At 30.7% G+C, this 144,179-nt stretch overlaps 1 protein-coding gene across 1 annotated transcript; it reads left to right on the plus strand.

The window, feature by feature from the left end:
* Positions 1 to 4,892: 4,892 nt before the first annotated feature.
* On the plus strand, positions 4,893 to 116,024 carry LOC135132913 (voltage-dependent T-type calcium channel subunit alpha-1H-like). The gene is made up of 4 exons (XM_064061131.1): positions 4,893 to 4,912; positions 10,465 to 10,765; positions 54,576 to 54,773; positions 115,984 to 116,024. The coding sequence occupies exons 2-4, from the start codon at positions 10,636 to 10,638 to the stop codon at positions 116,022 to 116,024; spliced, it is 369 nt and encodes a 122-aa protein (XP_063917201.1). The 5' UTR covers positions 4,893 to 4,912; positions 10,465 to 10,635.
* The last annotated feature ends 28,155 nt before the right edge of the window (positions 116,025 to 144,179 follow it).

The following is a 144,179-nucleotide window of genomic DNA, read 5'->3' on the forward strand; positions in this document are numbered from 1 at the left end:
GTTTTTCGGTTTTTCATTTTTAGTTTTTGAATTTTATAATTTTGCAATTTTTCCACTTTTCTAATTCGAAAAGTTGAAAAATTGAAAAATCAGACATTGAAAAATTAAGAAATCGGAAAAAACTGAAAATCGAAAAACTGGAAAAATGAAAAATTGCAAAATTGAAAAAGTGAAACATTGAAAAATTGCAAAACGAGGAATTAAAGAAACAAAACTATCAATGAATCGAAAATTTGGAAAGAAGAAAACCGGCAAATCGAAAAAGAGAAAATTCCACATTGAAAAAGACGGAAACAAAAAATTGCACTAGATTTTATAATTTTTGGATTTTCCAATTTTTTCGATTTTGCACTATTTCAATTTTTTAGTTTCTCAATTTCTGATTTTTCGATTTTTCAAATTTTCGTTTCTTTAATTTTTGAAGTTTTTGATTTCCAGTTTTTTGATTTTCCAAAATCTTCAAAAAAACTTTAGTTTTTCGTTTTTTCATTTTTGATTTTTCAATTTTATAATTTTGCAATTTTTCAATTTTTTTGATTCGAAAACTTGAAACATTGCAAAATTAGAAATCGAAAAAGTGAAGAAATGGAGAAACGAAAACCTGAAACACTGAAAAACTTAAAAATCGAAAAAATCAATGAATCGAAAAATTGGAAAGAAGAAAAATTGCAAATCGAAAAATAGAAAAATTTCATATTGAAAAACGAAAAATCATAAAATCAAAATAATAAAAAAGCGAAAAATTGAAAAATAAAGAAAATAAAAAACGGAAACAAAAAAATGCATCAAATTTTGTAATTCTTGGATTTTTATAATTTTTCAATTTTGCACTATTTCAATCTTTGAGTTTCTCAATTTTTAAACTTTCGATTTTTCAATTTTTCGTTTCCTCAATTTTTGAAGTTCTTGATTTCCAGTTTTCAATTCAAAATCTTTTTTTTTCAAGTTTTTCGTTTTTTAATTTTTGATTTTTCAATTTTATAATTTTGCAATTTTTCCATTTTTCTGGTGCAAAAATATAAAAAATTGAAGAATCAGAAATGGAAAAATTAAGAAATCGGAAAAAACTAAAAAATTGAAAAACTGAAATACTGAAAAACTAAAAATTAGAGATGTACCGACTACAGTCGGCCGACTGTTTATAAATGCAACAGACAGTGGGTTTTTTTTCTATTTCTCTGACTACCTTAAAAACTTGTTTTATTTTAATAAAAGGAATAACTGAAGTTTCTTTTTTTTCCAAAAAATGTGTTAAATTTTTTTGGATAATTTTAACATTTAATTTTTTGTAGTAACTCAGTACAAAAATAAAGAATAACACAATTTAGGGCAGTTTATACAATACTTAACCAATTTTAACCACTTTTTTGGAAAATTTTTGGAAATTTTAAATTCGCTTTGCGTGTTTATTGGACCATATATCGTGACGGCGATTACAGAATCGTAACTAGCGGAAGATTATCTACACTTTGACACCAATTTTCGGTCGATTAAACTAATTTTAACCGGTTTTGACAAAGCCGACTAGTCGGCCGACTGCAGTCGGCACATCTCTACTAAAAATCCAGAAACTTAATATCTAAAAAATCAATGAATCGAAAAATTGTAAAGAAGATTTTAAATTAAATCGAAAATTTCAAAAATTACACATTGAAAAAAGAAAAATTATAAAATCAGCAAAATAATGAAAAAACGAAAAATTGGAAAAAAGAAAATAAGAAACCAAAACGAAAAATTGCATTAAATTATTGTAATTTTTTGATTTTTCTATTTTTCGATTTTGCAGTATTTCATTTTTTTAGTTTCTCAATTTTTGATCTTTCAATTTTTCAATTTTTCGTTTCTTCAATTTTTGAAGTTTTTGATTTCCAGTTTTTTGACTTTTCAAAATCTTCATTTTAAAGTTTTTCGTTTTTTCATTTTTGATTTCTCAATTTTATAATTATTCTGCAATTTTTCCATTTTTCTGATTCGAAAAGTTGAAACACTGTAAAATCAGAAATCGAAAAAGTAAAACATTGAAATTGCAAACCGAAGAAATGGAGAAACTGAAAACTGAAACACTGAAAAACTTCGAAAAAAGAAGAAAAATTGCAAATCGAAAAATAAAAAAATCTCACATTGAAAAATGAAAAATTATAAAATCAGAATAATAAAAAAGCGAAAAATTGAAAAATAAAAACGGAAACAAAAAAAATTGCATCAAATTTTGTAATTCTTGGATTTTTATAATTTTTCAATTTTGGACTGTTTCAATTTTTGGGTTTCTCAATTTTTAATGTTTCGATTTTTCAATTTTTCGTTTCCTCAATTTTTCAAGTTCTTGATTTCCAGTTTTTAATTTTTCAAAATCTTCTTTTTAAAGTTTTTGGTTTTTTAATTTTTGATTTTTCAATTTTATAATTTTGCAATTTTTCTATTTCTCTGATGCGAAAATATGAAAAATTGAAGAATCAGAAATGGAAAAATTAAGAAATCGAAAAAAACTGAAAAGTTGCAAAATTGAAAAAGTGAAACATCGAAATTCCAAACCGAAGAAATGGAGAAACGAAAAACTGAAGCACTGAAAAACTAAAAATCGAGAAACTTAAAATCTAAAAAATCAATGAATCGAAAAATTGGAAAGAAGATTTGCAATTAAATCGAAAAATTAAAAAATTACACATTGAAAAAAGAAAAATTATAAAATAAGAAAAAACTTTTTCGTTTTTTCATTTTTGATTGTTCAATTCTAGGTATTATCTTGTAATTTTTCCATTTTTTTGATTTGAAAAGCTGAAAAATCGAAAAATCAGTAATCGTAAAACTAAAAAATCGGAAAAACTTGAAAAGTCGATAAACTGAAAAAACGAAAGATTGCAAAAATCCAAAAAGTGAAACAACGAAAAATTGCAAATCGAAGAACTGGAGAAACGAAAATTGAAAAATCCACTAATTCAAAACTTTCACATGGAAAAAGGGAAAAATTATAAAATCAGAACACTGAAAAACCGAAAAATTGAAAAATCGGCAATCTGAAAAATTTCAAAATGAAAATTCGAAGAGTTGTGGGTTGAAAAATTGAAGAAACGAAAAATTTAAAACATTGAATTAAAAAAAAAACAAAAAATTATAAACTCGAAAAAGTGAAAAATCGAGGAAGTGTAACAATTAAGAAAAAAAAACCGAAACTAAAAATTGCAAATCGGAAATGTGATAAAATGAAAAATTCGTACATGCTAAGATAAGACTGATTTTGGCAAATAACATACCTTATAAGAAAATAAAGGGTGGGTGGGCGGGGTTAGTACTTGCTAAGGTAAGACTAAACAATGTTAAGAGTAGTCACTGGAATGAAGAAAGGGTGAGTGGACGGTATTCATAAGTAGAGTCTGGATTTATATGCAAAAATTGAAAAAACAACAAAAATGAAAAACTAAAAAATCGTAAATCGAAAAATTGAGAACACAAAAAATTATAACGTTGAAACGCTGTAAAATCGAATAGAGTTTGAAAACTCGAGAAATTCAATTGAAAAAATTGCAAAATTTAAAATTCGAAATATTAAAAACTGGAAAATTAAACCTAAATTGCAAATGGAAAAACTGAAGAAATGAAAAATTGAAGAATGGAAAAATTTTTTGTCGCCCTGTATCTTCGAACCAAGGCGCCTTTCCGAAAATCGTCTAAGGACAGAAAAATCTTAAAATAATCCAAGGAATAACTCCCTGTATTTTTGCCACATGTTTAGTGAGCACCCTGTATATTAAGGAACATGTCTACAATTCGTTTTAGATTTATTACTAATTACTAATGATGTCACCAATTTCTCAAAAGTAATAAATCCACAAATTTTGGTAAGTATCGTTACAATTAAAATCTCAGCGATAGAACGATATATGGAAACGGTAAATCTGCGTTTTCGTAATCTGCAAAATGTGAATCATCGAGGAAACATGAGAGTAGGTGATTTTTGAAGTGACTTCAATATATTGTTGAGAAAGTAAAAATTCAGGAATTGATATTTAAATTGGTGAATAGATTTATTTAATTACAATCACCTTAAAAAACCAATTTGCTTAGTTGCTACGAGAAACTCAGAAATAAAAAAAATACATATATGTATAAACATAAACTGATAAAGTTTAATTAAATCAAAGCATGATATTCAATTATGTATTGTGTACGAAATTTACATTTCTGACCTGGTGGATTAGTTTCCTATTAGTAGAATAACAGTGTTGAATTGTTACGGAATTTCAACCGGCTTTTGTACTATAAAATTAAAACTAAAACCTGCCTTTATCAAAATTAATTAGGTGTACACTGTATATCCTCATTAGTTTCTCCCAGGACGTTTTATGATAATATTGATAATGATTCCCCGCCTGCAATTATCTAAGTAAATCCTCAACTAAACCCCATTATTAGCCCCCACCCTGCCCATTATAAATCAATCGTCGTAAAACCCCATGCACTCCATTCCATACCCCACATACCACACACCCATCGCCCCATCCACCAAAACACCCCGTTAAAAATTTGAATTTTCACGCATGAATCGCCACCAAGCAGCAAACAAACCTTTGTCAAAGCCCCGCAGGCATCATCGTCGCCTCCGCAAGAACTTTCCCAAACAAACTGTTTTTCGGCGTCGAGGTGCGATAAAATCAATCCGACAAAAACACCGCTTCGGAGACATTCAAATCATTTTTATCCAGTACATATGCCCGTACTAAATATTGACATGCGTACTATTCGACGGCATGCTGGACGCTGTTGCATCTTTAGTCACCCTCCGACAGTTGAGCGTCGCGGCGCGAAATCTCACTGAGATTGCCGGCCAAAAATTTCCCGACTTTTCGCCAGTTCCCGGACCACAACTCGGTGGCTGTAGCTTGATTTTCGCGGACAGGGAGCCCAGTTTTGTCGAGTAAGTTGGCTGGAATTTTTCGAAAAGGAGCGAGTGCGGTTTTGAGTTTTGGAAAATTGCGTGCGACGAGGTGTTGTGTGCCGAAAAGTGTTTTAATTTAATGATAATGTTAAAGGGAGTCGTAGTGATGAATTGATTTTAAAATTAATTTGAACTTTTATCAAGTTTTCACCTGAAACAACTATTAAACTATTGAAATTTATTTATTATTACTATTATTATAAGTGTTATTAGTAAAAATGTCAAATTTTTTCAAGATAGTTCTGCTAATAATTTTTTAGTCCCTCGGTTCAGGCTTAATTCAACAAGTTTTGGGAATGTAGATGTTTCAATTAGATACAGAGAAAATTATTGTTTTCATTCTAATTAAGTCATGTTTAGGATATGAGATGATTTTAACACTATAAAACAACAAAAATGAGATTTTTGCAACTCAAATTAAATAGTTTTAATTTTCTGAGTAAGTTTTTTGTTGATCTTTGTGGAATGTCTACTACATAAAAATATAATTGATTTCTGTGAAAATAAAAAGTTTATTCGCATTTAGAAGATTATATACAGGTGTCCCCAAATTTCAATTCGTAGCTACATAGACCGGGAAAATTGACTATTATATATTAAGTCACGCTGTCAGTTGTGCCGTTTTTCAGGCTTGTGACGTTAAAGAGGTTTAAGTAATGACGTCATATGTACAAAAGATCAATAATTAAAAGTGTCAATTTTGTTTCCAACGCCCACTTCATGTTTGTTTAAAATTTTGAATGAAGTTCAACTAATTTCTTGTAGATATTCCAGTACAGTTAGGTTTCGTATAAGAATATATAGCACATTTGTTATTGTTAAAAAATTGATTGAAAATTAATTTTCTTATCAGTGAAAAAGTGAAATTCAAAATTTTTAAAATAATTCTAGTGGATATTTTTTATTCACACTCAATAAGGATATGAAGGATTTTACAACTATAGACAGAGAACGGTGTTTCTTTTCGTTTGAATTAAATTATGCTTTAGAATATCAGATGACTGTAATAGTTGAAACAACGATTACATTTTTTAAGAGTAAACTAGTAACATTTTTATTAATTTTAGCAGAATTTTAGTTTTTTACACAGATAAATTATTGTTTTTTTTTTAAATGAAAACTGCATTGCAACGATATACAGGTGTCCCCAAAATTTTATCTGGAAAATTTGACTATTAAATACATTTTAACTCACACACTGCGACGTCATATGTTTAAAAAATCAGTTGTTAAAACTGTCAATTTTATTTCCAAACAAATTCTTTGTATGTTAAATTTTACATGAAGTCCACCTAATTTCTTTTAGATATTCCAAAATAGTTGATTTCGTGTAATAATTAAAGGATATTTCCGATAAATTGAGTTCATTTCTTATTGATAAATTATTGTAAGAAAATTATTTTTTTTTTGTCACTGAAAAAGTCAAATCCAAAATTTTTAAAATTATTCTGGTCAACATTTTTTGATTCACACAGTTAATTTTCACTTCACTCAGTTTTGAACTTATCAAGGATTTTTCAACTGTACACAGAGAAAAGTTTTTCTTGTCGTTTGCATTAAATTGTACTTTAGAAGGTGAGGTGATTTTAATAGTATGAAAAACGAAATATTAATTGTTTTAAGCGTAAACCAATTATTGATTTTCGGAGAATCTTAGTTTTTCAAACAGATAAATTATTGGTTTTTGCTAGAAATGAAAATTGCACTTCCCTTAGAAAACGAAATACAGGTGTCCCCAAAATTCAATTTGTAGTTATATTGGAAAATTTGACTGTTATATTTTAGCTCACATTGTCAGTTGTGCCGTTTTTCAAGACTATGACGTTATACAGTTTTAAGCAATGACGTCATATGTTCAAAAAATCAATAATTAAAACTGCCAATTTTGTTTCCAAACACCTTCTTTATGTTTGTTTAAAATTTTAGATGGAGTTCAACTATTAGACTTCGCGTTATAATTAAAGGGCGTTTTCGATAAATTGAGTTTATTTGTTATTTTTAATTTGTCGATTGAAAATATTTTTTTTTTGTCAGTGAAAAGTCAAATCCACAATTTTTAAAATTATTCTGGTCAACATTTTTTGATTCACACAGTTAATTTTCAGTTCACTCGGTTTTGAACTTATCAAGGATTTTTCAACTGTACACGGAGAAAATTTTTTCTTGTCGTTTGTATTAAATTGTGCTTTAGAAGGTGAGGTGAATTTAATAGTATGAAAAACGAAATATTAATTGTTTTAAGCGTAAACTAATTACTGATTTTAGCAGAATGTTAGTTTTTAAACAGATAAATTATTGATTTTTGCTAGAAATGGAAATTGCGTTGCCTTTAGAAAACGATACTCAGGTGTCCCCAAAATTCTATTTGTAGCTAGAGTGGAATATTGGACTAATATATTTTAGCTCACTTTGTCAATTGTGCCGTTTTTCAAGACTGTGACGTTATACAGTTTAAGCAATGACGTCATATGTTTAAAAAATCAATAATTAAAACTGTCAATTTTGTTTCCAAACGCCTTCTTTATGTTTGTTTTAAATTTTAGATGAAGTTCAATAATTAAACTTCGTGTTATAATTAAAGGGCAATTTCGATAAATTAAGTTTATTTGTTATTGTTAAATTGTCGATTGAAAATTATTTTTTTTTGTCAGTGAAAAAGTCAAATCCAAAATTTTAAAATTATTCTGGTCAACATTTTTTGATTCACACAGTTAATTTTCAGTTCACTCGGTTTTGAACTTATCAAGGATTTTTCAACTGTACACAGAGAAAAGTTTTTCTTGTCGTTTGTATTAAATTGTGCTTTAGAAGGTGAGATGAATTTAATAGTATGAAAAACGAAATATTAATTGTTTTAAGCGTAAACTAATTATTGATTTTCACAGAATCTTAGATTTTCAAACAAATAAATTATTGATTTTTGCTAGAAATGAAAATTGCGTTGCCCTTAGAAAACGAAATACAGGTGTCACCAAAATTCAATTTGTAGTAAGATTGGAAAATTTGACAATTATATTTTAGCTCACATTGTCAGTTGTGCCGTTTTTCAAGACTGTGACGTTATACAGTTTTAAGCAATGACGTCATATGTTTAAAAAATCGATAATTAAAAGTACCAATTTTGTTTCCAAACACCTTCTTTATGTTTGTTTAAAATTGTAGATGGAGTTCAATAACTAGGCTTCGTGTTATAATTAAAGGACACTTTCGATAAATTGAGTTTATTTGTTATTGTTAAATTGTCGATTGAAAATTATTTTTTTTTGTCAGTGAAAAGTCAAATCCAAAATTTTTAAAATTATTCTGGTCAACATTTTTTGATTCACACAGTTAATTTTCAGTTCACTCGGTTTTGAACTTATCAAGGATTTTTCAACTGTACACAGAGAAAAGTTTTTCTTGTCGTTTGTATTAAATTGTGCTTTAGAAGGTGCGATGAATTTAATAGTATGAAAAACGAAATATTAATTGTTTTAAGCGTAAACTAATTATTGATTTTCACAGAATCTTAGATTTTCAAACAGATAAATTATTGATTTTTGCGCTAGAAATGAAAATTGCGTTGCCCTTAGAAAACGAAATACAGGTGTCACCAAAATTCAATTTGTAGTAAGATTGGAAAATTTGACAATTATATTTTAGCTCACATTGTCAGTTGTGCCGTTTTTCAAGATTGTGACGTTATACAGTTTTAAGCAATGACGTCATATGTTTAAAAAATCGATAATTAAAAGTACCAATTTTGTTTCCAAACACCTTCTTTATGTTTGTTTAAAATTGTAGATGGAGTTCAATAATTAGGCTTCGTGTTATAATTAAAGGGCACTTTCGATAAATTGAGTTTATTTGTTATTGTTAAATTGTCGATTGAAAATTATTTTTTTTTGTCAGTGAAAAGTCAAATCCAAAATTTTTAAAATTATGCTGGTCAACATTTTTTGATTCACACAGTTAATTTTCAGTTCACTCGGTTTTGAACTTATCAAGGATTTTTCAACTGTACACAGAGAAAAGTTTTTCTTGTCGTTTGTATTAAATTGTGCTTTAGAAGGTGAGATGAATTTAATAGTATGAAAAACCAAATATTAATTGTTTTAAGCGTAAACTAATTATTGATTTTCACAGAATCTTAGATTTTCAAACAGATAAATTATTGATTTTTGCTAGAAATGAAAATTGCGTTGCCCTTAGAAAACGAAATACAGGTGTCACCAAAATTCAATTTGTAGTAAGATTGGAAAATTTGACAATTATATTTTAGCTCACATTGTCAGTTGTGCCGTTTTTCAAGACTGTGACGTTATACAGTTTTAAGCAATGACGTCATATGTTTAAAAAATCAATAATTAAAACTGTCAATTTTGTTTCCAAACACCTTCTTTATGTTTGTTTAAAATTTTAGATAGAGTTCAATAATTAGACTTCGTGTTATAATTAAAGGGCATTTTTGATAAATTGAGTTTATTTGTTATTGTTAAATTGTCGATTGAAAATATTTTTTTTTGTCAGTGAAAAGTCAAATCCAAAATTTTTAAAATTATTCTGGTCAGCATTTTTTGATTCATACAGTTAATTTTCAGTTTATTCTGTTCTGTGGATATCAAGGTTTTTTCAACTATACACAGAGAAAAGTATTTCTTTCCGTTTAAATTTAATTGTCCTTTAGAATGTGAGAATCTTTGTTTTTTAAATAAATGAATTATTGATTTTTGTTAAAAATGGAAATTGTATTAGCTCTTAGAAAACTGTATACAGGGTGCGCCCAAAATTGAATTTGACTATTATATTTTAACTCACATTATCAGTTATCCCGTTTTTAAAGTTTGTGACGTTACACAATTTTAAGTATTGACGTTATGTGTATAAAAATCAATAATTAAAACTGTTAGTTTTATTTCCAACATTTTTTTATCCACACAGTTAATTTTCAGTTCACTCAGTTTTGGGGATATCAAGGATTTTTCGACTATACACAGAGAAAAGTATTTCTTTACGTTTGTAGTATGATTTAATAAAAATTATTTTTTTTATGAGTAAGCTAAATAATATTTTTATTGATTAAAGCAAAATCTTCGTTGTTTAAATAGGTGATTTATTGATTTTTGTTAAAAAGAAAATTGCGTTAGTCCTTAGAAGATTATATACAAGATTTACCCCAAATTTCCATTATAAAAAGCTAAAAATTAGTTAAAACAAGTCATTCTGGCAATTGTCCGTTTTGAAATTTTCTGATATGTACAACAAAATTTTAAGCTATGACTTCATATGTATAAAAAATCGATAATAAAAGTTGCGATGTTTACCCTCAAATTTCCACATTTCCACGGCAACCTACTTGCTCAGAGAAGAATTTGATTTTAAATTCTATTTTAGAACAAAGAATCATAATGCAAATTCTAGAAAAATCAATAATCACAAATAAATAAATACGAAATTAAAAAATTAACCCAAACTTTGTTGCATAGAATAATTTTTTCTGACAGCTGATTAATTGTTATCAACAAAAAGAATTAATGAATTAATTAAATCAGTACAGCCACCGATAAGGATTAGATAACCCATTCCGCTCCCGTTTCAGTTGTGCCGTTTCGCCCACAATGACACTACGAAAGCAAAAAACTCACACTCCTCTTAGTGCTAGACTCTTAGTGCCAAAAAATATCTTAGTGATGTGGTGATAAAAGGCAAACAGTGCAGCCAAGATGCACTATTATCCTGGAACTGCTTATTCCCATTGCCGTTCGGGATCCGATTCGGGACTCCATCACAGGAGCTATCGAAGGGACCCCGAACCCTTCGACAGCGGCGAGTCCACCCTATCAGAGCTCGATGGTAAGTATTCGAACCTCGTTATAAAAATAAAGCCATTACTTACAAATTTTTTTCGACGGGGTTGGAAAATACCATTTTTTGTTTATTCCAGTTAGAAATGTAAAGAGTAAACAGGAATTGCATCCAAGCGAGATATTTAATGGCGGAGGAACTGGGAATAGATGTAACATTATTCGTGATCTGTTCGAGTTTGAAGTTCCTTCGTTTCTATTATTAGACTTTTCTCCATTTTGCTCTCAGTGTTCTATTCTGCAATGGATTTTCTAAATAAATCTTCGCAACGCAGTGGATTTTCATATTTTTAAAACCACTCCAGAGCTGCAAAGTTGGCGGCACTGTTTCGTACGTTGCAAGTCGCTGACGTCAACGACGCATTGTAGCCAACCCAGACACGTTGTTATGACAAGCTGTGCTCAAAATCGACCTTGAACCTAATCAAAGCCGAGTTTTCTGTAAATGTTGTACGTCACGGCCCAGCGATTGATCTCGTTTGATTGAAAAGTTTCAAAGAGCGAATTCTCGTCTGTGATAAACGCCTCAAATTCGTTATGTTTTCCAACGCTAAGTTTTTGATCATTTATTTAAGGTCTAAGTTTAATCGTGCCATAAACCGCGGGATTTAACAAGATACTACGGAAACATGTATAAATTATTAGACAGGACGACATCCTTGGCAAGGCTTTAATTATGAAACAAAAGGGACGTCGGAGCGGCTGTTTTTTAATGTTTAAATATTGCAAGGACTGTGGGGGTTTTCGTTTTGCAGACGCCATAAAGCGAGTTTAGTGGTCGAGTTATAATCCTGGAAATGTTTTCGGATAATTTCAGGTGTTTAAATTTTTTAAGGTCAGACTTCCAATAACTTAATATTCCGGCCGACGAGGCTATTTTTAAAATGTTTGCAAATGTTTATATACAACGAGTTTTAACCTGTTGTAACGTTTAAACACGCGGGATTTTTGGTAATTTATTATTATTTTAATATGTTCGGGTGAAGGTGTTTTATTTTAATTTGAGGCGGTTTGTTTAGTGTCAATATTTGATAAAGTGATTGGAAGCTGCTGATTTTTAGAATAAATGTCTATTGATTTTTTATTCTGCCGAACATTTTTTTAACAACAAGGATTTATTTTAAACAATATTTCAGGGAGAGCGGGTTTTGTTATCGCACTCAACAGTGGTGCTCCGAATCATATATCCAAACATTTTTCAAAGTTGTATATTTTAGATACACGTATTTATTTATTTGCCGAATCATGAATACTAAACTACTAAAAAAAAGATATTATACCAACTCAAAGTTTGAAAGGTGACGTCACATCCTCAATAAAGCACAGAATGAGAATAATTTAATCTTGTATTTTCGGACTTCATCATAATTGTTTTTAACCAGACTTTCATTTCCGTTTAATTTATTAAAAACCAATAGACGAAGAATATCGACCATTTGTGTATTACGAGAACTATTATTAACCCACGATGTAGGCAATGTTCGTGCGTATAAATAAATTTTCTTGTGTGCTTTTTCCTAAATGACACTATAATATGTGTATGCACATTTTATCAAATAGGAAATCTTGTTCGTCAGGCGTTACATAAGGTATTAAGTGAAAGATCAATAAGTCCATTAATTTTATTAACTGATAAAGTTTCTATTTTTAATAGAAGGGTAATTTAGTGGCAAAGAGCCTTGTCATTTAAATAAGGTTGTTGTTGGTTGTAATGGCCGAATGATACTTGAATCGATATGGTTAATATAAATTGATTATCTCGAAGTATTATTGGTTATTTAGCGTGTATCTCACAATGCAGTTTATTTAAGTGTTTTCTACGATTTTTAATTATAGATGTCTAATACTACCTCATCTGTCATTGTAAATGTATGACGTGGCTTTTCCGTCAACTAATAAAAAAAGTTGATTAAGTTGCCTCTGGAATTATCAGAATGGGAATTTTCAAATCAATTTACGGGAAGCTGAATAAGAGATTGGTTACAAAAAATTGATAGATTTGTGGTTAAACAAAAAAATGTTTGTTAATTGTTTAAAATACGATAATAATATGCAAATGAACTGAAACAATATTTTCCATTTCGCAACTTATCAGAAGTATTTTCAGTCACTGTTCGTTGCTAAAACCTCTTCTCACGCGCGAAAAAGACCAATGGGTTATTTCTTCAGATTAGGTTAGGTCAGGTCATTTTTCTCTAAATTAGACAAGATTATCTTTGGTACTTGTTCATAATCTCGCTACTTTTGTTCATTTTTTGTCGCCTTTATTTTGTCGATTTTTTACTTCCCGAGCGTAAGCGAATCGAGTTCATGACCCCTAGAGTACGAAGAAATAGGTCTCCCGTTTAAGTCTGTCTGTCTGTTTGTCTGTCCGTCTGCCGTCTTGATTAGACAGATAATCTTCGCAAGTACTAGGCCGATTATTGTCAAATTTTGTATTTATATTAGGAATAGATAGTAAATAGGCTTTAAATTGTATAAAATAAACATAGTCCTACACATGTAGTTTATGACTCCGTGTTGAGTTTTTACCCAAAACGTCGAGATTTTTTGAAAAAAATCAAAATTATAAAACTACATTTTGCAATTTAATTTTGAATCTGCCAAACTGAATTCTTTGAAATCTTGCAGGTCTTTTAAGCTTATGGCAAGCATAATACATTTTTTAAATCTGCTTAAACAGGGTGATTAAAAAAAATTAATGAATGCGTGAATTTATTTGATTGATTTAATCAGGAACTGCAAAAACGAATCCTTTCAAATCTTGGAGATGTTTTAAAGTTATCATGGTAAATTTTTGTTCAAAAATATTTTCTCATCCCCCCTAAAAAATTGATGACGTCACCTGAAAATATTGCTGAATGTATCCTGTCTTAAATGTGCAAAATATGATGAGTTTATCCTTGTGATTTATTATTAATACATATATAATTAATATTTTTTAAATTTGCTTATACAGGGTGTCTCAGAAAAATTAATGACTCAGTTGGTAAAAAATAAATATCCAATCAGATTTAGGAATTTAACTCGTTACTGTAGAAATATGTAATTTAACACCTTTTAAATTTAACAAGTTTTACAAGTTTAATAGGGGCAAAATCAGTCTTATCTTAGCAAGTGCTAGCCCTGCCCACTCGCCCTCTATTTTTTCAGAGGGTATGCCGTTTGCCAAAATAAGTCTTATCTGAGCAAGTACTAGCCCCTCCCACCCGCCCCTATTTTCTCAGAGGGTATGCCATTTGCCAAAATAAGACTTATCTTAGCAAGTACTAGCAAGTACTACCCTCCGAGAAAACAAAAGGCGGGAGGGCGGGGCTAGTACTTGCTAACATAAGTCTTATTTTGGCAATGACATATCCTTTGAGAATATAGGGGGCGAGTGGGTGGGGCTAGTACCTGATAAGATAAGACTGATTTTGGCAAATGACATACCCTCTAAGAAAGTAAAGGGTGGGTGGGCAGGGTTAACACTTGCTAGGATAAGACTTATTTCGGCAAATAACATCCCCTGAGAAAAAAAGAGGGGGGGGGGGGGTGGGAGAGCCTAGTATTTGTTAAGATAAAACAGATTTTGCCCCCATTAAGAGTTTTTACTTGTGAATTATCATTGCATTCATATTTTTAAGATTTGCTTATACAGGTGGCTCAAAAAAATTAATTAATGTGTCAATTTATTTTATTATTGATTAAATCAGACTTTTCAGTTTTTCGATTTTTCAAGTTTTCGATGTTCCAGTGTTTCGATTCATCAATTTTTCAACATTTTAATTTTTCATTTTTTTTAATTTTAGGTGTTTCTATTTCATCTTTCGATTTTTGGACGTCTCGCATTTAGATATTTCGGTTTTTAAATTTTTCAATTTTCAGTTTTCCGATTTTCCAATTTATCGAGATCTCGATGTTTCGATTTCTTTATTTATCGATTTATGTATCCGGTTTTTTCAGTTAAATGTGTGAATTTAAACATTTTCGATTGCCGACTTTTGAGCTTTTCGATTTCTCAAACTTTTGATGTTTCGATTTCTAGATGTTTCAATTTTTCAATTTCGATTTTTCGATTCCTCGGTTTTTTGATTTTTCGACTTTCCGATTGTACGGTTTTTCAATTTCCCGATTTTTTGCTTTTTCGATTCTTCAATATTTAGATTTTTTTAATTGTATATTTTTCGATTTCTCGATTTCTATTTTTCTGATTTTGTTTTTCGATTTTTTAAATTTTGTGTTACCGAATTTTTCATTTTCTGTTTTACTTTTTTTTGATTTTTCAAATTCCCAATTTTAATCTTTTTAGCATGTATGTACATATTTCAATTTTTCTCGATTTCTACTTTTTAGATTTTTACTTTTTAGATTTTTTAAATTTTATGTATATACGTGGCATTTGTGTGCATCATCACGTAGAATGTAACTCCTTCAACTTTTAGAACGGCGATATCTTGGGAATGGTGATTCTTAAGAAAAAAGGTATAAGAATCATTTTTGTAGATAATTTCATGATCTACAATTTTTGATAAAACTTACTGTTTTCGAGAAAAATCCAAAAAATCAAAAATTTTGACTTTTGACATTGAATAACTTTTTTAGCACACATGGGATCTATGGAGACACTTGCCCCTTTATTTCTACTGGTGTATCCGAGGTTTGTACCAAAATTCAGCTTTGTCGGAGTTTTTGTTATTTGAAATGTCTATTTTGACCGAAGTAGTTTCAGTTTTTTGATTTTTAAATTTTATGTTGACGGTTTTTCCATTTTTTGATTTTACGTTTTTTTGATGTTTCAAATTCCTAATTTTGATCTTTTTAGCATGTAAATACATGTTTCAATTTTTCGAATTTTGAAATTTTTCGAATTTTAATTTTTTTGATTTCCCGATTTTTTAATTGTAAGTTTTTCGATTTGTCGATTTCTAGTTTTTTGATTTTTAGTTTTTCGATTTTTTAAATTTTATATTAACGATTTTTCCATTTTTCGATTTTACGATTTTTGCATGTTTCTAATTCCGGATCTTAACCTATTTATTATTTATGCAGGTACTATGTACATATTTAAATTTTTCGAACTTTAAACTTTTCCACTTTTCATTTTTTTGATTTCTCGATTTTTCAAGTTTTCGATTTCTCAATATTTCGACATTTCAATTTAGAAAATTTTTCAAAATCTCATTTTTTTCAATTTTTCGATTTCAATCGATCTTCCGACTATTCAGATTTCGATTTTTCGGTTTTTCAATTTTTGCTTTTTAGTTCTTCGGTTCGATTCCTCGGTATTTTTTTTAGTTTATCAAAGGACCAGCATTTGTTGGGCTGCACTTCAGGGACGAAGGAAGTTCTGTCGAAATAACCGTCGACAATTTTTTTTTATTTACCGTCAGATGAAAATTGAATTGTAGTTTAACAAGTGGTCAAATGTAATAAAAAAAAAAACTTCAGAAAATTTTGGGTGTACAATACTGTTATTTTTAGTTTTTTTTGTTTACCTATTTTTTAATCAATTTTTGTCGTCTGCTTTGTTCCCTTTTCTCCCTTTTTTTAGCCCTCGTATTTTGTCGCTTTTTTTGTTTTTTTACCGCAACATTTGTTTCTTGTTTTCCCTTTTTTTGGCGTTTTTTTTATCGTGTTTTGTTTTGTGGCCTTTGTTTACGTGGTTTTTGTTTGTATTTCAGCATTTGTGTCAATGAAATTTGAAATTTTGGAAATTGGTGAAGTGAGTCATTCTATAAATGAATAAAGTAAACTGAACCCAAAAGAGAGTCTTGGGGAGTAAATAAAGCTTTTTAACCAACGGTCATAAAACACTGCTTTGATGATATTTTAATTGGTTATATAGTCGAATATACAGGGTTAGTCAAGTCACTAAGCGCGGAAGAATATACGCTAAAATTATGTTCAATTGTACAGAGTGTTCAACTTTTGTGGCGTAACATGAAACTAAGTTTATTTTTAATGAAATCCCCTACATATTTTTAGATATTCCTACTGATTTCCTTTTAGGGTTTATAGCCACACTTTATTTTTGAAATTCTGACCTCATGTTGTCTTTATAAAAATAAAACAAATATTTAATTTTCAAATACTGATGTCAGTTGATCCAAATATTACGGAAAAACTCCATGGTATGTCGTTAAGAACGATTTGAAGAACTCGAAAAAAATGTTTAAAAAAACGTGAACCAATTTTTTTAAAATACCAAATTTCAAAGTTAAAGGATTAATTTCGTGATTCTGAGATAGTTTAATGTGAATTTAGTTGACAGTCTAAAATTTTGATAAAATAGTCAAAAATGACAACTGTCGACAGTAAAAAATGATCTGTGGATCGCATTGTAGCAAGTTGTTATTAATAACGTATTATTTAACTATAAAAGATTGTGTGTTAAAACAGGAAAAATATACTATCAAACTTCGATTGTTTATGTTTATACATCGAAAGAATGCGACGATTTAGCACGGAGCAAGATGTCTGATTTGAATGATTTGGTCTCCTTTTGTTTATTATTTTTAAATATAGGCAACATTAGAATATTCTCAACTTTTCGAGAAAATTTTTCATTGTTGTGTACATGTTTCAGTAGCATTTCTAGTTTTCACCTCAAGAGTTCAAATCATCAACGGAATGAACGTTTTTATAAATAAAATAAATTAGTATCCTCATAGAGGAGGAAAATATTGCACAAAAAAAATTGTAAAGTAACTGTGAAAAAAATCAAAGTAGATTCTTAAACTATGATTGCAGAAGATATTATATGATAAAATTTAGATAACTTTTACTAAAATGACGAGGGGGCCTCATCAAGTATATATAAAATTTGACAACAATCGGTCCGGTAGTTTCGTAGATTATTTGGATAGTAAATATCAACACAGCTAGACAAACGATAGACGGCAGACAGACGTACTCCAAGTATCATGAAACACCGGAAAAACTTGAAAGTAGCCATTCGTGTGGTGGACTTTATTAAAATACTTCCTTAACTTATATTCGGAAAGTAAAAAGCTTTGAAAAAAGTCAAAAAAGGTACAACAAAACTACAAAAAAGGAGTTAAAAATAGGCGCCAAAACGCAGACCAGGCGATAAAAAAGAAACGAAAAAATTGGTGGCAAGATATTTCGATAAAATTTTTTTATAATGAACTCTATAAAGTAAAAATAACATAGACAGTACTAGTCACACTGGGAAAATTTGGATACCTAGGGGAAAACCTCGGGCGGACTCATAAATCACAAGTGTAGGAATATATTTATTACTGCAGAACACTGAAATAATATCAATGTATAAATTTTTGAGATGAGGTGATTAGACAAATTTTGGTTAGCGTTTTGCCGCATACACGATATTCCTAAAACACAAAATTTGACAACAATCAATCTGGCAGTTTCCGAAATTATCGGTCTTATAAAAACCGACACAGATAGATTTTTTGTACTTTAGGGTGAGTGATTCAGCGTGTTACTGTAAAAAACGTCAAAAAAACGGTCATCAATAAATTGTAGTTGAATAGGTAAAGTATTTTTTTTTTGATGGGTAAATATGTACATACAACATTATACATCACAATAGAAACGTTTTTCAGTATTTGAGCTCTACCAGTAATGGGAAATGAAGGTTAACGGTCATGAAAATGGGTAATCACTCATTAGTTGTTCGATTTTAGGTAGCGGTTGTTTAAGACGAATAAAAATTCATTATTCGTACGTCAATTTTATCTGTTTAGAAATAATACGTACAACTAATCAAGTTTTAATTGATAGGTCAAAAATAGAAGTTTTCCCCTACACTAAAATTTATGTTTTTAATTCAGGTAATCTTTAATCTTTTTCAGTGTATACATAATTTTCAGATTAATGCTACAATTGTAGCTGCAAATATTTTTTATATATAGTTTTTGCTATTTTTCAAAATCATACACGGAGCATTGCTTTAGACGGTAATGGGCTTATCCATGCATGACCAGTGTTGGGGACAGATACTTTTAAAAGTATATAGATACAGATTGTTTTCGATTTTTTCGAAATGTATCTAGATGCAGATACAAGAAAACAGATACTTTTTGAAGCTTTGGCGAATAAAATAACTGAAAACATGTTTATGTATTTTTAATGTATTGTTTAATGAATTTTTTAAAATTAACAACATTTCGAACGTATTGTCACCTAAATTATTTCTTCTTGGTGTCAGAATTTGGTTTCCGGTACTAAACACCCGTTCCACAGGTGCAGAAGAAGGGATTGTGGTATTAAATTTAAAAAATAAACATTTTACTGTAGCATGGTTATTCAAGACTGAAAAATCTTTTCTTTTTTCCTGCAAATAGGCCATCGCTTCGCTGTTTGATGTGTCGCAAATTGTGCAATATTTATTACGTACGCTTAAAAAGAATATTTTTTTTTGTTTTTATTCCGATACTACTCGTACAGTGTCCAAATTGTGTTTGAGTATATCTAATAATTATCTCCAGCATTAAAATTAATATTTCAGAAGAATACGGGAAGTGATTATTCTGTGCTGAAGATCTGTTGTCGGCAACCTGTCATAAATTATTATTCTTCAATATCGGCCTACGATGTTTTTATGACCATGTCCGGTAATCGTCTATCCCGGTGCGGTAGGTATATACATTTTAGGAAGAAATGCTGGTTCCGTTTAAGGCAAAATAAGTACAATTTCTTATAAAGGTATTTAAACCCCTTATAGGATCAGAGGCTGCCTGGCAGGCCGGAATCACCAGAGTGCAACTTTAAATTTTCAGATTTTTGTTGAAACTAATTTTATTTTAATCTCCTTTCACGATTTCTGAGAATATATCATGATAAATTATTCTACCGAGGGTTGTAAAAATATTAATTTTATTTCCCAAGATTTACACGTAAACATAATCGGCACATTCTAGGGCAAAACGGACCTGCCAAGCCCGCCTCGCGTTAGGTCCGACAATGAAAAAGTGAAGAAATGACACATGTGGCAACAGAAAAAGATGCTACATTTGTCTGAAAAAATAAAGGTATAAAACAGTAACCAATATGCGATTTATGCGAGAGAAATGTATGTATTGAACATTCGATTAGTCGATTACAGAACTAATTTGTGCTAATTGAAAAAATTAATCATTATGTAACACGCAATTATTATTTTCTAAAAATAATAACATACCTTAAACAAATATTGTACTATTAACATTACTCTTATTTAATAACACAAATACAACCAGCGGGCCTACCGGACCCGGGTTGCTCAGGTACACAGATAAAATGCACTGCCCCGATAAGCGTAAAACGCAGTGAATAGTGAATTGTGGTTTATGGTTTTTAAAATACCATCTTACCATGGCTTAGATTTATTATCCCTCAGGATTACATTTAAAGATGTATAAGTACTGAAGGCTACAATGTAGGAAATGATGGTATTTAAGATATGAAAATCTCCGTGACAGAAGACTATTAGTGGACCTCTTACCTCTATTTTTGTTTATGTGACCAAAATCACCAACATGAAGTATCAAAAATTACTACTAGTATAACTCAACTAATAACTACTGAAAAAAGTGAAATAAAAAAATGTATCTGTATCTGCGCCATTAATTTTGTATCTAGATACAGATATTTTGTGCTTAAATTCGATTTTATCTAGATACAGATATTAGATACCCAAAAATGTATCTAGATACTTTATTTAGATACAAGTATCTAAATACTGCCCAACACTGTGTATGACTCAAGTGGGCTTCTTGAAGTATAATTGGATTTTTTGTGAGTTAATTAAATAATTGTAAAACTGATCGCAGAGGAACTTTATTGATCTTTTGATTAATATCACGTGAAGTTGGTAAAACCTTGATAAATTATTTTTTTACTCATACATTCCAAAAATTGATGACGTCGGTATACAAACGTGCTATGAATCCGACTTGGAATGTGCAGACCGTCTGCTCTTTTCCCTGTAGATTAATAATCAACCTCACGTACACCACTTCTATTAAAAAAAAAAATAAAAATATAAACACTCGTCCAATTCACAAAACACAGTCATAAAACCGCACAGAAGTCATTTACGTGCAATATTACAAAAAATGCCTCCCCCGAGAGTCCCGGGCAGGGGTGCCACCGTTTAAACGCTTCATCTGTTAATTAATTTTTATTTTAAGTGACATCCGTTTCGGTTAAACCTAGCAGAAGCGCTTGATAAATATTGCATTTGCATAATTGTTCGAAGAACTCGAACCAGTTGCAGGTTGTGTTCTTGAATTTTAATTAGATCCGGAGAGAAGTTTTAAATTTTGTTATGGCGATGGAATTTCCAGCCATGCTCCTACACTATGTACAAAAGCTTAATATTAATTATTCCGTTCTCGCTTTTTGCGGTCCGAGGATTAATACACTCCGTTAAAAATTCAGATAGACTGGAAAAACAATTAAACGAGGTAATTATGTGGTAATCGTCAAGGGTTGGGAGCCCTGCACCAACGATAAAACGTTATCAAAACGTGGTCAATTTCCCAAGCTGAAATGGAAATATTTACGGGCTGGTTCGCGGGATTTCAGCTTTTGATGTGTATAATCACTTATGAATGTGTGGGGGAAGTGAGAGAACGCCGCCTCCCGAAGCGAAAACTGTCAGTTATACAAAAATTATGGAATTATCAAGCTTAAAATGCTGTACAGCAGCGAAGGTTCTAATTTCAGTTTCAGTATGGGGTGTTATGGCTACCTGAAGCTGAAGGCCAAACTGATAAAAACTAGTCCCTCGTCCCTGAAGTACAGCTTAACAAATCCCTGTTTTTTTTTTAAATTACAAAAATTGTTTGCGATTTTTGTTTCAATTTTGATAACCTCTATAAAGTAAAACCAGTGGCGTAAATAACACTTCCATAGCGTTTTTGACTTGAATTTTTCAATTCTTCAATTTTATTTCAATTTTTTGTTCCTTCAGTTTTTCGATTTGGAATTTTTCGAGTTTTTAAGTTTGAATTCCAGTTTTTCAGTTTTATAACTTTCGAATTTTTCAATTTTTCGATTTGAGTTTCTCGAGTTCTCAATTTTTAATTTTTCAGTTTGTCGGTTTTCATTTTTCTTTATTTAATTATTTGTTCAATTTTTCAGTGTTTCTATATGAGAATCTTTCGTTTTTAAATTTTATTTTTTCAGTTTTGTTTCTTTAATTTTTTGTTTTTCGATTTTTCAATTTATCGTTTTCTTGTTTCTTCAATTTTTGGATTTGCAATTTTCCGTGATTTTTAGTCAGAATTTTTAAGTTTTTTATTTTTATAAATACTGAATTTTTTAGTTTTTAGAATTTTCAATTTTTCAATTTGAGGTTCTTTTTTTTTTGAAATTTTTATTTTTCTGTTTTTCTAGTTATAATTTTTTGTTTCTGTTTTCTTCATTTAAACATTTATTCAATTTTTCAATGTTCCTATTTCACAATTTTTTGTTTTTAAATTTTTTTTTCAGTTTTACGTTTCTTCAGTTTTCGATTTGCAATTTTACGTGTTTTTAAGTTAAAATTTTTCAGTTCCGTTTTACAACTTTTGAATTTTTCAATTTTTAGATTTTGCACTTTTCGATTTGAGTTTATCGAGTTTTCAATTTTTAATTTTTCGATTTGCAGTTTTTCATTTCTGTTTTCTACTTTTTTATTTTCCATTAATTCAATTTTTTAATATATCTGTTCGATATTGTTATGTTTTGAAATTGTTTTTCAATTTTATGTTTCTTCAATTTTTAAATTTTCGAATTTTCAATTTTTCGATTTTTTTTTGTTTCTTTAATATTTCAGTTTGCAACTCCTCGTGTTTTCAACTTTAAATTTTTCAGTTTTGCAACTTTTCAATTTTTACATTTTGCAATTTTTCGATTTGAATTTCCTGAATTTTCAATTTTTAATTTTTGAGTTTTTCGATTTACAATTTTTGTTTCGGTTTTCTTTATTTTTTCTTTTGTTCAATTTTTCAATATTTCTATTTTATAATCTTTTGTTTTCATTTAATTTTTTTAGTTTTACGTTTCTTCTTTCAACTTTTGGTTTTTTCAGTTTTTCGATTTGCAATTTGTCGTATTTTCAATTTAAAATTTTTCAGTTTTACAACTTTTGAATTTTTAAATTTTTCGATTTTTCAATTTTTCGATTTGAGTTTCTGGAATTTTCAATTTTTAATTTTTCAGTTTTTCGATTTGCAATTTTTCATTTCGGTTTTCTATTTCTATCTGATAATCTTTTGCTTTTAAATTATATTTTTTTCAGTTTTACGTTTCCTCAGTTTTCGATTTTTTAGTTTTTTTGTTTCTTCAGTTTTGCAATTTTTCGATTTAAAATATCTCGAGTTTTCAATTTTTATTTATTCAAATTTTCAGTGTTCCTATTTAATAATCTTTTGATTTCAAATTTAACTTTTTTCAGTTTTACGTTTCTTCAGTTTTTCATTTTCGAGTTTTCAATTTTTCGTTTTTTCGTTTTTTCAGTTTCGCAATTTTTCGATTTAAAATTTTTCGAGTTTCTATTCTTAATTTTTCAGTTTTTCATTTCGGTTTTCTATTTTCTTTATTTAATCATTTAGTCAGTTTTTCAATGTTTCCATTTTATAATCACTTGTTTTAAAATTTTATTTTTTGTTCAGTTTTACTTTCCTTCTGTTTTCAATTTTTCGTTTTTTTGCTTCATCAGTTTTTCGATTTGCAATTTTTGGTTTCGGTTTTCCATTTCGTTTATTTAATCATTTATTCAATTTTTCTGTGTTTCTATTTTATAATCTTTTGTTTTCAAATTGAACTTTTTTCAGTTTCACGTTTCTTCACTTTTTCGATTATTCACTTTTTCGTTTTTTTGTTTCTTTAATTTTTAATTTTTCAATCTTTCGTTTCGGTTTTCTGTTTTCTTTACTTAATTATTTAGTTAGTTTTTCATTGTTTCTATTTTATAATCTTTTGTTTTTACATTTTTTTTTTAGATTCACGTTTCTTCAATTTTTCAATTTTCGATTTTTCAGTTTTTCGGTTTTTTTTCTTCAGTTTTTCGATTTGCAATTTGTCGTGTTTTTAACTTAAAATTCTTCATTTTTTTCAGTTTTACAACTTTAGAATTTTTCAATTTTTCGTTTCGGTTTTCTATTTCTATTTGATAATCTTTTGTTTCTAAATTGTATTTTTTTCAGCTTTACGTTTCTTCAATTTTTCAATTTTTTATTGTTTCGTTTTTTTGTTTCTTCAGTTTTTCAGTTTTTCGATTTAAAATGTTTCAAGTTTTCAATTATTCGATTCTTTAATTTTTCATTTCTTCAAATAGCCGATTTGCAATTTTTCGTTTCGTTTTCTTACTTTGTATATTTTCACAATTTTTCGATTTTTCCTTGTTCCGATTTTATAACTTTTTCTTTTTTCAATTTCAATTTTTTCAATTCTTCAATTTTTCGATATGGAATTTTTCACTTTTTCATTTTTTGCTTTCTTTAATTTCAAGATATGCAACTCTTTGGGTTTTTTCAGTTTTCCGATTTTCCAACTTTTAGTTGTATCAATTTTTAGATATTGCTTTTTTCGATTTGCAAATTCACGAGTTTTCAATTTTTAGTTTTTCAACTTTTAGATTTTTCAATTTTTGGTGTCTTCAATTTTATGATTTGTGATTTTTTCTTTCGGTTCTTTATTTACTTTATTTTTTCAGGTTTTCGGTTTTCCAGTGTGACAATTTTCAATTTTTGGATTTTTCAATTTCTCGATTTTTCAGTTATTCGTTTCTTCAATTTTTGATCTGCCATTTCTTTAGTTTTCATTTTAAATAGGTAATAATAATTGTAATTTTTAAAATGTTTCACTTTTTCAATTTTAGAATTTTAGAATATTTCCATTTTTCAATTATGGGATTTTAAAACTTTTTCATTTATTCGATTTTTTAATTTTGTTTTTTTCTTTGCAAATTTTCCAGTTTTAGTTTTGCAGTATTCCAATTTTTCGATTCTTCTGTTCTTCGGTTTCCAGTTTTTCGATTCCACTTTTTCGCTTTTTCAATTTTCAACTTTTTGAAGAAAAAAAAATGGAAAAATTGCAAGATTGTAAAATTGAAAAACAAAAATTCAAAAACGAAATTGCATAGAATGAAAAATTCAAGAAACGGAAAATTACAAAATTCAAAGAATAAGATTGAAAAATAAAAAAAAATCGGAAAATCATATAACTGGAAATCAAAAAATAGCAAAATTGAAAAATTTAAACATTGGAAAACCAAGGAACTGAAAAATCTACGATTGAAAATTTTAAAAATTGTATAAAAGAAAAATTATAAAATCGAAAGAAACATTGAAAGAAAATAGAGGAAATGAAAAAACGAAAAACTGTTATATAAAATAGGGAACATGAAAATTAAGAAATCGGCAAATTGAAAAATAAAAATCAAGAACCTGAAAAATTGAGAAAATGAAAAAATGAAAATAAAGTAAAATTAATAACTGAGAAACTGAAAAATCGAAAAATGCAAAACTAAAGAAACGAAAAAAATTGGAAATGCAGAAATGGAAAAATGGAAGAAGGTAAATAATTCCGGATTTGGTTTTGCGAACTTAATTTTTCAATGATAACTTTTATATGTTAAAATAAATATAATACATAATAATATTAACATAAATGTAAAGAAGCGTGCTATGCGTTTGTTTGAAGTGAGGTTTTCCATTACAACATTTTTTGGAGGGTATAAGCAAATAATTTTTGATTAACGATTTACCATGATTACGATAACCTTAAAACCTTATAAAGTTAAATTGCAAATTGTTGTTATACACTTTTAATTTTTTTCCAAAAATCTGGATGTCTGGGCTGAAAACATAAATTCATACATTACAAGTGATATTTTTTAAAATTTTATTATTAGAAAATTAGAAAAAAATTGATATTGCAAATGTTGCAGATGACGTCAAATTTTTATTTAGCATTTAATCATATACATGATATTCTTAATATATATATATATACAAAATTTGACAACTATCCGCCCAGTAGTTTCGGAGATTTCGTGTTTAAAATCAACACAGATGCCAGACAGACAGATTGAAATAGAAGACTACTTTTTTCGTATTCTAGAGGTCATGAAGCGTCGAGAAAACATGAAAGTGGCAAGTCGCCCGAGATTACATACTTCCTTAGCTTACACTCAGGAAGTAAAAATCATGAAAATATCGAAGACAGACACAGAGATAATTGAAAAAAATGAATCAGCATATTTGTATCCCTCAAGCTGCGAAATCCTAATAAAAAATAACATTCCTAGCGAGTTTTGGAAGAAATAATTAATGTAGACGTCATATTTAAGCTAAAATATTCTAGCCTGAGCTAGTTTATAGCCCTTTGTCTGGACCAGTTACACCGAAAAAACAAACTGCGGTGTTTCCTCTTTCCCTTGCGATATTTCGCCGGCCCGAATTCGCTCGATTTTTGTTTTGATGTTGATGGAAATTAAAAATTTACATTTCTGGCTTATTCTGTTGCGAAAACAGTCGGCGTTTCTCTAATTAAAAGGAAAAGGGTTCTGGTTGTTGCTTGAGGCCGTTGCGTGAAGGAGTGGACTCTGCTTTATTTTAAAACGTTACATCAAAAATAAACTGTTTATTCGAGAGAAATCACGAGATATTTGTTGCATTCGCTCATTTGCATCGGCGTTTGAAGGGTTCGCGGGTCGTCAGAGGCTCTCTTTGATTGAATCTAGTCGAGCCGAGATTAAATTTGGGTTGAGGTGATCGATTTAGCGTCCACTTTCTTTTGTGTTTACATAGGTTGGGGGCGGTTTTGAGCACCTATGAGCATTTGTGGGGTATCGTGATTTCGGGAGATGTGGCGTGAGGTAATATGGCCAAGAGAATGGGGTTGCTGAGGGAGAATAAATTATTTGACCAACAACGGATGAAAGAAAAGTGTATTGAAAAAATTGTATTGAAGTATCTAGGTATTGAGAAAAACTGGGAAAACGGAATACTAGGTCACTCCACGGTAATTTTTTTGTGTTGTAAGTTGCAGAATTCACTTAACATTTGTTATGATTGTCACGGGAATAAAAACACACTTGAAACACTTCATACAAAATGTAGACGCGTTTCGCTAACAAAGTTGGCACCATTAAAACAGTTAAAGACTGAGACCTGCGACTAAGTTCATGACTTTCTGTACTTATCTTTGTTTGTCACGCTTCGTTATTTAGACAGAACTTGCCATGATTTTGCGAATTTTTATTTATTTTATGATAACCACTCTAAATTATAAATATATAGTGTAACAAAAAAAATTGGTCGAAGATTACTAATTTTATTGTTTTTTATGGCAACCATTATAAACTAAAATAAAAATATGTATCTAATGTTTGAGTAAAGGTAAAGAAACGTGCTAACCGTTTTTTACAAGTGAGTTTTTCTATTACAAAATTTTATGTTGATGTCATCCACATTTTTGGAAGGACTCATATATCAGTTTGGATAAATGCATTGTAATATTAATAATAAAAATATTGTGTTATTGTTATTCTTGAATAGTGATTTATAATCAATAAAATAACGAAATAATTTAATCACGTCTGCCGTATATAATAACAGAGGTGCGACTGAAGATTGAATTGAAAATCATTTGTGGTACTTGTAATTTAAGACAAATTGTGATAACACTTATCAACCTGTAGATGTGAGAGTGAAACAGAAACTAAACTAAAAAATGTTTTCTACGAATTGCAATAACCGGATCACAATACCGACGGTCCAGACTTTTTTATTGCTCTGACTTCAGCTTATTGAACAAAACGCTACATTTTATTTTCATTTTCGATGTTATAATTCACATTTGGTTAATTATAACTTGTCTCGACCTAGGGGAGGCTCAGCATCTACGGCCTTGTCTAGGGGTTATGAAATATCGAGTAAATATTAAAGTACCAAATTGCCGATGGACTCCATTACTGTAACTACTTAGGTTATCCTCGATATGAAAAACAACTTGAAAGTGTTAACATTTATACATCGGAAGAATGTCACGTAGAAATTAGTTTCATTTGAATGAGTTCGTCCCCTCACAACAGAGGATCAAAACTATTAAGTAAAGTTACAAACGACAAACTGTTCTGAATATCATTATTATAATTCTTGTTAAATAAAGACGTTTGTATTTTCAATTTATCAGAAAAATGGGGTGACTCGTTCTTAATTTGATCAATACAAAATATGACTGCAATGATGAATCATAAGTAAAAATTCATCATATTTTGTACATTTTGGGTAGAATTTATTCGGCAAAATTTTGAGCTAACGTTATCAATTTTTTTTAGGGGGAATAAACAGATTTATCCTGATTAACAATTTACCATGCTTACAAGGACTTTAAAATGACTGCAAGATTTCAAAATATTCAGTTTCACAATTCTTGATTTAAACAGTAAAATAAATTGACTCAGGCATTAATTTTTTTCAGTCACCCTGTATAAGCAAAGCCAAAAATATGAATGGAATGATAAATCACAAGTACAGAATCATCATATTTTCTACATTTTAGATAGGAATTATTCGGCAAAATTTTGAGCTGACGTCATCAATTTTTTGGAGGGAATAAGTAAACATACTTTGATTAAAAATTTATCATGCCTATCATAACGTTAAAACATTTGCAAGATTTCAAAGCATTCAGTTTTGCAGATTCAAAATTAAATTGCAAAATGTTGTTTAATAATTTTGATTTTTTTTCCAAATATCTGGACGTTTCGGGTAAAAATTCAACATGGGGTCATAAACTACATGTGTAGGAGTATGTTATTTTATACAATCGGCCCAGTACTTTCGGAGATTATATGTCTAATAAAAATCGAGATGGCAGACGAACTGACAGGCAGACGGATAGACAGACCGACAGACAGATAGACAGACGGAAACGGAAGACTTATTTCTTCGTACTCGGGAAGTAAAAATGTTTCACAGTCGGCTTTGAGCTCAAATTTAGTGGATTTACAGAAAAACAAAACTCTAAATTACTCTAATTGTTGTAATTTAGACTTTTATTTCTCACTGTTGTAAATCAAAAAAATACTTTTGGCTCAATTTGTCATTCTCCTAGAGAACGAAAAATCAGGTCTGCCGTTTCCGTCTGTTTATCGTCTATCGCCTGTTTGTGTCGATTTTTATTAGGCAGATAATTTCCAAAACTGTCGGACCGATCCTTGCCAAATTTTGTATCCTTGCCAAATTTTGTATGTATGTTGGAAATATCCCGTAGAAAGTAAAATGCTAACCAAAATTCGTTTGATTATTCCCACCAACAATTTTTTTTTTTTTAGTAAATTCCACATACATTTTTTAAAACAACATACTCTTGTATTTATGGTTTATGAATCCTCTTCGAGTTTTACCCTAAATAATCATTTGGAGATTTTATAACCATAGTATGTATGTGATTTAAATGGTACAGTAAGTCGCTTTTTGACTTTTTTTTTCTTAAACTGTAACTGTTTTTATCTATATTTTCTTAAATTTATTGAGGTTTTCACAAAAAAATATAATTTTTAAAGAAGTGGAATTTGTTGGCTTGCAGTTTTTTTCGATGCGTACAATATGATAAATCGCTAAGTAGAATCCATCGGTTCCTCCCTTTCAAAAATTGATGACATCATTTTAAAATTTTGTTAAAAAACTCTTATTTAAAAAATGCGGAATACCTTAATATGCTTGTCTATTTGCGACTAATTAGTCCACTTTCATTTTTCACAGTTCAAAATTAAGAAACAAAAATTTACACTTTAAACCAGAAACTACAAAACCAGGTGAATTAGAATTACGAGTAATTTGCTCGTCCCTTCGAAAAACCGGCTGATGTATTGTCAAAATTTGTTAACTAAATGTTTCTTGAAATTTATAGTGTGACGTTCATATTTCTTTATTTGTGGTTTAATAATGTATTCGTATTTTGAAAGAAATGGAGAAATGAACGTGAAAATAACTTCTGTATGTCAAAAGAAAAAAAAAACTCATTAGATAATTTTTAAATGTGCTCGAAAAAATATCAATATTTTCATAAAAGAGATTTTCGAAAAAGTTGATTTTAAAGTCAAAATTTTAAAATGTCTCAAATATGCTCGTATTTCATTTTGGCGATAAATAATTTAATTTTTGAAAGTTCTGGAAACAAAAAAGTCAAAAATTTCATAAGGGAGAGGTCCTGATAAATTGAACTCTCGGTAAAGTTACTTAAAAATACACAAAATATGCTAGGACTTAAATTTCGACGATTTAATTTGAAAAAAAAAAGCTTATTGATTTTTTTTGACTAATTTTTGAAATATACGATTTGGAAATCACATTTTTAAATTACCACAAAAATGGTCACATTTCATTTTGGCGATTACTGATAGTGCTAGACCAAAATTTTGGAACTATATTGTTTCAAAATCGAATTTCTAAAAGATTCCAAAAATGGCCATGTTACATTTTGGCGATTCTGGAAAAACGGTTGGATTTTTCTTGGAAGAAATGCAGCCAAAAAATATTTCTGCAAGTCGAAATCAACAAAAACGTCTCTTTAAGTAATTTTTGAAGGGGCTCGAAAAGAGGTCAAAAATTTCATGAGCGAAGAGTATTAAAAATTGAGTTTGCTTAAAAATCCAAAAAAAAATCTAAGATTTTCGTAACATTCGGTTTCAAATTTTTTTTTGTAATCCCAAAATTGGCCATATTGAAAAAATAGTTGGAATATCCGAACAAATGAAACTTCGGGACGTAGATCTCCACGAGCTGTTGTGATTAGCCTGTCGATGGTCCTAGGTCCAGATTTTCGAAATATTTCCTTCTAAATTTGAATTTTTAAAATATCCCAAAAATGGTTATTTTCCTTTTTGGCTATTCTGGAAAAATGGTTGGAACAATCGAATAATAAATTAAGCCGAAAATAATTTTTGTTCGTTGAAAAAGTACTTCCAAAAAGATTTCATTTAAAAATTGATCTTTTGGTAAAGTTGCCCAAAATGTAGAAGCAAATATTCGGCTCAAGATCATTTTTTTTAAATATCCATAGTATGGTCATACCTCATTTTGGCGATTACTTGTAGTCCTAGACCAAGATTTTCGAAATATTCGGTTTCCAAATTGAATTTTTAAAATATCCCAAAATGCCCATATTTTATTTCGGCGATTCTGGAAAACCTGAAAAAAGTAATTTTTGAAGGTGCTCGAAAGGAGGTCAAAAATTTCATGAGCCGGGGATATTAAAAAATCGACTTTGCTCAAAAAATTGTGAGATTTTCGAAATATTAGGTTCCAATTTTTTTTAAATATCCCAAAATTTGCAATATTTAAAAAATAGTTGGAACATCTGAACAAATGAAACTTTGGGATGTAGATCTCGACGAGGTGTTTCGAATAGCTTGTTGATGGTTTCAGCCCCAGATTTTCGAAATGTTCCATTTTAAATTCCAATTTTTAAAATATTCCAAAAATTGCCATTTTCATTTTGGCGATTCTGGAAAAATGGTTGGAACATTCTAATAAATGAAGCCGAAAATAACTTTTGTATGTCGAAATTAACAAAAAAATCCTCTGCAGTTAATTTTCGAAAGTGCTCGGAATACAAGGTTAAAAATTTCAAAAGGGAGGAGTACTTAAGAATTTTTTTTTTCTTTTTTGGTAAAGTTGCCTAAAATGTAGAAACAAATCTGGGAATAAATCTCGGCGACTTAATTTGAAAATTATAGACTGTTGATGGTGCCAGAACAAGATTTTCGAAATATTCTGCTACAAGATCAATTTTTTAAAATGTCCATAACATATTAGGGACATTTTAAAAAATATTTGACCATAGTCAAATTTCATTTTGGCCATTGTGGATGGTTCTAGATCAACATTTTAGAAATATTCGGTTCCAAAATTGAATTTTTAAAATATCCCAAAATTCCCATATTTTATTGCAGCGATTCTGGAGAAGCGGTTGGAATTTTCTTTAAAGAAATGCAGCCGAAAATAACTTCTGCAAGTCGAAATCGACAAAAACGTTTCTTAAATAACTTTTTAAGGTGCTTGAAAGGAGGTCAAAAGTTTGAAGAGTATTAAAAAACTGAGAATGTCTAAAAATCCGCAAAAAATTCGGAGATTTTCGAAATATTCGCATTGAATTTTTTTTAATATCCCAAAATTGGCCATATTAACAAAATATCCGAATAACTGAAACTTTTTTTTAAATTCGAAATTTCAAAGTGTCCCAAAACTAGCCATTTTCATTTTGGAAATTTTGGAAAAAATCACACACACTCGAATAAATGAAGCTGAATATGAATTTTGTACGTCGAAATTAACAAAAAAATACTTCGCAGTTAATTTTCGAAAGTGCTCGGAATACAAGGTTAAAAATTTCATAAGGGAGGAGTACTTAAAATGTAATTTTTTTCTTTTTTGGTAAAGTTGCCTAAAATGTAGAAACAGATCTGGGATATAAATCTCGGCGACTTAATTTGAAAAATATAGCCAGCTGATGGTGTCGGACCCAGATTTTCGAAATATTCGGCCTCAAGATCTTTTTTTTAATAATTCCTTATATGGTCAAATTTCATTTTGGCCATTGTTGATGATTCTAGACTAAGATTTTCGAAATATTCGGTTTCAGAATCAAATTTTTAAAATATCCTAAAAATGCTCATATGACATTTTGGCGATTTTGGAGAAACGGTTGAAATTATCTTTGAAGAAATGCAACCCAAAATTTAAATTAATTTAAAGGTAATTTTTGAAGGTGGTCGAAAGGAAGTCAAAAATTTCATCAGCGGAGGGCATTAAAAAACTGAGTTTGCCTAAAAATCCACAAAAAATTCTGAGATTTTCGAAACATTTGGTTTCAATTTTGATTTAGATATCTCAAAATTGGCCATTTTCAAAAAATAATTGGAATATCCAAACAAAGGAAATTTTGGGATATTGATCCTAACGAGCTGTTACAAACAGCTTGTTGATGGTTCCAGACCCAGATTTTCGAAATATTTGTCATCTTTTAAATTCGAATTTTCAAAGTATCCCAAAAATGGCCATTTTCATTTTGGCGACTCTGGAAAAATGTTAAAAAATATTCGGCTTCAAAATCACTTTTTTAAATATCCCTAATTTGGTCATATTTCATTTTGGCGATTATTGATGGTCCGGTTCTAGACCAAGATTTTCGAAATATTTGGGTTCCAAATAGAATTTTTAAAATATCCCCAAAAAACCCATATTTCGTTTCGGCTATTCTAGATAAATCCCCACTGATTCGAAAAAGAACCTGTTGATGGCCCTTGAGTAAGATTTTTGGAGTATTTGGTATTAAATACTCCTATAATAATTTTGTAATTTTAAAATATTTCAAAAATGGTTATATTTCAAAATTTGTAGAAACCAATTTTACAGTTTGTTATAGGAATAATTTAATGAATATAGAACTACGATTAAAATTTATTTATTCATCACCCCTAGAAAGTGAATGACGTCATCGCAAAATTTTGTTAAATAAATTGAATTTAATAAAAATTGGTGAATCAATCAATTCATTTTATTTAATAAATCAATCTGGTTGAAAATTGAGCGACGACAGGTTATGTAACAATTATGGACATGGAACAGCATGTTAGCCTGTTTAGAATCCGCTAATTAATATTTTGTTTACATTCCACCGATTCATGTGCATCATAATTCTACAATTTCCATATAAAATGAGTAATCAATCATCCATAAAAACACATTACTACCTTATTTATTTTTTCGCACCTAATAAGCATAGTAATGGCAAACGACGACCCTTGACGTTTAATGCATTTTAATATCATATAAAAAGAGCGTCTGTTTACAATCATTTTTACAGAACAAACTACATACTTTGAATTTTAAGCATTCTTCATTCGAATTGGCAAATTCTCAGGATTCATCTCTAATGGACCATTGAACATTTAAAAGAAAATTAATTGTTTCGCTTATTGTGAAAATGGTAATTTTCAATCAAAATTTGCATACATTTCCAAAACTGATGACGTAATGTACGGTGTAAAATAAATCATGCCTGAAATGTGCAACGTTGCATGCACTTTTACGAGTTCTTTAATAGCCTGCAATTTATCATACAGACATAGACAGAATTTTTAGTCTTGTCAAATGTAAACATTTATTAATTATCGTCAAGGACAATAAAATTTTAGTTGATATTAAAAATAACGTCCTCAGTGTCCTGTACTGCAAAATGAATTAATAAATATTTATTTAATTTCAATCGGCAATTTACGAAATATAAATAATTGTTAAATTTATAGTTGCCATCATTTTGTCATAAAAAGCAAACGTTTTAATGGATCTCTTTTACGTTCTATTACGCTCTGCTCTATTCACTAACTGAAATTATTTATTGATTTCGTGTTACGCTGTAATAATTTCGATTATCCAGCGGTTTCCACTACAACAAACAGATTGTAATTGTAAACTTGGACAAGTAGAAGTTTGTTTGCGATTAAATACGACGCTCGAAAGCTTTATTAAATATACAGGCTGTTTCACCTCGACAGAGCAAATTATTTTTTCTTTTTGTTTGCGATGTTTGAGGAAAAGTTAGGTACAGAATCGTTATAACAAGAAAAGTTTGTAACAATGAACAACCCAAAGCAACTGACAAGTACGCGTCCAATTAAATTATAATATGCCACTGTTGAAATTTTTTTTGAAGTAGCTTTATTCATTTTCTTTTTGTAGTGGGTAAGGTTAATTCGAACCTAATTTTAAAACGGTTTATTTTTAAATTCGTTACCAGTGCACTATGGATGAGTAGTTGTATATTCGTTTCTAATTAATTAGTTTATAATGCGGTGGTTGGAGTATACGTTGGCAACACTGCATCGTCATAATACCCCGATTAAAATGATGCGTTCTGGTTGGCGTTAATTTATTATGTACTCAAGCGAAAAAATGGCTTTCTTGTCAAATATTTACGTACGTAATTAGAAAAAATTGTGTTTGTTTGCTAACCTCGATGAAATATTAACGATAATTAAAAGCTACATTGTAATTTAATAATAGTTCGTCGTAGTAAGCTACCTGAAATTCGTTGTTTAGTTCCAGATGTAAGATAAAAATAAAGTCTGATATCAGATGGAGGAAAACTCACTGTAATTTTGTAGTTTCTGGAACTTTCTATAAGGAATAAACTAAATTATGTTTCGCAACAACCAAACTATAAATTAAGCCTCCATCTAGATTAAGTGGAACACTCATATTCCACCACAACTTTGTTTGCCAAAATTACGTGTTTCCTTCTTTCTGATGTTAAATTCATCGCTTTCGATTATCTTGTAACGTCGAAAATTTAGTCGAAAACAAAATTTGAAATTCAAATTGTAATAGAAAATATGTATATTAGGTAGGTAATGATATCGAATATACGACACAAACAATAATTTTCGTGTCTTCTCTACCGAAAGCATTAATTTCTTGTGCTGTCTCGGTGAAACAGAATGGATTCCTGAGAGCTTTTAACCTATATTAAGGCCTTACGTCTAACCGTTCACATAAACTTTGTTGTAATTTCCAGGATATAATAACAATAAAAGCATTTTGTTTTGCTGGAATATTGCTAGACTGCTTTGTGCAACCTAAAGTTGCCGGATTAGTAATTGTTTTGGTTTTCATACTTCACAAATTAGAGTTTAACGTTCGTATTAAATTTCAACGGCTTGCTAGCTTGAAAGCTCGACTTGCTCTTATTGTCAGCCAAACAAATCAAATTGGGCGAAAGAGGTTGGGTAGCTAGGTGTAACGAAGCCTATTTGGTCTATTTTTCGACTACTTAAGGGTGTTCATTCCAAAACATTTAAGCTTGAACAACCACAACTAAATTAAAACTACGTGTGTACAACGAAAAATTAAATTAACAGCTCGTTTTCCCACAGGTTTTTCAATGTTTATGTAAATGAATCGCGCGGTTGTGGGATCTATTTTTCCTCTGTGCGTGCTTGCGTGCCGTGCTTTATTTCCCGTTATTCGAAGCAGTGATTGGTTTCGGAGAAAGACCGAAAGAAAATTAGATGATGCGATTTTTTCTGCTACAAAAACCACTCGAGTGTGTACCTAGGTTGTCAGGTCGTTCTCAGGCTTGACGGTTTGTTGTGACTTTTGCGTGAAATACCTTGACATCTTATTTAAATTTTCGTTTATTTTAAATTAATTTTCAACAACTCTTAAGTTTATTTTGGTCGGGTTTTATTTTTATTTCTCGAGTCGAGGGTAATGGAATCCTTTTGATGAATCTCTGATTTCATGTCACCTGTAGTGTAATGAAAGGGTTTCGTATTCCCGTTAAAAAATTGGTGACGTCATTTTAAAATAGTGTTGGTCAAAGAGTGTTAACACATCTAAGGGAAATTTTCTAAATATTGATAATATTGTACACTGATGGAAACTACTGATTCTTTGCCAAAGTAACCACTATTAATATAATATATACTGTTAGCATTGCACCATATTTTAATTTACATATGCACAAAAAGCCTATAAATAATTGTCATTCAATTCCCTCTCATAAATTTAAATGTGTAGGAATTTGCCTTTCATCTCTGCATTAACATCCACCACTGCACATAAACTGACATGAAACGAAATGTCAGTCTGATAATAATTATTACTGTAAATGTTGATAGTGACCTCATTTTCTCTCTATGCATTAAAAAAGCTAAAGCATGGAAACCGACACAGAACTCACGCAAACTCTAATTTTTGTATGAGTTGTAAAATTATCATGATTTTTGTAAGATTTACGAACACGCTGTGAACTACACAGGTGTCTTTGTAGTTTATGAATCCGTACCGATTTTTGACTTAGACATCTGGATTTTTGGTAAAAAAATCAAAACTGTATAATGACTGCATTGGTATCTTGCAAGATTATTGTGAACATGGTAAATAGTTAGCCAAAATTTCGATGTTCCTTCTTGCCAAAAATTGATCATCTCAAAACTTTACTGGATTAATCATGTGTGCCAATGAAGTTGGAAGAAATTATTTTAGGTGACTTCGAGACGATTTGTGAAAGCTTCTATTTAGAAACGAGAACAGGTTAACAAAAATTTCACCTTAGCGAAGATTATACGCAAATTCAAGAAGAATTTCCACTTCTGTATAAAGAGTTCTAGACACGTTGTATCAGAGAAATAGAAGAAGCGGCAGAAGTTTGAATTTCGCTCAAAATTGAAGTTGAAAGAAATTTAAGAATGTTCTAAGAGAATTCTAATCGAAAGCTAGACAAATTGGAAGAATTTCAATTTCAGCGCAATAGGTTCTAGAAGAATTCTAAGAAGAACAAATGTTGAGAATTTCCACGTCGACATAAGATTACACGCAAATTTAAGGACGTTTTGAAATTTTAACTACAGCCGAAAAGATTTTATAGTAATTTTATCAAAGAAACAGAAGAAATAGAAGAAATTTGACTTCAGTTCTAAACTGAAGTTGGAAGACTTTGGCGAGTTTTTGGAAATTCTAGAAGGTTTGTAGTTAGAAACTGAAAAAGATTGAGAAATTTCTAGAAGATTCTAGGAGAATTCTATTCGAAAACAGAAGAATTTTCAACTACAAAGCGTTCTAATTGGAAATAGAAACTAAAGAATTTTGAAAGTTTCCACGTCGCACATTCAAGACGGTTTTGGAAGAATTATATTCGAAAACTGGGTGGGATAGACAAATTTCAGCTTCAGTATAAAGAGTTGTAGAAAGATTCTATCGGGGAATTAAAGAAGCTGCAGAAGTTTGACTTCAGCTCAAGATTGAAGATGAAAGAAATTCAAGAATATTTTGAGAGAATTCTACTTATTCGAAGATGCAATGGGTCAGAAGAAATTCAATTTCAGTGCAAGAGATTCTAGAAGAATTATATTGGGAGATAGAAGAAACACATAGACCAATTTTTATTTTGGTTCAGTATTGAAGTTGAAATTAAAAACTATAAAATGTTGAAAATTTCCATGTCAACAAAAGATTACACACAAATTTAAGAAGGTTTGAAAAAATTCTATTTGAAAGCGATATGACTCCCTTTTAAAACTGAAGTTGGCGGGGTTTAAGGAACGTAAGTTTTAGAATATTTTTTTTAGAAAGAAGAAAATGTTACGAAATTTTTATAAGATTCTAGGAGAATTCTATTCGAAAGCAGAAGAATTTTAACTACAAAGCTTTCCAGTTGGAAATAGAAACTAAAAGATTTTGAAAATTTCCACGACGACACTGGATTATACGCATATTCGAGACTGTTTTAGAAGAATTCTACTTGAAAATTGGGTAGGTTAAAAGAATTTGAACTTGAGTATAAAGAGTTCTAGAAAAATTCTATCAGGGAATAAAAGAAGCAGCAGAAGTTTGACTTCAGTTTAAGATTGAAGTTGAAAGAAATTCATCAATATTCTAAGAGAATTCTATTCGAAGGTGAGACGAATCAGAAGAATTTCAATTTGAGCGCAAGTGTTTCTAAAACAATTCTGTTAGGAAACAGAAGAAGTACCTAGGAGAACTTTGAATTTAGTTCAGTACTAAAGTTGAAATTAGGAACTAGAAAATGTTGAGAATTTCCACGTCGACATAAGATTATACGCGAATTTAAGTAGATTTAAAAAGAATTCTGTTTGAAAGCGACAATAATCAGAAGAATCTTAACTTTAGCCCAAAGGATTTTAGAGGAATTCTATCAAAGAAATAGAAGAAATTTGACTTCAGTTCGAAACTGAAGTTGGAAGGCTTCAGTTAACGTAAGTTTTTGGAAATTGTAGAATGGTTCTATGGAGAAACTAGAAAAGGTTGAGAAATTTTTAGAAGATTCTAGGAGAATTCTATTCGAAAGTAGAAAAAATGTAACTACAAAACATTCTAGTTGGAAACATAAACTAAAAGATTTCGAAAACTTTTACGTCGGTACTGGATTACACGCACATTAAAGATGGTTTTGTAAAAATTATAGCCGAAAACTGGGTAGGTTAGAAGAACTTAAACTGTAGGATAAAGAGTTGTAGAAAAATTCTATCGGGAAAATAAAAGAAGCTGCAGAAGTGTGACTTCAGTTTAAGATTGAAGTTGAAATAAATTCAAGAACATTCTAAGAGAATTCTATTCGAAGGTGAGACGAGTTAGAAGAATGTTAATTTGAAGTTAAGAGATTCTAGAAGGATTCTGTTAAGAAACAGAAGAAATAGGTAGAAGAACTAAGTTCTAGAAAAATTCTATCAAGGAAATAAAAGAAGCTGCAGAAGTTTGACTTTAGCTCAAGATTGGATCTGAAAGAAATTCAAGAATCTTTTAAGAGAATCCTGTTCGAAAGTGGGACGAGTTAGGATAATTTCAATTTTAGCGAAAGATGTTCTAGAAGAATTTTGTTAGGAAACAGAAGAACTTTGGTTTTAGTTCAGTACTTAAGTTGGAACTAGAAATTAGAAAACGATGAGAATTTCCACGTCGACACAATGTTACACGCAAATTCAATGTTTTGAAAGAATTCTGTTTGAAAGCGACCTGTATCAGAAGAATTTTAACCTCAGTCCAAAAAACTTTAGAGGAACTCTATTAAAGAAACAGAAAAAATAGAAAAAAATTGACTGCAGTTCAAAACTAAACTTGGCAGGCTTTAGTGAACGTGAGTTTTGGAAATTGTAGGAGGTTTCTATTTAGAAACTAGAAAATGTTGAGAAATTTCTAGAAGATTCCAAGAGAATTCTATTCGAAAGCAAAATAATTTCAATTACAAAGTGTTCTAGTTAGAAATAGAATCTAAAATATTTTGAAAATTTCCACGCGCCACTGAATTACACACAAATTCGAGATGGTTTTGGAAGAATTATACTGGAAAACTTGGTAGGTTAGAAGAATTTCAACTTCAGTATACAGAGTTGTAGAAATATTCTATCAAGGAAATAAAAGAAGCTGCAGAAGTTTGACTTCAGCTCAACATTGAAGCTGAAAAAAATTTAAGAATGTTCTAAGAGAATTCTATTCGAAGGTGAGACGAGTCAGAAGAATTTCAATTTCAGCGCAAGTGTTTCTAAAAGAATTCTGTTAGGAAACAGAAGAAATACATAGAAGAACTTTCAATTTAGTTCAGTACTAAAGTTGAAATTAGAAACTAGAAAACGTTGAGAATTTCCACGTCGACATAAGATTATAACCGAATTCAAATAGATTTAAAAAGAATTCTGTTTGAAAGCGACAATAATTAGAAGAATTTTAACTTTAGCCCAAAGGATTTTAGAGGAATTCTATCAAAGAAATAGACGAACTTTGACTTCAGTTCGAAACTGAAGTTGGAAGGCTTCAGTTAACGTAAGTTTTTGGAAATTCTAGAATGTTTCTATGTAGAAACTAGAAAAGGTTGAGAAATTTCTAGATGATTCTAGGAGAATTCTATTCGAAAGTAGAAAAAATGTAACTACAAAACGTTCTAGTTGGAAAGAGAAACTAAAAGATTTTGAAACTTTCACGTCGATACTGGATCACACATTAAAGATGGTTTTGTAAGAAGTATACCCGAAAACTGGGTATGTTAGAAGAACTTAAACTTTAGGTTAAAGAGTTCTAGAAAAATTCTATCGGGAAATAAAATAAGCAGCAGAAGTTTGATTTCAGTGTTTAAGATTGAAGAATTTTGTTAGGAAACAGAAGAACTTTGGTTTTAGTTCAGTACTTAAGTTGGAACTAGAAACTAGAAAACGTTGAGAATTTCCACTTCGACACAATATTATACGCAAATTCAAGGTTTTGAAAGAATTCTGTTTGAAAGCGACCTGTATCAGAAGAATTTTAACCTCAGTCCAAAAAATTTTAGAGGAACTCTATTAAAGAAACAGAAGAAACAGAAAAAAACTGACTACAGTTTAAAACTAAAGTTGGAAGGCTTTAGCGAGGGTGAGTTTTGGAAATTCTAGGAGGTTTCTATTTAGAAACTAGAAAATGTTGAGAAATTTCTAAAAGATTCCAGGAGAATTCTATTCGAAAGAAAAAGAATTTCAGTTACAAAGTTTTCTAGTTGGAAATAGAAACTAAAAGATTTTGAAAATCTCCACGTTTTGCACTCGTTTACACGCACATTGAAGACGATTTTGGAAAACTCGAAAAGTAGGTAGAAACAAAAAAATTTCAACTTCAGTGTAAGGAGTTCTAAAAAAAATTCTATCAGGGAAATAAAAGGAGCACCAGAAGTTTGACTTCAGCTCAAGATTGAAGCTGAAAGAAATTTAAGAATGTTCAAAGGAATTCTATTTGAAGGTGACACGAGTTAGAAGAAGCGTAAGAGATTCAAGAAGAACTCTGTTACGAAACAGAAGAAATACATAGAAGGACTTTGGTTTTAGGTCAGTACTGAAGTTGGAACTAGAAAGTAGAAAATGTTGAGAATTTTCACGTCGAAACAAGATTACACGCAAATCTAAGAATATTTTGAAAGGAATCTGTTGGAAAGCGGAATGAATCAGAAGAATTTTTACTTCAGCCCAAAAGATTTTTATAATTCTCTCAAAGAAACAGAAGAAACAAAAGAAATTTGACTTCAGTTGAAAAGTTAGCCAAAGTGAGTTTTTGGAAATTCTAGGAGGTTTCTATTTAGAAATTAGAAAACGTTGAGAAATTTCTAGAAGATTCTGGGAGAATTCCATTCGAAAGCAGAAGAATTTCAACTACAAAGTGTTCTATATCGAAATGGAAACTAAAAGATTTTGAAAACTTCAACGTTGGAATGGAATGGCACCCACATTCAAGAAGATTTTGGAAAAATTATACTCGAAAACTGGGTAGGTTAAAAGAATTTCAACTTTAGAATAAAGAGTTCTAGAAAAATTCTATCAGGGAAATTCAAGAATGTTCGAAGAGAATTCTATTCGAAGGCGAGACGAGTTAGAAGAATTTCAATTTCAGTGGAGCAAGAGATTCTAGAAGAATTCTATTGGGAAACAGAAGAAATTCATAGAACAATTTTGATTTTAGTTCAGTACTGAAGTTGAAATTAGAAACTATAAAATGTTGAGATTTCCTGGTTGAAACAAGAAAGCGTCATGAACCGGAAGAATTTTAATTTCAACCCAAAATATTTTAGTGAAATTCTATCAAAGAAACAAAAGAAATAGAAGAAATTTGGCTTGGCATCAAAAATGAAGACTTAAAGCTTTAGCTAACGAGAGTTTTTGGAAATTCTAGGAGGTTTCTATTTAGAATCTAGAAAATGTTGAGAAGAGTTCTAGAAAAATTCTATCGGGGAAATAAAAGAAGCAGCAGAACTTCGACCCCAGCTCAAGATTGAAACTGAAATACATTCAGGAATTTTCTAAGAGAATTCTATTCGAAGGGGAGACGAGTCAGAACAATTTAACTTTAAGCGTAATAGGTTCTAGAAGAATTCTGTTAGGAATCAGAAGAAATACATAGAACAACTTTGAAATTGAAACTAGGGAATAGAAACTAGAAGATGTTGAGAATTTCCGCGTCGACACAAAATTACATGCAAATTTAAGAGGATTCTCAGAGAATTCTATTTGAAAGCGACATGAATCAGAAGATTTTTAACTTTAGTCCAAAAGATTTTAGAGGAATTTTATCAAAGAAATAGAAGAAATTTGACTTCAATTGACAACTGAAGTTGGAAGTCCTTAGCTAACGTAAGTTTTTGGAAATTCTAGAATGTTTCTATTTACAAACTAGAAAAGGTTGAGAAATTTCTAGAAGATTCTAGGAGAATTCTATTCGAAAGTAGAAGAATTGCAACTACAAAGTGTTCTAGTTGAAAATAGAAATTAAAAGTTTTTTAAAAACTTGCACGTCGGCACTGGATTAAACGCACATTCAAGGCGGTTTTGGAAGATTTATACTCGAAAACAGGGTAGATTAGAAGAATTTCAACTTCAGTATACAGGATTCTAGAAAAATTCTATCAGGGAAATCAGAGAAGCAAGAGAAGTTTGACTTCAGTTCAAGATTGAAGGTGAAAGGAATTCAAGAATTCTGGGCGAATGTGAGACGAGTTAGAAGAATTTCAGAAGAGTTAGGAAAGAGAAGAAACACATAGAAGAACTTTGATTTTAGTTCAGTACTCAAGTTTTGAATTAGAAACTAGAAAATATTGAGAATTTCCACGTCGACACAGAATTACACGCAAGTTCAAGAAGGTTTTGAAAAAATCTGTTTGAAAGCGACAAAAATTAGAAGAATTTTAACTTCAGCCCAAAAGATTTTAGAGAAATTCTATCAAAGAGACAGAAGAAATAGAATAAATTTGATTGCAGTTCAAAACTGAAATTGGAAGGCTTTAGTGAACGTGAGTTTTTGGAAATTCTTGGAGGTTTCTATTTAGAAACTAGAAAAGGTTGAGAAATTTCTAAAAGATTCTAGGAGAATTCTGTTCCAAGGCAGAAGAATTCCAACTAAAAAATTATTCTAGTTGGAAATAAAAACTAAAAGCTTTTGAAAATTTCCACGTCGGCACTGGATTACCCGCACATTCGAGAACGGTTTTGGAAGAATTATACTCGAAAATTTGATAGGTAGGGAGAATTTCGACTTCAGTATACAGAGTTGTAGAACTATTCTATCAAGGAAATAAAAGAAGCAACAGAAGTTTGACTTCAGCTCAACATTGAAGCTGAAAAAAATTTAAGAATGTTCTAAGAGAATTCTATTCGAAGGTGAGATGAGTTAAAAGAATTTCAATTTCAGCGGAAGAGATTCTAGAAGAATTCTGTTTGGAAACAGAAAAATTACAGAGAAGAATTTAGAATTTAGTTCAGTACTGAAGTTGGAATTAGAAACTAGAAAATGTTGAGAATTTCCACGTCCACGCAAGATTACAGACAAATTCAAGAGGGTTTTGAAAGAAATCTCTTTGAAAGCGACATAAATCAAAAGAATTTTAACTTTAGTCCAAAAGATTTTAGAGGAATTTTATTAAAGAAATAGAGGAAATAGAAAAAAATTGATTTCAGTTCAAAACTGAAGTTGGAAGGCTTTAACGAACTTTAGTTTTTGGAAATTCTAGAGGTTCCTATTTACAAGGTTGAAGAAAAGTTGAGAAATATCTAGAAGATTATAGGAGAATTCTGTTCGAAAGCAGAAGAATTTCAACTACAAAGTTTTCTAGTTGGAAATAGAAACTAAAAGATTTTGAAAATGTCCACGTTGGCACTCGTTTACACGCACATTGAAGATGGTTTTGGTACTCGAAAACTGGGTAGAAAGAGAAGAATTTCAACTTCAATGTAAAAAGTTCTAAAAAAAATCTACCAGGGAAATAAAAGAAGCAGCAGAGGTTTGACTTCAGCTCGAGATTGAAGGTGAAAGAAATTCAATAAAGTTCTAAGAGAATTCTATTCGAAGGTGAGACGAATTAGAAGAATTTCAATTTAAGCGCAAGGGATTCAAGAAGAATTCTGTTAGGAAACAAAAGAAACATATAGAAGGACTTCGGTTTTAGGTCAGTACTGAAGTTGGAACTAGAAACTAGAAAATGTTGAGAATTTTCACGTCGACACAAGATTACATGCAAATCCAAGAAGGTTTTGAAAGGATTCTGTTGGAAAGCGGAATGAATCAGAAAAATTTTTACTTCAGCCCAAAAGATTTTTATAATTCTCTCAAAGAAACAGAAGAAATAAAAGAAATTTGACTTCAGTTGAAAAATTAGCCAAAGTGAGTTTTTGGAAATTCTAGGAGGTTTCTATTTAGAAACCAGAAAAGGTTGAGAAATTTCTAGAAGATTCCAGGAGAATTTTATTCGAAAGCAAAAGAATTTCAACTATAAAGTGTTCTAGTCGGAAATAGGAGCTAAAAGATTTTGAAAATGTCTACGTCGGCACTGATTTATATGCACATTCCAAACGGTTTTGGAAGAATTATATTCGAAAACTGGGTAGGTTAGAAGAATTCCAACTTCAGTATATAGAGTTGTAGAAATATTCTATCAGGGAAATAAAAGATGCAGCTCAAGATTGAAGCTGAAATAAGTTCAAGAATGGTCTAAGAAAATTCTGTTCGAAGGTGAGACCATTTGGAAGAATTTCAATTCCAGCACAAGAGATTCTAGAAGAGTTAGGAAGCAAATAAACACATAGAAGAACTTTGATTTTAGTTGAATACTGAAGTAGGAATTAGAAACTATAAGATGCTGAGAATTCCCACGTCGACACAAGATTACACGCAAATTCAAGAAGGTTTTGAAAAAAATCTGTTTGAAAATGACATGAAGAATTTTAGCTTCAGCCCAAATGATTTTTGAGGAATTCAATTAAAGGAACAGAAGAAATAGAAGAAATTTGGTTGCAGTTCAAAACTGAATTTGGAAGGGTTTAGCAAACGTGACTTTTTTTGAAAATTCTAGCAGGTTTCTGTTTAGAAACTAGAAAAGGTTGAGAAATTTCTAGAGGATTCTAGAAGAATTTCAACTACAAATCGTTCTAGCTGGAATTAGAAAGTAAAAGATTTTGAATATTTCCACGTCAATGCTCGTTTACACGCACATTCAAGACGGTTTGGAAGAATTATATTTGAAAACTGAGTAGGTTCGAAGAATTTCAACTTCAGTATAAAGAGTTCTAGAAAAATTGTATCAGAAAAAAGAAAAGAAAAAAATCAGAAAAGGTTGAGAAATTTGTATATCAGTCCAAGAGTTCACGCAATTTCAAAAATGTTCTAGGAGAATATACTGAAGTTGGAAGAAAAGTTAGCTAACATTAGTTTGAAGAGATTCTAAAAAGCTTCTGTTTAGAAACTTGAAGGACAGATAATCCCTGAAACTACTGGAGCAATTTTGAAATCGTATATGTATATATAAGTATATATTTTGGGAAAATCGTACAGATGGTAAAACGCTAACCCAAGTGTGTCTGATGATTTCCACCAAAAATATGATGAGGTCACCCCAAAATTTTGCGTAATAAATGTTATTTAATTTGCATAAAATAATGTACTCTTATACTTATAGTTCATGAAACCGACTTGATGTTTTACCCTTACATTTATGAAAAAAAAAAATTAAATTGTAGAACAACATATAATTTACTTTGAAACTGCAAAACCAAATGCTAGAAAACACGCTACAAATCTGCACACATATTTTTATTTCAATTGAAGCGATTATCTAAAAAAAAATAATTTCCCAAAATCAGATTTTATAATTTTTCTAAGGAGCGAAGTTTGTTAAAGTGTACTTCAGAAACGAGGGAAGTTCTAATTAAGTAACTCTAGACTAATTTTTTTATTGTTTGCAAGAAAATTTTAACATCGAATCGATGTTAAACTGTCCAAGATTGTTTCAAATGAAAATTATCTACTAAATTAAGCATATGGGATAAGTTATGACTTTTAGCACACAAAACATCAACATAAGTTCTAACCGACAGTCTTCTCGTCAAAACCGCTTCGGTTCATCCTTAAACGTCCTTGTGCCTGTACGCTACCTGTCTTTATTTATATTTTAGCACCGTCGTAAATTCTGCAGGGAATTCATGTTCATTTATATTCGACATCCTTCAAAGTTAAGGCACCCTTCCTGCCATGTGAATAGACTCAGCCATTTCACAAAACTTACAAAAGTAGGGATCAATGATCAGCGTGACAAGCGTGACGGTGATTTGTTAGGGCCGATAACGTTCCAGGCTGGGATGTTATCGTAAGTGATGAAAGTTCAGGACTCTCAAATTCGACCAACTTCCAACTTGCAGGATTACAACTGCTTAGCGATAAGAAAACACATTCCTCGATACAAATCACAAAACTTTGCGTTCCATTTAAATTAGCGGCTTAATAGTTAAATTGCTAGCTGGAAAGAGGAAAAGCAAAGGTTCACGTGCTACACCGGGCAGGCTTAATTATAGCGAAGAAAAAAGGGCTACATTACGTTGTAATCGAAAACTAACTGGGTTGTGAGGGTCTAATTTGGTTTAATTATCTTCATCAGGAGTGTTTAAAGCGTGAAATGGAAACTGATTTGTTGAAGGGCGGTGGAAGCTGCAGTGAATCACCTCTGCCATAAAACACCCAAAAGAGAGTAAGCAATTTTCTCTAGAACGGAAACTAGTTGTGGAGAAAAATTGGATAATTGGTAATTAATATTTTACATAAAGGTTCAGGCTGGGAAATTAGTTTCAGACATGTTGTTTGACGGGTGGGTGTTGGTGTTGTGGTTTTCGTAAGGGCGGTCAGAAATTGGGGTCTAACTATGAGGAAATTTTGTTCAATATCCCAAAGGTGATACCAAAGAAAACTTACGGCTAATTTATACTTTCATTTCTAGCTACTCTAACTTATCTAGGTATACAAGGTGATTTAGAAATATATGCAATAATTGGTCAGTGCGAAAGATTATTATTAGTTGTAGAAACAAATAGTGGTCCTGAGAAGGACCGATTTTTGGTAATGCTTCATGATGATCGAATTTTTATTCTGGCGGATGTTTAGTCCTTGTCACAACGATTCCACATTGTTTATTAGAACAATACAGGTTCTAGCACGTCGCAACATGTTAGCACGAATACGTCAAAAAATTCCGGGGGTTCCACGAGCTCTAGCTGCCACTTCGACTTGTTGTTGAAGCTCTTTAATAATTTCTGGACACTAATGATTTCCATAAACTAACTGTTTCATCCAACCCCACAGACAAAAATCGCACGGATTGAGATCGGGTGAACGCGGAGGCCAAGCTTGCACTTTTTGCACGTGGTAAGGATCCATGCCTTGTTCTTTTAATGTGCGATGCACCACAAACTGTGAAACTCCAACTTCAGCTGCAAGTCGGAGTGCAATCGATGCCAAAGTAACACTTATCTTATTAATAAACTATTTTCTAACAGCGTCATCAAACTAACGCCCATAAGACAGAGAAAAATACAACCCCAAACTACCACGTTAGGCTCGAAACATCACAAGCAAATAACTGGCCATTTTCGCCTGACAGAGGCGCTAAACTCTCCTCTTGTTCCCCTTTTCTCATTCCAGAGCCCATTTATATGGCAACTTATGACAACAGCATAACCAGAAAAAATCGAACTCGGAATGATTCTCGAGCACTGCGTTAGGTTCGGTTCGAAACGAGCAAAAACGCTTCTTTCTAAATTGTTAAATCTGTCTCTCACGCTTCAAGAAATGGACAAATTAAATATTGATCTTGTCAGTTCAGAAAGACGAAGTTCTCACAAACTCGCTCTTTATTTAAATTCCTTTTGCTTTCGGACTATTAATTGGTAATAAGGAGTTGCTTTGAGCCGTTTAAAATGTTTACGGGAGAGTGTTTGCATTTGTGTCGTTAAAATAACGCGTGTAGGATGGTGCAGACTGTTTGGGTGTTGAAAGGGAGAAATGGAGGTTTGTGTCTGCGGCGAGGTTTGATTGGAATTGTGGCTGAAATTGAGTGCTGAAATCGAAGTAATGAATAAAGAGTGGATTTAAAAAAAAAAACAAAAAAGGCCGTAAAATGGGCGATAAAAACAGGGGATTTAGGCCCGAAAAATGGCAAAATAGGCGCTTTAGGCAAGTTTTAGAAAAAATAAATTTTTGGCAACGTCTGGCTTTTTGAGATCTACATTAATCTCTAGTAGATGCTAAGATAAAACTGATTTTGGTAAATGACATGCCCTTTAAGAAAAGAGAGGGTGGGTGGGCGGCGCTAGTACTTGTTAGAATAAGACTGATTTTGACAAATGAGATAGTTTTCAAAAATTGATATATTATTATGCGAATTTTTTGGAATTAATTTTACAACTAGTTTTTACATTTGAATTGTGCAACATTAATAATTTATACTTACAATTTTTCCACAGGCTTTACAGAACAATTCGCTGTTTTCTATTTGAAAAACGTCATTGCTTTTCATCCATTCCCTTAACTTTAAAGACGATTTGACTTTGCGCATTTTTAAAAATGGTGTTTTGTGATTTTTCTTTCATTTTTCCATTTTTCGAAATTTCAATTTTGGGATTTTTTTCTATTTATTATTCAAATTTCTGATGTTTCAATTTTACGTTTTTCCAATTTTCTCCTCTTCAATTTTACGATTTTTAAATATCTGGTTCTTGCAATTTTTCAAATTTGAATTTTATATACTCTCAGTTTTTCGATTTTTCATTTCTTCAATTCTTTAATTGTAATCTTTTTTAGGTTTTTCATTTCAGTTTTTCAATTTTTTAAATTTTGATTTTTCGACTTCACTTTTTTGACATTTTGATAATTTTTTTCTCAGTTTTTGGATATCTCTGTTTTGAGATTTTTCAGTTTTTCCACTTTTCAGCTTTTTTCATTTTCCGATTTTTCGAAATTTCAGCTTTGGAATTTTTCAGATTATTTATTATTCCATTTTTTTTTTACATTTTCTTAATTTTTCCGGATTTTCAATTATACAATTTTTAAGTATTTCGATTTTTCAATTTTTGACTTATTTAAATTCTCAATTTTTCGATTTTTCAATTAATTAATGTTTTGTTTTTACCTTTTCTTGACTTTCGACGGTTTCGATTTTCCAATTCTTTGATTCTTCAATTTTTCCATTTTTCAGGTTTTTGATTTTTCAATTTTTCTATTTTTCAAGATTTCGATTTTTCGACTTCAATTTTTTGATGTTCCGATTTCTCAATTTTTGAATTTTTTAATTTCACAATTTATGGATATTTCGGTTTTAGGGTTTTTCAGTCTATTTATTATTCCATTTTTCGGTTTTACTATTTCTCAATTTTTCAATGTCACGATTTTCAATTTTTTGATTTCTCAGTTTTCCGATACATATTTCAATTTTAGGTTTTTCCTATTTTTCTCCTCTACAATTTTACGATTTGGTTTTTGCAATTTTTCAAATATGACCTTTATAAGCTCTAACTTTTTGAATTTTCATTTCTTTAGTTCTTTAATTTTTAAATTTTTTAGGTTTTTGATTTTTCAATTTTTCAAGGTTTTGATTTTTCGACTTTACTTTTTTGACTTTTCGATTTCTCATTGTTTCAATTTTTTAATTTCCCAGTTTTTGGATATTTCAGTTTTGAGATTTTTCGGTTTTTCCATTCTTCGATTTTTCTTTCATTTTTCAATTTTCCGAAATTTCTGCTTTGGGATTTTTCAGATTATGTATTTATTCCATTTTTAGGTTTTGAAATTTCTTAATTTTTCAATTTTCCCACTTAACGGCTTTTATAAACCCAGCCTTTAAATTTTGCAATATTTAAATATTTCGATTTTTCAGTTTTTCAATTCTTCAATTTTTCGATTTTTCAGGTTTTTGATTTTTCAATTTTTATATTTTAAGGTTTCGATTTTTGACTTCACTTTTTTGATTTTTCGATTTCTCAATTTTTCGATTTTTTAATTTCTCAGTTTTTGGAAATTTCAGTTTTGTGATTTTCCAGTTTTTCTTTCATTTTTCAATTTGATCGAAATTACAGTTTTGGGATTTTTCAGATTATTTTCCATTTTTACAATTTCTTAGTTTTTCAATTTTCCCACTTTAAATTTTGCAATATTTAAATATTTCGATTTTTCAGTTTCACAATTCTTCAATTTTTCAATTTTTCAGGTTTTTGATTTTTCAATTTTTCTATTTTTTGAGGTTTCGATTTTTGACTTCACTTTTTTTTGTAATTTTCTAGTTTTTCTTTCATTTTTCAATTTGATCGAAATTTCAGGTTTAGGATTTTTCAGTTTATTTATTATTCAATTTTTCGATTTTACAACTTCTCAAAATTTCAGTTTCACGACCTTAAATTTTTAATTTCTTAGTTTTCCCATGTTTCAAGTTTACGTTTTTCCAATTTTTCTCCTCGACTTTTCATTTCTTCAATTCTTTAAATTTTAAATTTTTTAGATTTTTGAATTTCCAGCGTTTGAATTTTTTAAGGTTTTGATTTTTCTACTTCACTTTTTTATCTTTTTGATTTCCCATTTTTTCAATTTTTTAGTTTCTCAGTTTTTGGATATTTTAGTTTTGAGATTTTTCAGTTTTCCATTTTTCAGTTTTTCTTTCATTTTTCAATTTTTCGAAATTTCAGCTTGGCGACTTTTCAGATTATTTATTATTCCATTTTTAAAAATTTCGATTTTTTAATTTTTCAATTTTTGTCTTATTTAAATTCTCAATTTTTCGATTTTTCGATTAATCGATGTTTTGTTTTTACTATTTCTTGACTTTCGACTCTTTTGATTTTACAATTCTTCAATTCTTTAATTTTTCGATTTTTCAGGTTTTTGAGTTTTCAGTTTTCTATTTTTAAGGTTTTGATTTTTCGACTTCACGTTTTTGATTTTTCGATTTCTAAAATTTGTTTTTTTAATATCTCAGTTTTTGGATATTTCACTTTTGGGATTTTTCAGTCTCTTTATTATTCAATTTTTCGATTTTACTATTTCTCAATTTTTCAAATTTACGATTTTTAAATTTTCAATTTCTGTTTTGCGATGTTTCAATTTTACTTTTTTCCAATTTTTCTCCTCTTCAATTTTGAGATTTTAAAAATATTTGGTTCTTGCAATTTTTCAAATTTGACCTTTCTAAACTCTCACTTTTTCGATTTTTCATTTCTTCAATTCTTCAATTTTTCAATTTTCTAAGGTTTTGATTTTTTGACTTTTTGATTTCTCATCTTTTTAGTTTTGAGATTTCTCAGGTACATATTCCATTGCTCGGTTTTTCTTTCATAGTTCAATTTTTCGAAACTGAAGTTTTGGGATTTTTCAGATTATTTGTTATTCAATTTTTCGATTTGACAAAATTTCTCGATTTTCAATTTTTTGATTTCTCAATTTTTTGATGTTTCAGTTTTACGTTTTTTCAATTTTTCTCTTCAATTTTACGATTTTTAAATATTTCGATTTTTAAATAAGTATTTCAATGTCTGACTTTTCTAAATTCTCAATTTTTCGATTTTTCAATTAATCAATAATTTGATTTTCCCATTTCTTGACTTTCGACTGTTTCGATTTTTCTGTTCTTCAATTTTTGAATTTTTCGATGTTTCAGGTTTTTGATTTTTCCATTTTTCGATTTTTTGACTTCACCTATTTGATTTTTCGATTTCTCAATTTTTTAATTATGAACATTCCGGTTTTTCAATATTTCAGTTTTTTTCAATATTTTGATTGTTCGACTTTTTGATTTTTGACTTCTGGATTTTTCGATGTGTAGCTTTATTTACTTTTTCGATTTTTGAATTCTTCGATTTTTAAATTTTATATTTTTCAATTTTTTGATATTTTAATTCTTCAACTTTAAAATTTTAGATTTTTCGATTTCTCGATTTTTCATTTAAGTTCTTCGATATTTCAGTTTTTCAAGTTTTCGAATTTTTCAAATGTTTCGATTTCTTAATCTTTCGATTTTTCGACTTCCCGGTTTTAGATTTTCTGTTTTTCAATTTATCGTTTCTTCAAATTTTGGAATTTTTCATTTTTTATTTTTCAAATTTTTCGATTTTTCAATGCTTTGTTCTCCCGATTTATCGAGATTTGGATGTTTCGATTGTTCCATTTTACGATTTAACAATTTTTCCATTTTTAACATTTTGATTTTTCGATCTTTTGATTTCTCGATTTCCTGGTTTTTGGATGTTTCGATTTTCAATTATCAAATTTTTCTCATTTTTCATTTCTTCAATTCCTCAATTTTTCAATTTTTTAAGGTCTTGATTTTTCGACTTCATTTTTTTGACTTTTTGATTTCTCAGTTTTTCAGTTTTGAGATATCTCAGTTTTTCTTTCATAGTTCAATTTTTCGAAATTTAAGTTTTGGGATTTTTCAGATTATTTATTATTTAATTTTTCGATTTGACACAATTTCTCTTTTCAATTTTTCGATTTCTCAATTTTTTGATGTTTCAGTTTTAAGTTTTTTCAATTTTTCTCTTCAATTTTACGATTTTTAAATATTTCAATGTCTGACTTTTCTAAATTCTCAATTTTTCGATTTTTCAATTAATCAATACTTTGATTTTTTTCTTGATTTTCGATTGCTTCGATTTTACTGTTCTTCAATTTTTGAATTTTTCGATGTCTCAGGTTTTTGATTTTTCAATTTTTCGATTTTTCGACTTCACTTTTTTGATTTTTCGATTTCTCAATTTTTTAATTTTGGACATTCCAGTTTTTCGATATTTCAGTTTTCTTCAGTATTTTGATTCTTCGACTTTTTGATTTCTTACTTCAGGATTTTTCGATGTGTCGCTTTATTTAGTTTTTTGATTTTTGAATTTTTCGATTTTTAAATTTTAGTTTTTTCAGTTTTTTGATATTTTAATTTTTCAACTTTAAAAATTTTAGATTTATCGATTTCTCGATTTTTCATTTCAGTTCTTCGATATTTCAATTTTTCAAGTTTTCGAATTTTTCAAATGTTTCGATTTCTTAATCCTCCGATGTTTCGACTTACTGGTTTTAAATTTTCTGTTTCTCAATTTATCGTTTCTTCAAATTTTCGATTTTTTATATTTTCATTTTTTAAATTTTTAGATTTTTCAATATTTTGATTTCCCGATTTATCGAGATTTGGATGTTTCGATTGTTCAGTTTTACGATTTAACAATTTTTCAATTTTTAACTTTTTGAATTCTCGATTTTTTTGATTTTTCGATTTCCCGGTTTTTCGATGTTTCGGTTTTCAATTATCCAATTTTTCGATGTTTTATTTTTTTAAATTTAGGAGTTTTGTTTTCTCAATTTTTCGTTATTCCATTTTTAAATTTTAGATTTTTGAATTTTTCTTTCTTTCGATTTTTTGATGTTTCGGTTTTTCGATTTTCACTTCTTCGATATTTCTATTTTTCAATTTTTCGATTTTTTAACTTTTACATTTTTCGCTTTTTCCATTTTTCGGTTTTACGATTTTTTTAAGTTTCGATTTCTTGACATCTTTGTTTTTCGACTTATAGATTGCTCGATTTTTCAAATTTTCGATTATTTTAATTTTTCATTTTTTTCTCAGTGGTAATATCACACAATCTATCGAAAATAACCACAAAAATTGTTTCCAAAACAAAAATAACCACATTTTCAACAATATTGTTAATTTATTAGAGTCGACATTGGCTTGAGCGCGCTCTGGGCTGTAGATCAAACTAGTTCTCAGGAGACGAGGTGTTTTAATTATTTTTATAAACACACATTGAGTAACAGCTGCGCAGAAGCTTTTAGCATTGTGATACCTACTTACCGTAGGTGTCTTTGTGTGGTGTTTCTTGTTGTCAATAATATCAACTTCAAAGAATTTTTTTTTAATTTTTAGCTCTCCGGATATGACAACCATTTATAAAAAAAACAGACAACGTTATTATCTTCTAAAGATGTTTAGAAGTTGCAAGTTTCAATATTTTCTTTGGCATATATTCTGTAATACTTGCAGCACGTGATACCAAAAACCTGTTCTCGAATTCAGTCTAAAATTTTTGTTTACTATATTTTTGACAAGTACGCCGAAAACGTGTTGTATGTATGAAATGAAAAAAATATCACTTTGACGGCTCTGCTTTAACCCAGTATTTCCCTCCCCCGAAAAGATCACATGCCAGTAAATTTTAATTAGGTATTTGTAGAAGAACCCGCACATTAGACACAAAAACGCAGGGTCGGCTCATTTATCATTCACTCTAACCACAGACAATTTCCCTCTTTAATGTATTAATAAGTCCATTCATAAATAAAATTCATTAGTCTGTGCGCATCATCAAAAATTAGCGAGGTGTGTACGAGCAAACACGGCCGACTAGGCAAATCCAATAACGCATCTCCATCCTTGAGCAAACTGATGACTTTATCGGATTTTTCCCGATGGATTTTGTTTTTTGTTTGTGTGTAATATAGTCGAACTAACTCGGTTTATTTCTGTTCCAGAGTCGGAGTCAGGGTCAGGATCGGGGATAGAAGTCGACCCGAACCTTCCTTATCCAGGGATCGCTCCCATAGCTTTACGATATCTGTCTCAAACCACCAGACCTCGGAGCTGGTGCTTGGCGCTCATCTCTAATCCATATCCTTTGCATATGCATACGTTTTTTACTTGTTTACAAGGGAAAGTGGGAATTGTGGAAGGTAGGAATGTTGCGGTTTAAATGGGAAGGGTTGATAATGGCCAAATCGATTGCGTTTACTGCGGAAGTGTATGTTGTGATAAAATGTTTATATTGTATTTATGAGTGGTCGTTGTGTCGTGTTAAAATTTTCCATTACGGGGTTTTACAAATTTAATTGTAAGCCACGAATTGTCGATAATTCGTGTTGCTAAAAAAATAGGGAATTAGAGCTGGCTGTGTTTTACAGGTGCAGTTGGTATTATATATATTTGTGCGATACCTTGTAAATGAAATCAGCTTAGTGGTCGTTGTGGTTACATATTTTAACTAACTATATAGTTGTTCCATTGATTGTTAGGGGAACTAATAGATCAGAAAAAATCTTAATAATCACAGAAACAATTTTCTTGCACCTCGTTTATAATGGACATTTTTGAGTTTTATTGTTTATGACAGTTTTTGTAATAGTAAAGTTAAATTTTTAGAAAATCACTAAGAATAAATCTGGCTACAAAAAGTGTTGGAGGTATAATTAGAATAGTGATAAAATAATCAAAAGTAGTTAAGTTTATTGTAAGTGACACTGTGTCTGCTACGCCATTCTGATTTTTGGAAGCTGAACATAACAAAGAATAAATGAAAGCAGACGAAAAACGAATCGATAAAATAAAGTAATTTTTCGACATTCGTCGCCATTCAAGCAGGGAAAGAAAATGGCACAATTTACTTAAATTGATTTACAAAGTAAAACAATGGAAAGCGCGCAATTTCCAACAACTAAGTTAAGATTATTAGGTTGATTCAAACGTTTTTTAAGTTTCAAATACAGTTTTCGCCTGAAGTGATTCGTCAAAATAATAAACTAGATCGTAGCACCTTCGATTTCGCAGACAGCGCAGGTAAATTTTGTTTTTCGTTGGAAATTGCTTTCTTTTTTACTTCTTGAGCGTTAGTTAGCCTAGAGTATGAAAAAATAGGTCTCCTGTTTTCATCTGTCCGTCTGTCTTTTTGTTGACCATCCAGATTTTTGGAAAAAATAAAAATTGTAGATATGACAATTTTTCAAATGTTCGATTTTTCAATTTCTCTGCTTTTCAATTTTAGTTTCTCTATTTTTCGATATTTCAGTATTGGGAATTTTCAGTTTTTTCCTCTTGATTTTTAGATTTTTCAATTTTCCAATTTTTCAATTTTCTAAATTTTCAGATTTTCTATTTTTTAATTTCTCCATTAAGCATTTTTTTCATTTTCCCATATTTGATTTCCCCACATTTCTTCAACGTTTCGATTTTCCAGTTTTTCAATTCTTCAGTTTACCAATTTTATAAATTTTCAATTTTTGGCTTTCGATTTCTCGATTTTTCAATTTTTCAATTTCTCGGTTTTAGATTTTTCGGTTTTTCAATTTTTGACTTTTTGATTTGAACATTGTACTATATTTCACTGGGATTTTTCAATGTTTCTGTTCAATTTCTGGATTCTTAAAAATCTTCGTTTTCCCGAATTTTTCATTTTCCAATTTCCCAATTTTCCATTGTATCAGTTTTACAATTTTTCAATTTTTCGACTATTCAGTTTTCGGATTTTTGACGTTTCTAAATTTTCAAATTTTCTATTTCTTAATTTCTCCCTTAAGCATTTTTTTCATTTTCCCATATTTGATTTCCCCACATTTCTTCAACGTTTCGATTTTCCAGTTTTTCAATTCTTCAGTTTACCAATTTTATAAATTTTCAATTTTTGGCTTTCGATTTCTCGATTTTTCAATTTTTCAATTTCTCGGTTTTAGATTTTTCGGTTTTTCAATTTTTGACTTTTTGATTTGAACATTGTACTATATTTCACTGGGATTTTTCAATGTTTCTGTTCAATTTCTGGATTCTTAAAAATCTTCGTTTTCCCGAATTTTTCATTTTCCAATTTCCCAATTTTCCATTGTATCAGTTTTACAATTTTTCAATTTTTCGACTATTCAGTTTTCGGATTTTTGACGTTTCTAAATTTTCAAATTTTCTATTTCTTAATTTCTCCCTTAAGCAATTTTTTTTATTTTCCCAACCTTGATTTGTTTTTTTTTCTATTTTTCAAATTTTTCATTTTTCAACTTTTGATTTCCCGATTTTTCAATTTTTGGATTTCTCAATTATTCGATGTTTCAGTTTTGGTATTTACCAGTTTTTCGATCCTTTAATTTTTCGACTTCGATTTCTCAATTTTTTAGTTTTTTTTTTAATTTTAAATTTTAGATTCTTTAATTTTTTGATGTTTCGATTTTTCCGTTTTTCTATTTTTGATTTTTCAATTTCTCGATTACCAGTGTATCGATGGCTCAATTGTCTATATTTCATTGATGGGATTTTTCAATGTTTCGATTCAATTTCTCGATTCTTAAAAAATTTCGTTTTCTCGATTTTTTCATTTTTCGATTTACAATTTCCCGTTGTTTCAGTTTTACAAATTTTCAATTTTTGGACTCTTCCATTTTCCGATTTTTTACTTTTTCGATTTTTCAATTTTTGACGTTTCTGAATTTTCAAATTTTCTATTTCTTCATTTCTTGATTAAACTATTTTTTTCATTTTCCCATACTTGATTTCTCGACATTTCTTCAATGTTTCGATTTTCCACTTTTTCAATTCTTCAATTTTTCAATTTTTCGATTTTTTAAAGTTTCCATTTTTGAACTTTCGATTTATTGATTTTTCGATGCATCAGTTTTCGATTTTCTGAAATCAATCTTTTGATTTTTCGAAATCTCGGTTATAGATTTTTAGATTTAAGTTTTTGATTTTTCGATTTTTAAATTTTTGTTTTTTTTAGTGTTTTGATTTCTCGATTTTCAGGTTATGGATAACTCAATTCTGCCATATTTCAGTGTTGGAATTTTTCAATTTTTCGATTCACTTTGGCAATTTTTAAAAATTTTCGATTTCTAGATTTTTTCATTTTTCGATTTCTTAATTTCGAATGTTTCAGTTTTACGATTTTTAAATTTTTCGACTCCTCAATTTTCCGATTTTAAATTTTTCAATTTTTCAATTTTAACATTTCTAAATTTTAAATTTTCTGTTCCTTCATTTCTCCATTAAGCGACTTTTTTTTGAATTTTTCGATTTTTTTAAATTTTCCATTTTTCCTGTTACGATTTTTCAATTTTTCAATTTTTCAATTTCTCAATTTTTCGATGTTTCAGTTTTGAAAGTTTTCAGATTCTCCGATTCTTTTTCGATTTTTCGACTTTCGATTTCTCAATTACATATCTACTTTTTTGGATTTTTAAATTTTAGATTATTCAATTTTTTGATGTCACAATTTATCGATTTTTCGAATTTTCGATTATTCAGTTTTGGATTTTTGATTTTTCGATTTTTGAATTTTTGGATTTTTCAGTGTTTCGATTTCTCGATGTTCAATTTTTCGATGACTCAATTCTGTCATATTTCAGTGTTGAGATTTTTCAATCTTTCCATTCAATTTCTAGATTTTTAAAAATTTTCGATTTCAGAATTGATTCATTTTTCGATTTCTCGAATTTTCGATGTTTCAGTTTTGAAATTTTTCAGTTTTCCCGATTCTTTAATTTTCGATTTTTCGACGTTTCGATTTCTCGATTATCTACTGTTTTTAATTTTTAAATTTTCAATTTTTCGATTTTTTGATGTCACGATTTATCAAACTTTCGATTTTTCGGTTTAGGATTTTCGTTTTTTAATTTTTGATTTTTCGATTTTTAAAGTGTTGATTTTTCGATTTTTTAATTTTTGAATTTTTCAGTGTTTCAATTTCACGGTTTTCAATTTTTCGATGACTCAATTCTGCCATATTTCAGTGTTGGGATTTTTCAATTTTTCGATTTAATTTTTCGATTCTTAAAAATTTTCGATTTTCCAATTTTTCGACTCATTTTTTTCCAATTTTTAAATTTTTCTATTGTGTATTTCTTAATTTCTCCATTAAGCGATGTTTTCATTTTCCCATTACTCGATTTCTCGACATTTCTTTAATGTTTCGATTTTTCTGTTATTCAATTCTATAATTTTTCAAATTCTCCATTTTTCAACTATCGATTTATCGATTTTTCAAATTTTCGATTTCTCAATTTTTCAGTGTTTCAGTTTTGGAATTTTTCAGTTTTTCGATTCTTTAATGTTTCGAATTTTCGACTTTTCGATCTCTTAATTATTTACTTTTTCGATTTCTCGGTTTTTCAATTTTTGATTTTTCGATTTTTAATTTTTTGGATCTTCCAGTGCTTCAATTTCTCGATTTTCAATTTTTCGATGACTCAATTGTACCATATTTCAATGTTAAGACTTTTCAATTTTTCGATTCTTAAATATTTTCCATTTCTGGATTTTTTCATTTTTCGATTTCTCAATTGTCCGATGTTTCAATTTTAAGATTTTTCAATTATTCGATTTTCCAATTTTTGACGTTTCTAAATTTTAAAATTTTCTATTTCTTAATTTCTCCATTAAACGATTTTTTTCAGCTTTCCATTACTCGATTTCTCGACATTACTTCAATTTTTCGATTCTTAAGTTTTTCAATTCTTCAATTTTTCAACTTTTCGATTTTTTAAATTCAAATTTTGCGACTTCCGATTTCTCGATTTTTCAATTTTTCGTTTTCATAATTTTTCGATGTTTCAGTTTTGAGATTTTTCAGTTTTACGATTTTCGAATTTCAGATATCTTAATTTTAACTTTTTTTGAGTTTTAAATTTTAGATTGTTCAATTTTTCAGATGTTTCGATTAACGATCTTTCGGTTTTTCGACTTCTGGGTTTTAGATTTTTCGGTTTTTCAATTTTTGGTTTTTCGGTTTTTTGTTTTTTCAATTTTTGGTTTTTCAATTTTTCAATTTCAAAAAAAAACTTGGAAAGTAGTAGTAAAAATCAAGGGGGATTCATAAACGACGAGTATAGGAGTATATTATTTTATATAATAAAATGATGAGGGGATGTCATCAAATTATCGGTGGGAATGACTAGACAAATTTGGGTTAGCACTTAATAATCTTTATAATATTCTTAAATCGCATATATAAGATTTGACAACAATCGGTTCAGTAGTTTCCGAGATTATCTATAAAAAAATTGACACAGACAGGCGTCACATAAACAGAAACGAGAAACCTATTTTCTCGTACTCAAAGGGCCACGGAACGTTGATAACACATGAAAGTAGCCAGTAGCTGGGTTGACCCTATTACAATATTTTCTTATTTTGCGGTCGGGAAGTTAAAAATTTACCGATTAACTTTTAATTAGTGAAATTAAATTAAATTCTAAATTCTAAATTCAGTTGAATTAGTCACAATAAAATGTCTAATCATCCCCACCAACATTTTAATGACGTCATTTCAAAACTTTGTACATTAAACATTATTTAAATTTCATAAAAGTATATAATCCAGCATTTGTGGTTTATGAATTCGCCTTTACAAAAATGTTTCTACAATATTTGCCGTGTGTTTCACGTAACCGATTTCGAGCACGTAAAAACATCTTCGTCGACATTTTTTTCAAAGACACTGAATTTATTTGAATATTTGACTTCAGGTAAGAAGGAAGTTTAGACCAGTTTTTTATAAACTGTCAGTCTGAGAATACAAATTTTGCAGATTTAATTAATATCATTCAAAATTTATTACACTTTGAGTGATTTGATGTTGGTACGTGGTGGCGCCTGTAATATCACTTCTCAAAAAATAAATAAATAAAAATAAGTAACATACATATAAAAATACAAGGAGGTTATTTTGAATTCTTACATCTGTACACAAGGGATCAATTAACAATGTAACAGACATATAGTTCTTAAAACTGCCAGATATGTAGGTTTAAAATTATTTTAAAAATCCATTTTGTTATCTTCGCGTTTCATCTTGAGGCGGCCAGATTCACGCCGATGAAAGCCGATTAAAACGGATAAACATTTACATGAACAATGACAATGATAATGAGAAAAGAACTACATTCAAACAACAAATAATTTGCATGATGTTAATTTATTCAATAATTTCAAATCGGGACACCACAATATATTATTTAAAAATATGCCTTGATTTAGACAGCATTAAGGATGTGTCAACATTAAGAGAAAATTGTTACCACAACGATTACTACGCACTCTATTAAACCGCTCGTGCTCCTACTTCCAGACGTTTCTAGAAGTGGAAACTTTTAAAACGACCACGACGAAAGTTTACCAAGTAACGGCGACGATACCTCGGTTTAACCTTCGATTAGTCGGTTGTAAACGAAGTAATTAAACCGATGTATTTCCATTAACGTAAACGTATCCCGATAGGTACTGACGTTTCAAAAACGTAATTAAATCGCAAACCGTATCGGAATTTTCCGATCAAACTACCTATGATCAGCTTTATACAATCTTTCCAGACGCTCATTTCCTCGTACATCGCTCGTTTATTACTGCCACAATGAAAGTAGATAAATAAATTTTCTTATTAACGTGCACCCATTTTGCAAATATAATAAAACTGACAATTATTTATGGACTTGTAAGCAAACCGTGGATCACGCGAACCAATCGAAATTTACGATATTGGAACGGAACTAACGACTACTTTACCATAAATAGAGTCTTTTTTAGCGTTTAACGAGTCTACAGTTGGAACGTTATGAAGTATTGTTGTCGCTTGTGCAACCCGGGCTTGTATTTTACATCAGCCTGAATTAATGTTCCCGTAATGTCAGCAGAGAGCATGTTTCACAAACATTAATATTGAGTTGATGCAAAAGTTGGTTGTAAGGAGACGTTAATATCCCTTGACCGCAAATACATACATACTTAGGTACCCACTTCCAGAGCTTTAAAATATTAAATTCTCATAAGTCTAAGAGCTTTTGCAAGATCTTATCATATGGGTAAATCTGTACAACGGAAGGAAATGTTTTATTTTAACTACCGCGTGGCTTTCGCACACTGGCAAACATCCAAGGAAATTTAATGTATCGTTTATTACCGTGTAGTTGTCCCACAACAAATTTCTGCAACTGCCTTTACGATTTTTTGCGGATGGAAAAAGCCAATGATTTAAGACCCTAGATTCTTTTGTGAAAAGCGTGCAAGTATTGTTCTAGAAAGCGTAGAATCAAAGTTCAGGCGTTAATTAAGGAAGCGAATGTGGAATTCGGAGCGTTTAATTACAATTTTGCTTGCATAAGATAACATAGAGACAAATGAAACCGATTCTTATTGAAGTGACATAAGCTGTTCTAGGAACTCTGCTTCCATTCAACAGCTTCGTTTCGAGCTTTTTGTAATTTCATGGATTCCCTGGAACTTCGTCTCTCTTTGCAAACAGATCAGATACCATGATGAGAACTAAGATAAAAGTTGTTTATTTCATGATTGTGTAGATATTGTGACAATTCGTTTCTCAGGAATCGACGAAAACAATAAATGACGTCTGGTTTTATAGCAAGATATTGCCTTGTTTAGGTAAAATTCCACTAACTTGTGGTTACAGACATTTATTTCGTGTACACAGACAAACAACTTTGTTATTTTCTTATTCGTGAACATCGTAAATTTGGCTTATTTTCGTAAATTTGCGACTGGTTTCGGTGTTATGAAGCTATCTTCAATATTATTCGTAGATTGCCCACGCGAGGTCAAAAATTTGGGTTACTTGATGTTAACACGTGACGTCACGACGTGTGTGTTCATTCTGATTGTATTTGTTTTCTACTCAATTATAAAAATTTAGGACTTAAATCTCGGTGAGAATGTTTATGGAGAATCAATACATTGTTACACACAATACGTTCGAACAATGACGCCCTAAAAACGTGTTATTTATACCCAAACACAATTGATGCTTTATAGGTTTGGAAATCATCAATTAAACTTAAATACTACAGAAACCTGAGTCAGAAACACACTCGGTCATGATCTGTCAAGCAACCGAAGCACTAAATTTTTAAGTTTACTTTGATTGCGGGCTAAAATAGGTTAATGGTGAAGGTTATTGGAAACATATGAAGTAAATTGTTTACTAATGTTTACTTCATTGTGCTTTTTTAAATTGTTTTCAAACGAAACTTTGATTCTCAAATTCTTTTTCAGTGATTGTTGTTTATGGTTTAAAATTTTTCGATAATATAATTATTTTTTTTTAATTTCATGATGAAAAAATTTGCTGTGTATTTTTATTTTATTATAATTTATAATTTTTTTTCTTCATATTGCCTATTACAATTTTGTGCATTAGACCGAAACTGTAAAACAACAGGCAGCAGGTGATAGGAAGATAAATAAGTTAGATCGAGCGTGTAAAGCACACGATATATTTTACAAAATTTAGAAAATCGACACAAAATAGACAAGAACTTGTCTGAAAAAACAAAATAATGATTAGATTCTTCTGACGCAACTTTAACAAACAAAGCTCCTAGAGGGAAAGTGACTTCTATAAAAACTAAAATAAAATTTATAATAGGTTAATTCCGACGTAGTAAAGATCAGTGGTGTTTTTTAAATCTCTAGTACCGATATTGCCTGGTCTGAATGCTTTGCAGTAGTTAGTCGCATATGCTATTAGCAGGGCTAAGGTGGAGAAACAACAGTGGAAGGAAATTAAAAACGTAAGCGAATTATATTTGAAGACACTCAAAAATAATAATGTCACCGAAACTGTAAAACAACAAGCAGCAGGTGAATAAATAAGTTAGATCGAGCATGTAAAGCACACGATATATTTTACAAGATTTAGAAAATCGTTATAAAATAGACAATTTGTCTGAAAAAACAAAATAATAATTAGATTCTTCAGAAGCAACTTTAACAGACAAAGCTCCTAGAGGGAAAGTTACTTGTATAAAAACTTAAATAAAATTTATAATCAGTTAAGTCTGACGTAGTAAAGATCAGTGGTGTTTTTTTAAATCTCTAGTACAGATATTGCCTGGTCTGAGTGCTCTGCAGTAGTTAGTCGCAAATGCTATTAGCAGGGCTAAGATGAAGAAACAACAGTCGAAGGAAATTAAAAACGGAAGCGGATTATATTTGAAGACATTCAAAAGTAATAATGTCACCGAAATTGTAAAACAACAAGCAGCAGGTGAATAAATAAATTAGATCGAGCGTGTAAAGCACACGATATATTTTACAAGATTTAGAAAATCGATATAAAATAGACAACAACTTGTCTGAAAAAACAAAATAATGATTAGATTCTTCAGAAGCAACATTAACAGACAAAGCTCCTAGAGGGAAATTGACTTCTATAAAAACTAACATAAAATTTATAATAGGTTAAGTCTGCCGTAGTAAAGATCAGTGGTATTTTTTTAAATCTCTAGTAAAGTATGTCTAGAATTATAAGAATTTTATGGACTCCCAAAGTTAATTCGTTTTACAGCCCTGTTGCCAATTTTATTGTACAGCTGAAGAGCGTGGCGAACTCAGGTACAGGAAACATCGCCTTACTCCTGACAGGCTCTTTACCTGTACAATAGAATTGACGACAGGGTTCTAAAACGAATTAACGTTGGGAGTTCATAAAATTCTTATAATTCTGCACAAACTTTACCGATATTGCCTGGTCTGAGTGCTCTGCAGTAGTTAGTAGCAAGTGCTATTAGCAGCGCTAAGATGGAGAAACAACAGTCGAAGGAAATTAAAAACGTAAACAGATTATATTTGAAGACATTCAAAAGTAATAATGTCACCGAAACTGTAAAACAATAAGCAGCAGGTGAATAAATAAGTTAGATCGACCGTGTAAAGCACACGATATATTTTACAAAATTTAGAAAATCGTTATAAAAATAGACAACAACTTGTCTTAAAAAACAAAATAATGATTAGATTCTTCAGAAGCAACTTTAACAGACAAAGCTCCTAGAGGGAATGTGACTTCTATAAAAACTAAAATAAAATTTATAATAGGTTAAGTCTGACGTAGTAAAAATCAGTGGTCTTTTTTTAAATCTCTAGTACCGATATTGCCTGATCTGAGTGCTAAGATGGAGAAACAACAGTCGTAGGAAATTAAAAACGTAAGCGGATTATATTTGAAGACATTCAAAAGTAATAATGTCACCGAAACTGTAAACCAACAAGCAGCAGGTGAATAAATAAGTTAGTCGAGCGTGTAAAGCACACGATATATTTTACAAGATTTAGAAAATCGATATAAAATAGACAACAACTTGTCTGAAAAAACAAAATAATGATTAGATTCTTCAGAAGCAACTTTAACAGACAAAGCTCCTAGAGGGAAAGGGACTTCTATAAAAACTAAAATAAAATTTATAATAGGTTAAGTCCGACGTAGTAAAGATCACTGGTTTTTTTAAATCTCTAGTACCGATATTGCCTGGTCTGAGTGCTCTGCAGTAGTTAGTCGCAAAAAATAATTTCCTTCGACTGTTGTTTCTCCACCTTAGCCATAGGTGGAGAAACAACAGTCGAAGGAAATTAAAAACGTAAACGGATTATATTTGAAGACATTCAAAAGTGCGTTTGTTGTTTGTTCATATTAGTTTGTACTTTACCAATCAGTGCACGAGTTTTCCTCCACATAATTTTCCACCCGAGTCACCCCTGAAACCACGATACGATTTGAAATAAGATTGCCGAAGTCATACATAAAATTTCAGTTACCGCTTCCTGCATTACTCCAAGGAATTTAAAGCACATCTGAAACTCCGTTCCGCCTGCCAACAAGCTCATATAAACACGACATTATTCACCTTTTCGGCCCACTCCGCTCCAGTTTCTATGATTAACCCATCATCCGTCAAAATTTCAATAATAAATTGGTCCGCGATTACACGAATAAAAATAATTTCCCACTTTACCGAAGTAATTCGGCGCCAGTTCTCAGACGATCAAAAACTATTAAAATTCCTGGCTAACATTAAAAAATTCGAGCGGCGCCATGCGCTTATCGTCCAATTAAAAGTGCACATAAAACCTGCAAATCCAGAAAATTTCATAACCGGAGCCAAGTTGTAAACATTTCGGGATTGTTAACTATTACGGGAGAGGTTAAAGTTGCTCCAGAATTAGATTGCACTTCATAAAATAAAAAATTACTGCTCGAACGTTCCACTTAACGAGGACGGACCATACAGGCTTGATATCCTGGCAGGATGCTCCTCGAGATAGTCGAAACTACTTACAAATGAAAATGGCGCGGGAAATTGTTTTTCGTCTGTGGAGTTGTTCTTGATTGTTTGGACACGTGCTCGGCTAAACTCATTTGTTGCTGATGGTTTTATAACGAAAATGTGGTTAATTACTGTTGGGCTGAGAGGCGAACGAGGACGCTGTGACTGTTTTGAGAGTGCAGAATGTCTTTCAAAATGTTTCGGTGCGGAAAATGAGAGTGCTGACAGGAGGTGTTAAAAATCTGGGAAAATATACACTAATGGAAGGTCGCTGTTTGTATTTGTTTTGCATCAAGGATGGAGGGAAATTTGATTAATGAGAAAATAAGAAGATGGTGGCGATTGATTTGGTTTGGCGTATTCTTTCAGTTCAGACGAATTAGTGTTGAAAAAACACGTTCATTGACTTTGGTATCACGAATTCTGCCAAAAAGTGGCGATGTGTTACTTTATTTTAGTCTAGAACTATTTATTTGTTCTTTTTATCAATTACTAAAAGATTGTAAGTCAGAAGGTACTATTTTATGATCAAACAATGTTTATTCTGTAGGTTATTAGTGCTATTACAGAGAAAAAGGTAATTTGTTTATTTCCAGATTGTGCGCCATGTAAAATTGGTCTAGCTTGGTTTTTAAAAAATGTACTTTTATACATATTTTTGATTAAATTGAAAAACATATTTTTATGCATGAGTAATAAATGAATATTGAAATTCATAAACCACGAAAAGATGAAACGAAACACTGTTAGGACTCACAATATAGAATTTCGAATGCTGCGCATGATGCTACCACTACGGCTTCCCTCCCCTAAATTGGACTCGTCTGCACCTTTTACGTCCACTGCGACATTTTATAACTGTTCTTTTTAAAGTACTTCGCTTTATAGCGTTTTATGGTACTTTTTATTTCTCGAGTGTAACCTAAAGGAGAGTTGTAATAGGGTCCATCCGATGAATGGCTACTTTCGTGTTTTTTCAACGATTCATGTCCCTGGGGTACGAAAAATTAGGTCTCCCCTTTCCGTCTGTCTGTCGTTTGTCAAAAGATAATCTCTATTTTACCCTGTTACGTCTTCTTTTTCAAGAGTTTTTAATTGACAATTAAACTGTTCTACACTCACCCACCCGGCCTTTATTTTTTTAGAGGATATGTCATTTGTCACAATCAGTCTTATCTTAACGAATACTAGCACCACTCACCTATCCTTTATTTTTTTAAAGAGTATGTCAATTACCAAAATCAGAAAGTACTAGTTAAGATAAAACAGATTTTGGCAAATAACATACCTTCTACGAAGAGAGAGGGTGGGTGGGCGGTAGCTGCTAAGATATGACTGATTTCGGCCTATGAGATATCTTCCAAGAAACGAGAGGGAGGGTGGGCGGGGCTAGTACCAGCTAAGATAACACTGACTTTGGCAAGTGACATACCACCTAAGAAAAGAGAGGGTGGGTGGGCGGGGCTAGTAGCTGCTAAAATAAGACCGATTTTGGCAAATGACATACCTCTAATCAGTTTGTTTCTGATGTCTGAGTCCTCTTATATTTTCTTGTCTTAAGTTAGAATTCTTTCATATTAACAAGTTATTATCCCTAAAACACCGAAAATTTCAACAAATTGACGACGTTCGATTTTCTCGAAATAAACTAATCTACTTTTTAAAATATAATATACCTACGATTCCATCATTACCTTCTTCTTTCGTGTTCTTTCTATAGAATGTTCTAGAAATCCATCGGATTTTCGGATTTTGACTTCCCGAGCGTAAGCAAAGGGAGTATTGTAATCGAGTCCGTCGGCCGACTTTTTACTTTTATGTTTTCTCGACCATTCATAACCCCTAGAATACGAAGAAATAGGTCTTCCGTTTCCAACTGTCCGTGCGTCTGTCTGTCTGTCTATCTGTTTGTCCGTCTGTCAGTGAGATAATCTCCGAAAGTACTGGGCCGATTGTTGTCAAATTTTGTATTTATGTTAGGAATATCATATGTAGATGGTAAAACGCTAATCAAAATTTGTCTAATCATCCCCACCACTAAGGTGATGACGTCGCTTCAAAATTGTACATAGTAAATGAATTTTAAATTGTATAAATAACATAGTCCTCGTCCAATTTTTTGGAAAAAAAAAATCAAAATGATGACACAAAATTTTGCAATTTAATTTTGAATCTGCAAAACCGAATGCTTTGAAGTTTACAGTTATGACAAGCATGATAAATTTTTAATCAAAGTAAATTTTACTTATTCCCTCTGAAAAAGCTCAAAAGTTTCCTGAATAAATCCTATCTAAATTGGACAAAATATGATGGGTCTATAATTGTGATTTATCTTTGCATTCATATTTTTTGGATTTGCTTATACAGGGTGAGTAAAAAAAATGCGTGAATTAATTTTTTTCATTTAATCAGGAACTGCAACACCGAATGTTTTCAAATCTTCGAGATGTTTTAGAGTTATCATAAGCGTGGTAAATTTTTGATCAAAATGTATTTGCTCAATGCATTCATATTTTTTAGATTTGCCCCCTATTTTCTCAGAGGATTTGTCATTTGCCAAAATTAGTCTTATCTTAGCAAGGACTAGCCCCGCCCACCCGCCTTCTATTTTCTTAGAGGGTATGGCATTTGCCAAAATCAGTCTTATCTTGGCAAATATTAGTACATTAGCAAAAACAATGGAATTTCAATCGCCAAATTTTTAAATTCTACCTCACACCCTGTATTTTTATTAGTACTTATCTTACTGTTTTTGTTCGTGTTCTTCTAATGTGTCTTTTAAAAAAGTAACTTATAATTAACTTTAAATTTCTAAAATAGAAAAATTCAAATATAGAAGAACTGAAAACTCGAGAAATCGAAAAACTTAAAATTTTAAAAATTGAAAACTTAAAATATCGAAAAGTTGAAAGATTGTGAAAACCGAAAGTTCAAAAAACGAAAAATTGAAAATCCAAAAAGTAAAAAGTCGAGAAATCGAAAAATCCAAAAGTCGAAATACTAAAAAATCCCAAAATTGAAAAATTGAAGAATCGCAAAACTGAGAAAACTCACAAAATTGAACGAAATATCCAAAAATTGGGAAATTAAAAAATTGAAAAATTGGGAAATCGAAAAGCCGAAAAATTGCAAACCTAAAGAGTCGAAAAATTGAGGAACTGAAAAACTGAAAAATCGAAACCTTCGCAAGTCGAAAATAGGAGAGCCAAAAAATAGGTTAATTGAGAAATCGGAAAACTGAAAATTCAGAAACATCAAAACTTGAAAATTTAAAAAATTGAAAAATCGTAAAATTCAAAAATCGAAACATCGAAAAATTCGAAAACTGATACAATCAAAACATCGAAACATCCGAATATCGATAAATCGAGTTCTCAAAAAATTGAAAACTCGAAAAATTTACAAATCGAAATATATATAAAACAGTCGAAAAGTGAAAAAAAAGTTTAAAAAACGAAAAACAATTGAAGAATTGAAAAATCGAAACTGCGAATTCGAGAAAAACTGAAAATTTAGTAACGTCAAAATTTGAAAAATTGTAAAATGGAAATACTGAAGAACTGGAAAATCAAAAAGTCCAGAAATCGAAAAATCTAAAATTTAAAACATGAACAATTGAAATATTGCAAAATTGAAAAATGGAGAAATCCAAACATCCAAGAATCAAAAAAGATAAGTTCGAATGTCTAAAACTTAAAAATCGAAAAATTGAAAAATCGATAAATCGAAACTCCAGAATTAAAAAAAATTGAAAAATCGGATAACTGAAAAATCGAAACATCGAAAAATTGGAAAATCGAAAAATCGAAACATCGAGAAATAGAAAAAAATTGAGAAATTGAAAAATTTTAAAAAAGAAAAATTAAAACATCGAAAAGTTGAAAAAAAAAGAAATCGAAGTATAAAACTGTCGAAAATTTGAGAAGTCTAAAGTTTTACGAAAAATTGAAAATCCAAAAAGTAAAAAAGGGGCGGTAACCCAAAAACTCAAACTGAAGTTTAACGAAAAATTGAAAATCCAAAAAGTAAAATAGGGGCGGAAACCCAAAAACTCAAACTGAAAAATTTAAAAATTGCAAAATCGACGAATTGGAATCGATTGGCCTGAAAATTTGAAAAATTGAATAAACGAAAAATTGGAAAATTGTAATATTGAAAAATTGGAAAATTTGGAAGTCGACAAATTGTAAAATTGAAAAATCAAAAATAAAAAAACGAAAAAGTGTATAATAAAACTTAAAAGATGTAAAAAGTGAAAATCAAACTTGAAAATTTGAAGAAAAATTGCTAAAAACCTGAAAATTTGAAAAATTTAATAAAATCGAAAGCAATAACAAAAAATAAAGGAAATCAATAAAAGGAAAATTGTGATATAAAATTGAAAAAGTGAAAATTAAAAAATCGGGAAAATGAACAATAAAAATCGGAAACAAAAAATTGGAAAAGAAAAAATGAAAAATTGAGAAACTGAAAAATCGAAAAGTGAAAATCTGTAATATTGAAAAATTGCCAAATTGAAAAACTGATGCAAACCGAAAAATTGAAGGAACGAAAAGTTGAAAATTTTGGAAGTCGAGAAATTGTAAAATTGAAAAATTAAAAATAAAAAACGAAAAATTACAAAATGAAAACTTGAAGAATCTTAAGAATCGAAAGAGTAAAAAATCAAAAAAAAGAAATATGTATTATGAAATAGAAATATTTAAAATTAAAGAAATTGGAAAATCGGAAGACTGGAAATCCAAAAACTGCAAAGTGAAAAATGTAAAAATTGAAAAATGGACGAACTGAAAATTCAAAGCCTGAAAATTTGAAAAAAATTTCCTAATAATGTACTCCTATCCTTGTGCTTTACGAATCTGCCTTGATTTTTTACTCTATTTTCGCAAAAGACAACCAAATTCTTAATTCACGTTGAATAATTTCTTCCTTCAAGCGTAATTACTTTTAAATTTATTTAGCAAAATTGTTAAAACAAAGTCTGTAATAAATAATGAAGTATTTATCCAAAGTAATTATATTTTAAAATCGTGTATCGTGTATCCAAAATGTTTTTGTACCGCACTTTAAGCACGTTTAGTGGCCTTCCATCTAATACTTCTAAGGTAAAGCTCATTTTTATGGACACGCTATTACAAAGTTATATACCGTCCAGGCCATTTTCAAAAAGAAGAAAATTCACACATAATTCCATCGAACGTAAACTTCCATCTTCCGAAATTTTACATTCCTCCAGCTAATGGCGTGAAACTAATTCGACAGGATGTCGCAGCTCATGTGGCGTAAAATTGGCCAGTGAACTCTCTTTTGGCTTTTGGAACCTAACCCCACATATTCGTTCACGTTATTTAAACGCCGATAAACGCATAAAACCTGGGCGGAATCGGAAACGACTTCGGGCCTTCCTGTTCAGGTCAGCTATAAACGCACACTAAAGAATTATCAGTAGTTAGTGTATAAAATCGATGCTTTTTGTGTTTGATTGTCATTCACTTTTTCCGCGGCCTTGAGTATAAGTGCAGTCGGACAACAGTTAACATTTATGGAAACCTCGGCTGCAACTGGTTTGTTCGGATGACTTAAGTGTTGAACCTTCATCGTTTTCATTGATATCCGCTGCGTGACCCACATTTACTTGGCCTAACTTTGTTAAAAATTCAACAGCCGTCAAAAATCCTGACTGTTGGTATGCGCTAAAAGCACGAATTTCCACTATAAGCGCTTTTGTGTTGGTTGGAGGTCTATGCCAAAGTAAACTAACAACTCTAATTACGTGTATGTTTACAATATTGCGACTTCGGGATTACATAAATATGCATTTTATGAATTATCTCTATATTTAAAGCAACTATAACTTCTCTAATCGCTAACGATCCATAATAATCACGTTAGCAGTCGGTTTATTTCATCTTACATAAGCCGGATCAGTTCTGTATCAATTTGGCCAATTAGGCGCTCGCCTTGAGGCAAACCCCATCACAATGCACCTCAAGGGTGGTTTCTCCGGCCGTTATGCAAACTAGATTACCATTAACTGACACTTTCCGCTCAAAAATGGCTCTAGAATTCACTTTGTGGCAAGGAGGCGGCGTGTTTTCGTTTCATCATGGATAGTAGTGTAGGAAAATTAGGCGTAAATTGCGGCCCGAGACACTTTCGACTTGGGAATGTCGGTCTATAATTCAGTAAATTCGGAAAAGGTTGATCTTCGTTGGTTCATAATTTTATTGTTATGTTAGCAGTTCTAACAAAATTAAAGTATTTATTTAATATTCTATTGGGGCGATGTCATTACTTATTTGGAGGAGGAGTTCAGTAATTATGTCTTAAGATGCCTTTTATAAAAGTGGGCGAAACGTCTAAATTCTTTTAAAATTTGACGCGGCTTTATACGTATTTTAGTAATATTTTGTAGATGGTAAAACGCTAACCAAAATGTGTGTAATCATTCCCGGCAATAATTTGTTGACGTCACGTCAAAATTTTGCATGGTAAACGCTGTTTCAATTTTATAAAGAACGATATTCCTGTACTTGTGGTTGATGAATCCGCCTTTATTTTCCAAAAAAATTGGTCGAAGTGGTGTAAATAATTTTTCCGCAGTCGGCGCAAATTCCAAGGGGACAATATGAAATATATTTAAAGCAAATAACGAACGGGAAACAATGCTTTTCGAAAAACTTAGAAATCGAGAAATTGAGAAATTTAAATCGGAAGATTGAAAAATTGAAAAATAGGAAAATTAAAAAACTGAAAAATCGAAATCCGGAAAAATCTAAAGATGGAACGATTGAAACATCAAAAAAAATAGAAAAACCAAAAATATCGAAAAAATGAAAAATGCAGAAATTGAAAAGTTCCGAAAATAGAAATGTTGAAAAATTGAGAAATCGAAAACTTGATATATCGAGAAATATAGAAATCGGAAATTCAAAAAACTTTAAAATCGAAAAAAGCAGTCGAAATATCAAAAAATCGCAAAATCGTTGAATTGAAAAATCGAAAACTATAAAGCTTTAAAAAGCGAAAAATTAAAAATTAAAAACTGAACAATCAAAAATTAAAAAAATTGAAAAATTGAAAAATAGAGATGTCGAAGAACTGAAAAGTCTAAAAATTGGGAAATTGAAAACTCAAAAGGTCTAAAAATCCTGGATATTGAAGATTCAAATATTTAAAAACCCAAAACTGAAAAATGGGAGAAAAAAATAAAGAAACTAAACTGAAATGAAAAATCAAAACATCGAAAAATTGAAAAATACAAAAATCGAAAAATGGAAAAATCTAGAAATAGAAAATACTATAAAAAATTCATAAACTAAAAAAAATATTGGGAAGTCAAAGATCGGAAAATCGAGAAATCGAAATAGCCTTAAATCGAAAAATAGAAAATTGAAAAATACAAAATAATAAAAGGTAAATCGAAAAAGCGGAAAATTGAAAAATTGAAACACCGAGAAATGTGACAACAAAAAAAATCGAAATATTGAAATCTCGAAAAATTGAAAAATAGAAATATCGAAGAACTGAAAAATCGAAAAGTCTAGAAATTAAAAATATCTAAAACTTTAAATATTTAGAAAGATATCGAAAAAATGAAAAATCTAGAAATAGAAACATCAGTACATCAAAAAAATTGAATATAAAATTTGAAAATCGAAAATCTGAAAATTCTAAAGTGTAAAAAAATTGAGAAATCATAAAATTGAAAAATCGAAAATTTAAAAATTCGAAAAATTCAAAAATAGAAATATCGAGGATCTGAAAAATCCAAAATTCGGGAAATTGAAAAATCGAAAATGTAAAAAAAATGACAAATAGAATAATTCAAAAATCGTAAATTTAAAAATTCGAAAAATTGAAAAATAGAAATATCGAGGAATTTAAAAATCCAAAAATCGGGAAATTAAAAAATCGAAAATGTAAAAAAATTGACAAATAGAAAAATTGAAAAATCGAAAATTTAAAAATTCGAAAAATTGAAAAATTGAGATATCGAAGAAGAGAAATCAAGAAATCGAAAAGTCAGTAAGTCAAAAAGTCGAAAAATCGAAAAATCGAAAAGTTAACAATTAGAAAATCGAAAAATACCCAATAAAACAAATTGATTAATCAAAAACGAGAAATTTGACACTCAAAAAATCGAAATATTGAAATCTCGAAAAATTGCAAAATAGAAATATCTAAGAAATGAAAAATCGAAAAATTTAGAAATTAACAAATCTAAAACTTTAAATATTTAGAAAGATCGATCGAAAAACTGAAAATTCTAAAATGTAAAAAATTGAGAAATCGAAAAATTGAAAAATTTAAAAATTTGAAAAATCGAAAAATTGAAATATCGATGAGCTGAAAATTCCAAAAATCGCGAAATTGAAAAATCGAAAAGTCTAAAAATTGGTACAATTGAAGATTCGAAATATTTAAAAACTCAAAACTGAAACATTGAAAAATTAAAAAATGGTAGAAAAAAAAATGAATCGAAAAATTTAAAAATTCCATCATTAAAATTAAAAATCGAAACATTGAAAAATTGGAAAATCGAAAAATCGAAAAACAGAGAATTCGAAAAAACATCAAAACATTTATAAACTAAAATATTGAGAAATTGAAATATCAGAGAAATCGAGAAATCGGTGAAGTCAATAACTCGAAAAATCGAAAAACTTAGAAATTGAAATACCATAAAATGGAAAAATCGAAAAGTTAACAATTGGAAAATTTGGAAAATTGAAAAATTTAAACAACAATAAATTTGACAATCAAAAAATCGAAATATTGAAATCTCAAAAAATTGAAAAATAGAAATATCGAAGAACTCAAAAATCGAAAAATCTAGATATTGAAAAATATAAAACTTTAAATATTTAAAAAACGTCGAAAAATTGATAGATTGAGAAATCGAAACACCAATAAATTGAAAAATTGAACCTAAAATGAAACATTTAAAAACTAGAGATGTACCGACTACAGTCGGCCGACTAGTCGGCTTTGTCAAAACCGGTTAAAATTGGTTTAATTGACCGAAAATTGGTGTCAAAGTGTAGATAATCTTCCGCTAGTTACGATTCTGAAATCGCCGGCACGATATCTGGTCCAATAAACACGCAAAGCGAATTCAAAATTTCCAAAAATTTTCCAAAAAAGTGGTTATAACTGGTTAAGTATTGTATAAACTGCCCTAAATTGTGTTATTCTTTATTTTTGTACTGAGTTACTACAAAAAATTAAATGTTAAAATTATCCAAACAAATTTAACACATTTTTTGGAAAACAAAGAAACTTTAGTTATTCCTTTTATTAAAATAAAACAAGTTTTTAAGGTAGTCAGAGAAATAGAAAAAAAAACACATGCATTTATAAACCGGTTTTAGCACAGCGGAACAGTCGGCCGACTAGTCGGTACATCTCTATTAAAAACCGAAAATTTGCAAAATCGAAAATGTAAAATATTGACAAATCGAAAAATTGAAAAATAAAAATAACTGAAATATCGAAGAACTGAAAAATCTAAAAATCGGGAAATTGAAGAATCGAAAAATCTAAAAATTGGGATAATTGAAGATTCTAAATATATAAAAATCCAAAACTGAAACATTGAAAAATTGAAAAATGGTAGAAGAAATAAAAAATCCAACAAATTCAAAAATTCCATAACTAAAATGAAAATCGGAACATCGACAAATTGGAAAACCGAAAACGCAGAAATTTGAAAAACCGAGAAATCGAAAAAACATCAAAAATTTTTAAACCAAAACATTGAGAAATCGAAGCATCAAAAAATCGAGAAATCGAGAAATCGAAAAGTCAATAAGTTGAAAAATCGAAAAGTTAACAATTAGAAAATTGAAAAATACAAAATAAAAAAAATAAATAAATCAAAAAACCGGGAACTTGAAAAATTGAAATAGCGAAAAATTTGACAATCAAAAAATCGAAATATTGAAATCTCGAAAAATTAAAAAATAGAAATATCAAAGAACCAAAAAAATCAAAAATTCTAGAAACTGAAAAATCTAAAACTTTCAAATTTAAACAGTAAGACATCGAAAAATGAAAAATCGAGAAATCGAAGCATCAAAAATTAAAAAAATTCAATCTAAAATTTAAAAATTGGAAAATCGACAAATCTAAAATGTAACAAATTGAGAAATTGAAAAATTATAAATCGAATAAACGAAAAATTGAGGAATCGAAAAATTGAAAAATACATAAGTTGAGACATCGAAAAATCGAAGTCGAAACACGGAAAATCTAAAAAATCGAAAAATTGCAAAATTAGAAACCTAAAAAAACTAAAAATTGAAAAATCAAAAATTGAAGAATTAAAACTAAAAATTTAGAAACGTGAAAAATTAAAAACTAGAAAAAATCGAAAAATTGAGGAGTTGAAAAACTGAAAAATCGTAAAACTGAAACATCGGATAATTGAGAAATCGAAAAGCCAAAATTTCAAAAATTTGAAAAAAAATTACATCTACAGTTTAGATTTTTTTCCAAAAATATCGATGTCTAAATATAAAAACTGTTATTTTTTAACATTTAAATAACATGAACAAGGACACGAACGAATAAATTTTGATAAACGATTTACCATGTTTCCGATAAAACCTTTGCAAGGTTTCGAACCATTCGATTTTGCAAATTTAAAGTTAAAAGTAAAATGTTATACAATTTTAATTTTTTTCCAAAAATCTGGATACCAAAGGTAAAAACTCACCACGGATTCATAAACGACAAATGGAGGAGTAGTTGTTTTATAAAATTTAAAAAATATTTACTATTGTAAAATCTGGAGATGATGTCATTTCATTGTAGGTGGTCATGGGCAGATAAATTTTAGTTAGGGTTTTACTAGCGATATGATATTTCTAATAAATTTAGAAAATTTGACAAGCATCAGGCCGATAGTTTGGGAGATGTCAAACAGACGGACAAATAGATAGAGGAAACGGGGAGACTAGTTTTCGTACTCTACGAGTCATTAAACGCCAAGAAAACATGAAAGTAGCTAATCACTTAATGGAAAAATCAAAGTAGATTCATAAACCACGAATACAGGAAATGTTATTTTATAAAGTTTATTTAACTTTTTTACGCAAAATGGCGAGGGGACATCATCAAATTGTTGGTCTACACATGTAAAATTTGGCATTAATTGCGACAAGAAAGCGAGGAAAAAAGCGACTAAAAAAAGCCAGAAAGAAGCTACAACAAAAGCGACGAGGCAAATTTGTTTTTGTGAAATTTCCCTTTTTTTTTGTGAAAAACTCTATAAAGTAAAAACAATTTAGATAATGCTAGTCATAATGCGAAAATTTGGATACCTAGGAAAATTTTGACATGACGTCATGAAATTGTTAGGGAGGGTGATTAGAGACACAGCAGTTTCGGAGACTTACTGTTTCGTACTCTAGGGGTCATGACACGTCCAGAAAACATAAAGTAAGTCGTTCATTGGGTGGACTCTATTACAGTACTTCTTTAGCTTGCTTTCAGGAGGAATGAATAGTTTTATATATGTTTTAGTTGAAGTAAGGCGTGTAAGGAATAATACAGTTTTTGAAGTATAAATTGTAATTTCAATAGAAATAATATTTACTATTTTTTCAAAAGGACGTCATTATTTTTCCGGAGGAGTTGAAAAATACATTTAGTTAATTTCCAGCTCTTGTATCTACATAAAGTTAAGAATAGCAGTGAATTATAAACGAAGGTGCAGCTGATCTAGATTTTTTGGAAACAAATGGACAAAACTGGGTTACAAGTTTACCGACTTCACAAAAATCATAAAGCAGACTAAACATTCCCAAGTAATCGATTCTGTAGTTTTGCACATTATCTGTCTAATAAATTTGCAAAGGATAAACATCATATGAGAGCAGGAAACCTTAAACACTGATCGAACTGGACCTATTACAATGCTTTTCTTAATTGGCCAGCCTTTTAAATTTTTAAACTCAACGCCTCCGCTCAGGTGTTCACTAAATACGTCAATTTTCCTCGAACACACAGCAAATCAAAATTCCAAACATGCGGACAAAAAATTATGGGCAACTGAAGGCATCTCCGCGTACCGCCGCCGAAGATGTTTTATTTAACGCATTACGAAATCATGGGGTCAAGTTCGTTCTAAATAAATGAAGTTTCTTGAAACGAGGATTCCGCGTGCTAAGGTTAAGATCGCAGCAGGCGGATGTGTAAAAATAACAGAAATACACGCGCTTGAGGCGAAGTAGATATTCATATCTGACTCCTGTTTGTTTACTTTCGATGTATATTAGCAGCTTTTTGTGTACACTAGCGAAATGTATGTACTTGTAAACGGAGTCAAAACGTTGTGGGTTTCTCTGTGCATGTTTATAAACTCGTGCTCGTCATGATGTTCTTTTTAGCCGTCCTTCGCTTAGAAAAGTCTCCTGGAGAAGGGATTTTTCGATTTTATGCGAATTTGTTGCCCCGAATTCGATTTCTTTAATTCGTTTTTGAAGCGGCTCAAACAGGACGGTTTCAATTCGCGTTACTTAATTTTCGTCAATTATCCAATTTTGAAACGGGTCGGGTGACTGACTTTGGAGAGGGTGCAGTCTTTAGGGAAATTGGTTGAAATGTAGAAAGGGTACGGTTTTGGAGTGACGGGGTTTATGAGCGAATGGAGATGGTCATAATTAAGGGCCCTTATTTGTCCTGTGTAGGATACGAGTTGGTTGTGATATTAGTTTCCTTTGCAAGGGAGTGAAATTTGGTACATTCTTTCGCGAGATATTGAAATTTACGTGTATTATATTGATAACGCTGAAAGTAGGAGCTTTTTGAACGACTACGTGTGTTCGCTTTCATAAAAATCAAATTAGTAAGAGACGAGTTTCAGAAAAATTGGGGTTCGATGTACTTATAACTAGAACGAGAGGTTTTATTTTGTAACTACAAGTAGTACTTAAATTTACCACATAATATTAATCAAAAAAGTCGTCCTTTTACAGTATTTTTCTAAAACAGAATTAAATGTAGGATTACTTAACTTATTTAATGGAATATTAGAGGCAAGCATCTCCATCTAGAACCAACTCTGAGTATGCCCACGATGTTAGTTTGGAAGAATTTTTTTAATTATTCGTAAGTGTTGGGCAGTATCTAGATACTTGTATCTAAATAAAGTATCTAGATACATTTTTGGGTAGCTAGTATCTGTATCTAGATAAAATCGAATTTAAGCACAAAATATCTGTATCTAGATACAAAATTAATGGCGCAGATACAGATACATTTTTTTATTTCACTTTTTTTTCAGTAGTTATTAGTTGAGTTTCTCTAGTAGTAATTTTTGATACTTCATGTTGGTGATTTTGATTACATAAACAAAAATAGAGGTAAAAAGGTCCACTAATAGTGTTCTGTCACGGAAATTTTCATATTTTAAATACCATCATTTCCTACATTGTAGCTTTCAGTACTTATATATCTTTAAATATAATCCTGAGGGGTAATAAATCTAAGCCATGGTAAGATGGTATTTTAAAAACCATAAACCACAATTAACTATTCACTGCGTTTTACGCTTATCAGGGCAATGCATTTTATCTGTGTACCTGAGCAACCCGGGTCCGATATGCCCCCTGGTTCTATTTGTGTTATTAAATAAGAGTAATTTTAATAGTAAAAATATTTGTTTCGGGTATGTTATTTTTAGAAAATAATAATTGCGTGTTACATAATGATTAATTTTTTCAATTAACACAAATTATTTCTGTAATCGACTAATCGAATGTTCAATACATATATTTCTCTCGCATAAATCGCATATTTGTTACTGTTTTATACCTTTATTTTTCAGACAAATGTAGCATCTTTTCCTGTTGCCACGTGTGTCATTTCTTCACTTTTTCATTGTTGGACCTAACGCGAGGCGGGCTTGGCAGGTCCGTTTTGCCCTAGAATGTGCCGTTTATGTTTAAGTGTAAATCTTGGGCAATAAAATTAATATATTTACAACCCTCGGTAGAATAATTTGTTTTATATTCTCAGAAATCGTGAAACGAGATTTACCTACATACTGCCAATAACCAACTGTATTAAAATTAAGATTTTCACCAATTACCACGAAAAATGCAGCAAAATTTTTTAAAATAAAATCAAAATATAGCATAAATTAATTCAAAATAGTCAAACGATTTTTGACAAGAGTATTAGTAGAAAATAAATAATGCAATTTTTGGCAGAGCTTTTAACAAAAACGAACAATTATTGGAAAAAATGGTTTCAATTCAACACGGTTTGAGTGGTTAGTTCAGGGTTTTGCCGTTGGGAACGCAATGATATTTAAACTAACCTTAAAGTAATTATTAGATTTGTCGACTAAGTTTTCTAATTTATGACGACAAATTCGATTTTATACACGTTGTCCGGAAGAATCAATGCTATTGTGTTGATTATTATATTAGAAACTGGTAGATCTGGATATCTTGAGTAAGAATTCAAAACCGTTTTAAAAATCGTAAGTGTAGGTCTATGTTATTCTATAAAATTTAAATAACATGTATTTGGCAAAATTTTGTGATGAGGTCATTAATTCTTTGGGAGGCGATAAACGTATAAATTTTGATTAAACTTTTACCATGCTTACGATAACCTTAAAACGTTTTCAAGAATTCATATCAGTCGGTTTTGCCCTCAGATACATATGAGGAAAAGAACTATTATCTAATATCTAATAAATTATCAATATGAAAGCAATAAAGAAAAACATGAAAATTAAAAAATAGCATGAAAAAATAATAAAATAACCGGGAACATGTTTCATTATTTGAACAGACACAAATGTTGTCAATTTTTATATATTTCATTCCGGAGTTTCGTCCTGTGTCATTTTTAAATTGTCAATATTCGTAAAGATCACTCTACTGTTTGGTGTAAAACATTTTTTTTAAGTTCTTGTTCCGAATTAACAATTTTCAATATTCTAACTAGGAAATTTTGATTCTTGCCCACTTTATTCTATTATATTAAGTGTTTAGGGATTATGGAAAACCGCAGTGAGGAGGCAGAGCAGTCTAATATCCCTAGTTGCTAACTATGTACCCAACTAACGTTCCACAATTATTTCATAGATCTTTCTTTAGTAAATAGTTTTATTAGTGAATGCTCTAATAAGTTGCGTAGACACAAAAAATTGCTAACCCCCGAAGTGCAGTGCACCAAATCCTGCTTCATTGAAAAAATTAAAAATTAGATTTTGAGAATTTGTATTCGTGATAACCTCTATACATTAAAATAAATACAGATAAGTAGTACCAGTAACCACCTAAAAACCTATTTCTGTCTGTCTCTCTGTCTGTCCGTCTGTCGGTCTATCTGCCGTCCTAATTTTGATTAGACAGATAATCTCTGAAAGTACTGGGCCGATTGTTGTCAAATTTTGTATTTATATTAGGAATGTAATGAGGATGGTAAAACACTAACCAAAATTTTTCTAATCATCACCACCAATAATGTGATGACGTATTTTAAAAATTGTACATAGTAAATGGGTTTTAAATTGCATAAAATAACATAGTCCTACACATGTAGTTTATGACTCCGTGTTGAGTTTTTATCCAAAAATTGAAAAATTGAAACAACGAGAAATTTGACAATAAAAAAATCGAAATACTCGAAAAATTGAAAAATACAAATATCGAAAAACTGAAAAATAAGAAAATCTAAAACTTTAAAAATTTAAACACTAAGACGAAAAATTAAAAACCTAGAAATTGAAACATTAAAAACAAAAAAAATTGAATTTAATATTTAAAAATCGGAACATCGAAACGACAAATCTAAAATATAATATGTAAATTGAGAAATCGAATAAACGAAAAATTCATGAATCGGAAAATTGTAAAATTCCTAAGCTGAAACATCGAAAAATTCAAAAATAGAAAAATTGAAGTCGAAACATGGAAAATCTAAACAATCAAAAAATTGCAAAATAGGTTTCTAATTTTGCAATTTTTCGATTTGAAAATCGAAAATCGGGGTATTGAAACATTGGAAAATTCAAACATTTTAAAATTGAAAAATCAAAATTTGAAAAACCGAAAAATCTAAAACCGAAAAATCGAATGATCGTTAAATCGAAACATCAAAAAATTGAAGCATCTATGTAAAATTTAAAAATAAAAAAGTAGTCAAAAAATTGAGAAATCGAAAAGTCGAGAAATCGAAAAATTAACGAATCGAAAAACTGAAAAATCCCAAAATTGTGACATCGAAAATTTGATAAATCTAAAAATTGAAAAATTGAGAAATCAGAAGTCGAAAAGTGGAAAATTTTAAAAATCGAAAAAATTAAAAATTGAAGAATTGAAAAACTAGAAAATCGAAACATTGAAGAAATGTTGAGAAATGAAGTACAGGAAAATGAAAAAATCGTTTAATGGAGAAATTAGGAAATAGTGAATTTGAAAATTTAGAAACGTCAAAAATTGAAAAATCAAAAAAAATTTAAAATCGGACAATTGAAGAGTCGAAAAATTGAAAAATCGTGAAACTGAAACAACGGGAAGTTGAGAAATCGAAAAATTGAAAATGGAGGAATTAAAACACTGAAAAATTCAAAAATTTAAAAATCGAAAAATCAAAAAATCTAAAACAAGATTTCGAAAAATGAAAAGATTGATTTAAGAAATCGAAAAGTCGAAAAATGGAAAGTTTAAAAACCAGAAAAAATCGAAAAACTGAAGAGTCGAAAAATTGAAAAATCGTAAAACTGAAACATCGAACAATTGAGAAATTGAAAAATGAAAAAAATGAGAAATCGAAAAGCCGAAATATCAAAAATTTGAATTTATATCTACAGTTTGGATTTTTTTTTACAAAAATACCGATGTCTAATGTAAAAATTGTTACTTTTTAACATCTAAATAACATGAACGGGGACATGAACGAATAAATTTTGATAAACGATTTACCATGTTTCCGATAAAACGTTTGCAAGATTTCAAACCATTCGATTTTGCAAATTTAAATTTAAAAGCAAAATATTATACAATTTTGATTTTTTTCCAAAAATCTGGATACCAAAGGTAAAAACTCACCACGGATTCATAAACGACAAACGGAGTAGTAGTTGTTTTATAAAATTTAAATAATATTTACTATTGTAAAATTGGGAGATGACGTGATGAGCAGACAAATTTTAGTTTGGGTTTTACTAGCAATGTGATATTTCTAATAAACTTAGAAAATATGACAGAAATCGGGCTAATAGTTTGGGAGATATAATAAAAATTAGGACAGCGATGGCAAACAGACGGACAATCAGACAGAGGAAACGGGGGGACCATTTTACGTACTCTACAAGTCATAAAACGCCGAGAAAACATGAAAGTAGCTTATCATTTAATGGACTCGATTTTTTAAATTTTTCATATCGTACTGCAATCGTAATTTTTCTGTTACGCCAATTTGAAAGACGTGGAAATATTGCACAAAAAATTTGTAAAGTAACAGTGATAAAAATCAAGGTAAATTCATAAACCACGAGTACAGGAAATATTATATTATCAAATTTATTTAACTTTTTACGCAAAATGGCGAGGGGACGTCATAAAATTGTTGGTCTACACGATATTCCAAACACACACAAAATTTGGCATCAATTGCGACAAGAAAGCGAGGAAAAAAGCAAGGCAAATTTGATTTTGTGAAATTGTCCTTTTTTGTGAAAAACTCTATAAAGTAAAAATACTATAGATAATGCTAGTCATAGTGCGAAAATTTGGATTCCTACGACAAAAACTCAAGGCGGATTCATAAACCACAAGTGCAGGGGTATATTACTGTGTAAAATTAAAATAATATTAAGGTACAAAATTTTGACATGACGTCATGAAATTGTTAGGAGGGTGATTAGACACATTTTGTTCACTGTTTTACCATCTAGGACGATATTCATAAAATACATCTAAAATTTGACAACAGACGGCCAAGCAGTTTCGGAGACAGACGGAAATGGGAGACTTGCTGTTTCGTACTCTAGGGGTCATGACAGTCCCAGAAAACATAAAGTTAGTCGTTGGTCGGATGCACCCTATTACAGTACTTCCTTAGCTTATCTTGGGGAAGTAATGAATAGTTTTATATATGTTTCAGTCGAAATAAGGGGTGTAAGGAATAATAAAATTTTAATAGGGGCAATCTTATCTTAGCAAGTGCTAGCCCCGCCCACCCACCTCCTATTTTCTCAGAGGGTATGACATTTGGCAAAATCAGTCTTATCTTAACAAGTCCTAGCCCCACCCACCCACCCTCTATTTTCTCAGAGGGTATGGCGTTTGCCAAAATCAGTCTTATCTGAGCAAGTACTAACCCCGCACATCCGCCCCTATTTTCGCAGAGGATATGTTATTTGCCAAAGACTTATCTTAGTAAATACTAGCAAGTACTACCCTCTGAACAAATAAAGGGCGGGTAGGCGGGGCTAGTACTTGCTAACATAAGTCTCATTTTGGCAAATGACGTCCTCTGAGAAAATAGGGGGCGGGTGGGCGGAGCTAGTAATTGGTATGATAAGACTGATTGTCGCAAATGACATACCATCTAAGAAAGTAAAGGGTGGGTGGGCAGGGCTAGCACTTGCTAAGATAAGACTTATATAAGTGTTAAATTGTAAATTTCCATAGTAAGGAGTTAAATTCTGTGTGCACAGGATTTTCCAAAAAATATATGACTCAGGTTACTTCATAATTATCTCAGCAAAGGGTTAACCATTTTTTTTTTGTAATTTTAGACATATAGGAATGTTATGTCTTAATAATGTCTCATAGTATATAACACAATTAATTATTAATATTGGATGGTGTTATTTATCAATAAGGCATTTACCATTATCACTAAAACAACTCACTCTTGCATCGGATGTGATTTAAAGACTAAAGAATTTCGGTATAAATAACTTACCACATTTATTTTATTTTGAGCACTCACTTTCCAAATAAATTAGTCACAGTTACATTGTTTTGTTGAATGGCAGTATGTACATAAATACTAGGGGCGGCTGGTGCCAGGGAGCAAAATAACAACGTCTACAAACACATTGGACATAGTAAAATAATAATTTTCAATATTTAAAAAATTATCCGGAAATTTGTGTCGTAAGTCATAATTATCAAAAGTATTTTTTTATCTCTATCAAAGGTAAGGTCTCGATAAAAACGGAGACCCAATCATGACTCATTTAGACTTTTTGTTTACACCGTTGCCATGGAAACCAGGCCTCTAGGCGCTGTATTCGGCTGGAATCGGGTTACATTTGAAATAGTTACCGCTAGCAGTAATTCAACCACGGGAGTTCATTTTCATTCTGTGCGATTGAAATTGTTTGATTTAAAATAAAAATAACGAATTCAGTTGAATATTTAATAAAAAATCGGCCTCTGTCTTACAACGGTAAAATCGTGGTGAAAATTTTAGGGAAAGCCACCCCCGAATTATTAATAAAAAAAAGTGTTCATGGCAAAACGAGAGACTTTCACTAATATGTTAAAAGACATAACACGTATGATAATTTTTTGTGGACGTGCGGTTGTGAAAAAAATTAATTGTTTTGTTTTGTGTGTCTCTTCAGTATGGAGATATAAAACTAAAGGTATGTCGACAAATACTTTTTTATTTTTTTATATGAATGATGTTCTATTATTCAATGTTTGGAAGTATTATCGAAATAAAGTGAAAATTACTGAACTACAAATTTTGTTGAAAAAATTATGAGGTCGTCTAGTTGATACATTTTATATGGGAGAATTTGCCGCGGTGCTGTCAGTTATCAAAAATTTACCGATTTCATGTTAAAGCTAACTCATTAAAAAAAATGAAGTTCCACAAAGAGCGAAAAACTTTTTTAATTAAATAAAAAAAAACTGCAATTTCATTTCGCCAATTTAAATTCATTTCGTCCGTAGCAACGTGAATTTGGCACTCATCCAAATACTAAATCATTACTGCAACAACGACATGCTACAGATTTTTGGAATTTTTGAACTAAACACTCATTGGAATGGATTCCAGAACCAAATTTTCATTAATGTAAACACACAACGTTGTCAATATTCGTTTATCCGCGGACATTATGATTGTTTCTGAATTAATTATCGCGCCGAATTTAGGTCAAACTAAATTCGCGACCACGAAATATACAGCACTAAAGTGTGTCTAAGTTAGTTCGTAGTTGGCGATTCCTGAACTTGTCACGGATGCCTCGATTAGACTTATCTCCACCATTTTATATTTTTTAAATCCGCGGTAATTTATGAATTTGCGTGGGAGTGTCCTCGCAGCGTCTCAGAAAAGCCCCATTATGAAAATAATTGCGACTTCCACGAGATAAAAGCGTCCGAGCTTATAATATAAACTAAACGAAATCATTTGTGAATGGGCGTGTATTTTCGGAATGTTGATGGATGCTGTCGCATAAAATGTATTACAAAAACGACGCTGTTCATTCAGCGGAAATTTCGCGTGGGTGTCTTCGACATCTGCATAATTATTCGATTAAATCTGGCTCCATTTTTGTTTTTTTTCACTGGTTAAAAATTTGAATCGATGTACAAGTGCTTTAATCACGTGCGGAACACCGGCGCTTCCATTTATATTTAAATATATTTAATAACGCAGATTAGACTCAGCGGCACGTTTATAGCTTCCGGTAGTCTATGTATCATGTTCGATTTTCTGGGTATAACGAAATGGCATTTTAATAGATTTATCTCGCTTTGAGTTATTTATGGCCGCACTTTTCTAAAAAATCCACGCTCTGGATGTATGCTGGTTTCATCACGTTCGCAGATTTGATTACTTTGGGTGAAAGTGAGTAAATCACGTAATAAATTAAATTAATGGAGAGTATTTTTAAATGGTTTGCTTGTGGTGAACGTATTTAAAACAACAGAGATAGCTGAAGTTATGAAAGTTTGATTTATTTTTGACATTAGGATGATTTACAGTTAGTAAGAGGGTGTTCAGTGAAAATGAAAATTGAATTTTACTCTACACAATCATGTGATCGTTTCTTGAATGAGTGTGAATGGAAGGACTTGCTTTCATAAACGCCATTAAACACTTATATCACCCAAAATCACTGACGTATACAATATTATAATGTATTAAATGACAAATCAATGGACATACAACTTTTTAAACCTGATGTCACTAGTTTTTTAGAGAAATTTTAAAGTGTCATTCATAAAAAAGTTAGCACTGAACAAAAATAGCTTCAAGTCGTTGACCGATGTTTCATGGCAGCGAAAAATATACATTCTACTATGAGAATAACGCATGTCAAACGCTGAACTGACCTACTTCCGATCTTTGAAAAGTTAAACATTAATTTGCAAGTTAAACTAATGGATTTTGAAATGACACGAATCAGCATATTCAGGAACCAAAGAGAAGGTAATTTCCTGCGTACTTCAAATAGTGAACTTGATATACGTCGGTACAAGTCGTGCAAATGCATGAAAACGGTCAATATCTCCAATACTATTTATCGCACCTTGAAAGCTGTGTGGCTTCTAGGGAGTTTTGATATCAGAGTATCTAATTTTTAGATTATTACTGCCCGAGCGACGAATGGCTACTATAGTGTTTTCTGAACGTGTGATGACTTGTTGAGTTTCTGTCTGTCTGTCTGCCGTCTGTCATCTGTTCAGATTTTTATTGGATAGATAATCTCCGAAACTACTGGAATGCTAACCAAAATTCGTCTAATCACCCCTATCAACACTTTGATAATATTATTTCACAAGTTTGTACATTAAAATCATCTCACTGTTTACAATAATAAACACCTACACTTGTGGTTCATGAATCCGTCTAGAACTTTTCTTCCAATTTTTATCACTTCGTTGTTTTTTCGCCCCTTTTTTGGTTGTATTTTGGTCCCAATTTTTTTTCTTATTTGTCTTTTTTCTTCATCATATTTTTTAATGCACTTTTCTATCATTTTTTTGGGGTCTGCTTTTTTATGAAATACTTTTTCGAAGTTTCCTGATCTCTAGAGTACGAAAAATAAGTCTCCCCTTTCATCTATCTGTATAGATTTTTACTAAAGAGATAATCTCCGAAACTACTAGACCGATTATTGTCAAAGTTTAAAAGAATGTTATGAATATCGTGTACACAGTAAAATATTAACCAAATTTTGTTTAGTCACCTCCATTAACTTGATGACGTCATTTTAAAAAATGTATACATTAATATAATTTGAATGCTTACCGTAATACGTATACTCCTACAGTCGTGGTTTATGAATCCGTCTTGAGGCATCCAAATTTTCCCAAAAAATTCACGATGTATAATTATATAACTTTTGCAACATTGAGCACGTAGATTTCGCCATACTCGAACTTGCAACGAGAAGATTTGTCGCCTCATTTTATCTCTTTCCTGGCCTTTTCCCCAGGCATTTTTTCGTTTATTTTTTAACCTCTTTTTTTCTCTCCTTATTTGTTGTCGTTTCTTTCCCATCTGTTTTTTCGGTTATTTTTTTTACTGATTTTTCTATCACCTTTTTTGTTGCCTCTTTTTGTCGCTTTTTTCGGACTTATTTTGGCAAGTTTTTTTTCTCCATTTATTTGTATTCTATTTTGATCGTTTTTTATTGTCGCATTATTTATTTTATTCCTTTTTTCACTCCCTTTTATTGCATTCTTTATTTTTTGCCGCTTTTTGTTTGACAATTTTTTTGTCGCTATCTCTTTTAATATCGTTTTTTTATCCCAGTTTCATCGCCTTTATTCTTCTTCTGTTTTTTTTTCGCTTGTTTCTTTTAGCGTCATTTTTTATCACCTTTTTTGTCAGCTCTTTTATCACCCTTTTTTTGTCGTATTTTTTCTTGGTGTCTTTTTCATATCTTTTATTGCCATGATTTTTTGTTCCCTTAGTCGTTCTATGTTTTCATCTTTTCTTCTGGATTTTTGGTTCCGTTTTTTTATTATTTTTTCATTACCTACCTACTTCCCGAGCGTAAGCTAAGGAAGTACATATTGTAGTCGGGTTCATAAGGCGAATGGCTGCTTTCATGTTTTCTCGATGTTTTATGATCCCTAGAGTACGAAACATTGATCTCCCGTTTCGTGTATTTGTCGACTGTTGTCTGCCTATGTAGATTTTTATTAGAAAAATGATCTCCGAAACTACTGGACCGATTATTGTCAAGTTTTAGGAGTATGATAGGAATATCGTGTAGGCAGTAAAATATTAACCAAATTTTTTTTAATCTTCTCCATTAATTTGAACACGTCATTTTAAAAACTTTATACATTAATATAATTTGAATGCTTACAGTAATATACTCTTACACTCGTGGTTTATGAATCCGTCTTGAGTTTTTTCCACAGGCATCCAAATTTTCAAAAAAAATTCACGCTGTATACATATATAACCTTTTAAAAGCAACATTGAGCATGTAGATTTCGCCATACTCGAACTTGCACCGCGAAAATTTGTCGCCTCGTTTCGTTTTTTCTGGCCTTATTTTTTAACCTCTTTTTATCGTTTTTCTTTGTCGCCTTCTTTTTTTCGTCACTTTTTTGTCACAATTTTTTCTCCCCTTATTTGTTGTTGTTTTTTCTGATTGCGTTTTCGAAAGATATTTTTTATTACCTTTCTTCCCCATCTTTTGGTCGCTTATTTATAGCCACTTTTTTACTACCATTTTTGTTGCCTCTTTTTGTCGCTTTTTCTGGCTTATTTTGACACGATTTTTTCTCCCTTTATTTGTAGTGTATTTTTATTGTTTTTTTCTGCTACATTCTTTTTATTCCTTTTTTATCGCCTGCTTTTTTCACTCCCTTTAGTGCATTCCTTGTTTTTTTTGCGTTTTTTTTAGTCGTTTTTTGTGTTAAATTTTTATTTCCCTATTTCTTCTTATATCGTTTTTTTATCCCATTTTTCATCACCTTTATTCTTCTTCTTTTTTTCGGGTCATTTTTATCACCTTTTTTTGTCGTCTTTTTTCTTGGTCTCTTTTTTATATCTTTTTTATCGGTACGATTTTTTATTCCCTTATTCGTTCTATTTTTCATCTTTTTTTCTGGTTTTTTGGTCGCGTTTTTTTTATTATTTTTTCATTGCCTTTCTCCTTCCCGAGCGTAAGCTAAGGAAGTACATATTGTAATCGGGTTCATAGGGTGAATGCCTGCTTTAATGTTTTCTCGATTTTTTATGTTCCCTAGAATACGAAAAATAGGTCTCCCCTTTGATCCGTTTGTCGACTGTTGTCTGTCTGTGTAGATTCTTGTTAGAGAGATGATCTCCGAAACTACTGTACCGATTATTGTGAAATTTTAGAAGTATGTTATGAATATCGTGTAGACAGTAAAACTTTAATCAAATTTTGTTTAGTCACCTCAACCAATAATTTGATGACGTCATTTAAAAAAATTTATACATTAATATCATTTGAATGTTTACACTTATATACTCCTACACTCGTGGTTTATGAATCCGTCTTGAGTTTTTTCCTAGGCATCCAAATTTTCGCAAAACAATCAGGATGTACAACATATATAACTTTTTATTTACAACTTTCAACAGGAAAATTTGTCGCCTCATTTTGTATTTTTATGGTCTTTTTTCCAGGCTTTTTTTCGCTTATTTTTTAACCTCTTTTCTATCGGATTTTTGGATGTTTTTGTTTGTAGATTTCTTTTTCGTCGCTTTTTTTTGTTGCTTTTTCTGGTTCTTTTTGACACGATTTTTTCTCCCTTTATTCGTCATCTATTTTTATCGTTTTTTTTTTGTCGTATTTGTTTATTCCTTATTTATTGCTTTTCTACTGCCAGAGCGTAAGTTCAAGAAGAATTGTTATCAGATGCACCGGACGATTAGCTGCTTTTTTCGCTTTTTTATTGTATTTTTGTTTTTTTAGTAGTTTTTCTTGTCGCAATTTTTTGTTCTATGTTTGTCGGCGTTCATTCTTTTTCTTTTTTTCGGTTGTTTTTGACGCTCCTTTGATCACTTTTTTTGTCGGCTCTCTTTGTTGCCTTTCTTGGTGCCCTTCTTTTGTTGTATGCTTTTTTTATTGTTTTTAGTAGCAATTTTTTATTCTTTTCTCATTGTTTTTCTACTTCCCGAGCGTAAGCTAAGGAAGTACATATTGTAATGGGTTCCATAGGGAGAATGACTGCTTTCCTGTTTTCTCGATGTTTCATGATCCCTAGCGTACGAAAAAATTGGTCTTCCGTTTGCGTCTGTCTGTCGTCTGTTTGTGAAGATTTGTATTGGAAGGATACTCTCCGAAACTACTGAACCGATTGTTGTCAAATTTTAGAAGTATCCTATGAATATAGGAAGGCAGTAAAACGCTAACCAAACATTGTCCATCAATAATTTGATGACGTCCAATACTTGTGGTTTATGAATCCGTTTTGAGTTTTTTCCCTAGACATCCAGATTTTCGCAAAAAAAAAATCTCGATATATACGTATATTACTTTTACAAGTACTCGAACTTGAAACGCGAAAATTTGTAGCCTCATTTTGTCTTTTTTAAGGCCTTTTTCACCAGGCTTTTTTGTCCATTTTTTAACCTCCTTTGTCTTGGCTTTTTTGGTTGTTTTTTGTAATTTAAGGAAAAAAATAAAATAATAAAAAAATATTGTAATCGGGTTCATACGGCGAATAACTGCTTTCATGTTTTTTCGTACCCATAGAGTAGGAAAAAATAGGTCTTCCGTTTGCGTCTCTGTCGTCTGTCATTTGTCGTCTGTTTGTGTAGACTTGTATCAGAGAGATAATCGCCGAAACTACTAGACTGATTGCCAAATTTTGTACGTAGGTGTACCAGGAATATAAATGTAGATAGTAAAACACCAACCAAAATTTGACTAATTATCCCCATCAACAATTTGATGATATCATCTCAATTTTTTTTATAGTAAAACTCATTTAAATTTTATAAAATAACGTATGTCTGAACGTATACCTGAAGTTTATGAATCCGCCTTGATTTTTTTAATATTTTTTAAAAGAAAGATATTTGTTGGACTGTATTTCAGGGGCAAGGGACGTTCTGTTGACATAACCTTAGACCAATTTTTTCGCTTTTTTACCCCCTTTTTCATTACCTTTTATTTCGTTTGTTTTGGTCTCCTTTTTTGACGTCTTTACATCCCGAGCGTAAGCTGAGGAAGTATTGTAATAAGATCAATCAGACGAATGGCTAATTTCATGATTTATTGACATTTCCTAACCCCGATAGAATGAAAAAGAAGATTTCGAGTGTTTCCGTCTATCTATTGTCTCTGTCGATTTTTATTAGACGGATAATCTCCAAAACTACCAGACCCATTGTTATCAAATTTTATACGTGTGTTAGGAATAATGTATAGAAGGTAAAATACTAACCAAAATTTGTCTAGTCATCCATACTAATTTTATAAAATATCATACTCCTGTACTAACAGTTTATGAATTTGCCTTGATTGTGTTTGTTACAATTTTGCATCTGAAGGCTCCATTTTTTTTCCCTCACATTGTGATTAATTTACCTACCTGTACTTCTGCAGTCCATACGTATTTCTATTTTAAATTATAAGAGTTACTTTAACTTTATAACTTTCCGAAGAAGCTAAATTTGCTAGGAAAATATCGTTTTTTCTTAAATTACAAATTTCTCTCAAATTTTTTTTTAATTAAAAAAAGTTGTCAAGTTGTTGAACCAGCAGAAATAATCGTAGATTGTGACCATCGACCGTCTTTGCTTTTTGTTCTTAGTTTGTGGTTTCTTAGAATAATGCGTTTACAACAATGCAAAATCGAGTCTTTTCGATTTAATCAAGAATGGCTCAGCCGATTTTCTAGAAAATTTTGTTGGTTTATTTTGAATAATTTTAATCTAGATTTACTATTTCAAAACTAACTACACTAAATATTAAAAAATACGTATTAAACTTTCGAAAGTCTACGCTTCTGTAATCTTGAATGACTTTTGATCAGTCGTTGATACATTTATTTAGTGCTTTGGCAAAATTTATAAAACCATATACATATAACGGACTCTCGATCGAAACTTATAGGTCGTTAAACGTCGAACAGGGCCGCGTCCCACCCTGTCATGAATTCAAATGAGGTTTTTATCACACTTGAATATTACCTTGCTGTATATGTTTTTATATGGGTATATAGACGTTGGTCTAAATGACACAAATATGCTATAAAACTTTATTAGTATACAAAAACGGTGGAAGAACAATACATGCGTATGAAAAATAATCACGCTAATATAATTACGTACAAATTACTACAAAAACACGGTTGTTGAGTAGAATAAGCAAAACAAGAAAAAGTTGAGCCCTGAAAACAACGTTTGAAGTAGAAAACGCGGTCAGCCCCTATTGGATTATTAACATTTTGAATTAAAAAGACGAGTTGTCATAATTTTTCCTCGGCTCGAGCTTTTCTGGTCTTTGATGTACAGCACCGTGCGTCGAAACCGCCTACAAAAACACCGAAATGAGTATACATTTTTTTATCCGGCGAAAAAAGCTCAAAGCGGTGCTTTTTCGGAAAGGCGAAGAAATAAAATAGCCCCGTTCGTGCTGTTGCGCTGGTGGAGTCGCTCGCTATTAAAATTTCACCCGGTTTCATCAAAATCAGCAAGTCTGTTAATGGAAGTGGCTGAAAACTCCGAAGTTTGAATATTTACAGTGGGCGATGTGAGAATTTCGGGACTGTGCACTAACAAGCTCGCTAATATTTTCGACAAATATTGTCGGCTGATTTAACATTTAAAAGCAATTTGTTATTACGGAGTACAGGCTTTGAGAGGGTTAGGGCGCATTTATCAAGCTCGAAAGGTGGGGTGTCTTTTACTTGCTCTATGACTTATGATAGCGATTTCGGGCATGTTATTGATTACGAGACTCAAATTTCGGGGAGCTTTCACTCCGGGCGTTTTTAACGAGCGCTAATTTAATTAAAAGCTCGCAAAAATCAGAATCATCAATTTTAACAGATCTAATTAGTTATTAATTACAACGTGACTTCGAATTTGGCGCTTTTGTTAAATTATATTATTAGTGTAGATGTTCTTAATTTTATAAAAATTCCGACACGGGGTGAACTTTCCCCTTAATTTAATTGTATGAGGTGTTCGAGCGTGTTTACTTTTTATGTCCAAAGCATGAACCTTCGGCCTCTTGGAAAAATAAATTATTATTAACTCCGTGTTATTAAACCACCGAACTTCGTCCACCCATCACGCATAAATGCTCGAGCGGTTTCTGAAAGCGCCTATCCGTGAATGAGTCCATGTAAATAGTGAAAGCTCGAAGCTCTGTTCGAGAGTCAACAAGTGCTCGAATGGCCGTGACCTCGATTTTCAATTATCTTCGTCCTTTCCGGGCTGGTGTACCTGTTTTAGCCCCACCACCGCCTTAAGCTCATTCCGGATCTTTTAGCTGGGAGCTTTGTGCTTCCTAGAATTGCTTTTTGATGTTAATACACCGCCAACCGCTGACTTCCTGTTTTAATATGAATGCTGGATGTTTATTTAATGCAGCATGGATTTAAGTTAGGGGCACTTATTTTTATAATTGGGTCATCTTGCAATTTTGGAGGAGATTTGTGTGAAGATTTTTTGTAGCTGGGAAAACACGGAAACAAAAGGAAACTCATTTCAGAGTTTTTCAAATTAAATTTATTCCATTATCTTCAGGAAAACAAACGGGCAGAGCTTTCATGTTTTTATCGTGTTGCCGAATTGAATTTACCTAGGATAACGGGCAACTGTTGATTTATTGTTCTTAAATTGCTTTTCACTCAGGAGAGTTTCCAAGCGGAAATCTATTTTTGAAGTTCGGTGATATAATAATGCAACAGAATTAAGCGAGTCCATTGAGATAACAAGGTAGATGAAAATGGACAGTAAGCATGTTTATGTTTTCTTTTTCGATTCTCGACTTTCTTTCAAAATTATATCCTAATGCAATTTATTGCTTTTGGAAAATGTTTGTTAATTACGAACTTTATTGATTTTCTCTGTGTTTGTACTTTCGTCAAATGTTAAAGTCATTTTTTGAAAGTATTTGAATTTTTTTGTTAAAATAACCACAGCAATCTCATAAGACACAGCTTTAACTACTCTTTCTCTGTTTCTTAAATTTAGTTTCATGTTCCAACTAAACCACGACTTTTGCCAAAGTAATACCTACTCTCGAATATACTTATAAAGCTGCACTTTTGCTGCAGCAGAATTAAACTTTGGAAACTGAAAAAAGCAACAAAAATAACTTTAGAAGTTTTAATACTGAAATGGATTTGGTGAATACGAGTAAAATAACTCAAATTTATTTTAACGTTCTACCAAAATTTCTGTTATAGCAGTAATAATTGTTTACAATCAAATTTTCATAACGACTCCATAATTTAAAAATAGCTCACATTATACTGTTTGCCAAAACCTCGATTAATAAATAATCTAAACAAACATGTTTTTGATCCATAAGTTTTTTATTGAAAAATTGGTCTAGTTTTGAAATATTCCAATGATGTAGGAAGGTCGCAGGATATTTACCTTTGAGCTTTGATAGTTTTTTAATGTTGTAAGTAAATGAATTTTTTCGTTATATAGTTCTTTAATTAAATGTGAACGTAACTTAACACTATATTATGAAACAAGTTTTATAAACGCTTCTTTAGTCATGAGTTTATATAAGCACGAGTGGAGCTTTTTCTATGACTTCAAATCCACGTTCGTTTGATTTCAGATGAAGTGCTTATGAAAATGTCTTCATTTTCAGTAATGTTTGTATCCATCTTCGTTAACACGTGTTAGACAACGCACTTTATTTGAGCGATGTCTGATACCGGTTTGAAGTGATAAGTAGTGACAACAATAAATGTCACTAATCAGAACGAACGAAAATTGCCGCACGCACTCAAGACGTGACTAATGAGCTTGAACGCATTCTCGGGCCGTGTTTAGTGAATCCAAAGCCATGCATTATTTAAGGAAAAAATCCATCTATCGTAATTATCCATTTATTTTATACCGTTAAATAATAAGATTTTTTAATTTGTGTAAGTTCAAATCAGTTTTACGACGAAGGTTGGTCTGAGGATGGGGTATACGGATAAAAAAAAATAGAACATTTTGGAGACTTTTGTCGGATAAATTAGTAAACCTAGTCATTTTGAGAGAAATACCTCGACTAGAATATGGAAAAATGGGTCTGCCGTTTCCGTTTGTCTGTCGTTAATTTAGTTTAATGTACAGAAAATCTCGAATCGCTTGCTGGACTGCGTGATTTTTCAACTTTTGATTTCTCAATTTTTCGATAATAATTCAGTTTTGAATTTTTCAATTATTGGCCTCCCTAAGTTTTCGATTTTTCGTATAATAGATTTGCCTATTTTTCGATTCATTGATTTTTTTATTTTCCCATTTATCGATTTTTCGACTGCTCAGTTTTGAATTCTTCAATTTTTCGATCTTCTTTTTCAATTTGTCGGGTTTTTGATTTTTCAATCCTTCAATTTTCGATTTTGGATTTATAAATTTATCGTTTTTCGATATTTCAGTTTTGGGATTTTTCATTATTTCAATTATTTAAATTCTGAATTTTTCGATTTTTAGATTTTTCGATGCTCCGATTTCTCAATTTTTCGATTTTTTGATTTCTTAATTTTTTCGAATTTTCAAATTTTACATTTTTCGATTTCTTGATTTTTCAGTGGTTCGTTTTTTCCACTTGTCCATTCCAGTTTTTAAATTTTAGATTTTCCAATTTTTGTGATTTTGAAATTCCTGATTTTTCGAGTTTTCAATTTTTTGGTTTTAAACTTTTTAGATTTTAATTTTCGATTTTTTCAATTGTTCAATTTCTTGATTTTCCGACGATTTCTCAACTTCAGGATCTATAATGTTTCGATTTCTTGATGTTTCTATTTTTCGATTTCTCGGCTTTTCGATTTTTCAATTGTTCCGTTTTTAAATTTTTCGGTTTTTCGATTTTTGGACTCCCTAAGTTTTCGATTTTTCTATTTCTTGATTAAATTTTCATAGATTTTTTTATTATCCCATTTCTCCATTTTTCGACTTTTCGATTTTTGATTTCTCGAGTTCTCGACTTCTCTACTTCTATATTGTTCAGTTTTCAATTCTTCAATTTTTCGATTTTTCAATTTTTGAGTTTTTCAATTTCTCTGATTTTTGATTTCTCAATTCTTCGATTTTTGAATTCTCAATTTTTCGACTTTTCTATTTGTTGATTTCTCAGTGGTTCTGTTTTAAAATTTTCAAACTCTTCGAGATTTCAGTTCTGGAATTCTTCAATATTTCGATTTTTTAAGTTTTGGATTTTTCGATTTTAATTTTTTGGATTTTTTAATATATAGATTTCTAGATATTTTGACCTTTCGATATTTTAATGTTCCGATTTTTTAAATTTTACAGTTTTTGCATTTTTCGATTTCTCGACTTTTTGATGTTCGATTTCTCGATTTCTTGAGGTCTTAATTTCTCGATTTTTCAATTTTCTGAAGTTTTTGATTCTTCAACTTCGATTTCTCAATTCTCAGTTTCTCAATTTACAATTTTTCGATTTCTCAACTTTCCGATTTTTCAGTTTTGCAATTTTCGATTCTTTGTGTCTTAAATTTTTCGATTCTGTAATTTATCGCTTTTTTAGTTTTTCGATTTTTGAATTTTTCAATTATTGTTCCTAAGTTTTCGATTTTTCGATTTCTCAATTAATAAATTTTTCGATTTTTCGATTCATGAATTTTATAATTTCTTATTTCTTGATTTCTGAATTTCTTGATTGTTTAGTTTTCAATTCTTCAACTTTTCGATGTTCCAATTTTTCAGTATTTCAATTTCTCAGATTTTTTAGTTTTCAAATGTTCTCCTAATTTACAGATTTTTTAGATTTTCGGTATTTCAGTTTTGGGATTTTTCAATATTTCGATTATTTAAATTTTGGATTTTTCGATTTTAATTTGTTCCATTTTTCGATTTTTTGATGCTTCGATTTCTGGATTTTTCGATCTTTTGATATCTGCATTTTTCGAATTCTCAACTTTTACATTTTTCGATTTCTCGATTTTTCAGTTCGTCGATTTTTTTTTTGTCCATTCCAATTTTGTAATTTTAGATTTTCCAATTTCTCTATGCTTCGTTTTTTCAATTATTCGAATCTTCAATTTTTCGGTTTTTAAATTTTTTGATTTTTCAATTTTCGCAGTTCCTAAGTTTTCGATTTTTCTATTTCTCGATTAAGTTTTCGATTCATAGATTTTTTTATCATCTTTTTCACCCAATTCTCAAATTTTCGATTTTCCAATTTTTCAGTTTTTCAATTTCTCAAATTTTTGATTTTTCAATTCTTCGATTTTTGAAATTCTCATTTTTTCGACTTTTCTATTTGTTGATTATTCAATGTGTTTGTTTTACAATCTTTTAAACTTTTCGATATTTCAGTTTTGGAATTTTTCAATATTTCGATTTTTTAAATTTTACATTTATTGATTTGTCCACTTTTCTATTCATCGATTTTTTGATTTTCCCATTTGTCGATTTCTCGACTTTTCAATGTTTGATTTCTCGATTTCTAGATTTCTCGATTTTTCAGTCTTTTGAGGTTTTTAATTTTTTAGTCCTTCGGTTTTTTAATTTCTCGATTTTTCAATTTTCAGTTTCTCAATTTTCCGAACTTTTAGTTGTTCAATTTTCCGATCTTTTAGTTGTTCAATTTTTCAATTCTTTTTTTTTTTATGTAAATGTTTATTGCCACATCACCAATTTTCCGATGTCTCGATTTTTCAATTCTTTGTTTCTTCAATTTTTCGATTCTTTAATTTATCGCTTCTTTAGTTTTTCGATTTTTCAATTTTTCGATTATTGGTCTTGCTAAGTTTTCAACCAATCTTTCGATTTCTGGATTAATAGATTTTTCGATTTTTCGATTCATCATTTTTTTAATTTTCCCATTTATTGATTTCTCGACTTTTCGATGTTCGATTTCTTCATGTCTCAATTTCTTGATTGTCCAGTTTTCAATTCTTCAACTTTTCGTTTTTCCAATTCTTTAGTTTTTCAATAACTCAGGTTTTTCACTTTTCAATTTTTTGATTTTTGAAATTCTCAATTTTTCGACTTCTCTATTTGTTATTTCTTAATTTTTTTTTGGAATTTTTCAATTTTTCGATTTTTCGAGTTATAGATTTATTAGTTTTTCGATATTTCAGTTTTGGGACTTTTCAATATTGCGATTATTTAAATTTTGGATTTGTCGATTTTAATTTGTTCTATTTTTCGATTTTTTGGTGCTTCCATTTATCGATTGTTTTCGATTTTTCGATTTCTCGATTTTTCAGTTGTTCGATTTTTTTGGTGTTTCAATTTCTCTATTTTTCGACGTCTAGATTTAAAATTTTTTTCCAGTCTTCAATTTTCTGGTTTGAGAATTTTTCAATTTTTTAGTTTTCGGTTTTTTCAATTTTTTAACTTTTCGATTGTTCGATTTCTTGGTTTTTCGATTTTTCGACTTCTCGATTTATAATGGTTCGATTTCTCGATGTATCAATTTACGAGTTTTCTCGGTTTTTCGACTTTTCCGCTTTTCGATTTTTCGATTTTCCAATTTTCCGATGTTTCGATTTTTCAATTTTTCGATTCTTCAATTTTTGGAGTTCCTAAGTTTACGATTTTTCTATTTGTCCATTAATTTTTCGATTCATAGATTTTTTTATTATCCCATTCCTTCATTTCTCGACTTTTTGAGGTTTGATTTCTCGATTTTTCAGTTTCCTTAGTTTTCGACTTTTCAATTCTTTGATTTTTTAAATTCTCGATTTTTCGACATTTCGCCTTTTGATTTTTCGATTTTTCGATTTTTCGATTTTTCGATTTTTCGATTTTTCGATTTTTCGATTTATCCATAGATCAGTTTTTCGAAATTTCAGATTGGCGTTTTTCAATTTTTTCATTATTTTAAATTTGTTGATTATCTTAATGTTTCGATTTCTCGATTTTACAATTTTTCGGTATATTAATTTTTCGATATTTTAAATTTTACATTTTGTATTTCTCGATTTTCCAGTTCTTCGAGTTTTCTATTTGTCAATTTTTTCCCTTTTTTTGTTATTGAGATTTTAGTTCTTTTTTATTGTTCTATTTGTAGAATTTTTTATGGAAATATTTTTGCATTTTATATCTTTGTTTAGTCGCCGTTTTTGTTTTTTGTCTTCTTTGTAGTTTTTTTGTGAACTTTTTGTCATTTTTTTGTAGCGTTTTTTAAAGCATTTTTGGTGACTTTTGTGTCTCACTTTTTTTTGGCACATTTTTTGTAACGTTTTTGGTACCGTTTTTCAGTTACTTCTTATCGTGGCTTTTTTCACATTTGTTTTGTGATTGTTTTGTTCTGTAATTTCACATTTTTTGTGGACTTTTTCTCCGTTTCTGGGGTTATTTTTTATCCATATTTTAGCCATTTTTGTTGGTTTTTGTCATTTTTCGTGGTTGCATTTTTTTGTGGATTTTTTTGTGTTTTCGTTTTTTTTAACCTCTTTGTTTGTTACTTTTTGTAGTCACCTTTTTTATGTTCATTTCTTTTTCTCTTTGTTGATTGTTTGTTGACTTTTTGCGATTTTTTGTAGCCTCTTTTCTTCTTACTTTTTTGTAGCATTTTTCTAAGTTTTTCTACTCTCTTTTGTTAATTGCACTTTTTCATTCACATTTTGTCGTTTTTATCAAATCTTTTACGATTTTTTTGTAGGCTTTTGACATTTGCTGTTTTTATGACTTTTTATCCTCGTTTGTTGTCGTTTTTGTTGTTCTTTTCTGTGCTTTTTTATGTTTGTGTCTCCTTTTTGTCTTTTTGTCACGTTTTAAGGTCCCTTTTTTCACTTTTTAATGGATTTTTAATTCAGTTTTCACTTTCTTGTCGTCTTTTTTGTCGCTTTATTGTCCTTTTTTTCATATTTTTTGTTGCATTTTTAGTGATTTTTTGACACTCTCCTTTCACTGGCTTTTTTGTTTTTTTATCGCTCAATTTAATTACTGCTATTTTTGAGAGTGTTTTATTCCCTTTTGTGGTGCTTTTTTTTTGGACGCTTTTATAAATATTTTTTCTTTCATCGTCTTGTTCCCACTTTTTCAAGTCTCATTCGGATCTTTTTTTTTTGTTCTTTCTTTTGTGATATTTTTTCGCCTTTTTTAATTCCTTTATGTCACTTTTTATGGATTTTTTTTTGTTCTCTGTTTACGCTTTTTTGTCTTTTTTGTGGACTTTTTTGTCATTTTTTTCATGATTTCTTTTTTGGAATATTTTTGACTTTATTTTTCTACTAGTATTTTTTGTGTTTTTTTCACTTTCTTTGTAATCGCCTTTTTCCGCATTTTTTGTGAAGTTGTTTTGTACATTTTATTCTTCTCTTTTTTGTTGCTTTTTTTCGTTTTTCTTGTCCCTGCTAAAATTTGATGATTACAAAATATTATCACGAAAAACTCACTAGAAACACACCCATAGCATAAATACATTTTTAACTATTGTTTAATAATCCACCCCCGTTTTTAAACTTTTAAGGGTCATATAAAAAATTAAGTTCGCAAAGTAATTTTTCTTTAACGTATCCAAGAAACGGGATTTGTTTGATTGTACTTCAGGGGCGCGGAAAGTTCTGTTTAAATAATTTTAGACCTATTTGCTTTATTTATAGGGGTTATCAGAAAAAATCCCAAAATGAAATTATTAATTTTTCTAAGACGCTGGATTTTTTGGATTCAACTTCAGCAGCGAGGGAAATTCTGCCAAAATAATCTTAGAAAATAGTTTTCATTGTAGACCGTTCAAGAACTATCTATACGGTTTTTTGTATTTTATTTTTGAAATTTCAAATATCAAAAATTGGGATGTCAAAAAAACTCGTATGACACTTTTCGAAAAAAATATAAAAAATCTTTGTATTAATTGTTCATATTTTGTTGTAATTATCTTAAAATCGCGCAATTAGACATTTGCTAATTGACGATATTGAAAATTTGACAAATGAAGCGTTTCAGTGGCTACGCTGTCGCCTTCTAGGAGAAAATTAAGTTGCTGTCATTCCTCTCATAATTCATTACTGTTAATTCGTAAAATATTGTGCGTTGTGGAGTCCAGTCTAATTATAGACACTCTGTACATCATCTCCCCAAATAAGGGTCGCTTCAACCCTTACCTCACCATATTAGATTACGTAAGCGCTAATCCCGCCATACGAGATGATAAGCTTTGTCCATCCCTCAAATTTTAATAAAAAGCCTTACCGTAACGAACCTTTGTTTCGTCGTTCCGTTATTTGTTAACGCAATAATCCACGTTTCTGTTCGCTCTGTGAATATTTTAACGAAAGGTTCAATTAAAAGGACAAAACGCAGCTGTATTTTAACGAGCCGACCCGGAATGATATATTTTTTTCTGCAGCTTTCACCTGTTGCGAAATGGGTTTTTGAATTTTTCATGTGAAATTCCGGACATTTCTTTGCCATCCGCCCTGCCATTTTGGTTTCGTTTGAATAATGTAGTCCTTGGATTTCGTGCATAATTGGATCATGAGTGACAGACGTAGTGAATCCTTATGAAATTATTTAAGACAATTTCGAATGACGGAAAATCCGGAGGAATTTCAAGAATTCCGGCTGAGATTGCACGAATCCTTGCTTCATGTTTATGGTCCGGAGGGGAGCGGAGCTTAACGGGAACACGAGCTTAAACGTTACGATTGCAATTAAATATTTAACACTGTGCGATTTTAATTCGCGAAAATGTCTTTAAGATTGGGGAATGCGGCGCTTAGTTACACGATATTTAATCTTGATTGAAAGTGTGTTCTGAGGAATCGCTTGGTGATTATTATTCAAGTCGTAAATAAGTCCTGGAAGGATTAATGATGTTGATGTAATCGATAAAGTATTCATACGTTGTGATGATCTGAATACACAAGCTTACATCATTTTTAGCGGTACTAAAGCCTTAATATGTAGAATGGAAACTAGCACATAAAAACCACAAAATTTTTGACACTACGTAGACCTAGACGAAGAACGGCAGCTTCAATAAGACAGAATTTATTAGTTTGCTTTAAATTAATGAAACTTCAGCTTAACATCAAGTAACAATACTCAGTTAACTTTGCTTTTCGCTTCTACATAGGTTTAATAAAAATAAAAAAAATAAAATAAATTTTTTTCTTTACCTGGTAAAACGGACAAGTGCACTATCAAATTTGAAAAGCTCATTTGAACTCGATCCTATTTAAAACATTATATAATTTCGTCATAAAATTTTAGCATTACTACAAAAGGGACAAAACAACAGTAATTACACGAAAAAAAATGTTCGAAGGTTATTTCGATAGAACTTCCCTCTCCCCTGAAGTGCAGCCCAACAGAGCCCTCTTCTTGGAAAATTAGTTTTTAATATTTCAATTTTTCGATTTGCAATTTTTCAATTTTTTCTTTTGTTCATTTTTTCAATTTTTCGTTTCTTCAATTTTTAGATTCTTCAATTTTTCATTTCTTCAAATTTTCGATTTGCAATTTTTTGTTTTGGTTTTTATTGTCTTAATTTTTACAATTTTTCGAAATTTCAATGTTCCGATTTTATAATTTTTCTTTTTTCGAAAGTAAAAGTTTTTTTTTTCGATTTGCACAATTTTTCTAGTTTTTTCGGTTTCTTTATTTTGAAATTTTTTCGATTTCTCAATTTTCCGATTTTATAATTTTTTGTTTCTTTAATTTCAGTTTTTTCAGTTTTTCGCTATTCCAATTTTTGATGTTTCAATTTTTAGCTTTATGTAATTTTTTTGCAATGTTTCTTTGGGTTTATTTCCATTATTTTTACAATTTTTCGAAATTTCAATGTCCCGATTTTATAATTTTTCTTTTTTCCAATGCGAAAATTTACAATGTTTGTATATTTTGAATTTGTCGATTGGGTTTTTTAGTGTCTTTATTTTTATAAATTGTGGATTTTTCAACTTCCGATTTTATAATATTTTTGGTTCTTAAATTACGATTTTTTCAATTTTTCGTTTCTTCAAATTTTCGATTTTCAATTTTTTTATTTTTATTTGTTTCATTGCTTTAATTTTGCGATATACAACTCTTTGATTTTTCACTTTAAAATGTTTTAGTTTTCCGGTTTTCCAACTTTTGATGTGTCAATTTTTATATTTTTGCAATTTTTCGACTTCATGAATTTTCGAAATTTCAGTTGTCCGATTTAATAATTTTTCTTTTTTCCAAGGTGAAAATTTTCAATTTCTGTATTTTTTATTTTTTTGATTTGCAATTTTTCGATTTGGTTTTTAGTTTCTTTATTGTTTCAAGTTTTCGTTTCTTCAAATTTTCGATTTGCAATTCCAACTTTTGGTGTGTCAATTTTTCAATTTTTGCAATTTTTTGATTTGTAATTTCATGAGTTTTCAGTTTTTCAATTTTTCATTTCTTAAATTTTGAATTTTGTAATATTTCGGTATGGTTTTTATTTCCTTTATTTTTACAATTTTTCGAAATTTCAATGTTCCGATTTTATAATTTTTCTTTTTTCCAAAGTGAAAATTTTCAGGTTTTGGATTTTTCATTTTTTTGATTTGCAATTTTTCGATTTTTCTACGTTCCGATTTTATAATTTTTCGGTTCTTCAATTTTAAATTTTTCAATTTTTCGCTTCTACAAATTTTCGATTAGAAATTTTTTTATTTTTATTTTTTTTATTTCTTTAATTTTACGATATACAATTGTTCTAGTTTTCATTTTAAAATTCTTAAATTTTCCGGTTTTCCAACTTTCGATGTGTCAATTTTTACATTTTTGCAATTTTTCGATTTGTAATTTCATAAATATTCAATTTTTCAAGTTTTCTTTTCTTGAATTTTCCGATACTTTTATTATACTTTTATTTTCTTTATTTTTATAATTTTTCAAAATTTCGGTGTTCCGATTTTATGATTATTCTTTTTTCCTGTGCGAAAATTTTCAAGTTTTGTATTTTTCATTTTTTGATTTTCAGTTTTTCGAATAGGTTTTTTAGTTCCTTTATTTTTACAATTTGTCGATATTTCAACGTTCCGATTTTATAATTTTTTGGTTTTTCAATTTTAATTTTTTCAATTTTTTGTTTTTTCAAATTTATGGTTTGCAATTTTTCAATAATTTTTATTTTTTGGTTCTTTAGTTTTTCGATTTTCTAACTTCTGTTGTTTCAGTTTTTAGATTTGTGAAATTTTTTCGATTTGTAATTTCATGAGTTTTCAATTTTTAATTTTTCAATCTTTCGAATTTTCAATTATTCATTTCTCCAATTCTTGGATTCTTCAATTTTTCATTCCTTCAAATTTTCTTTCTTTTTAAAATTTTTTTTGTTCCGATTTATAATTTTTCTTTTTTCGACTGTATAAATGTTAAATGTTTCTATTTTTCAATTCCTCGATTTCCAATTTTTCGTTTCTTTATTTCCCTTATTTTTGCAATTTTTTGAAATTCCACTGCCGATTTTCTAATTTTTCTTTTTTCTAATGCGAAAATTTGCAATTTTTCTTTTTACAATTATTCGTTTTGGTTTTTAGTTTCTTTATTGTTATCATTTTTTTTGTTTCTTTAATTTTAGGATGTGCATTTCTTCGGGTTTTCATTTTAAAATTTTCCTGTTCTTTGTTTTCCAACTTTCAATGCCTCAATTTTGAGATTTTTAGAATTTTTCGATTCGTAATTTCATGGGTTTTTAATTTTTCGATTTTTCACTTCTTCAAATTTTCGATTTGCAATTTTCTGTTTAGACTTTTTATTTTCTTAATTTTTTCGGTTTTTCAGATTTTTAATTCTCATTCTATAATTTTTCTCTTTTCCAGTGTGAAAATGTTCAGTTTTTGTATTTTTCAATTCTTCGGATTTCAGTTTTTCGATTTTTCAACTTTTAGGTTTTTAATTTTTCGTTTTTTCATTTTCAGATTTATCAGTTTCTCGATTTTTCAATTTTTCGTTTCTACAATTTTTGATTTGCAGTTTTTCTAGTTTTTATTTTGAATTTGTAATTGTAGTAAAAATTTTAACAGTTTTTCACTTTTTCATTTTATTTATTCAATTTTTCAATGTTACGACTTTTAGTTTTTCAATTTCTCCAAATTTAATTTTTAAAATTTTCGATCCTTCAGTGTTGCAATTTTTCAAATTAAAATTTTAACGATTCTATAATTTTTCGATTTTATTTTTTTTTAAATTTTTTTGTTCATTTTTTTTCGGTTTTTAAGTTATTCGATTTTTAGTTTTTCAATGTTTTAGTTTTGCGTTCCTTCAGTTCATCGATTTGCAGTTTTCGGATAATCCACTTTTTCCAATTTTTTAGGTTTTCTAAACAAAAACACTGAAAAACGGCAAAATTGAAAAATAAAAAATGGAAACACGAAAAAATATAAAATGAAACTTTGAAAAATCTGAAAATTGAAGAAACGAAAAATTGAAAAATAGAAAACATAAAAACTGAAAAACTTGAAAATCGATATTGTAAAATCGAAATAGGGAAAAATTATAAAATCGAAAGAAACATTGAAAAAATAAAAAGAATGAAAAACCGAAACATTTTCACATAAAATCCAGAAAATAAAAATTAATTAATCTTGAAAATGAAAAAATTGACATTCCTACTTGAAAAATTGAGAGATTCTTCCATTTTTTCGGATTTTTTAGATTTTAGATTTTTAATTTTTACAATTTTCAACTTTTCGGGTCAAAAAAATTGAAAAACTACAAAACTGTCAAATTGAAAAATCAAAAATGAAAAAACGAAAAGTATAAAAGGAAAACCTTGAAAAATCTAAAAATTGAAAGAACGAAAAATGGAAAAATAGGAAGAATAAAAACCGAAAAACTTAAAAAACGATATTGTAAAATCAAAATATTCAAAATAAATTCGAGGAATGAAAATTTTTAAAATTTGAATAAATGAAAAATTATAAAATCGAAAGAAACTTTGAAAAAATAAAAGGAATGAAAACCGAAAAATGTTTATATAAAATCGAAAACATAAAAATTAAATAATGTTGAAAATGAAAAAATATAAATCAAGTACTTGAAAAATTGAGGAGACGATTTTTCCATTTTTTCCTGTTTTAATTTTTTGATTTTTAATTTTTACATTTTTCAACTTGTCGGGTCAAAAAAGTTGAAAAACTACAAAACTGTCAAATTGAAAAATCAAAACTGAAAAAACGAAAAGTATAAAAGGAAACCTTGAAAAATTTAAAAATTGAAAGAACGAAAAATTGAAACATAGGAAGAATAAAAACCGAAAAACTTAAAAAACGATATTGTAAAATCAAATCATTCAAAATAAATTCGAAGAATGAAAATTTTTTAAATTTGAATAAATGTAAAATTATAAAATCGAAAGAAAGATTGAAAAAATAAAGGAAATGAAAAAATCAAAAATTTCCATATAAAATTCAGAAAAAAAAAATCGGGAAAATAAAAAAAATAAATTGAATAATTATCGAAAAATTTAATAAAAGAAAAATTGGAAAATTTGTAAAAGTAGAAATTGAAAAATTGAGAAACGAAAGAATCGAAAATTTTGAAATCGAAAAATTGTAAACCGAAACGAAAATCCGAAAATTTTGGATGTAGAGAAATTGAAAAATTGAAAAGACTAAAGTTGAAAAAGTGACAAATTATGAAACCAAAACATTGAAAAGTGTAATAATCGAACCATGAAATAAAACGAAAAACAAAAATTTGCGATTTAAAAAAATTGGTCGAAGGTAATAAATAAATCCAAATTTTTTGAAAAATTGTAAGATTTGGTTTTGCGAATTTTATTTTTAGTGATATGATATCATAAGGACACGTGTATCAATTTGGATATATGCATTGTAATACTAATAGTAACAGTACTAGATTTCCAAATAATAATTCCACAGAGGAAATTCGGCAAAATTTTTAGATGACGTCACCAAATTTTTTGGAGGGGATAAACGAATAAATTTTTATTAACGATTTACCGGAATTACGACAATCTTAAAACTTTTACAAGATTTCAGAGAATTCGGTTTTGAAGTTTCAAAGTTAAATTGCATAATATTAAATACTTTTGATTTTTTTTTCCAAAAATCTGTCTGTCTAGGCTAAAAACTCAATACGGTTTCATACACCACAAGTACAGGAGTATAATATATTGTACATATTAAATAATATTTCTGTTATTAAAGTAAGCGTGATATAAACTGACACTAACAAAGGGTATAAATGAATCCAAATTACCCTTACCTCAGCGCTCTCGAGTGCAAATGTCCATCGCCGCTTACTCCGATACGACAAGCCTTCATACTCAATACTCACACACAAAGGGCTGACATATATTTCCGGGCTAGAAATAGATTTTGAATAATTCCTTATGAGCTCTCAGAAGACAGGGGTTTTAGGGTTAGAACCCCATCAAACGATCGTCGTTTTCGAGCTATCTCTTCACATTTTTCTGACGGTTTCTATTCAATTTAAACTTTAAATTTATCGGCATTTTGTTGTTCATCGACAGTATTTTATTCCATATTTTGCGCAGTCGTGCGCGTGAAACTCATTACGAGGATGAGGCGTTATTTATTATTTGGGATAAATCGCGTGTCAAAGAAAAGGGATAATAAAGTATCAGTCGAACAAGATGATCATTAATAAAATATGCTAAACGCGTGTTTCGGGGACGATTATTTTTAAGTCGGCTGAGAGAAATGAGGGTGGGTCATCTATCAGCAGATTTATTACCGGTTTATTAGAAACACGCATCTGAAGGTATATTTTTCACTTAAGTAAAATGGAAGTCATACTTAGGGCCGCTTTTCAACTTGATCTACTTAAAAAATAAGAAGTCCATATAAAGTGCATCATATTTCATTGCAATAAAATTTATTACCCCACATTAAGCACCCTAAACCCTGCCAGAAAAAGCGCATCCACCTTAATTCGTGAATTAATCACGGCAAAATAAGACCCCCGAAAAAGCTCGTTCTCCTTAAATTTCGCATAACCCCATCTGATTTACGACACCGAAGTACATAATAAGGGAAACGTGCGTCGTGTTTGTTTGTCGACAGATGCTCAGAACGCCGTTCGTATTCTGTAAATTCCGGATGAGGTTCCGGGTGGGTTTAGCGAGCATATCCGTGTAAGTACACAAAGAGATATGCATTTCGACACAAACAGCCTCGGCAATTAATTTAGATGGCTGTATTTGCATCAAGATGATATATTTGCAGCCCTTACGTCAGCTGTTTTCACTTAATTGGAATTTTCAAAGGTTAGTGTTTGAGTTCTTATGAGGTGGTTGCAGTGAGGGCGAAGTTCACGCCGGGTAATAGGTTTCAGTAGTTTGTTTAGTCGATGGTTATACTGCAAAAAAATCCATATGATGATGAGCTACTTTTATGTTTTCTTGACGTTTCATGGCCCCTAGACTATAAATGAGTACACCTGTACTTGTGGTTTATGAATCCGTGTTGAGTTTTCTGGAAAAAAATTGTCTAACATTTTACAATCAATTTTGAAGTTTCAAAACCGACTGCTCTGAAAATTTGCAAATGTTTTGCGGTTGTCGTAAGCATAGTAAATCATTAACTAAAATTTATCCATTTATCCCCCCTAAAAAATTAATGACGTCGTTTTAAAATTTTGCCGAATAAATCCTATACAAAATATGTAAAATATGTACTTATTATGAGTCTATACTTATGATTTATCAGTGTATTCATATTTTTAGAATTACTTACAAGTGTGCAGTTTTAAAACTTTAAATTTCAATTTATGTGTTTGCAAAATGAATGAAAAAATTTGTTGAAAGTTCATTTCGACAAAATTTCCCTCGCGTCTGAAAAATTATAAAATTTGATTTTGTGGAATTTAACTTTTTCGTGATAACCTCTGGAGTAAAAACAGTATATTGTAAAAGAAAAAAGAAGGTTTCGCCTTCTTAAAAAAAAAAGACATTTGGGGCCCCGGAGAAGGTTTTATATTTTTTAAAAAGACAGTTGGGAGCCCCGAGAAGGTTTTACATTAAAAAAAAAAACATTTGGCGCCCCCGATTAGGTTTTACATTTTTAAAAAAGACAAATGGGACCTCAGAGAAGGTTTCACATTAAAAAAAAATACATTTGGCGCCTCCGAGAAGGTTTTAAGACAATTGGGACCCACCGAGAAGGTTTCACATTCTTAAAAAAAATACATTTGGGGTCAAAGAGAAGGTTTTATATTTTTAAAAAAGACAGTTGAGACCCCCGAAAAGGTTTCACTTTAAGAAAAACACATTTGAGGTCCCGAGGAGGTGTTAGATTTTTAAAAAAGCCCTATTGGGAGCCTCGAGAAGGTTTTATATTCTAAAAAAAAAAACATTTGGCGCCCCGAGGAGGTTTTACATTTTTTAAAAAAGACAAATGGGACCCACGAGAAGGTTCCACATTAAAAAAAAATACATTTGGCGCCTCCGAGAAGGTTTTACATTTTTAAAAAAGACAGTTGGGACCCCTCGAGAAGGTTTCACATTCTTAAAAAAATACATTTGGGGCCCCAGAGAAGGTTTTATATTTTTAAAAATGATAGTTGAGACCCCCGAGAAGGTTTCACATTAAAAAAAAAAACACATTTGAGGCCCCGAGAAAGTTTTACATTTTTAAAAAACGCCTGTTGGGAGCCCCGAGAAGGTTTTACATTTTTTAAAAAAGACAAATCGGACCCCCGAGAAGGTTTCACATTAAAGAAAATACATTTGACGCCTCCGAGAAGGTTTTACATTTAAAAAAAAAAAAAACAGTTGGGACCCCCCGAGAAGTTTTCACATTCTTAAAAAAATACATTTGGGACCCCATAGAAGGTTTTATATTTTTAAAAAAGATAGTTGAGACATCCGAGAAGGTTTCATATTAAAAACAAACACATTTGAGGCCCGAAAAGGTTTTACATTTTTAAAAAAGGTCCGTTGGGAGCCGCGAGAAGGTTTTATATTCTAAAAAAAAACATTTGGCGACCTCGAGAAGGTTTTACATTTTTTAAAAAAGACAAATGGGACCCCGAGACGATTTCACATTAAAAAAAAAACTCATTTGTGGTCCCGAGAAGGTGTTACATTTTTAATAAAGGCCAGTTGGGAGCCCCAAGAAGGTTTCATATAAAAAAAAAAACATTTGGCGCCCCGAGGAGCTTTTACATATTTAAAAAAGACAAATGGGATCCCCGAGAAAGTTTCACATAAAAAAAAACACATTTGGCGCCTACGAGAAGGTTTTACATTTTTAAAAAAGACAGTTGGGACCCCCGGAGAAAGTTTCACATTCTTAAAAAAATACATTTGTGGCCGCAGAGAAGGTTTTATATTTTTAAAAAAGATAGTTAAGACCCCCGAGAAGGTTTCATATTAAAAAAAAACACATTTGAGGCCCCGAAAAGGTTTTATATTTTTAAAAAGGGCCTGTTGGAAGCCCCGAGAAGGTTTTATATTCTAAACAAAAAACATTTGGCGCTCCGAGGAGGTTTTACATTTTTTAAAAAAGACAAATGGGATCCCCGAGAAGGTTTCACATAAAAAAAAATACATTTGGCGCCTCCGAGAAGGTTTTACATTTTTTAAAAAAGATAAATGGGACCCCGAGACGGTTTCACATTTAAAAAAAACACATTTGTGTTCTCGAGAAGGTGTTACATTTTTAAAAAAGGCGTGTTGGGAGCCCCGAGAAGGTTTCATATTAAAAAAAAAGAAAAAACATTTGGCACCCCGAGGAGGTTTTACATTTTTTAAAATATACAAATGGGACCCCGAGAAGGTTTCACATTAAAAAAAAACACACATTTGGCGCCCCCGAGAAGGTTTTATATTTTTAAAAAGACAAATGGGACCTCAGAGAAGGTTTCACATTAAAAAAAAAATACATCTGACGCCTCCGAGAAGGTTTTACATTATTAAAAAAGACCACTGTGACCCTTGCACATTCTTTAAAAAATATATTTGGCGCCCCCGAGAATGTTTTAGATTTTTAAGTGAAGAGGTGCTTGTTCTAACCTTTTCGAGAAAGTGGAGTAATTTCATCAATAAAAAATTTGTTAAGACGTCAAAAACATTATACACAATGCGAGAGGAAACGAGAGAAAAAAAAAAAGAAAAACGAAAGGTCAAATTTGGAATCGAACGCGCGACGTCCGGTTCGCATTCGTGACTCGTAACTACTATACCACCACCGGGATGCCTTACGCTAATGGTAAAGTGTTATTATACCGTGCATTATGTTTTTGCAAAAATTTGGACGGTTAGGAATAAGCTTAAAGTGCATTTGTACACCACCTTTATATTATTGTGTAACAGTTCCTTCAAATAAACATAGAATTCTTTGAAGTGACGTTATCACATTGTTAGTGGGGATGATTAGCAAAATTTTGGTTAGCATTTAACCACCTACATGATATTTCTAATACGAATATACTTACACACAAAATTTGATAAAAATCGGTCCAGCAGTTTCGGAGATTACGTGTCTAATAAAAGTGGATACAGATTACTAGAGAGCGGAAAATATGCAGCAAAATTTTGGGAAATATGATCATATGATATGCACCAAATTTATGCAAATATGCAGTAACTTTCTTAATATATGCAGAGATATGCAGCTGCATATGCTCCAAAAACTAAAAAAAAGCGTAATAACAGAACTAAATTTATTTACAAATTACAAAATTAGTATTAATTACTATTTTGGTAACAATTTATTTTTAAATATTTTTCGAAATATTCTAACCAAAAGTTTTCCGATGATTCTAAAGTATATTTGGTATAGAAAAACTGTGTACTACGTCCACAGATATAAAAATCCTTACCGGTTTAGAGCAGATGCGACAAAACAGTTCCTTCTTGAAGAATATGTTCAGGAAAAGGTTTAATCCATAAATTAATTTGAGTTATCTTCGATATATTAACACACATGTATCGCTTTAAATGCTTTAAATGCAAACTCACGATGAAAAGTAATAGGGTAACGTCCCTTCAACCACCATAACACATACCATTAATACACTTAAGTAACGAACAAAAATATTGGGAATGAATGGTATTTCCAAAAGTAATTAGGGCCCAAATTTACCTGGAAGAATGGCTTAACACCCAATGGATTCTCCAAACTACCATAAAACCCAAACCTTTACTAGTTATTTGAACATCAGGACAATATTTGCAATATGATTAATGAAATTTCGTCTTTCTAGATACATGCCGATAGAATAACAATCTTTTTTTTTCAAATTGGCACAAAAATTGATAAAAATGCAAAATATGCACCCGTTACGTGAAATATGCAGCAGAAGGCAAATATATGCAAATATGCAATTTTTTTATAGCTGTATTCGTTTTTAATTAGCATGATTCGTTCACATATTAAATATCAAGACTTATATGCAAAAAATAACGGATATGCAAATTTCATAAAATCCGCTCTCTACAGATTACAAACACCAGACAGACAGACAGACAGACGGATTACTATACTTCCTTGGCTTACGCTCGGGAAGTAAAATTCATTCAGGATTTTTGGTTTTCTATTGGTAGAAATAATTAAAACATTCTCATTATTTTAAAATTTTGCTTCATTCAGATTATTGCCAGAGCTGTATTTAAATTCCTCAGAATCTTCTCTTGAATACTTATATGTATATATTTCTGTTGATTAGCTTACATAATTGATAGACTCAGGTGGAATACCATGGAATTAAATAGCTGAACTTCGAAGTGTACTACAAAAAGTAACTACAGGAGAAACTACTTTATGGCTTCATATTCAAAATATATATTAACTCAAATGTAAATTACAATTAAACTTCCGAGTTAGAAACGTTTAACGAAATGATGGAGACAGAACTCACTCGTTTCCAAAACAAACTCAAATATTCTCTGTGATTTACCCTGTTAATTCATTTGTGAATGAATAATATTACCATTATTAACACACTTCTTGATATGAAATTTTGAATATAAGTTCTTAAAAACAATCTGCCATCATCATTTTTTTAATTTTTTTTTTTTAATTTCACAAAAATACTAAAAAGAAGACGACGATAAACCGTTTAAAAAAACTGCTCTTGCGTTATGCCGGATGTCGGGAAAATGGCGGATTAACTCTTCGCTATTAAAATTCCTTCTCACATTTTGGTGGAGTCATTATGATTTTAAAATTGGCTCTTTTGATACGTTTAACAACTAAACAACACATTCATTATCACAATAACTAGTAATAGAACTTTTATTTAATATTTCTCTCGCCCATGATCATGTTTAATTAGTACCATTTCAGTTCGAATGTACAAAAATATGGTTGTTTTTTTTTTTAATAATTGGACAAAATTTCATTTGACAAAATCAGTCTTATCATAGCAAGTACTAGCTCCACCCATCCACCCTCTGTTTTCTTAGAGGGTATTTGATTTGCCAAAATCAGTCTTATCTATGCAAGTACTAGCCCCGCCCACCCACCCTCTCTTTTCTTAGAGGGTATGTGATTTGCCAAAATCGCTCTTATTTTAAGAGCTACTAAAAAAATTAAAGATGGCAAATAACAGCTTGTTTTATTAATGATAATGCACGACGATTAATGACTACTGGTTGTTATGATTATTCTAAAAAAAGAATAAAAGGTGGATTTCAGTCACTAAGAAATTAAAAAGTAAGCCGGAGGTATTCACGCATTAGTTGCGGGCAGTCTTACCAGTTTTACTTTAATAAAATTACGTTTTTTTCGTATTTTACATCATAAAGAATGTTTTCATTATTTTTATTGAAAATTCCATGAGCCTCCTCTTAAGGATCTTGGACTGTTGAAATAATAATATTAAAATAATATTGAGAGTGTTGTAGCTTAATAGATAATGGTTAGTCTTCCATTTCTTCAATCAAATTTCATTTTCTTTTAAGACATTTTTTATCTGTCGCCGCCGCTTGTTCTGGTCAACCAGCATCTGTACGTGCTTAATAGCCGAATTCTTTCAATGTATAAACATAAAATGTCGAAGTTAAGCATGTACTATTAATATGATAATATCAGGACACAACAAGTACTCTTTCAGTTGTTTATGAACAAATTTTGCTTGAATTTTTGTCATCGTTACAGTCGACTTGTTTGACAGCAACCTTTAATCTGAATTAAAATTTCTCAAAACTAGTTAATTCTATTACCCACTCAAACAGGTTTTGTTGATTACCTCGTATTTTGGTTATCTGCTTTAAATATAATAATATTAATACTGTCCATATCTCTGTGCACAAGGCACCCTTGGATTGTAATAGTCTTGGCAAAGTATTGAACACAAATTTTTGTAAAGCAATTCTGATAAAAATCAAGGCGGATTCAAAAATCACAACTACAGTGTTTATGTCATTTAAGTGTTGGTGGGGATGACTCTACAAATTTTGGTTAGCGTGACAAAGCACATACAAAATTTGACAATAATTGGCCAAAGGGCTACAGGGATTATTTGTTTAATAAAAATCGACACAGACAGACAGACAGACGGACTGAAACCAGAGACTTATATTTTCGCACTCAAAGGGTCATGAAACGTGGAGAAAACATGAAAGTAGGTAGTCATTCGTCGGATGGACCCTATTACAGTATTGTCTTAGCTTACGTTTGGAAAGTAAAAACAAAATGAATTTATTTATTATTAATGTAGGTACTTAAACTTAATGCGACCAAAAAAATTGTACCAGACTTGAAGTTGATCTGCCTACATAGAAGAAAGGGTTCTGAATGTGACCTGACCTGATCTTTTTGCTCCTACTATATAGCAATCAGAGAGACGAATTTGTATGCTGTAATTCTAGGATCTCAAAAGTTTTGTATTAATCTAATGAATGAATGTTATTACTTGGTCTTAGTACCCGTAATAATAAATGCCAGTCATTTCCGGGTCACTGGTGGATCTTAATTAATAACAACAACAACCAACACTACAGATATGAAAATAACAACATGCTGAAACATTATTAATGATAATAATAATAATATTAGTGGTGAACTCTAGGACCCTTGTCCCTTCTGGCTTGCAGCACCCTCGACCCTCGAGCTCGCCGCCGCCGCCGTCGGTTAAAACCGACCATAACCGGCCGTATTTCCGGTCGTATAGATACGCCGGTCTCGACATTTTCATTAAAACACCTAAAAACTTTTTCAATTATTATGCTGTCAACGGCTGAAACAACGGAATGAGGGCGGTTTTCCTGAATGGTTTCGGTGTCGACAGCCCTACTTGTTGAGCGCCCCTTCTATTCGTTACATCGTACCGCTCACGAAGAGATTATTTATTATAACCCGGAATTATGTTGTGTTCCGGGATTACTGGCACCATGTGCCGGAGCCGAGCGTGTCGTACGGGCATATTAACTTTCGTCCGACAGATTATGCAAGTTTTACTATGCTAATGACACTTAAAACGGGCGAGCCTGATTTTGACAATTGCGAAATTTATCGCCGGGCTTTATGGGGGCGGCAATCACCGTTAAAACCGCGGATTAGAGCCGAGGTTACGTACACGTAAAGATTTGATGGCGTTGTGATGATTTTTTAATGCTGTCTTGAACTTACAAATTTTTGTTAAGTGAATCGGAAAGCGGCGTTGAAGTTTGTTCTAACGTAAACGCGTTTTTTACTTCCACAGCGTAACCTTAACCGGGTGACTTGCTCCTTTTATGTTTTTTCGACGTTTGAAGCCTCCCAGAATACGAAAACAGGTCTCTCAAAAGCAAAAGTGACATATCCTACTATGATCAGATTGTTCGAGAAACTACGAACATCAACAGCGAACTTGAAACTTTGGTAGCACATTAATTAACATGAACATTTCTTGCGAAGGTGAAAAGTGTAAAATCAGCTGGTTGCATCTGATAATTTTGTGCAAGCCCTTCGTTCCGCCGCTGGTGTGAACCGAAAATGACGGCCGCCAACTCGGCAGCGGCCTCAAAGGGTTTCGAGGGTGCTTAAAAGTAAAAAGGACAGGGCTCTCGAATGCTCCTGATAGATAAAATAAATAGCGAGTGTGTGTTGATCAAAGACACGTTCGCGCAAAAGAGAAAAAAGGGCCTCTATTATAGTGTTATTTCTAAAAATAGGGTGACGTGAAGGTATTTTTCTTTACAGATAACGCTTTTCTAGTGCAGATGTAACTGTTTTGTAGGTACGGGTGCATTTAGGGCAGCTTTCTTACCACGTTTGCTAAGTTTTCTTGATTAAGTTTGGGTAGTGTGGTGGTCTTAGAATACGAATAGTCGGAAACTATCTTACTATAACTTCGTGTAACTGGGTTTCAAATTGAATAAGGTCGTTAGAGAAACAACTAACTAGTCGAAAAAGGGCACAGTTTTACAGTTGTGTGGATTTTTCTGAAAAACTTTTAAAGTTGGAAGCGAAATTAGGTAACTTTCGGCAGCTGATTGGCTATGGAGTGGCTAGAGGGAACGTCTACAGTTTGAAATTTTAATTCGAGTAGTTTAGAAAGGATATTGATTCCTAATCTTGCAACTTTTACGTATTAGACCATCTTCTGTCTCGCAATTAAGAAAAGATAGCAATAAATACATCGTTTTAGCTACTCTGATTGAAAATGAATACTTTCAATCACTGACTGTAATTTTAATGTAACTCTGGAGTTCATTAACCACAATGAATTGGAACGGTTAGTATTTGGCACTTCCAATAATCAAATAAATTAATTCAACTAGCGAAATGTGTTCTTTGCAGACAATTTAATCCTAACTTATTTCAGTCTTTGTTAAGTAAGTAACACAGAGAAAAATATTCCACTGCAGCCAATATAGGTAGGCACTAATTAAAATTTCATGGGTCACTTTGCTCACGTCGCCTTAGCATAGTTACATCCTCCCTTTTTAGCACATTAACAATTTTTTATTTAAAGTTCTGCTTAAGTGAGCAACAGGCACTATCGCCAACGATAATTCTTCGCCATATCCCCACCCCATAAAGCACTCTCACGAATCCAAGCTCCACTGCTCTCCTAAAGTAAAAGCTTGTAAAGGATTACAATAACCGTTAGCTCGATAAAAACTAATGGAAATTGTTATCCAGCGTGAGCTTTATCTATAAAAACGACCACCGCAAACCCCACGCCCTGGAATACCAACCTCTTTGAAAATTTAAATTAAGTGAAAACAGTAGGTGGAGGGTGCAGATATATCATCTTTATGCAAATGTGGCCGTTTAAACTAATCGTCGGGGCGATTTGGTACGGGATGCAGTCTCTTTGTGTGCATTTCTTCTGATTTACGAAATTTCTTCCGGAATTTTTCTCTGCGTTGTTTGCTAAATTTTGAATGAATACTTTGTTATTAGTACATATTATGAATATTATTAGTATTTTAAATTGACAGCGTTCATTTACACATCAAATAAATGCATAATAGTCGATATTTCATGCGCAATTTTTTAAAATAAAAATGAAATATTTGCATTGTTAAATTCAATCGAATAAATAAACAAAATTAATTAATTGATAGCTACATGCAGCGACAAACATTTCATCGTGCATTAATGTGCAATTAATTCACTGGAAACGGGAAATCCGAAATTATTTAATGTATACTCTTTCCCCATTTAATCCTCCTAGAAATAGTAATACATCAAACGACAAATATTAACATCAGATACGTGAGTTATCTACATAAATTATCAATTATTTACTACGACAAATAAAAACGCACATCAATACTCGCTTTGCGGTCACAAACATTTAAAAATTCCATGTTTCTGATTTTTTAATGAAATTTATTGTGGGATTTGCGGTCGTAGGCAACCAATTATGCGTTATAAACAGGACGTGTGGCGTTTCCGGGGTTAATTTCACTTTTCGCGTATAAAAAACGCCGTTCATCGTTTTGTGTACAACAAACGCACTTTGTATTCGGGTCAGGAACGTATTTTTTCTGCTAAGGCGAGCTACCTCGCATAAATCATAATTTTATTGAACTTGCTTATTGGGATGTTCGATATTAAAGAGTCGTTTGTGACGTGAGCGAAATAACTTGTGTACGCAGAGTGGACGGAATTAATGGTGCGTTGTCAGACAGACGGTGTACGGGTGGCGGACAGCACAAGACTAATCATGGAATTGGAAATAGTCCTGCGACAGTTACATTTTAAAGTTCGTTTCTTGCGTCCAAGTTTTACCATTAATTTTGTCCGCGGAGAAGTTGTTTTGGCTGGTTTTTGCAATTAAAAAAGAAAGTTAGTTAAATCGTTACAGAGTTCGGGGAGTTACAGAAAATAATGAAAGTAGAGAGTTTTTTCTAAGAGCGTAGTTTTAACAAGTGTGGACACATTGTGATTAATTACGGTACTTTCTTTTCTGGAACGGGTAATTTTTTGTATAAAAAAAATTGAAGTTATGTAGACATAACATTCTTCGCTCTTAAAGCACAAATAAATCTGTTTAACACTAATTATTTTTAATCCCTGTCAGCAAGCTAAAATTCCTGTAAAATCTTATTGTTTTGAAATATGTAATAGGAGTAATTCTTTTTGAAATGTTCTTGTCTAGTTTTTGTTGGAGAAAAGTGGCAAAGTATTTTTCCAAAATTTTCCAAAAACGTTAATTAAAAGGAAAAATTCAATTTTTAAATTTAAACTTTTTAGACACACTCAAAGTTTACAGTTCAAATTATTTTCATTTTTAGTAATAAGTATTTAATATTTCAAATTTTTGTCCCTATTTGATAAAAAGTTGTACATATTAGTTACATTTAACAATTTGTCCAAATTGAAAAAAAAATTCTTTAACAATTTTAATGAGTTTACAAATTTTATAATAAATAATATGAAAACATTAACAGTTTTTGTTTTCCAAAAAGTGGTAAAAAATAAGAAAAAAAAAACAAAAACACGTAAGATATACTTATATCAGAATATTTGTCCTAATTTTTACTTTCCAAGTGTAAACTAAGAATGTATTGAATCGTCCGAAGAACGGCTAATTTTATGGTTTCTCAACGCTTCTAGGCCACTAGAGTACAAGAAAGTAGCTCTGGCGTTTCCGTCTGTCGTCTGTGTCCACTTTTATTAGAGCAGATATTTTCCGAAATTAATGGACCGATTCTTGATAAATTTTATGTGTTTGGTAGGAATATTATGTAGATGAAAAAAATCTGACCAAAATTTGTCTAATTATCTCTACCAGCTATTTGATGACGTCTCCTCATACTTTTTGTTTGTAAAGGCGAATTAAATTTTATAAAATAACATATTTTTATACTTGTGTTTTATGAATTCGCCTTGATTTTTCCTCTAAATATCAAAATTTTCGCAAAGAAATAAAATATCGAGTTATAGACAGTTACAATATGACGTCATTTTTGTTCCACTCTTTGAAATAACTTAGAAAATGATGAAAACAATTTCCAAAAATATTCAAACTGTCTCTGCAAATTACCGAGACAATTAGAAAAATATTTCCAAAAATTTTACATAAAAAAGGTTAAAATGGTCTTAATTCAAATGAAAAAGGGTCTAAGTTATAGAGAATTTATTGTAGATTAATAATAATTTGGCGTCATTTTCATTGTGGCCATTCCAATAACCGCGGTAAGTGAAAAAAAAATGTAAAATTTATTTATAGGAAGTTCTTCGTAGATTTTTTTTCTGAAGTTATTTTTGTTCTATTCCGTGAAATGGTGAAAATATTTTCCAAAAATTTCCAAAAAGAAAGTTCAAACGATCTATTTAAAATAAGAAAAAAAGCAAATTGCCACTAAAACATTTCGACGAATCTGAAATAATATTCGAACTGTCTGGAAATAACTGAGAAAATTATAAATTAATTTCCAAAAATTTTCCAAAAAACATGAAAATGGTCTTCATTTAAAGGGCAAACGGCTAAGGAAAAATACTAATTTATAGGGAGTTCGTAGATTTAGAATCTGAAGTCATTTTTGTCTTACTCCGTGAAATAGCTTAGAAAGTGCTGAAAATATTTTCCAAAAATTTTCAATAAAGAAAAAAAAAAGCGCTGGACTGCTAAAACGTTTCCTCAAAACAACAGATCTGTAGTAATATTCAAATTGTCTTTGCAAATGATCGAGAAAATTAGAAAAATTATTTCTAACAATTTTCCAAATAATGTTCGAATGGTCTTGATTCAAGGCATAAAAGGATCAATTTACAGAGAATTCTTTGTAGATTAGTGCTTTGACGTCACTTTGATTTTGCACATTCCAACAAGCGAAAAAGTGGCAAACTGTGTTTTCAAAATGTTTCAAAAAATTTGTAAAAATTGTTAAAACGGCAGCTGCGAAAGGAAAAAATACTAATTTATAGGGAGTTCTTCGTAGATTTAGAATCCGAATCTCAAGTCATTTTTGTTCTATTCTTTGAAATAATTTAGAAAATAGAGAAAGTATTTTCCAAAAATTTTCAAAAAAGATTATTCAAACCACCTACTGAACAGAACTAAAAAAGCATTGGGCTACTGGAAGTAATTCAAAGTAACGAATCTGTAAATGGCCGAGAAAATGATAAAAATTTGGAAAAATAATTTCCGAAAATTTTTGGAAAAACGTAAAAATGGTATTCATTTAAATGAAAAGGGGCTAAGTCATAGAGAATTTTTTTTAGATTAATAATAATTTGTCATCATTTTGATTCTGCCGATTTCAATAAGCGTGAAAAGTGCCAAAATGAAAAAAATATATATATATTTTTAAATTGTTGAAACGGACGTTAAGCGAAAGGAAAAAAATACTAATCAATAGAGAGTTTTTCGTAGGTTCAGAATCTGAGGTCATTCTTGTTCCACTCTCTGAAATGACTTAGAAAATGCTGAAAATATTTTTCAAAAATTTTCAAAAAAGAAGATTCAAACGACCTATTTGGAAAAAGAAGAAAAGCATTGGACTACTAGAACATTTCTTCAAAGTAATGAATCTGAAATAATATTCAAACTGTCTGCAAATGACTGAGAAAATTACAAAAATAATTTCCAAAAATTTTCCAAAAAACGTTAAAATGGCTTTCATTTAAAAGACGAAGGCCTAAGTTATAGGGGATTCTTTGTAAATTAATAATTTGACGTAATTTTGATTCTGTCCACTCCAATAACCGAAACAAGTGGGAAAATATGTTTTCAAAATTTTTCAAACAAACTGCAAGAATTGTTAAAACGGCAGATGCGCCAAAGGAAAAAATACTAATTTGTAGGGACTTCTTCCGAAGACATTTTTGCTTTACTCCGCCAAATAAGTAAAAGGTGAAAGTATTTTCCAAAAATTTTCAAAAATAATGTTCAAACGACCTATTTTAAAGAAGAAAAAAGCACAAGACTACTAAAAATTTCTTCAAAGTAACACATCTGAAGTAATATTCAAATTGTCCCTGCAAATGATTGAGAAAATTAGAAAAATAATTTCCAAAAATTCTCCAAAGTTTAATTTGCCTATTTGGCAAAAACAAACACTGGCTTACTAGAAGATTTCTTCAAAGCAACGAATTTGAAGTAATATTCACAATGTCTCTACAAACGACGGAGAAAATTACAAAAATTATTTTCAAAAATTTTCCAAAAAAACTTTAAAATAGTCTTCATTCAAAGAAAAGAAAGAGCTACGTTATAGAGAACGTCTTGTAGATTAATAATTTGACGTCATTTTGATACTGCCCATTCCAAAAATGGAGAAAGTCACAAAAATATTTTCAAAATTTTCCAAAAAATTTCCAATTAAAACGGTACCTGCCAAAGGAAAAAAATACTGATTTGCAGATAGTTGTTTGTAGATTTACAATCTAAGGTCATTTTTGTTCTACTCATTGAAATAATAATTTAGAAAAAAGTAAGAATATATTACAGAAATTAAAAAAAAGGTTTTAATTGCTTATTAAAAAAAACATTGGACTAGTAGAACATTTCTTCAAAGCAACGAAGTTGAGATAAGATTCAAACTGTCTCTACAAACGACCGAAAAAATTGCAAAAATTATTTCCAAACTTTTTCAAAAAAACGTTAAAATGGTCTTCGTTCAAAGAATAAAGAGGATCAAGTTATAAAAATCTTTTTTTTAGATTAATAGTTTGACGTTATTTTGATGCTCCCCATTCCAAAAATCGAGAAGTCTCACAATGTTTTCTAAATTTTTCAAAAAATTTCCAAAATTGTTAAACCGGCAGCCATGCGAAACGAAGGATAACTGATTTATAGATAGTTCTTTGCAGATCTACAATCTAAAATCATTTTTGTTCTACTCCTTGAAATAATAACTTAGAAAATAGTGACAATATTTTTCAAAAATTAAAAAAAAAAGTTAAATTACCCATACAGAGAAAATACACTCGGTAAATAGAATTCTTATTTCTTCAAAACAACGTATCTGAAGTAATATTCAAACTTCATCTGCAAACACTCGGGAAAATTTGAAAAATAACTTCCAAAAAATTTCCAAAAAACGTTCAATGGTCTTCATTCAAAGAAAAAATATATTTTAGAGAATTCTTTCTAGATTAATAATTTGACGTCATGTTGATTCTGTTACAACAACCTAGAAGAGTGTCAAAATTTGTTTTCAAAATTATCCAAAAAATTTCCAAAAATTGTTAAAACGGCAGCTGCAAAAGGAAAAAATACTGATTTACAGTTACAACTAGAATAGTTCTTCAAAGCAACGGTTCAGAAGTAATATTCATACTCCCTCTGAACTTTCAAAAATTTTCAAAAAAAACTGACGTTCAAAGCAAAAAGGACTTATTTATAGAGATTTTTTGTAAATTAATAATTTCCCATCATTTGTATTCAGTGTCAAAACATTTTTTCAAAATTTTCCAAAAAATTACCAAAAATTGTTGCATCAACAATAGGATAACTGTATCTCCAAAATGACGTTAGTAAATATTACTTAAATTTTATAAAATAAGATACTCTTGCACTTATAATCCCGTGTTTTTTTCTTTTCAGTAGGCAGTTTCAACTTTTTTTGGAAAATTTTTGGAAAATATTTAGGGAGTAAAGTATCAGTATTTTTTCCTTTCGCATATGATCAGCCAAATTTTGGTTAGAATTTTACCAATTATTGCCATCTGCACGATATTCCTAACATTAATACAAAATTTGACAACAATCGGTCCAGTAGTTTCAGAGATTATCTGTCTAATAAAAATCCGGGCCGATGCCGATGGCAGACAAATCATGTACTACGTGATTGAAGAAGAAGAAGGAGGCTAAAACAATAAAAATTATAGTAAAAATACACAAAAATAAGGCGGATTCATAAAGCACAAGTACAGAAGTAGATTATTTGCTAAGTTCAGTTCGCACAAAAACAAACAAAATTTTCAAAAAAAAAAAAAAATTTTAAATGCATATTCAAGAGAAAAAAAATACAGGGCTGCTAGAATATTTCCTCAAATCAACGAAATTTGAGATAAGATTCAAACTGTCTGTACAAACGACTGAAAAAATTAGAAAAATAATTTCGGAAAATTTTCAAAAAAACGCTAAAATGGTCTTCGTTCAGAGGATAAAAAAGACCAAGTTATAGATAACTTTTTTTAAATTGATAATTTGACGTCATTTTGATTCTGCCCATTCCAAAAATCGAGAAAAGTGGCAAAATAAGTTTTTTAAATTTTTCCAAAAATTCTTAAAACGGCAGCCATGCGCTCTTTGTAGATTTATAATCTAAGATATTTTTTGTTCTATTCCTTGAAATAACAGCTTAGAAAATGGTGAAAATGTTTTCCAAAAATTAAAAAAAAAGTTATATTACCTGTTCAGGAGAAAAATACACTCGGCAAATAGAACATTTCTTCAAACAACGAATCTGAAATGCAATTCAAAATTCATCTGCAAACGCTCGGGAAAATTAGAAAAATGATTCCCAAAAATTTTCAAAAAAACGCAAAAATAGTCTTCGTTCAGAGAATAAAAAAGACCCAGTTATAGAGAACTTTTTTTAAATTGATAATTTGACGTCATTTTGATTCTGTCCATTCCAAAAATCGAAAAAAGTGGCAAAATAAGTTTTTAAAACTTTTCAAAAAATTTCCAAAAATTGTCAAAACGGCAGCCATGCGCTCTTTGTAGATTTATAATATCTAAGATCTTTTTTGTTCTACTCCTTGAAATAAATAATACTTAGAAAATTGTGAAAATATTTTCCAAAAATTAAAAAAAAAGTGATATTACCTGTTCAGGAGAAAAATACACTCGGCAAATAGAACATTTCTCCAAAACAACGAATCTGAAGTAAAATTCAAAATTCATCTGCAAACACTCGGGAAAATTAGAAAAATGATTCCCAAAAATTTTCAAAAAAAACGCTACAATGGTCTTCGTTCAGAGGATAAAAAAGACCAAGTTTTAGAGAACTTTTTTAAACTGATAATTTGACGTCATTTTGGTTCTGCCCATTCCAAAAATCGAGAAAAGTGGCAAAATAAGTTTCTTAAATTTTTCAAAAAATTTCCAAAAATTGTTAAAACGGCAGCCATGCGCTCTTTGCAGATTTATAATCTAAGATCTTTTTTGTTCTACTCCTTGAAATAATAGCTTAGAAAATGGTGAAAATATTTTCCAAAAATAAAAAAAAAGTTATATTACCTATTCAGAAGAAAAATACATTCGGCAAATCGAACATTTCTTCAATACAACGAATCCGAAGTAATCTGTAAACGCTCGGGAAAATTAGAAAAATGATTTCCAAAAAACTTTAAAGTGGGATTTTTTGTAAATTAATATTTTGACGTCATTTTGATTCTGTTACTTACAACAACCTAGAAAAGTGTCAAAATATGGTTTAAAAATTTTCCAAAAAATTACCAAAAATTGTAAAAACGGCAGCTGCAAAAGGAAGAAAAATACTGGTTTATGGAGGGTTGTTCGTGGATTAATAATCTGAGGTCGTTTTTGTTCAGGGCTTTGAAATTACTTTGAAAATGGGGAAAATATTTTCCAAAAATATTCCAAAAAAAGTTGAAATTGTCTATTCCAAAGAAAAAAAGCATTGGATCACAAGTGCAGGATTATCTTATTTTATAAAATTTAAATAATACTTACTAATGTAAATTTTGGAGATGAAGTCATCCTATTGTTGGTGACAATATTTTCCGAAAATTAAAAAAAGTTTAAATTGTCTATTCAAGAAAAAAAAAAAACAGTGGGCTATTAGAACATTTCTTCAAAGCAACCGATTTGATGTAATATTCAAAATTTCTGTACAAACGATTGAAAAAATTTTCCAAAAAGCGGTAAAATGGTATACATTCGAAGGAAAAAGGGCTTAAAGGGAATTCTTTGTAGATTAATAATTTGACGTCATGCTGATTCTACAACAACCTAGAAGAATGTCAAAATATTTTTTCAAAATTTTACAAAAAATTACCAAAAATTATTAAAACGGAAAAATTACTAATTTATGGAGTGAAATAACATAGGAAATGGGTAAAATATTTTCCAAACGCGTCTTTTCAGTTGGGAAGTCCAGTTTAACGACCACGTCATCCCGTGGAAACTCTTATCGGCATTTTTTTTTCCAAAAAGGATCATAAAGTTTAAATATGCAACTGATCAGATTGTTATTCATTCAGATCACATATATCAAGTGCTAAATCATTCCCTATCACCACCAACTCTCATTGACAGCCATGTCAGCATCCCCTCCCTCCCACGAACTCACCAATACTTGTTGCCGCCCCCGACCGCCGGCTGCCGATTAATATTCCGTCCGTGAAACGGATCGACTAGTCGCAACTGACCTAACGCAAAAACGTTATCCCCGTTCAGCTTATTTTTCTCGAAAACATTGTACATACTGCCGGGGATTAAATACACAAGTCCTCTTGCCAACGTAGCGAATTTATGACCTGGATGATTAAAATATCATGCTAGATCCTGTAGATATGGATTTATGGCAGTTTTTAGCAAACGCCACCAGCCCGAGCTTCCCCTTCATTATTTGGTCTAAAAGTTATTTCTCGAATGGGATATTTAGGCATAAGATTAATGAGGGTGATTTATTATCCATCCACCTAAAATATTAATTGAATTGTGCCCTGTTTACTCGATCGAGCGCCTAAATGCTTGGGAGAGGTGATTATAAAATGGTTAAAAAACGCTAAATTTTAAATTAGCAAAAGCGGTTTCAGGGTTAAGTTTTGTCTTGCTGGAGGGTGCAAACCAATTAATGGTGTTATTTTGACGAAAAATAAAAATGTTTGTTTAATGATTTCCGATGTGACGTCATCAGCGTTTTGGTGGGAATTGATTTCGATATAGCTATAATTTATAAATTAATTAATTTTCGTTTTCGGGAGTAAAGTGCTTTTAAAATTGCATTCTTCGGGAAATTGCTTCGTATTGAACTAGTTTATGCCGACTCCGACTGAATTTTAAGTAATTACGATTCAAACGACAACTGTTACGGTTATAATCGGCCCCATTTCAATACAGAACAGAGCCGCCAACTCCAATTACCAGCAGCCGGCGCAAGCTTTATATGCTTAAGACAATCCAAAAGTGTATCCAGTTAATTTACCCTTACACTTATCGGAAAAAAATTACTTGTTTGAAATCAGTCCAGTGTAAACATATTCCAGTTTAATTAAATTTTCATATTATGCTGCATGCTCCCGAGTGCGCTTTGCTTGTCTAATTATCAGTTCCTGAATGCTTTGCTAGCAACTGGGAAAATTTCGACGTTGACCCGAAAGCTCGGCCACTAATTTCAGAGGAGCTTTAATTTGATCAAGCGATAGCAGAATGCATAACGAAGGAAACTTTTCTTGTTTGACGTCATCATTTGGAAAAGTTTAAACCAGCTTATTGCGGTTCTTGGTCCGTTGACCCACAGTCGAAAGTTTTTTAGTAAACATTCAGACCGAATGACGCCACAATAAAAATAATATCTCAGAACGCTAAATATTGATGAAGTCGGCATGACGTAACACAACCCCTTGAATTAAATTCCTATTGACGGAATCTCAAAGTTTGGAAGTTTGCCATTGGGTTCTAATGCCGCGAGCCGGTTTAGAGCGGAAATAATGATCTGAGCGTGAATATTAAAAAACGGTGCACTAAAAACACGGTATTTTAGTGCGGGATATGATGCGTGGAATTTGCTCATAAAGTTTTATTTAAATTTTAGATAGCAGTTTTTCATTTTGTTCGAGAGATGGAAAAGTTGGGGTTTGTTAGTTTTAACTCGAATTCGAAGCTTGTTAAGGGTGGGATTTTTATTTCTTATTAGGCGAACTGAACTTGGACAAATAATGTACTCCTGAACTTGTGCTTGATGAATCCGCTTTGTTTTTGTCTATTAATACTATAATTTTTATTGTTTGTCACAAGTGCAAGAGTTATCTTACTGTATAAAATTTATATTATTTAGTAATGTAAATTGCGGAGATGAAATCATCCTATTGTTGATGGAACAATTTTCGGTAGTTTTTTGAAATATTTGAACAAATATTTTGATATTTTTCCAGTTTGTTATAAGTAACAGAATCAAAATGACTTCAAATTCACAATCTATAAAACAATCTCTATAATTTAGTCTATTATTTCCTTTGAAGGAAAACATTTTAAAGTTTTTTGGAAAATTTTTGGAAATCGTTTTTCAAATTTTCTAATTTTCCCAGCCATTTGCAGAGACAGTTTGATTCAGATTTCAGATTTGTTACTTTGAAGAAATGTTCTAATAGCCCATTTTTTTTCTTGAATACGTAATTTAAACTTTTTTTGTAAATTTTTGTAAGATATATTCTTCATGTGCTAAGTTATTTCACGGAGTGGAAGAAAAATGACCTCAAATTGTAAATCTAAGAGGAACTCTCTGTAATTTGCAATTATTCCTTTAGGATAGCTGCCGTTGTAACAGTTTTTTGGAATTTTTTTGGAAAATTGTGAAAACATATTTTGCCATTTTTCTCAATCGTAGGGATGGGTAGCATCAAAATGACATCAAATTATTAATTTACAGAAAATTCTTAAGAATTTGGTTTTTTCTTTCCTTTAAATAAAAAATAAAAAATTATTTTTAATTGTTTCGCCCATTTCAAGAGACAGTTTTAAAATTACTTCATATTCGTTACTTTAAAGAAATGTTCTGATAGCTCAGTATTTTGTTCTTGAATAGGCAGTTCAATCTTTTTTTTGAAAATTTTTGAAAAATATTTTCCTCATTTTCTATATTATTTCAAGAAATAAACCTACGAACAACTAACCATAAATCAATATTGGTTTCTTTCTTTTGTATAGCTCCCGTTTTAACAACTTTTGTAAATTATTTGAAAATTTTTGAAAACATATTTTGCTATTTTTCTCGATTGTTGAAACGGAAAGAATCAAAATTATTTCAAATTATTAATCTACAAAAATCCTCTATAATTTTGTCTTTTCTTTCCCTTGAATTAAGATCATTTTAAGGTATTTTGGAAAATTTTTGGCAATTATATTTCAAATTTTCTGATTTTCTCAGCCATTTGCCGAGACAGTTTGATTCAGATTTCAGATTTGTTACTTTGAAGAAATGTTCTAATAGTCCAGTTTTTTTCTTGAAAAGGTTATTTAAATGTTTTTTGTAAATTTTTGTAAAATATATTCCTCATTTGTAAAGTTATTTCACGGAGTAGAATAAAAATGACCTGAAATTGTAAATCTAAGAGGAACTCTCTATTAGTTGCAATTTTTCCTTTCGTATAGCTGCCGTTGTAACCGTTTTTTTGGAAATTTTTTGGAAAATTTTGAAACTATATTTTGTCATTTTTCTAGATTTTTGGAATGGGTAGTATCAAAATGACGTCAAATTATTAATTTACAGAAAATTTTTGACAACTTAGTTCTTTCTTTCCTTTGAATTAAGACCATTTTAACGTTTTTTGGAAAATTTTTGGAAATTATTTTTAATTGTCTCGCCCATTTTCAGAGACATTTTGGAAATAACTTAATATTCACTACTTTGAAACAATGTTCTGATAGCCCAGTATTTTTTCTTGAATAGGCAGTTTAAATTTTTTTTGCAAATTTTTGAAAAATATTTTCCTCATTTTTTAACGAAAACTAACCAAAAAAATCTTTTGTATAGCTGCCTTTTAACAATTTTTGGAAAATTTTGAAAATATATTTTGCTATTTTTCTCAATTGTTGAAATGGGTAGTATCAAATGACCTCAAATTCTTAATTCATAGAAAATTTTTGGCAACTTAATTTTTTCTTCCTTTTGAATGAAGACCATTTTAACGTTTTTTGGAAAACTTTTGGAAATCATTTTTAGTTGTCTCGCCCATTTCCAGAGACATTTTGAATATTACTTCATATTCGTTACTTTGAAACAATGTCCTGATAGCCCAGTATTTTTTCTTGAATAGACAGTTCAAATTTTTTTTTGAAAATTTTTGAAAAATATTTTCCTTATTTTTCAACGAAAACTGACCAAAAAAATCTTTAATATAGCTGCCTTTTAACAATTTTTGGAAATTTTTTGAAACATTTTGAAAACAGACTTTGCCTCATTTTTTCGGTTGTTGGAAAGGGTAGAATCCAAATGGCGTCAAATTATTAATCTACAAAGAAATCTCTATTTTTTAATCTTATATATCCATTGAAGACCATTTTAACGTTTTTTGGAAAATTTTTGGAAATCATTTTTCTAATTTTCTCGGTCGGTTGCAGAGATAGTTTGAATATTACTTCAGATTCGTTACTCTGAAGAAATTTTTCAGTAGCCCTGTGCTTTTTTGGTCGTTTTTTTTGAAAATTTTTGAAAATATTTTCTTTAGTTATTTCAAGGAATAGAACAAAAATGACTTCAGATTCAAGTCTACAAAGAACTTTTTGTAAATTGGTACTCTTCCCGTTCTCATAGCTGCCGTTTTAGCAATTTTTGGAATTTTTTTAGAAAATTTTGAAAACATCTTTTGCCACTTTTTTCGGTTGTTGGAATGGGCAGAATTCAGAATGACGTCAAATTCCTAATCTACGAAGAATTTTCTGTAACTTAATCCTTTTGATCCTTTGAATCAAGATATTTTAACGTTTTTTGGAAAATTTTTGGAAATTATTTTTCAAATTTTCTTCATTTGTAGAAGACAGTTTCAATTTTACTTCAGATTCGTTACTTTGAAGAAATGTTGTAGTAGTCCAGTGCATTTTTTTTTCTTTTAAATAGATCGTTTGAACCTTCTTCTTTGAAAATCTTTGGAAAATCATTTCAACATTTTCTAAGTTATATTTAACGAATTACAGCAGAAATGACCTCAGATTCTAAATCTACGAAGAAAAATCTATAAATTATTTTTTTTCCTTTCACATAGCTACCGTTTTAACAATTTTTGAATCTTTTGGAAATTTTTAAAACATCTTTTGCCAATTTTTTTGGTTGTTGGAATGGACAGAATCAAAATGACGTCAAATGCCTAATCTAAAAAGAATCCTTTCTGATCCTTGTAATCAAGACCATTTTAACGTTTTTTGGAACATTTTTGGAAATTATTTTCCAAATTTTCTTGGTCATATGTAGGAGGCAGTTTGAATTTTACTTCAGATTCATTACTTTGAAGAAATATTCTAGAAGTCCAGTGTTCTTTTTTCTTCTTTAAAAAGGTCGTTTGAATTTTCTTTTTTGAAAATTTTTGGAAAATATTTTCACCATTTTCTAAGTTATATTTAATGGAGTAGAACAGAAATTACCTCAGATTTTATATCTACGAAAAATAGTCTATAAATTCGTGTTTTTCCCTTTTGTGTAGCTGCCGTTTTAACAATTTTTAGAAATTTTTTGGAAAATTTTGAAAATATCTTTTGGCGTTTTTTTCATTTTAGACTGTCCAGGATCAAAATGACGTCAAATTCGTAAGTTACAAAAAATTCTCTGTAGCTGAATCCTTTTTGATCCTTTGGATCAAGATCATTTTAACGTTTTTTGGAAAATTTTTAAAAATTATTTTTTAATTCTCTCGGTCATTTGTAGAGACAGTTTGAATTTTATTTCAGATTCGTTACTTGGAAGAACTGTGCTAGTAGTCGAGTGGTTTTTTCTACTATTAAATAGGTCGTTTGAACCTTCTTTTTTGAAAATTTTTGAAAAATATTTTCAACATTTTCTAAATCATTTAACGGAGTAGAACAGAAATGACCTCAAATTGTAAATCTACGAAGAACACTTTATAAATTAATATTTTTTTCTCTTCGCTTAGCTGTCGTTTTAACAAATTTTGGAAAAATATTTTGCCATTTTCTTGGTTCTTGGACTGAGGAAAATCAAAGTAACATCAAATTATTAATCTACAAAAATTCTTTATAAACTAGTCCTTTTTTCCTTTTGAATAGGACTATTTTAGAATCCTTTTTTTTATAATTTTGTCTGCGTTGAGGAGACAACGACGTGCTAATAGTCGAATTCTTTCGAAGAATAAACATAAACAGTCGAAGTTAAGCATTTACTGAGAAATTGAGAATATCTACAATTTTCCCGTTGGTATTTGCTTTAAATATACTTCATAGTGTCCCGTTTACTTTTACTTGATAGAGGTTATCAGGAAACAAAAATCGCAACAGTTTTTTACAATTTTCAAAAAAGCAGGATTTGTCGGTCTGTTACTCTATTTATATAAAGACAAGATACAGTGAAGCAACAAAACGATTTTCGGTATTTCATTGAAAAAATCATCAAGCTTTATTTCGCACGCTGCTTCCACAAACAACCATTTCTCCTCCGCGTTCCATGAATAATAAATAAATAACCTTGGAATGATAAATGAATTGATCTTTTATTAGGACCAAACTGAGCACAAATCAATTAAGAACCAATTAAGCCCCCGATACCGATTACGTGCCATTATTGTTTTCCAAATAGAACCCAATAGAAGTCGGTCACGCAAAAATACCCATCACTTCCACACAACAGCATAACTCAGCATCGCTTCCGCACCCAATAAACCGGAATATTTTTATCAAACCGGAAATCGACCTTTGGATATGTTCTTTTCGGTTTTGAGTAGAGGAATGCCACATAAAATGACGAAAATGGGTCTTCTATCTCCATTTAGGGATTGATTTTTTGCGCCGCGACTCTTCCGACCCAGTTTGATTGATGCCCGGAATAGGTGTATTATCCAAACCATCTGTTGATATCAATCATATTGAATAATTCAATGCAATTCCTCAATTTGCGTGAGCTCCTCCTTCTTTCCTTAACCGCGTTTATTTGCCATGAATAATACGAAAGAAAGTCTGGATTATCCCGGAGCTGAAAAACAACATCGAAGCCGGATTTTGGCGTGCCCGGAGTTCCTTTGTACGAAACGTGGAATATTTTTAAGAAAGAGAATTTTCAGATTATAACTGAATTAACCGAATTCCTGCGGAGTTCCGATATGCTAAACGCGCTCTCAGGTACAGTTTGGGTGTGGAAGAAACTGTGAAGCTCTGTAGCTTTCCAGCGTTTAATGATACATATTAAATTAAATGTGGAAAATTGATCCCATTACAGCGATACCTATTTTAGCTATCGTCTGGAAAACAGGCTCTAACAGTTTTGTTTCACGACTATTTTTTTGCATCGGATGGGAAAATAAAAGCACCAGATTAGATCTGCATTTTCTTAGGTCAGCGGTTTTCCGGGCTCTCGACCAAAACCGGCGCTTTTCCGACAAATATTTACGATTTATTGACGTTTGGCCGGGCTGTTTGCACATGCTGATTCGGAAAAACAAAACAAAATGTAATGAAGTCGCTGCATTATTAATATGTTTGTGCGAATTATTAGAGTAATGCAGTTTGGAATTAATATGCACATCGTAGGCTTCAGTCTTCTGGCGTTAATTAGTGGTCCGGAGAGCTTTCGTGTCGATATCAAAGCGCCCTAATTATAAGTTGATACCACTGTGTACAAGAAGGCAGCAGCCACTGGTTCAGAACCGAGATGGATTTATTGGGAAAATTTATGTAAATTTCTGAACAAGTTTCGGAGAGTGGGAATTTGCAGTTTCATTGTTCTCTTTGTGATAATCGTTCTAGGTAATTCCGGGTTTGTATAATGATGGGGTGTTCTTAACAGAGGGTTTAGGTAATAAATGTTTAAGTTTGATTAGTAGGAGAAACAACAAATTTGCAGCTTTGTGCTTGCAAAAGTGGTTATAATGCCGGGATTAAATGCGCATGTTTTATTCAAAGCTTGCTAATTAACAAACGACTCAATTATTGTTGTCAAAGCTTGTTTCCATCATTTGTCCGACAGACTAGCTCATTTCATTTTGAACAGAATTTGCAATATGTTTCTTTCACCGGGTAACTTGAACCCATCACAGCAATTCCGATATCAGCAAGAAAATTTGCTGACGTCTCGTTTGTCGTCTTGCTGCAGTTTGAGTTGAAACTGTTTTGTTTGCCGCTCGTTTTACAGATTTTCTCGTCCGGTGTAAAAAAATATCGTTTTTTCACTAGCAGCCACGACGCATGCAAATGTCGACTCATTTAGAGGGAGCAAATTCAACTTTTGCGACCACCGGTTCAAAAAGAAAAATTGAGGTTATGTACGCAATGTTTGATGTGATTATTTCTTAAAAAATGAACAAATGTGTGCTACAAACATTACTTGAGTATACGCATGGTAGTTGGTAGACGGTAGAAGATAAAATGATTAACTCAGCGACAAGTATAAACGGTTTTCTTTGTGTTGAAGATTTAGATCAAGTTTGATTAGAAATCAAAACAAAATCATGTTGCGTCAAAAAATTTAACGTTTATTTTTTCAGTTTATTGTCTTATGGTTTCTGCTAGTGAAAAAAATAGTATATTAACCACGGTTGCAAAGCCACTTCTAGACCTCGCGCTTCAGAGCCCTCGACGCTGCGCGTCTCGGGTTCTAATTTGCGCTCGGTCTAGAATGCTTGGCTCTGCAACCTTGGCTAATAATATACTATTTTTGCTTAAGATGAATGCATTTCTAACGGTTTCAGTCTCCCTATTATCGTAGGATTCTCGTCTCTAATGTGAACCAATGAATCGTGGTTCCTGCAGGCTCTAGATGCTCGAGAATCATAAAAGTCTGGAAAAGATAGAATTCATATAACTAGAGAGCGGATTTTATGAAATTTGCATATTCGTTATTTTTTGCATATAAGTCTTGATATTTAATATGTGAACGAATCATGCTAATTAAAAATGAATACAAGCATAAAAAAATTGCATATTTGCATATATTTGCCTTCTGCTGCATATTTCACGTAACAGGTGCATATTTTGCATTTTTATCAATTTTTGTGCTAATTTGAAAAAAAAATGATTATCATTCTATCGGCATTTATCTAGAAAGACGAAATTTCATGAATCATATTGCAAATATTGTCCTGAGCTTCAAATAACTAGGGAAGGTTCGGGTTTTATGGTAGTTTGGAGAAACCACTGGGTGTTAAGCCATCCTTCCAGGTAAATTTCGCCCTAATTACTTTTGGAAATACGTTCATTCCCAATATTTTTGTTCGTTACTTCAGTGTGTTAATGGTATGTTTTGTGGTGGTCGAAGGAACGTTATCCTATTATTTTTCATCGTGAGTTTACATTAAAAGCATTTAAAGCGATACAGGTATGTTAACATGTCGAAGATAACTCAAAATAATTTAAGGATTAAACTTTTTCCTGAACTTATTCTTCAAGAAGGAACTGTGTTTTGTCGCGCCTGCTTTAAACCGCTAAGTATTTTTATATCTGTGGACGTAGTACTCAGTTTTTATATTTACAAATACATACTTTAGAATCACTGGAAAAACTTTTTCTTAGAATATTTCGAAAAATATTTAAAACTAAATTGTTACCAAAATAGTAATTACTAGATTACTACTTTGGTACCTCGACGAATACTTGAATTATAAATTTTAATGTTTGTCACTTATGTAAATCTGCGAATTGTTATATATTTTTAATCTATGTTTCTGTTTGACGTGTACCTACTAAACATTCTGTTAATGTACTAATAAATTTAATTTACTTTACTTTACTATTTTTTAATTTGTTCTATTTATATTTATTTTTTAGTATAAAAATATTATCCTTAAAAATGTGATTTATGTGTTAGTGAGATGCAATTAAACACCTTGCAATGTGATTTATGTATTTTTTGCAATAAAACGTAAGCTCGGGAAACCTGCTTTTGTAATTTGTAAATAAATTTAGTTCGCTTATTAAGCTTTTTTTTAATTTTTGGAGCATATGCAACTGCATATCTCTGCATATATTAAGAAAGTTACTGCATATTTGCATAAATTTGGTGCATATCATATGATCATATTTCCCAAAATTTTGCTGCATATTTTCCGCTCTCTACATATAACAATTTAACTAAATGATCCGTAAGGAATCTATTGTAGGTACAGGCTTGTCTTGTAGAAATTGATTTTCTAGTTTATATCTGTGTTTTCCAGATCTGCAACCATTCCGTACACAAAATGAACATCTTAATCGTTTGCACTTTTAATTTCGGGCACGAGTTTTCTTTCTACAACAGATATATCAATTTTTATAGATAACGCCTGATAGGAATACAAATTTCTGAAAAAATTAATATTTCTTAGATTTGCTGATAATATACCGAATATTATTACCTGAATGAAGATTTAATTTTTTTTTTCTTAATATGTGTAGTCATCTTTTCACAACAAGAGACTTAAAACATATAAAAACGGTAAATTTCTATAGGGAAATATCGATTTTATAATTACCCCCTGCTCTTCGATCTGACAACGAATGAAAAATTCATCACGATTGAGATCGAGACAGATGGGTGGGGCTTCTCTTTTGGTTTTCTTTTTTAATTAACACATTTAGTCTTCTTTGTATAACACGATTACTTAAGAACATATTTCACATGGTCATTTCTCGTAGAAAAATAAGCATTTTACAAATAAGCTCCGCCCTTTGGCTTACGACGAATAAAGAAAAAGCATCAGAATTGAGAGGGGGTGGGTGGGCGGGGCTTATATATTTTTTTCTTAATATACATAGCCATCTTTTCACAACTAGAAACTTAAAACATGGTTAAAATGAAACATTTTTGCAAGGAAATTTGGAAATATGGGGCGGAGCCTAATTGCAAAATTGATATTTCCTTATATAAATTTTCCATTTTAAACATGTTTTAAGTATTATGTTGTAAAAAAAAGTCTACACAAATTAAAACAAAAAGGGAAAATGTAAGCCCGCCCACCCGCCCTGTCTCAACTGTGATGATTTTTTTTATTCGCCGTGAACCAAGAGGGCGAAGCTTAACTGAAAAATACCGATTTCTTTACAAGAAATTGAAAACATGTTTTTGAGTATCGCGTTGTTCAAAGAATATTATATATATCTTAAGAAAAAAAGGCAAAATATAAATATTTTCTAAGTTATTTCAAGGAATAGGACAAAAATGACCTCCGATTTTAAATCTACGACGAACTCTCTGTAAATTAGTATTTTTTCCTTTCGCATAGCGGCCCGTTTAACAATTTTTAAATTTTTTTTTTAAATTTTGAAAACATGTTGCCACTTTTTTCGGTTATTGAAATGGGCAAAATCAAAATGACGTTAAATTATTAATCTACTAAGAATGATCTATAACTTAATCGCTTTTTTCTAATGAAGACCATTTTAACGTTTTTTGGAAATTATTTTTCTAATGTTCTCAGCTTATTTGCAGAGACAGTTTGAATATTACTTTAGATTCCTTGCTTTGAGGGAATATTCTAATAACTCTGTTTTTTTTTAATGGACACAAATTAAACTTTTTTTTTTTGAAAATTTTTGGAAAATAGTTTCGGCATTCTTTAGTTATTTTAAAGAGTAGAACGAATATAACCGCAGATTGTAACTTTTTATAACTCAGTATTTCATTTCTTTCGCATAGCTGCCGTTTTAACAATTATTACAAAATTTTGGAAAAATTTCTCGGTTTTCTTGGGAAAGGGCAAAGTCAAAACGTCAAATTACATTCTACAAAGAATTCTCTATAAATTAATTTTTTTTATTTTTGAATGGGCCCATTTTAGAATTATTTGTCTAATTTTCTCGGTGTTGAAGAGAACAAATCAATTAAATTTTACTTTATTTTAACTGCTGGTACAATGATGCTGGTAATTTAAATGTGCTAATGGTCGAATAGCGAAATATAAACCCCGCCCACCCACCCCATCTCAATTGTGATGATTTTTGTTATTCTTAGAAACTTAAAACACGTTTAAAATGGTAAATTTTTGTAGGGAAATATGGATTTTGCAATTAGGCACCGCCCCTAGGTCTGACAACGAATGAAAACTTTATTACTACATATTTAGATCAAGGCAGATATGGGTAGGGCTTAATCTTTGATTCTAATTTTTTCTTAATATAAATAGTATTCTTCGAACAACCCTATACTTAAAAACATATTTTTAAATTGTCGTATAGAAACAAAGATTTTGCAGTTAAGCTCCGCCCCCTTGAGTCACGACGAATAAAAAAATCATCACAATTGGGATAGGGCGGGTGGGCGGGCCTACATTTTGCCTTTTTTTCTTAATGTGTACTTATTTCGACAACAAGAAACTTAAAGCATGTCTAATATGGTAAATTTTTGTTGTAATCAACTTAAATCCGCCACTTTTTTTCTACAATCCTTTTAAATACGGCAAAAGTTGAACATCAAAGTTGCTATCAACGGCAACTAGGCAATGAAGTTTATAAAAGCAACATTAGCGAGAACTGCAACTGCAACGGGAACTTCAATGTCAACAGCAAGTTTAAAAATCCCACTTAATGAGGTTTATTTTTATTCCTCATTATTTTTGGGTTACTCTCACATAACGGTGAAAATTTCCTGTCGTGTTCTAATCTAGCACTTCTAAGCCTTATTTTATCTGCAAATTATACCCTGAAGACATTTTCTTGTTTGCGATTAGAATTAATTTCCTGTGTTCTGATAAGGGTACTGGGGCACATCGACGTGATGCCGGAAACCGGCATTCCGTCTTCGAGTCTAGAGAAGAGTGAGTACCCGGATCTGAAGCAGACCCGTTTATTTGTAAATTTGAATCAGAGTATTATTTATTTCTGTTATGGCTGTTCACGAGACCTCTGAAGAACCGGCACCCCGGCTTAGAGTACGCTAGGCGCCCCAGCAACCGCTCCCCAATTTTTGAAACTTTCGTTACACATCCTGAATTTTTTTCTTTTGTAATTTCAGTCTTACAATAGCGGTCCAAATATTTCTATTGCCATTTTCAAATGGATTTTTTTAGAATATCACTTCCGATGAATCGTAAAACAGCCTCTACTTAGGTTTCAACGATTCCTTGGTTACCATTCCATTCTGGAGTATTTTATTTTAGTTTGTCTTCCTAATGGTATAATTCATACTCTTCAGGAAATTTAATTATTAATCTTCCTTGTTTTGAATACTTTTGAGGTTTTTACGGTTTTTGTACAGGGTTTGTATAAATGAAAACGTGCCGCCTCTCAATTTTAGGCTATACTAAATGCCCAAGGACGCACGATAAATACCACACGCATCTGTATAACTGGTTATTACCTAAATGCTTCATATCTTATTAAAAAATAAAATGAATTCATTACGATAAAAAGGAACACATTTATTACGGTTTCACAGTAAATGTTGGAAGTGTTCACCATTTTGTTCAAGGCACATATTCACTTTCTTTTTAATTTCAAAAATATTCTGTAATCTTTTCGTCAATATTCATTGTTCTATTTCAAGTTGCAACATGAACTTCTGACCGCTGAGGAAATCTTGTCAAAGATGTTTACGGATTCTGTTCAAGTCGTTTCAGATCATTAACTTCCTCGGATACTGAAAGTCTTCCAGGAGATTTCCTTTGTTGAGACTGCCAGTTTGAACAAATCTGTTGATTACATCTCTAATGTGAGCCTCTAACGATGTTCCTTAAATTATTAAATCACGGTATTTTGTGTACAACCGGTTACAGAATAGACAAACTCTTCGTCTACGAATGTCCCATTGCGATAAAGACATAACGGTGAAAGTTAAAAGACATAATTTCAGCGAAGCGGGATTTTTTAAAAGCGCTGTATTTCTAAAGAGCATTTTTATGTCTTATCTATGTATGTTTTACATATTTTGGAACTTAAATCGTATTACTAGATGAATATAATATTTTTTTAATTTGAAATGCTTTTTTAAATTTTAGTCTTACATTGGATTTTAAATTTTAGATCTATGTTTATCACCTAAAATAATACTTAATTTTTGGAACACCAATCGCTTATAAAATCGAAACCTTTTTGCTTTTGTTCTTTTTTTTAACATGAGTTCTAATACGTTTCTAGCTTGAAGGTCCACGCCAAGTAATTTTTGGAGGTTTCTTTTTTCCTCTGTCCACCTGTAGCATCGAAAGATGTGTTCAGGATCGTCGCTTTCATCACAATGTGAACGGGTGTCATTTGTTGAATTGTCAATTCTTTTGATAAAGCTCCAGGAAGCACCATGGCTAGTCAAAAACTGCGTCAATTAAGCTTTTTGTGTGAATCCGTTTACCATAATTTTTATAGCTTTAGGCCGACATTAGGCATTAGCTTTCCATGAGCAGTAGTAGCCTTCTTCACCTTACGTATTGCATAATTGATATGAGGATCAAACTTCATCCTCCAGGATTACGGTCAAGTACTTGAGTTGCTTACTTGGTCTCATCTTATAACAGTATCCTGTCTCTTTTTCCAGAACCATACATGATTTTCTGGTAAGCCAATTCAGCTTCCTATCCTCCATCCATTTGACCCCATTACCCAGCGGCTTGCTGGCAATGTACTCCAATAACTCCCGGGATATTGACCCTCAATTATTCATCGTCGAAGATGGTCTAAAGCAGCGGCCTAAGAATTGAGCCCTGGGGAATCCCGGCTCTTATTCTCATTTCGGTATTGTTAACCGTAATTTCTCTTTCATTGAGATAACTCTGTGGATCAAAGTGGATCAAAGACCTGGTGATATTTTTTTGCTTGTCTTTTTGCGAGAATTCGACATTCTCATGATTTTTTCTGCGATCTGTAGTATTTTGTTTATTGTGTTTGACGACCTTCCGGGTCTAAATCCAAATTGATTTGAGGAGAACGCATTTACATCTATTAGCTCACTATTGATTCGGGAGATCAAGAAGTGTTCTAAAAGTTTGCTCATTCAGCTTAGCTGATGCCCTTCGGTCTTTTCCTCCCTTCGAAATTAGGATAACTTGACTGGTTTTCCACTTTTTTGGGAAGATTTGTTTTCTTAATTGATAATTCACTGTGGCTAGTAATAGCTTGGGTGTTGGACCACTGCCAGTTTAACAGTTTCGAGAGTTATGTGATCTGGCCCTGGTGCTCTCCATCAGTTCTTCCTCCAAAAATACTTCTGTCTTCCTTTTCCAGCTATCTTTTATGTTAACGAACAGTTCTTTCAAGATTTCAAGGATTCTTTCTTCCGAGAGTCCGTGGTACTCTTGGGGAACTACTATTTTTTCGTTTAATTGTCTGTTTTAAATCTTCAAATGATCTTGTTTTTCTTCAGTCAACCAGAACGGTGTTGTTTCCTGATCTATATTTCGTTTTGTGGGTTTTCGACCAGACACCTTTGTTCTTCCCGTATTCCTGGTTCTTGCAGAATTTTTTGGAAGAGGCTTTTATTTTCCCCGATGTTTGTTACCTTCTCTGACCGGAAGAGGAACCCTCATGGGCACTAGATCTCTGGTAGTGTCGAACTTTTCCTGACCCTCCCCCCCCCCCCCCCAATCGTGCTAGCATTACTTCGAGGGGGCGGTTGATCGTCTCCGTCATGTGCTTTTTTTGTCTTTGTTATCCGCTATTCTTTTTTGTTCTCTCTCTTCATCTTTTTATTTATTATTTGCCTTTCAGCATTTGGGATCCTTTGTTTTCCGAACCTACTTCGGTATCTTGGGCACCAAAATATTGTGTGTTTAGGGGTATCTTTACCGCCTTAGTAGCTAGATGCGTCATTTTCATCCAATTTCAGTCTCTAGAAGCAACCTCTAAAATATGATGCCCAGTTAGAAACTGGATTGGATAGTAAACTATTTACCAATGTTTCCTTTCGTATAATTTTGGTATCTCCGGGATAAACAGAGGTCCATCTTCCTTTATCACCATCATTCCAGCGTCTTTGTCACCTATTAATCTTGCATTGTTCTGCCGCCTTTCTAGTCTTGGTTTTGTTGTATTGTAACACTGTCACGACTTGATCTTCGGGATCACCTCGACCGAATCCTTCCAATTAATAACGATAGTTGGTTGAGTCATGCAACCCTAAACAATACTAAAAAAACGATAGAACGAGAGCGGTATTCGGAACGGTATTTGCAGGACACCTCCTGATCCTCACGACACGACTTGATCCCTCGGATCACCTCGACCGAATCCCTTCAAAATGGAAGACTTCACTAATCCTCTCCCTCTTAGGGAAACTTCTGACCCGCTCATAAGGGATCTTAATAAATCTGTATTTAAGGTTGAATTTTAAATCGAGCCGTACCGATATTTTAAGTTCGCGTGGACTTATTATTATCGTACTTGGTGAGATGTTATTTGTTTAATTTGAAAAAGAAGTAAAGTGGAGAGAAAGCGATAGTAAAGTAAGAATGGAAAGATAGAAGAAGGGTTGCACCGTTTGGGGTGTCAACAAAGAGTAGACAGGAAGGGAAGATCATCCCCAAAACAGTACAACGGTACTCTGATAAATAGAAGAGAGAATGCGAGAGGAAAGATAAAAGTGTAGAGAAAGAGGTTTGGGTTTAAGGCACCCAGGGATGCAGAGAGACACCCCGTGTAGCTTGTAGCAGCCGCCGGCTTAAATTTGAAGGGTTAATTACGATCCTCCAACCGCCCCATATCGGCTAACCCCAAAAATCGAACGGAAACCAAGAAATCGAAAAGAACACTACCATATATTTTTAGGCCCTTTAGTATTGTATTTGTCTTTTATGGTGTTCAAGATCGATGTTAAGTACCCAAGCATTTGTGTAGTCCCTTAGAATACGCCTCGCACCGGCAAGTAAAAGTAGCGTGCCACAGTATACTTCGGCTCCTTCCATCGCCAGTAGGTCGAAAGATGCTCATACTGGTCAGCACTTGTAGCGCTTCTGTAGAGGTTGTCCTGTACGCCGCACTTATTCCGAGTGTCAAACTTTTTTTGTGGTTAAGAAGAAAACCTTCATAGGCACTTGGGAAGATCTCCCAGGTAGTGTTGAATTCCCACCCCAGGTGGTTGGGGGTGGACCTACCAACTAAAAACTCCTCTGCCCCTTCACCACATTACAGAAACACCACTGAACCGCTTTTTCGGGCATAACATCATGGTGTTTCTTTCTATTGTGTTTCTCTCTCTTTCGTTCTTTCGTCTTCACTTTTTTCTTCATTATATTACTTATCATTTCACTTAGGGCCTCCCAATTTGTCTAGTTTAGTAGCATTTTTATCATCAGGTTTACTGACGTAATTTTTTCTCCGATGTTTGTCTCCACTTTGTTGCGATCTTCAGCCCATTTTTCCCATATGAACAGCGTGTGTTCCGGTGTATTCCTATCTTGGCAATACCAGCAATTTTCATTATCTTGTTTGCCCATGCGCTTCAAATAGACCCCGACACATCTATGTTCACTAAGTCCTAGGGTGATAAAATAGTTTATTTCTCCCTGTTTTTTCGTGACCCATAGTTTTATCTCTGCGATTAGTCTTCTCGTCCTAGCCTCTTTAGTATTCATTCTCCATCTTGACTACCATTCTTCTAGACTCCTTGCTCTGGCTTCTGTTTTTGTCGTTTCTTTGTTGAATATGATGACTCTCTCCCCTGCTTTTATGTCGATGGGTATTGTTCTTGCTATTACCATCACTGTTGAATTGGAGAATTGGATATGGTCCTATAGGCGCTGCTGATTCGGATGGTTTTTCTGGAACACGATTCCTCTTTTTTCTGGAGCCAGTGGTAACTTTATGTTTTCCAATGCCTCGCGGATTTTCTTTATTATTTTGTTTGTTTTTCGTGCTAGTTCTTCATTGGTTTTCGCCATCAATAGTATGACCTGACCTTTTTTGTTAATGTGATGTTCTCCTACCCCACGGAACCGCGTTTGGATTACTTCAGGGGGGTGGTTGGTCGCCAAATTCTCGTAAGAAAAAGAAAGACGACTTCAAATTTTTTCGTTCAGGATTTAGGTGCTTCCATTTTCTCTATTTTGACTTGCCCATTCTTCTTTCTCTTTGATCTTAACTATCTTTATGGTAGATTTG

Source organism: Zophobas morio, unplaced genomic scaffold, assembly GCF_036711695.1.
Source record: "Zophobas morio isolate AGI-343-1 ecotype UQ-CSIRO unplaced genomic scaffold, CSIRO_AGI_Zmor_V1 ptg000021l, whole genome shotgun sequence".
NCBI classification, from domain to species: domain Eukaryota; kingdom Metazoa; phylum Arthropoda; class Insecta; order Coleoptera; family Tenebrionidae; genus Zophobas; species Zophobas morio.

Excerpts from the sequence above, each read along its gene's own strand:
- LOC135132913 (XM_064061131.1), top strand. The coding sequence starts at position 10,636 with ATGCACTATTATCCTGGAACTGCTTATTCCCATTGCCGTTCGGGATCC. Across the intron at positions 10,766-54,575 it reads CACCCTATCAGAGCTCGATG|AGTCGGAGTCAGGGTCAGGA; the intron begins GTAAGTATTCGA and ends TTTCTGTTCCAG. Across the intron at positions 54,774-115,983 it reads GAAAGTGGGAATTGTGGAAG|CACCCTCGACCCTCGAGCTC; the intron begins GTAGGAATGTTG and ends TCTGGCTTGCAG.